This window comes from Ascaphus truei, chromosome 14 (assembly GCF_040206685.1).
Source record: "Ascaphus truei isolate aAscTru1 chromosome 14, aAscTru1.hap1, whole genome shotgun sequence".
NCBI lineage: Eukaryota > Metazoa > Chordata > Amphibia > Anura > Ascaphidae > Ascaphus > Ascaphus truei.
The window spans coordinates 35893976-36023499 of NC_134496.1; the positions used below are offsets into that span (position 1 = coordinate 35893976).

The window sequence follows — 129524 nt, forward strand, 5'->3', positions numbered from 1 at the left end:
TTTAATCAGTGACGCTCTATTGACGTCTATGAAACTGCTGATGCTAAAAACTGAGTGAAAGACGCAGAAAATCAATGGAGATCACTGGTCTGCTACAGCTGTGTAATGAGAATATCACGCACAAAGAAAATCTAAACATGAAGCCTTACCCCATTCCCAAGAAGGAAACAGGAGGGATAAGCCAGTCCCAGCTTGGATGTTGTACCTTCTAATAATAATAATAATTTTTTTTTTAATTGAAGCAGAAATTTAAAAAAAAATCAGAGCAGGGTTTAAGGTAAAAAAACATTACATTCATTTATTAAATACATAAACAAAATCATGTAAACAAATCCCTAAAATGATAATGTAATAAACATGGCACTGACCAGGCCATTTATAGACAGTAGGGGAGCGCAGATCAAAATGTTGTATATGTGGTAGAATAAAAATGTAACGTAGTGCAATAAAGTTTTTCAGCAGTGGTGATGTTTCTCTGTGATGGTGTGTTCTATAGCAGGGGTGCGCTAACTTTCTGCGCTGCGCCCCCCTGCCTGCTCTCCCCCTGTGTCGCGCCCTCCCTGCAGCATCAAATGACGCCTCAGGGTCATGTGATGTCACGTGACCCACAGCGTCATTTGAAGCCGCGTCTCCATGGCAACGGGTGTCAAATGACGCAGCGGTATCATGTGATGTCATGGAGATGAGTGGACACGGAAGCCAGGTAAGTGAGCCACGCCCCCCCCCCCAAAAGTATTGCGTGCCCCCCAGTTTGCGCTCCGCTGTTCTATAGAATGGGAACACACATTTTCCCAAAAAATAAAGTGCATCTCCAAACCTGTGGCAATGAGTAGAATGAGGTGATCCTAGTCAGTCCTCTCCTTGCGGGATGATGTCACTCAACGCGATGAAGATGTGGCAATATAGGGATTCCGAGCGAAAAAACAAACATAATGCAATCCAGTAATATCAACAACTTTATCTATTAAGATCTAATAAAATCTAATTTTACGTAGTGTTAAAAGGTTAAAGGCACATAATAAAAGCGTGTCCTGCTCTCAGGCTCTCACCACCCTCCTTCGCTTGGATCTCTCGACACGTTGCGTCACTTCCGGTGGTGAGGCGCTTCCGGTCCCGGATACAGGAGGGTCCTGGATGCAGTGAGGTAAGGGCAGAGTGAGGCCAGCAGTCCACTGGCAATGACTACGCGTTTCGCATAGACAGCTTCGTCAGGAGTCGTGGGTTTGGCTTTAGACTTCTCCCTCCTATATAGCCCATTCTTTTTTTTGTTTCAATTTTTTTTAATTGTTTTTCACACATCATATCAGTTTATACATTTCCGACTCATCAACAAAGAGTGGAGTACAATTATACATGCAGTCACATGTATTTACAGGTTTAATAACACTTAACTTATCAAGAAACTTACATATTTGTTCTGACTGTATGGCTCCCCATACCTGCATGGGTTAGATGAGGGTGACCTCAGATGCATTTATATCCTTGAGTTTGTCCACTCTTAGGGTTCGCCAGTTTGGTATGAAAGGGATAGAGGAAGAGAAAGAATAGGAAGTGAGAAGGGGAGGGGGGGAGGGGAGGGAAGGTAGGTATGGCTTGAGCGTGCAGAGCCTTAGATTCTCTGCTATTCTTTAGTTATTTGCTACTTCCTTTTCCATTGTTTCTCTGCACTAGAGGATGAGCTGGGGTTTAGGCTAGGCTGGGGACCATAAGTCCCAAACTTTGTGAAATTTTTCCACTTTTTGGGAGAGCTGGGACGATAGTAGCTCCATGATTTTGACCTCTCTCAGCCTTTTGTTGACCGTTTGCTTGGAAGGCGCATTGATGTTCTTCTCCGCGGCTGTTATTGAGCAGCGTGTGGCCGTGAGGATGAATCTGATCATTTTGCCCTCTGGTGAGGGAATCTCTTCCACTGGCTTTCCCAGCAGGTATGTCATCGGGTCCAAAGGGATTCTCAGCTCCGTGGTTTCTTGCAACATATTTTGTATGTGCGTCCAGAAACGTTGTATCTTTGGACAGAACCACCATATATGTGCCATATCTCCTCTCAGGCCACACCCCCTCCAGCAGAGATCAGGTGTGCCCGGGAAGATCTGGCTCAGCCTACTCGGGGTTAGGTACCACTGGAATAACATTTTGTATATATTTTCTTTCGTGGTCGTGAAGATTGATGTTTTAGCTGCCGATTCCCAGATATCCTCCCAGTCTTCCCTATCTATTTCTATCCCGAGGTCTTCGGCCCATTTCAACATATAATTAGGATTTTGTGGGGTGGTTGTCGAAGTCATTCCCGTATATATGCTCGAGATCAGACCCTTCTGGTGCACCCCTATTGTGCATAGTCTTTCAAATGTTGTTAAATCCGGAAAGCTCTTATTCTGCGATACTGACTGCAGAAAGTGTCTAATCTGTAGGATTGGGATATCCCTTGCTTGGTATTTTGTTTGCACCTCTTGGTATGTCATAGGTTTGCCTCCGCTCACGAGGTCCTCTAATCTAACAATGTCAAGCTCCTTTAGTCTTTGGAAGGATTTTTTTATACACCCTGGGGGAAACTCGGGGTTATTGTATAAAGGAGTTAACAGTGATGGACTCTAATTGAGTGAGTATTTCTTTTTGGTTCTTGACCAAATCTCCCACGTACACCTCATCGATCCCAACTCAAATCTCCCAGGGGGTCCCTCACCCTCCGCTCTCCCCCAAAGGGTCGAGGTCAGGGAGCGAGGCGACGCAAAGACAGACTCCATCTGCAACCAGCTTGCGGTGCTGGGGTTGTTATTCCACGTCACCACTTGTTTCAATTGGGACGCTTGATAATATTTGGTTATGTCAGGTACTCCCATGCCCCCTCCCTCCTTGGGTGCCAGCATTACTGATCTCGCCACTCTCGGCCTTTTGCTCTTCCATATAAATTGGAACACTCTATTTTGTATGTTTTTAAGTTCTGCTATTGGTACTTTTACCGGGATTGTTTGGAATAGGTATAATAACCTTGGGAGAACATTCATCTTTACTGTGGCTATCCGTCTCATCCAGGAGATATGTAGATCGTTCCATCACTGTAGGTCTCTTTTTATTTTGTCAAACAGCGTTGGGTAGTTACTCTTATAGAGTTCCCGGAATGATTTTGTTATTTTAATTCCAAGGTATTTTATATTATTATCAGCCCATTTGTATTTAAATTTGGATTGTAATTTTGCCCTTTCTGCATCCGGTAGGTTTAGATTTAGTATTTCAGATTTATCGTTATTAATTTTGTACCCGAATATTTTGCCAAATTGGTTTAATTGTAGCTGGAGATTGGGCAAGGATATTAATGGGTTTGCTATAGATAGTATAATGTCATCTGCGAAGAGGGATATCTTATAGTCCACCTCTCCTATTTTGATACCTTGGATGTTTTGATCTTCTCTAATTGTAGATGCCAGCGGCTCAATTGTTAATGCAAAGAGGAGTGGGGACAGGGGGCATCCTTGTCTGGTGCCATTTCTAATTTTGATGGGAGTCGAATCCCCCCCAGGGAGCTTGACGTAGGCAGTGGGCGACCTATGCAGGGCTCTAACGCCCTCTAGGTATGGTCCCGAGAATCCGAATTTTAATAGTGTTTAATCCAAAAAATCCCACTTGATTCTATCAAACGCTTTCTCAGCGTCTAAGCTTAATAGAATAGCCTTTGTATCGGTCAGGTGTACGCAGTCCACTATGTTTATAACTTTTCTGGTGTTGTCAGAGGCCTGCATGTTTTGGATGAAGCCCACCTGATCTATATGGATGAGTCTCAGTAGGATCAGAGACAACCTGTTCGCTAAAATTTTACTATATATTTTCAAGTCAGTATTCAATAACGAAATAGGCCTATAGCTTTGTCACGGGAGACGCGCTTAATAACACATTTATATTTCGTGGGTCCTGATTGAGCAGAACAGGTTGAGCAAAATAAACTGAGATTTATTCCCTTGATAGGCAAACACACGACAACTGCAGAATAACTTAATAATTACACTCACGGGTAGAGAAATAGAGGATAATGTCCAGAAAGGTGCCCAAGCACCAGAAGATTGTCCTTTAAAATTTAGTCCTTTTGCAAATTGCCAAATAAATAGCCAGTCCAATCCTTCTGTGAATGTGCAAAGTCTTTTCTGGTTCTTTGGGATTTGCTGGAATCCCCAGGGCTAACGAAATCCTGAAGCAGGGCAAGTATCCTTGTTGCGATGTTTTTAACCCCTTGCGTTCTGGAATCGTAGCCGCTGTACTTAGGTCTTATCCGCTTGAAGAAATCAGGTAACAGCAACAGCAATAACACAGGAATCACACGGAATGAGGGGTACAGGCCTTTTTAAGGACAAGGGCCTGTGAAGGGATACATTAGCCTCATCCCATTGGCAAGGAATTATCTTCCTCCTATCAGAACCTGCCAGGTCACATGGGCCAGTCCTACAGCCAGCTCAGGTATCTCTGAGCATGCTCAGTAAGCAGCTTGGTAGCACTGCTAAGTGAAAAGGGGCCACTCATTCCTGGGGACGCAATGTCTGAAGTTTGGGTCCCGAGGTGTGAAATATCCAGGAGGAGTAACAGGGTCTGCTACTCATAAACATCCTGATTAAGTGACACTTTACGAATCTGGGATCTTTCATCCCAACAGGGGGCTCCTGTATGCATAACATTTGGTCCTTACTGCCTTACAAAGGCAGGCAGACAAAAAAAATAGCACCCTGCCTGTACATTTTAAAACAGCAACAGAAAGGCACTTCACTGCAGGTAGAGATTAGCCTGCAAACAGCAACAGAAAGGCACTTCACTGCAGGTAGAGATTAGCCTGCAAACTGGGGACAGCCATGCATATAGAATTAACCCCTTTATCCCCAACGCGAAATAGGGGTAACCAGCTGAGCCCACTGCCTTTATTAATGCGCTGATTACCCCCATTTTCGCCACAAGCTTCCACATTGGAGGGGGTCCCGTCCCTCCTTATGAATGATGGCTAGATTGGCCATAGACATTGAGGTCGGGACAGATTCCCCCTCCAGAAAAGAGTTGAAAGTCTCGAGGATATATGGGGAGAGCACCTTCGCAAACTTTTTATAGTACAGGTTGGAAAACCCGTCCGGGCCTGGGGTCTTATTTGCTTTCAGTGAGCTGATGGTCTCCATCAGTTCTTCTCTAGTAATGCTTTTGTTTAACATCTGGGATTCCTCCTCAGTTAGACTCGGTAGGTTACAGTTATTTAAGTACTCTGTTATTGCTTCGGACCCTGTTCAACCCTCTCGGGAGGGATGGAGATTGTATAGTTTAGTGTAGAAATTTGAGAATTCTCTTGCTATCTCTTTCTCATTATATGGAGTTGGCCCTGCCTTTGTGCGAATTACTGGGATTTGAGATTTAACTCTCAGACCTCTTAGTTTACAGGCCAACAACCTATCTGCCATATTCCCTTTATCATAATATCTTTGGTCCGTCCACCGTAATGCTCTCTCCACTTCGTCAATTTGGGTTTCCTTAAGATCCATTCTAGTTTTTTCCAATTTTTTAAGGGTTTTCTTACACGGGGTATCTTTATGTTGCCTTTCTAATGAGGCTAATTGGGTGGATAGTTCTTTGTATCTTTTAAATTTCTCTCTTTTCTTGTGAGATGCTATGGAGATCAGTTCTCCTCTAATCGCTGCTTTATGTGCCTCCCACAGGATTGATGGGGATGACACAGAGCCTTTATTCAATTGGAAGTATTCCCTCAACTTTTGCTTAACAGTCCTCTCTATCTCTTTCGAATTTAGTAGAGAGTCGTTCAGTTTCCACGTGTAGTTGTTGTTCTTACCGAATGGCAAAGAGAGCATTAACTCAATCTGAGCGTGGTCGGACCAAGATATAGACCCTATGTTTGACTGGGAGGATGCCTGGTGAATATTTTTGGTACCCAAGAAACAATCGATCCTCGAGTAGGTCTGATGTGGGGCTGAGTAGAATGTATAATCCCTTTGTCCCTGATGTTGGGCCCTCCATATATCTGTTAGTGAAAACTCCTTGATTGTCTCTCTAAATTTTGTGGAGTTTGCGCGTGTTCAGCCAGATTGGTTCGTACCTGCTATTGTGGTTTTGTCTATATCTGGGTTGTAGACCACATTCATATCTCCTGCTATCAACAAGAAGGATAGTGTTTGTTGGTCTAGGGTCTCTAAGACCCCATTCAAGAATTCAGCTTGAGCTTCGTTAGGGGCATAGACATTAAGGAGGGAAACTTTAACTCCCGCCAGAGACCCTTTCACCAACAGGTATCTGCCCTCTGGATCTGGTCTAACCTCGTCCACTGCAAATGGCGTATTGTTTTTAAACAAGATGGCTACTCCTCTTTTCTTTGTTTTAGAGGATGCAAAGAATGCCTGTGGATAAGTTGCTTAAATGTGTTGGGAGGGGTGTTTGTGTTGAAGTGAGTTTCTTGAAGAAACACTATGTCCCCCTTTGACTTTTTAAACTCATGAAGAGCTAATCTTCTCTTTTTGTTAGAGTTGAGACCTTTTACATTTAGTGATATTATTTTTATGGCTGATGTACTAGCCATAGCTCAGTTTCTTTGACCTTAGTGGCTCGTTTAGCCACTTTCCCATTAAGGTCAGCATATTTCTTAGTTGGCATGGATCTCTTGACCTTGCCTTGTGCATCTGCATCGTATTGCCCATTCTTATCACAATTTTCCCACACAAGTAGATATACCAGATGCAATGTATAGAAAGTGAATGAGACTGCGTCTGCCAAGATAATAAAGCTGTTGTTTGAATGACTAAAGTTCCTGGCAGCCATCATTGCATTATCAGCTCCCAGCCTGCCCGAAGCCTGCACCCCGACAAGATAACCAAGACTGAGCACTGCCATGTACATAGACTGTTTGATGTAAACTCCTTAAGAGCCGGCCAAGGAGGGTTACTGTTATTTAAATGCATTCATTCTATGAGTGATTAACATTTCTCTGACAAGCTAGTCAGCCAGTGGGTGTTGTACTTGGTAGGCTATGTATCTGGCGCGTAACATCTTAATGCATAAATGGTAGGAAAAATGTGCAAAAATGCACACAGCAGCTCACTGTCCAAAAAAGGGAGACAGGTGATAAAATAACAAATGTATTGCCCAATCAAAATTACAAAAAAGGAGGTGTGGACCCTCCTACGCGTTTCACACAGTAGTGCTTTATCAAGGAGTCTTAATGCACAGAAAGTAGACAAAGAAAGAGACGAAGTCAGTTGACACATGAGGAGAAAGCAGGAATGCTGGTGAAGGAGAGAGAGAGGCGGAAAGAATTGGGGTCATCGTAAGGTATTAAAGAAAAGTGATGGGAGGGAGAGATGAGGGGTGAGAGATGAAGGGGGAGAGAGGGAAGGAAGGAGGGTGAGACACAATATATTATTAGTAATTTTGATTATTGCAACCCGTCCCATTACCATCTAGTAATATCTAATGCAACAATTAACGTTTCAAGTAGATCTTTAAAGCAGCATTTCATTCACAATCATGTTTTTTTTTAAATAAATCCATTGTGTAGTATTGGATAATAATTACTTTTTTCCAGCACTGTTTATGCCCTTTTTAATGATTTTTCACATATTAAGCTTCATTGGGTTGCTATAGCAACCATTTAGAAAGTCACTGCACTTCCTCTTTTGGAACAGGCGGCCATCTTCGCTGATCGATCACGGGAGAATGGATCGATCGGCAGCTTAGATAATTGACTGTGCCGGAAACGTATGGAACTGCTTTTATTAAAACAAAAACACGGGTGAGAGAAAATGCTGCTTTAATATTGAGACATTCTTCTGTATCTTCAACAAAATTATCCTGCTCTCCTCAAATATTACTGCCACCATGTGGACATTTTGACAAATGTTGCTAAATCTTTATAGCGAATGTTCACCTGATCAGCCACATGGTGGTACTGTTATTTCTCAAATCATACTGGAATGTAGTTTATTGCAGATGCGCACAAGTAATAATGCAACATTGTTATGGTTAACTGTAGTGGTTTTCAACCTTTTTTTTGGTTAAGGAACCCTACGTGAAGTTCTAATGAACCCCAACCCTCTCTATTAGCGTGTCTGAGATCAGATGCATTGTAAGGAACCCCAACCCTCTCTAATATCGCGTCTGAGATAAGATACATTGTAAGGAACCCCCAGCCCTCTATAATAGCGCGTCTGAGATCAGATGCATTGTAAGGGACCCCAACCCTCTCTAATAGCGCTTTTGAGATCAGATGCATTGTAAGGAACCCCAACCCTCTCTAATATCGCGTCTGAGATAAGATACATTGTAAGGAACCCCCAGCCCTCTCTAATAGCACGTCTGAGATCAGATGCATTGTAAGGAACCCCAACCCTCTCTAATATCGCGTCTGAGATAAGATACCCCAACCCTCTCTAATAGCGCGTCTGAGATCAGATACATTGTAAAGAACCCCAACCCGCTCTAATAGCGCGTCTGAGATCAGATGCATTGTAAATTCTTCTGTATTTGATACAATTTTCAAATGACTAGAAATTGCAGGGAACCCTTTAGGAATGCCCGGGGAACCCAAGGGTTCTTTGGAACCCTGGTTTGAAAACCCTGGTTTACAGCATAGTAGTAGGAATAACTAAAATAAAATTTCGGGGACAGGGCCCTTTCTCAGACAAAAGTAATCTGTGTCTCTATGACAGGGGCTGGCTGGCAAATTGTAGTCCTGGGTCAAGCACAACTGTCACGTAAAGCACTCCTGTGAGTACGTGACCTGAAAACGGGACAAGGGTTAATACACAGCTCTCTAGCTGGCCCACTTTTAACCTTCGCAAAGGTCCCTCAAATGAACAATATCACCCCTCAATCCATCCCCATATACCATCTGTCACAGACAGCACACACGTGAGAACGTGACTTAGATATGCAACCAGGGTTAATATACACGGCTAAACTAGCCAACTCCTATTTGCCGCTGCAAGATACGTTCAATTCATTAATATTTACTCCTTACTCAATTGCAATCATGTCTATACACTGCCACCACCCAAGAAATATCAAATATGAAATTTGCAGCGTCTACGGTACCAGATTGATTAAAATACTTCATATTCCTCACCATCAGATGAGATCAGATGCATTGTAAGGGACCCCAACCCTCTCTAATAATGCATCTGAGATCAGATGCATTGTAAGGAACCCCAACCCTCTCTAATAGCGCGTCTGAGATCAGATGCATTGTAAGGAACCCCAACCCTCTCTAATAGCGCGTCTGAGATCAGATGCATTGTAAGGAACCCCGACCCTCTCTAATAGCGTGTGTGAGATCAGATACATTGTAAGGAACCCCAACCCTCTCTAATAGCGCGTCTGAGATCGATGCTTTGTAAATTCTTCTTTATTTGGTATAATTTTCAAATGACCTGAAAAATGCACAGAACCCTTTAGGGATGCCAGCAGAACCTCGGTTGAAAAACACAGTTCTAATAACTGTACAGTATTGGTCCTGTAGAAGTGGAGAAACATTGCGGTTTGTAATACCTTTTACGGTGTCAAACAAGTCTCTTCTTCAACGGTACGGTCATTATTGAGAAATTAAGCTTTCTCCACAGATTGTATGATGACATAAGGGACTCCCTGTCTATGTAGAAGCATTTCAATAATATCATTGACGTTTAAATCATCTGGGCACAAAAACTGAAAACAAGAACATTTATTTATACAAATGTTTTACCAGGAGTAATACATTGAGAGTTATCTCTCGTTTTCAAGTTATAGTGAGAATACATGGTTACATTAAATGAACAGAGGTTATATATTATTTTAAAGGACATTTCATGGACAGTTAGAGATAATATATGTTATGGGCGTATGCAACAGTTACAGACAAAATTAAAACGTGAGACAGCTGAAGTCTTGAAAGAACTTAGCCTGGTGGCCAACTTTGAGAGTCTCTGGTAGATTGTTCCAGACGTGTGGTACACAGTAAGAGAAGGAGGAGCGACCGGATTCCTTGTTCAACTGTGGGGCCATAAACAGCCTTTTGGACTCGGATCTCGGGTGCTAAGAGCTGCATGTGGTAGGGGTGAGGAGCTTATAATAACACATAATAAAATAAACAGAGAATATTACTTAGAGATCTAAGTCCTGAGGAAGGTTTCCCTGGAATGGAAATGTTGAGCATTGTATTGTTTTTTATTTAATTAAAATGTAGTATATTTGAGACGTTGTGTCTCTAATAGTCACACTACAGCCCATGTTTTGGTCTAAACTGCATACTTTTGGGGAATGGCCTACTTACAGTAAACTATTGACAGCAATATGTTGGCTAAGATTAACTAATAAAAAAGTGTAAGCATTTGTTTTTAACCATCGTTTCCTTTTTTTTTCAGCCGAGAGTCTGAAAAGGGGGAGTTTTCTTTGCTTTCTCCTGATATAATCCCCAACTAGAAAAGGAGAGACAAAGATAAGAGCAGTAACCCCGCTCCCCTCCCCCATATATGTCAAGGTAACATTGTAGTGTGTGTTTTGCTTCGTCCAACAAGCCAATTAGTTAACCAAGTTCACTTATGACAGTGATATGTTTAAATGCTGACTGCACATAGTGTGGCAAAAATGAGAACCAGATATATTTAAAAAGAAAAGCCTAACATCCTGTGCATAGTGTTAGATCTTGTCAGCGGGCAGTCATTGCACGAACCTGTATCAGCTTCCCATTTGCGGTTTCTTTTTGCATTTGCTCCATTCATTGTTTATTGTAAAGCCGCCATCTCCCATAACGGGGGTACTATCCCATAACGGGGGTACTATCCCATAACGGGGGTACTATCCCATAACGGGGGTATTATCCAGAGCCAACCAGTACTATTTCCTACTTCGAGGACTCCTGGTTCCTCCGAGTGGGGTCTCTGAGATGAACCCCATTCATTTCAGCTCAGGGGACTCCCTGCTTCCAGAGATACTTACCTCTGTAGGGGGTGTCAATGGCAGCTCCGACTGGGCTAGCTGGGGTTCTCGTAATGGCAGGTTCAAAGCCTGTGTCACAGGGCCAATAGGAGGCCGTGACGTCATCCCTTGCAGTTTCCTATTTACCTGCGTGACCGTGACATTTAAACAGCAATGTGATACCGTCACCCTCTATGGAGGTAAGGATCTCCGGGAGCAGTGGGTCCCCAGAGCTGACATGAATGGGGTTGAGCTCCCAGAGACCTCCTGCTTCAATGCCATTAAAATTCTATTTTGACTTCTCCTTAAAAGGGGATTTAAATATCCAACCAATAGGAAGCTGCAACCGATGATGTTGTGGCTTCCTATTGGCCTGAGATTTGGCAGCTATTTTGTTTGCCTTGGAGATTTAAACCAGGTAACTAAAGGTAGGGGTGCTGAACTCGTCCTCAAGCTCCCCCAATAGGTCAGGTTTTCAGTAGAAATAGCCTCCAAAGAGGAACGTGGAGCACAGCAAGGGACAAATCACAGGAACCAGCGCACTATAGGTTAAAATCTAGTTTATTGGTCCATAAGGGGAGACACTATGAAAACGGACAGCCAACCACTCTGACGCGTTTCGGGCTACGCCCTTTGTCAAAGAGTTTCAGTAGAGATGGGCGAATTTTGGGGGCGAATTTGGATCCGCAGAGGACTGGCCGGTTACTTTGGTCCGCAAATTTCAGCTGATCAATCTTAAAAAGGGCAAGTAGCGGTTTGCAGATTTGTATTATTACTAATACAATCCGTGGATTCCGCAATCCATGGCAGGTTTTTAAGAATTGTATCCAATGGCGGTTTGTGATGAATCCGCATGGATTAAAAACTACTAAATCCGTTTACAAATTTTAAACCGTGAAACGGATTTTGGGGGGAAAATGTGAGAAAATCTGGGAAACGTATTTAGGCGGATTCGCCCACCTCTAGTTTTCAGGATATCCCTGCTTCAGCACAGGCAGCTCAATCAGTCCATGCTTTAGCACAGGCAGCTCAATCAGTTCCTGCTTCAGCACAGGTGGCTCAATCAGTCTCTGCATCAGCACAGGTGGCTCAATTAGAGCCACATGTGCTGAAGCTGGGATATACTGAAAATCTGACCTGTAAGGATGAGGGGGGAGGGAGAGGGGGTGGAGCTTGAGGACTGGAGTTGAGCACCCCTGACTTAGGGGTAGGTATTTGAAAAACTCCCCAAGTTCCCATCCTGCAAAAACAACAGGGGAGGGAGGTTAAAAACAAAGAACAAGGGAGGAGGCGCTTGGGAGCTGTGGTGCACGGATGCTTGTTAGCTGAGCTCCAGCCCGTCAGTGCAAACAATTAACTAAATATCAGCATTTTTGGCACGAAAATTTACAAAAAGACACCCTCAAGTATCTGAACAGTGGGGGATGCCGCTGACCACAAGAAGGGGCAGAAAAGTCACTTCAGTAGCAAGCTACTTCCATAAAACCCCTTGCAAGTCCCCTGCAGCAATGGCGACGGGTGGGAAAAGCAAGGAGAGCAGGAACAAGGACAGACCTCCCCCCCAAATGCCCAACGACGAGACGGACACGGACACAGAACCGGGAGCTAACAGACCACCCTCAGGAGCTGGAGACCAGGAGTGGGCCAGGGTTAAGGACATAAAAGAATTATGTGGAGAGATGAGAACATTTTTCAAGTCTGAACTATGGGCCCTGCGCAAAGACCTGGACGCCCTGGGAGAACGGACCGACACACTGGAGATAAAATCAGACGAAACTATATCAGCCCTGCAGCAAACTAAAGCTGAGGTTGCCTCCCTGTCAGCCCAGGTGCGGGAGATAGAGGACAAGGTGGAAGACTCCGACAACAGGGACAGGAGAAACAACCTCCGTATCAGGGGGGTGCCGGAAGCTGTAACAGACCCAGAGGACTTCATCACACGCCTGGTTGAACATCTAATCCCGGACGGATCTGAAACTGATAGACACCTGGATAGGTGCCATAGGGCGCTCCGCTCCCACCCCCAACAAGGGGACCCCCCTCCAGAGACATTATTGTCCGTTTCCATTTTTTTTAAACGAAGGAAACCATATCCCAAAAGACCTGGAACCAAAAATATACTGAATTTGACGAGGTCCAGTTCCAAGTATTTCAAGATTTAGCCCCAGCTACGTTGGCCAGGAGGAGGAATTTATGGCCGGTCACAAAAGCGCTGCGGGTCAACACCAGAAAGTATCGCTGGCTGTTCCCCTTTGCTCTGCTTGTGATAAAAAATGGCACCCCACATACCTTAAGAAGACCAGAGGATGGTGAGGCTTTTCTGAGCAGGTTGGGCCTTGAGCAGTATTCGGGGTCCCCTCCCCACGTGCTTCCTCAAGGGGGGGGGGGAGGCTCCGGTGATCTCCTGGAGAAGGGCTGGTTCCGTGGCCGCCCCCCACCAAAGCTAAAAGCTAAAGACAAATCCACGTCAGCCAAACCTGTAACATACCCAGATGGCCAAAAATGACACTCCTGGGAAGCTGAGTTACCCCTGATTCGTCTAGAGAAGACATCACTACTGCACCGATCAGAAGGCCCAGAGCACAGACGAGCCGCCGGGAGGCGTCGTCATGGACGTACCTGCCGATCCGTCGCGGATTTTTGAATGGTGGCCATCTTCCCTCCTTCTTCCTGCTGGGCTGAGCGGGAACCTCCGAGGAGTGGCGCGGACCCGTTGGCCGTGCCTCTGACATGATCAACAACCTCCAAGATGGTGGCCGCCCCTCTTCTTCCGGTCCTGCCCCTCTTCTTCCGGTCCCGCCCCCTCTGCTTCCGGCGCCCCACGTTGGCGTGGGCGGGCGCGGGCACGGACGGGATGTGCCTGGCGACCCGCCGCGGGTTCTGGAGGGGCGGCCGTCTTCCCTCCTGGGCGGTGCGAGTGCCTCCGAGGAGAGGAGAGGCGCGGGCCCGCTGGCCGCGCTTCCGACGGCCACCTCCGGCCGCCTCCAAGATGGCGGCCTCCCCTCTTCCGGTCCCGCCCCTCTGCTTCCGACGTTGGCGCGGGCACGCACATGCGCACGCAACCACGGATGAGTGGCGCTCGAGGGGGGGGGGTGAGAGATAAGAAAGCGGGAGGGGGGGAGAGAGAGAGAGACAAGTAAGCAGGAGGGGGAGGGGAGAGAGAGAGAGACAAGAAGGCAGGAGGAAGGGAGAGAGAGAGACAAGAAGGCAGGAGGGGGGAGGGAGAGATAAGAAAGCAGGAGGGGGGGAGAGAGACAAGAAGGAGGGGAGGGGGGGAGAGAGACAAGAAGGAGGGGAGGCGGGGGAGAGAGACAAGAAGGTAGGGGAGGGGGGAGACAAAAGGGCTGCAGTATACTATTAAATCAGACCGAGCGGTTTAGGAGGCGGATACTAGGCGGAGCTCAAGTTAGCCACAGGTTAGGATGTAGTTAGGCTCTACACAGAAATGTCATATAGGGGTAAAGGTTAAGGTATGCAAGATTCAGAGGGGAGGTTTAGAGGTGGGATTTCCCACGCATCCCTATAGTTACTCGCGATACCCTCTGAGTGTTGTCGTTTGAGGTGTTTGTAAAAGTTTTTATTATCTACAAAAGTTATTAGTTGATGTATTGCTGGTACAAGTTTATATAAATAAAGCTTTAAGATGCGCTGGCGGGGGCTACCCCCGCTGCAGGCTTCTCCTATCTCGACCCATTCCCCGGTAATGGGTCGTATTCTAGTCCCTAGGAGGCTGGTCCCTCGGGACACAGACAAGTCCACCGTTACGGACGGTCTGTCCGGCCATACCTATGGGCATAAGGATCTCTCTGGGTCCATCCCAGGTGAGATCTTCTCACTTCTACGTATATTCACCGTCAGAAACACACTGTTTACGCTGTCATTTTTGTCTCTTTGTTCGTTATTTGTTTCCCTGCCCCTTCCTACCTTCATGTGTCCCCCCTCCCTGGGCCCTGGCCTCCCATTTCCCCCATTCCCCCCACCCAGAGGAAAGAGGAGCGGACGGCATAGAAATATGCGGTAAAGACATCTCCACATCATCAGTCAATCCATCAGACGGAGATCTCGGCCCTAGGAACGGGGTAAGACTATGGCTCATGATACGCCCTACACACCCACGACCACTAGATGGCCCTTAACATCATTTCACATAACGTAAAGGATTTCAACAGCCCCTTAAAACACAAGGTAGCATTTACAGAATATAAAAGGTGGGGTGCCGACATATTGATGCTCCAAGAAACTCATTTTAGCGACAAAAGCGCCCCCCGTTTCATGGATAAGCAATAATCGCAGTTCTTCCTCTCATCAGCCCCTGAAAAAAAGAAGGGAATCGCTATACTTTTCCACAACAAGATACCCTTTAACGTTAAAACAGTTAAAAAAGATAAGGAAGGTCGCTACATCATCCTAACGGGTTCCATACATGAGCAACCTATTACCCTAGCAGCCGTGTACACTCCCTGCGAGCAAGACGAAAAAAATTTTGATACCTTCTTCCAAACCCTGAATACCTGGGCACAGGGCCATATTATTATTGCAGGGGATTTTAACATAGCCCTTCAGCCAGTACTAGATAGATCCAGCACCCCCAAAGAGAGTAACAAAAAAGCGAGACTCTCCCTGACCTCAGGCCTCCGGAAGAACCATCTAGCGGATATTTGGAGAGAGTTGCACCCGCTGGAGAGAGATTACACGTTTTACTCCCATCCTCACAACTCATATAGTAGAATTGACTACTTCTTCGTCTCTAGTAGACTGGTCCCACTGCTCGCCCGTGTGGTAATCCATGATATTTCATGATCAGACCATGCACCTATTGAGCTAAGGTGTAACCAAATTAAACATGGCAGACTGGGGGCAAATTGGAAACTCAATGAATCCCTCTTAAAAATCCCTGATATATGCGAACACATTGGTAAAGAAATTAACCAATTCTTTGAAATCAACACAGGCTCTGTGGAATCCCAGTTAACTCTATGGGAGGCTCACAAGGCGACCCTCAGAGGCACGTTGATAAGTGTCGCGGCGAGACGCAAGCGGGAAAGGGGACGTTAAAATGATCACCCTTCAGTCTAAATTAAGCTCCCTATCTGAGAGACATAAAAAACACCCAGATCCGCAGGTCCTCAAGGATTTGAAAGATACTAAGATTGAATTAAATATGCTTTTGACGTCCAGGGCAGACAATTCGTTATGTTGGTCCAAGAGGAAATTTTACGAAAAGGCTAACAGACCAGATACGATGCTGGCCCGTCTGCTACGTAACAGACAGACCAACTACAATATCCAAGCGATTAGATTGAAGTCAGGCTCCACCTCAGCCAATCCTAAAATCATAGTCAATGAATTTGGTAAATTCTATGAATCTTTATACAACGGTGAGAAAGTGGCACATACCACAAAAACGAGTAAGTCGCTAGGAGATTTCCTAGCAAACTCAAATTTGGCAAAGCTCACTGAGGCGGAAAGAGAGAGCCTAGGGGCGGATTTCACTGGGGAGGAATTAGCCACGGTGATAAAAGAATTGAAACCATCAAAGGCCCCGGGTGGCTTCTCGGGGCTGTACTATAAAAAGTTTCGCAAAGTGCTTACCCCGAGGCTGCTCCGAGTGTTTAACGCAATATTGGCGGGAGCCCCAATCCCCGGAGAGATGCTCCGGGCGTCTATATCACTAATCCATAAATCAGGCAAAGATCCGCTGGAATGCAAAAGCTATAGACCAATCTCCCTGATTAATATTGACATTAAAATCTACGCCAAACTGCTGGCCAATAGACTAAGTCAGATCCTGCCCAGACTGATACATCCAGATCAAGTCGGATTTATTAAAGGTAGACAAGCAGCGGATAATACCCGATGAATCATTGATCTGATAGATTTGGCTAACAGTGGAAAATCACAAATTATGATGTTAAGTCTGGATGCCGAAAAAGCGTTCGACAGGATCGACTGGCCGTATTTAAAAGAGACGCTTGGGGCGTTTGGATTTGGGGAAAGGGTGAGTAAAGCGATTATGGCACTTTACTCAGGCCCTACTGCTAGGGTCATACACCAGGGCTTTCCATCTGCCCAATTCCAAATTAAAAGTGGCACGAGACAAGGGTGCCCGTTATCCCCCCTCCTGTTTGCCCTTTGTATGGAACCCTTAGCAGCTCAGATCCGTGGCTGTCCTGATATAGTTGGGGTAAATATTGACTCGCAATCCCACAAAGCAGCTCTATATGCTGACGACATTCTATTATTACTTTCTCGACCCCTCACGTCTCTGCCAAATCTATTTAATCTGCTAGACAAATTCACTAAAATATCTGGATTCAAAATCAATCAATCAATCTAAATCAGAAGCTCTAAACATCAGCCTCCCCACAGAGGTTGAAAAGCTACTAAAGCTAAATTTCAATTTTAATTGGAAACAGAACCAGATTAAATACTTGGGAGTCCATATTACTAAGGATGTTAGAGACATTTATAAGGCAAACTACCCCCCCCCCCCTATTCAGATCACTAAAAGCTGACATCTCAAAATGGTCCTCCCAGAGAATCTCATGGATAGGTAGGATACAAAGTATCAAAATGAATCTTCTCCCCCATATCCTATACCTATTCCAAACACTGCCAGTGCCACTGAGACTGAAAGACCTACTCTCGCTTCAGTCTGATATCTCCAAATTTATATGGGGAGGTAAAAACCGGAGAGTAAACAAATTGACCATGAAAAGACCCTCCACAGCAGGGGGCTTAGCGGTACCTTGTTTGTGGTCCTACTATAAAGCGGCGCTATTAAGCCAAATTGTCCAATGGCACACCAACCCTGCATTGAAAAGATGGGTGTAAATAGAAAGGGCAAGCTGTGCCCCGATAGAGCTGCAATCCTTGATCTGGCTCCCCAAAAAAGCACATACACGTGCTGCCATGCCGCTTTCGTCTGTGACAAACTCGCTGTCAATATGGACCACGTCAAAGCACAATCACTCCCTCACCACCAAAAACTCCCTGATGTCCCCCCTTTGGGGGAACTCCGACTTTGCTCCCGGTCTGCAGTGCAGTAGTACCTCTAGTTGGAAAACGGCCGGCTATACGCGCCTTAGAGACTTGGAGGGTAGTGGCAACAAAATTAAATCATTTGAGCAAATCAGATCTGAAAAGCATATCCCCCATTCTGAATTTTTTAAGTACCTCCAGGTCCGAGCAATTTATAATAAACTAGCCCCTTATTCAGCGCTGACCAATTTTGGACAGCTCTGTCTGGCAGAATCAGACACTTCGGGACTCACATCGCATTTATTCGGAGAAGTGGTGGGTTCTGCTGACCACGGACAGGGACACCCGAGATACAGATCTCAGTGGGAATCTGACCTTGGGGAATCCCTAGGAGATGAGGACTGGAGCGATATCTATCTAGCGGCTGCCAAAAGCTCAATCTGCACCACACTAAAGGAGAATGAATATAAGGTCCTAATGAGATGGTACCACACCCCACTTAAATGATCAAGGTATGTGCCGGTACTCTCCCCGCTGTGCCTTCGACAGTTCGGAGAGTCGGCTGACCTGTTACATATGCTGTGGTCTTGCCCCCGGATCGCCCCCCTATGGGAAGAAATTCGAAATTGGACTCAGAGGATCTTGAGCCTCTCGATTCCCCTCGACCCGTGGCTGTTCCTCCTGAACAGACCACTAGAAGGGCTCTCAAAAGCAAATAATAAATTAATCGGGCACTTTGCCCTAGCGACCCGGTGCGAGATCGCAGCAGTATGGAAACTTAATGAGATCCCCTCCATCCCCAAGATTCGGAACCGGATTTGGCACGTCTGCCAGATGGAGAAATTAACAAGCTTGGTTAATGACACTGGCAACAATTACCTGAAGATCTGGATACCCTGGCTGGCCCAAACAGACATCCCCGGGGTGGAGCGTGCCACAATATGGCATTGATAGCTCTAGATGCATTCTCCTTTGGCTGTTCCAACATCATCCCTACACAAAGTTCACTGTTAACATGAACAATAGGACATGAGAAGTCCCAGGTAGAAAGGAATCTGAAACTTACCTACCCAGGATGAGGTCTAGAAGCCCCAACTAAAACTGCAACTTTTGGAGTTTCCCTCCCGCACCTAAAGGCAGGCCCACCCATCCCACCCTAATACCCACTCCCCCCCCTTGTCACTCCCACCCCTCCTCACCCGGCAGCATGCTATACAAAAGCTATGAATATGAAAGCAGCCGACCTACCGCAGGCCGGATGATGTCTCGGTTAGTCTTGTCCTGTCTTGTTACCATTCATAACTCAATGTACTGTCGGGTTTATAATTCACTTTATTTACATATGTACCTGCTGTGATATAAACTGTTCCTGTACTTTACACCAATACAAATTTCAAGTTATAAAAAAAAAAACAAAGAACAAAGTAGGGCGGATTGCTGCTTTACATTTTGTTGTGAATAACAGAAATGCTTTTTCAGCTGTTATTGCAATTACAAGGATTTCATATGAAGGAAAAAAATGTTAAAGCCGCAATTCCTGCCCACCCCCCTCACCCCCCCAAAAAACCTGTATGTGTTAAACTCATGTTAATATCATGCCCGCTCTTTTACCCTTCTCCAAAGCGATCACGATTGATTAGTCAAGATGACGGACCAGAGGAGAAATCCTCTTCCTGATCGATCGTGTGGAACACGGAACGTGATCAAGCAATAAGATTAGGGTGTAGCAGCGACATGATGGGGCCACTGGAGTGCCAGATCCCATAGCGTAGAAGCTATACATCTAGACACCCAAAGGGTTAATATATATATATATATATAATAAATTTCGTTTTAGATCAGTAGCATCTCAGGTTACTATAGTAAGGCCGTGATTATACCTAAAAATCGCACAACACAGCGCGGCTGAAAAACAAAGCGCATAAATCCAATGCAATCAAACATACCTATCGCGACAGCCGTGCAGCGCCACACTGCAGGGCGGCAGTCTGGAGAGGAGACAGAGGAATTTGTTCTTTGCAGGCGACGGCTGCGTCACGTGAGCGGTTCAGCCGCTCACGGCCACGCCACCGCCTGCCTCCTACCTGCAGTTCAACCTGTCGTTTTGCCGGATCACAGCGGTGACATCACCGCATCGCGCTGCCGGCCAGCAGCTCCTGTATAATTGTAGCCTAATGCTGGTCTCGAACAAAGCTTCAGATATTAAAAATAAAAACGGCATTTATAAGGACAAGGGATATTTTGAAGGCGATTAGCATGGACTACTGTTTTAAATCAAAGGCCAAACATTGGAGAGATTTGGAGGAATATTTTCATATTGCAACAGCTCCCCGCTAGTAGAACAAATAAAATAATCCTAAAGTGCATTACTCCCCTTCCCCCACCATTAAAATCGACACCATATGGTTGACGTTCAAAGGAGTTGTGCAATTAACGGTTGCTTATTGCAGTTTAAAAAGAGCAGGGAGCTGCTTTTTTTTAGTGTGCTAGCGTGGGGTGTTTTCATAATTCCCATGGTTAGGAAAACACTTAAGCCTCTAGCACAGTAGTGTCCAATACATTCGCCACATATGGCAAATAGGACACTGTGTTGTGGCAAATGTGGCCTCAAATGTTGAGGCAGAAGGGGGAAGCTAGTACACCTGACCAGCACCTTCATTTACAGCATCAACCCTGCACGCCGGAAGTTGGTCCTGCTTCTGCATTAGCCATGTGGTACCGGAGTCCTCCCCCCTGGTAAGGTGTAAGGGGGGGGGGGGGTTATGTGTATTTGAGTTGTGTGGGTGAGTTTGTATTTGTGGTGTGGGGGTGAGTTTGTATTTGTGGTGTGGGGGGAGGATTAGTGTTTATTGGGTGTGGGAAAGTGGAGGAGAGAGGACCCCGGGAAAACGGTCTGTGGACCTGGGCAGAGGCGAACGGGACAGCCGGCTCTACTGTGACTGATACAAGAATGTGGTGAATGTGGAAAGACAACAACCCCAAGTGTAGCTAGCTTTTAATTCCTATTGCAAACCACTGCTCTAGCAGCCTCAACTTTAATAAGCATCTTCATGAACACAACTGAAATACACTTTTTGTAAAGCTTTTATTTGTATTTTTAAAAAATGCACCAAAATGTACACTGCTTTTGCTTTAGATCACATTTCATAACAATACCTTAACTGTTATTCCTCTTACTCAGCCTAACCATGCCACAAATCTTTAGCTCACAATGGGGAAAGAATGTAAGGGTAAGTCATTAACATCCAATCAATGGTAAGCAGTTTGAGCTTGGTACCAACAATGTGGTGTTTTGCATGCAAAAATCAATCTTTATGTAGCAAGCCTAAGAACCAGAACACTTCCACAGTATTTTAAAGCAGCAGTGGCCCCTTTTCCCTGTTGAATTAAGAAAACTGGCTGAGCAGGTTCCACTACGGATGGGCACAGGATCACCCCACCCCTACGAAGGTGTCAGAAACACGAATTGTAAGGCCTCGTTCAGGGTGCCAGAGGCAGGAGTTGGAGGGCGGGCGTTTGCCTGTGCGAGCGGCAGTCTGCTGGGCGGTGTGCACATCATCCCCAGCAGACTTTTTCCAAGAGTTGAGGAGGCGGGGCTACAGACAGCAGCTTAGGGATCGGTGTTGCTGTCTTGAAATCATTCTCAAGAATGATTTCATTGGCTGCCGAGGTACCAGTGACGCTGCTGCAGCTTCAAAAAACAACTTGGGTTGTTATTGAAACTGTAGCCAGCGTCAACTCCGTACTTCGGAGACAGGGCAGCTGCTACCCTGACAACCGCAATTCCCTTTCAATACATTGTTTCGGACGGCCGCTCGCACGTAAGCACGCCCTCCCTCCGAAGCCAGCACCCTGAATGAGGCCTAAAACGGAATGACAGCTTAATCGCTCGCCACTGCATTGGTTTACTGATAACAGCATCAGTAGGAAGCCCTCTAGTGGAATGTAGGGGTGGGGCAGCTAAAGCTGCAGTGTGGCAGGAGTGTCCAATGCTTTTACAGTGAAATGTACATGGCACTCCCCCCCAAAGTGGTAGGCACCACTGCTGCTCTATACCAGGGGTAGCAAACGTTAGTCTTCAAGGGCCACCTACAGGTCAGGTTTTAAGGATATCCTGTATCAGCACAGGTGGTTCAATCAGTGGCTCAGTCATTGACTAAGCCCCCTGCGCTGAAGCAGGGATATCCTTAAAACCCAACCGGTTGGTGGCCCTTCAGGACTGAAGTTGGTCACCCCTGCTCTATAGCATGCTAAAAGAAGCCAGCTTATAGGGCAGTTATGTACAGGATTTGTTTACTCACGGCCCACAAAAGAATAAAAAGCCAATTAGTCGAGAATCACTTCTCCAGCTTTTGATTTTTAAATTAAAAAAAAAAAAATTTAACCAAATTTTATACATTTAAAAAAAAAAAAAAAAGAAAGAAAAGGAAGAACATTCAACACAAACAGCTGTCAACACAAAACCTATTCAGACCAAGTATCTACATTGCATACAAATTAACTCCACATAAATGAAAATTTCACTGAATAAGTAGCTCCACAACTGCAGAACATCTGCTTTTATTGCTTTTATGCTTATGGTGCTTTTTGAAGGCACTGTGGTATGGATTAGAAAACTTGGAATGACTTTGGTGGGATAACTTGGAATGACGGAGATGGAAGTTGTAGTATATTGTCATTCTGGAACAGGCAGGTATGTGAAATCCGGGTATTTTGTTTTTTGTCCAGGTCAACAGATGAAAATATCAGAGTTCACTTTATACTTCACAGGAGAATAGTAACGAGTATGTAGCAGGAGTTGCCTCTTTACATGCCCATCCTGATACTCTGGATAATCTGGAAAATAGCTGCAGAAAAATACAAATAAAGGATATCACTTAGAAGTACAACTCAGGGCAGTTAGTCCATGCAATGGTGGGTATTAGGTTATAAAGACCAAAACATTATAAAATTAAATGACAATTCTGTGACCCTAACTGTTGGAGGCAGAGCAGTCTCTGGTGTTGGGACTTTTAACAAAGATTTATAGCAAAAAGTTAAGCGCAAGACCCTCCCTCATTTACCAAGTCTAACACCAAGTGAAAAATCAGGGGTCTCCAACAGGCCAGGTTCCGGATATCCCTTCAGCACATTTTGCTCAATTATAATAAAAGCCACTTGTGCTGAAACAGTGATATTCTGAAACCCTGACCTGTTGGTGGCCATTGAGGACTAGAGTTGGCCACCCATACTCGAACTAGTAGATAAATCATAGTCCTCATTTAGTTAAATAGCAAAGTGTGAAAACTATTAAAGCTGCAGTTCAAGCAATATCTTACATGTGTTTTTTTTTAAATAAATCAGTTCTGTACTATGAAAAAATAGTTGTAGCATTTCCTTTTATTTAAATACATGTTTAATGTTTTCTAATGTAACAAGCATCTTTGTTTCTATAGCAACCATTTACAAAGTCACATCCCCTTCCTCTTCTGAAACTGGCTCTTGAACCCTGCTCTCTTTAGCAGTGCACCAATTGTATCTAGTGACTACCTGGTCACATGATGTTCCCCACAGAACTTTGCATCTTGGGTCCTCTTCTGCTGCACCAACAGATTCAATGAACCCCCGAGCCAAATCTGCGCCGATCAATCACAGGAGAAGAGATCGATCGGCAACTTAGCTAATCACTTGTCAGTGTGCAGATGGTATTGATGCACATATTGAATGGGAATTTTTTTATTTTTTTTAATGGCAGCTTGAACTGCAGCTTTAAGACGTTACATAAAAAGTACACCGTGCAGTAGTTTAAACAGCGTCAGAGAGACATATTGGGTAAAGGGGAGAGAACTGCCTCAATATCTTATAAACAAGAAACAAATTAATTCAAAGTTTGTCAAGCAAAATTACAAAAATTACGTTAGCGATGCCGATTATGCCACCTGGTTTACACCTAGATATTACGGGCTACTGTGTTAGCCCATAGATTTATGGCTGCATGATGTAATATCAAACATGTCTCACAAAAACAAAGAATCTTGCTACTATTTAACTCCCATTTCTGGCTTGGGTCTGAGAAACCATGATATTGTACTACACCAATGGGCTTTCCTCTTCTAATTTGTGCACAGCTTTCATATGGTTAATGACATGACCTGGTCCAAAAGTTATAAACAAGGTCATTACTGCTACTAAAATGCAGGCCACGTGTCATGATTTCCATGAGAGCAGAACCCGGTGAGAACAAATAAAAGGTCTTCTAGCTGTGGCTGCTTTTAGAAGTGCTGATTTTTCTTCCATATTTAACAGATGCCAAGTGATCAAATGATATCTGCCTAACATATGGCAACTTACTCACAGGGACAAACAGGGTGAACTAGTGCGTGGTATACAGGACATAAAACGCAAGCAACTTTCTTTGAGATCTGCATTCCTGGTGTAGTTGTACATTTATTGCATTTCAAAAAAAGTAAAACAAAACGTAACTGGAAACGTTCATTAAAAAAAAAAAAAAAAAAAATATCAATGAGTGATTAATTCTAATTTAATTGCCAAGCCACAACCCCCCGTCCCGCCCCCCCCCCCCCCCAAAAAAACCCCTAGGTCTATTCATAAATGTACTGATTCAAAGTCAGAGCAGACATGTCATAGGAAGGTAGTCTACCCTAGACCAGGGGTGCACAAACTTTTCCTCCTGCGCCCCACTGCCTGGTCTCCTCCCCTGCGTCAAATGACGCATTGGGTCATGTGACATCACGCTGCCATGGCAACGCGTCGTTATTTGGCGCCGGGTTACCATGGCAATTTATCGCCGAAGGCACCGGCTGAATCAAGGTAGGATAAAGTTACAAAGGCCTCACACGGTCCCACAGCATTTAATTTAAATGCCTTGGGGGAGAGCGTGGGACCCCTGTAACTGCCGCACCCCCCCAGTTTGCACACCCCTGCCCGAGACCATATTTACAAGCAGCTTCTCAGAGGTGGCCAACTACAGTCAAACGCCACCAACAAGTTAGGTTTTACAGATATCCCTGCTTCAGCTTCTTTGACAGCCACCTAACCTAACCTGTTAGTGGCCCTTGAGGACTGATGTTGGCCATCCCTGATCTAGATACAAGTGTGAACTTCCAAGAACTCATTTCTAAATCCACTCCAGAAGTGTTTAAAGCAAACCTCACACCTTTCATATAATTATGTTTACTACTTAATTTACAGTGATATGAAATATAGGCTAAATCTTCCTGGAAAAAACTATGTATAATCCATTAACCTATTCTTGTCCCCAACCACTGCAGAAAAGAGATGTAGTTGTAACGAAACAAACGTTATACTACAGTGCAGTGATAGAAATAGTTAGGATGCCAGGGATTACTCAGGCCTGCTGATCTGTCTGACATGTTTTCAATAGGTTGAAGCCCAATTCATTGCATACGTGTGCAGACAGAGAGGTTTAACCCGCTCCATGCCAAATCGGTTAAGGGTGATGTCAGAGGAAATAGAAAGGAAGGAGCCAACCAAATCCAGAGTCATTCAAACTGCAGCCCTTATCACGGGGGACTTTGGATTTGGGACCAGGAAACCAGAGGTGGAAGGAATCTAGGGCAGTTTAGACAGTAGATATGGGGAGGGGGGCAGGTTTAGACAGTAGATATGGGGAGGGGGGCAGGTTTAGACAGTAGATATGGGGAGGGGGGCAGGTTTAGACAGTAGATATGGGGAGGGGGGCAGGTTTAGACAGTAGATATGGGGAGGGGGGCAGGTTTAGACAGTAGATATGGGGAGGGGGGCAGGTTTAGACAGTAGATATGGGGAGGGGGGCAGGTTTAGACAGTAGATATGGGGAGGGGGGCAGGTTTAGACAGTAGATATGGGGAGGGGGGCAGGTTTAGACAGTAGATATGGGGAGGGGGGCAGGTTTAGACAGTAGATATGGGGAGGGGGCAGGTTTAGACAGTAGATATGGGGAGGGGGCAGGTTTAGACAGTAGATATGGGGAGGGGGCAGGTTTAGACAGTAGATATGAGGAGGGGGGCAGGTTTAGACAGTAGATATGGGGAGGGGGGCAGGTTTAGACAGTAGATATGGGGAGGGGGGCAGGTTTAGACAGTAGATATGGGGAGGGGGGCAGGTTTAGACAGTAGATATGGGGAGGGGGGCAGGTTTAGACAGTCGATATGGAGGGGGCAGGTTTAGACAGTAGATATGGAGGGGGCAGGTTTAGACAGTAGATATGGAGGGGGCAGGTTTAGACAGTAGATATGGAGGGGCAGGTTTAGACAGTAGATATGGAGGGGCAGGTTTAGACAGTAGATATGGAGGGGGCAGGTTTAGACAGTAGATATGGAGGGGCAGGTTTAGACAGTAGATATGGAGGGGCAGGTTTAGACAGTAGATATGGAGGGGCAGGTTTAGACAGTAGATATGGAGGGGCAGGTTTAGACAGTAGATATGGAGGGGCAGGTTTAGACAGTAGATATGGGGGGGCAGGTTTAGACAGTAGATATGGGGGGGGGCAGGTTTAGGCAGTAGATATGGGGGGGCAGGTTACAAATACGTGGCATGGGGGAGGAATGAACGTGGAAGGATCTGAGAAGATTAAGAAAGAAATATGAATATGTGGAAAACTCACCAGATCCACAGACCACAAAGATGAAGAGGGCCAGTAACCAGGGCCCCACTGAGGATTTCTCATCCGGTGAGCTCCTCTGCTGTAGAGGGGGGAAGACAGGAGAGAGGGAGGGTTACAATGAGCAGATCGCAGACACCCCACACCCCCCCAACACCACACAGACACACACAGACACACACACCTCTTCTCATCCCCAACCCCTCATACCGCGGTCTTGGCCACGTTGCCTCTCTGTGTGATGTTCTTGCTGTGCTTCTCGTTCGCCATCCGGATCCGCTGCTTGGCCACCATGGCTGGGGGGTGAGGTGTGTGCTGGCTGTTACGCGGAGGGATCTACACGGAGAGGTGAGGTGGCGGGGGGGGGGAGAATGATGTGCTGCTCGCGCCGCTGTCCTCGCGCTACAGGGTGTGCGTGTCACTTGTAAATACCAACTCTCCCTTCAGCTGCCAGCGTAAGCAATCCGCAGGCCACGCCCACCCACCGGAACTACGTGAGGCCCTGGGAAGTGCCCACGTCATCAAAAACTTGTCAAGTAGTCCCTCCCCTTTCCTCCCCAGAAGTACACGGCGCTGTGCTGTGAGTGGGAGTAACTCATTACGTGTGACTTAGATCTGTACAGAAATCTGCAATCATAATAATAATAATAATATATATATATTTTTTTTTAATCAATCTTCCCATGAAAAAAATAGTTTCATGGTAATTCATATTTAATTTGGAATAAAATAGGAAACTCTAGTAAACCACGCGCTGCCATCTGCTGCACGTATTCCCTCGCCGTCTGTCTCACGACATATCATTTAGGCGTGTAATATAGTGCGAGCGTCAATTATAATTGGCTGTGTTTAGCCAGGCGTTTGTATACTTGGGACGTGCGGGCACGGTGGTGCGGCAGACCAGGGAAAATACAATAAAATTGTATTTTTTGCTCTGCTGCCGCACCGCAAACCAATCACAGCACGGCCTAACGCTGTGATGTCAGAGTCACGCCCCCTAACTGCGCGCATCACCACATGCACCCTAGCAACTAAACGCGCACGCCAAGCACAGCAGCGAGAACTATATTACACACCTTAGATTGTAAGCTCTCCGGGGCAGGGATTTCCTTTCCTATTGTCTGGTTTTGTTTGTTGTACTTAATATATTCTAATTTCCTGTACTGTCTCTTTAGTGAAGCGCTGAGTACACTGGGCGCTATATATCTATATATAATAAAAGTGAATCTTGTGAGTCTGGTGCTAGATGCGGCGAATCTGATTGGTCCTCAGCCTCTGGCCAATCAGATTGGTGCCTCTATGACGACACCCCACTGCCACTCTCTTCTCATCTGCAGAGAGAGACACACACACACCACCCCCCCCCCCCCCCCCCCATCACCCTCACCGCCCTGCACCGGCTCCCGGACGGAGGGGAAGCGCGGCGCGGCCCTCACCCTCACCGCCCTGCACCGGCTCCCGGACGGAGGGGAAGCGTGGCGCGGTCCTCACCCTCGCTGCCCTGAACCAGCTCCCGGACGGAGGGGAAGCGCGACGCGGCCCTCCTGCCCCAGCCGCCAACTCCAGGCTCCTCCCCCCTCGCTCCCAACGAGGAACGGAGGGGAAGCGCGGCGTGGCCCTCCTGCCCCAGCCTGCAACTCTTGCCCATCCACATGCCACAGAGATATCAGGGCCAGGAGGGGAACCGTCTGCCGCCAAGAACCACCACCCACCCGGTCAAGGTAAGTCTCCCACCCAGTCAGTCACCCACAAACCCACTCAGTAAAAGCGCCAGGAACCACAACCCACCCGGTCAAGGTAAGTCTCCCACCCACCCAGTCAGTCACCCACCCACTCAGTCAAAGTCACCCACTCAGTCAAAGTCACACACTCAGTCAAAGTCACCCACTCAGTCAGTCAACAACCCACCCACCCACTCAGTCAAAGTCACCCACCCAGTCACGATCCCACCCACCCAGTCACCAACCCACCCACTCAGTCACCCACCCACTCACCCATCGGAGATGTGAACTGGGGGGGGGGGGGGCGTATTGATGTGAACGGGTGAGAAAGAGAGGGGGGAAGACAGTGGAAGGGAGAGAGAGAGAGGGGGAGCCAGAACATTAAATCCCGGGCAGCACCGGGTATATCAGCTAGTATATATATACAAATAAAGATAGACAAACACAGTACAGCTCTTAGAGGCAGGGACCTCCTTTCCTATTGTGTCTTATTATTTCTAATATATGTACTATTTGTTGTATGTTATTGGCCTCCACCAACATTATTGTACTGCGCTACAGAATATGATGGCACCATACAAATAAAAGATAATAATATTGATATGTCCCCGTGTCTGTGCTAATTTACAGTAGTTATGGCCCGACAGACCCTTAAACCTGTTTTTAAAGGCTTATAACTTTTGATCTGTAACTACAATATATTTGGAAGACATGCTGGTCTAGCACTATTATAGCTTGTACTGATTTTTATTTATATATATATATATATATATATATATATATATATATATATATATATATAAAAAATCAAAATATATATATATATATTGCAGAATAAATGAGTTCTTCAGTATTCGGTGATACCTTTTTTATTGGACTAACAATTTATGTCATAGGACCAGCTTTCGAGAGTTATCCTCTCTTCTTCAGGTCAAGCAATACTGATATACAAAGGATTCAATGGCCAAACCAGTGTGGAGAGAGGGAAAAAAAACAACAACAGATATTTACTGTAGATAAGGTAGGGTGTTAAGTGTTTGAAGCCAGGGGACGGTGACAAAGAAAGGTGGGGAGGGGGAGGGATACTGGGGGGTGGGGGGGGGAGAAAGTGTGGATAAGAATAGAGGCAAGCAGGATAATTACAAGCAATTTTGATAGGGTGTGAGAAAACCCATGTCCGCATTAAGTCCTTTGGTTTTGGTGTCAAAGAGTATATATATATATATATATATATATATATATATATATATATATATATATATATATATATATATATATTCATCCTTGTACACACAGTTATCCATTTAATTTTAGACTGACAATACAAAATGTCACTAATAAGCGAGCAAGCTATAGAAGCGGGTTTATTAGGCAATTTTCATTTTTTTCATTTATTTTTCATACTTTTTCTATTTTTCTATGTGATTGTAGCTGTTAAATCATTAAGTGACTTATGATATACTTAGGGAATGCGAGAGTTGTACCTGTGACCCCTTTACTAGATTGTACTTCCCAACAATGTTATAAAGTTTTAATTAAAGGTTCAATTATATTGTGAACAATCCGAATTTTCCATTTCGCTCTGAGCGGACACCTAAAAAGAGTGCCTTGTACATGCCTCAGACATCAAACACCCCGACTCCCATTCTAATAAAAAGGATATTCCCAACAAGTCGGCTTCATAACATAGAATTTATTCACAGATTCATTTAATGGATGTGGAGACCCTGCTAATTCCCAACATCCAACTCAGCCCCATATCATTGGGTTGAGTTTACATTGTAACTGAACACATTTTGGCTTTCAGTGATTTGTTTTAGTGAGATGTTTGCTAGCTGTATTTGTTCACTAATCAAATTATTTTTTTAAAAGGGAAAAGAACTGTAATTATATTAATCAGGTGTCATTTCCTGAACGTAACAACTTATTGTAAGGGTTTTATACAGCCAGCTATCGGTTGGTCCAGTAACAAGTACAGTATATTACCTATGTTACGGCTGAAATTAATGTTATGGTTGCATAATAAATAAGTATAGCAACATGTATCAGTTTTCTTTTTTTCTGGTTTTATATTAAGGCTGCGCTTATAGTGCCGGCGACAGCGACGTTGCGTCAAAACAAATGCATTGTCGCCGTCGCGTGCGCTTATAGTAAGCGTGACGCGATGGCTTGGCCGCGATCGCTGGAAGTCCTCTCTATTTGATTTTTCCGGCGACCGTAGCCCGACGTCGCTGGCACTATAACCGTAGCTGTATAAAAATGTATGTATATCTTTATTTATACAGCGCCCACAGTGTACTGAGCGCTTTACATAGACAAAACAGTACAGGGAATTATAATACAATAAGCGCAACAAAGTCAGACAATAGGAATGGAAATCCCTGCCCCGGAGAGCTTACACTCTAAGAAATGATGATAAATACTAAAAGTGCCATTGGATTTAGCCTCACTAAAACTCCCACACTTATGAACTCAGATTTTTTTGTTGTTGTAAATTATGTATTCTTGGTTCCGAGACCCCGAAACCTCATTCATTTCACCCCCTGAACGTTTAGGATCACCTAATATTTGCCAGGCAATAGTGCCTTACTCCCCGGAAGGACACCACTAGTTCAAGTGACACGTCTTCGTCGCGCCTGGATCCACAAGAGACATGTGATGCGGTGCTTAATGGCTACGTGTATCAAACCCGCAGCGTCTCTCGCCTCCCCACCCCTTTCCTCCCCGAGTCATTAATCAACTTCCGGCTCAAGATGGCGCCTCCCACGCCGCTTCTGGCAGGTTGGTCCCGTGTATGTCCGTGAGGTGACGGTGTCCCCGCCTCTAACCGCGGGTTGTAACCTCTGTGTGACAGCGGACACCGGCTGCTAGGGCCTCGGGGAGGGACACAAACGGGGGGCAGGGAGAGCGGCCTGAGGCTGTCTGGCGAGGTCCCCGCACGTGGTGTCACTGCGCCCTGCTCACAGCAGCGCTATGAGGCACCTGGGGATTGGGTAACCACGTAGTACTGGGCCCATCTCTTCCTATCTGTGAGGCGCCGCAAAAATGTATCATTTCTGACAAATACAAAGAAATGGGGTTAAGTCTGTACCAGATGAGATGTTTTTATCAACATAAAAAAAAATTGTTTGCAAACAAGTAAATTCATTGGGCACAGTTTATGGTCAAATTCTGGTAGAAAAATAGTACAGATGGTTTCAAATCTCTTTTTTTTTTTAAATTTTAACTTAAAAAAAAATTAAATGTAAATGTAATTCATGAGCAGTGCTCCCTGACACCTTAACCCAGATTATATATGAATTATTTCTGTGTCTCTCAAAAGTGCTTTTGATTTGTTAATATCGAAAGCCTAGCAATTCCTGGTGCTGGTAGTAAGATTATCACACTCCCATTAAAAGTGCATATTTTGTATATACCCTATTTCCTCGATTCTAAGACGCACCTTTTTTCCAATTTTCACATGTCTGAAATCAGGGTGCGTCTTAGAATCGATGTATTAAAAAATATATATATCTATATATTTTTTTTAAGTGTCTATAGTACTAACCCCCTTTTTTCACTTACCATGTCTCAGGAGAGGTCCCATGCCAGCGGAGGATGAAGCGGGCAGCGGCGGCCGGAGAGGTCCCACATCTGCAGATGGTTGAAGATGGACAGTGGGTGGGAGTGCGGCGGCGGCAGGTCAGGTCCCAAGTCTGCAGGTGAATGAAGATAAGAAGACAGCGGGCGTGCGGTGGCTGCAGCGGCAGGAGATCATAATAGCAGGAGAGCTGAGCAGAGCGGCATAGGGGAACGGCTTGGGAGGTGCACACTGTAACACCGGAAGTTGACCGGTGTCTGACTTGCGGTTACAGTGTGCACCTCCCAAGCCGTTCACCTATGCCACTCTGCTCCTGCTATTATGATCTCCTGCTATTATGATCTCCTGCTACTGCTGCCACTGCACGTTCGCTGTCTTCTTATCTTCATTCACCTGCAGACTTGGGACCTGTCCTGCCGCTGCACTCCCAACCGCCCGCTGTCCATCTTGAACCATCTGCAGACGTGGGACCTCTTCTGCCGCTGCCACCGCCAGCTTCTTCCTCCACTAACATGGGACATCTCCTGAAACATAGTGAAAAAGTAATTTTCCTCAATTGTAAGTGCCAAATCGATGGTGCGTCTTAAAATCGATGGCGTCTTACAATCGAGGAAATACGGTAGCTATTTATGCATAGATTGTTGTTTAGCTGTGGCTATGTTCACACACCCATACATCAGGATTTGATGCAGTAATTGCGACAGTCTCATATCCAGTGGCGTAATGATTATATAGAGTCTTTTCAATGGAATAGCCTGTAGAGTTTCTTATACAGTTACATTGGTCAATTGGATGCATGTATGTTTGTAAAATTATTGAATCTTTGACTTCTAATTCATACTTTCTCCGAATTGACCATGGGAACCTTATCTGAGCGACATCTAATATGAGAGGCATTGGCATGTCATAAAAACTGAAGAGCATATCAAACATATTTATACAAAAGAGCCACAGCAGTCAAAAAATGACATTTTACATTGTATGTCTTTAGCGCCATTAATGTACATATCGCTTCACATTAGTAATACACGTGACAAAAATATAAATAACGCACAAAGGGCATAAGTGCTTCAGACATAACAGTAATATTTTGGAAAGGGAGTCCTCGCTCTGTAGTGCTTACAATAGAGACAGTAGGAGGGCATTCTGGTAAGTACATCTGCAAAGGGCCAAGGTTTATGTATACGGTGAAAAACTATCACTCATAGAGCTACTCATATGCTTCCTTAAGCAGGTGTGTTTTGAGTTGGGTCTTAAAGGTGGATAGAGCGGGTGCTTGTCGGATGTTGAGAGGAATGGCATTCCAGAGGTGTGGGGCAGTCAGTGAGAAGGGTTTAAGGCGGTGAGGGCTTTAGATACAAAAGGGGTAGAGAGAAGGCATCCTTGAGCAAAACGCAAGAGTCGGGATGGTGTAAAGTGAGAAATTAGGGCTGAGATGTAAGGAGGTGTAAAGAAGAGTGTAAAGCATTAAAAATGAGGAGAATTGAGTGTGGGACTTGATAGGAAGCCTGGAGAGGGATTTCAGCAGGGGAGACGCTGAGACGATTTAGGAAAGAGTGATTCTGGCAGCAGCGTTAAGGATAGATTGTAGGGGATGGAGGTGAGAGGCAGGAAGGCCGGACAGCAGGGGGTTACAGTAGTCGAGACGGGAGAGAATGAAGGCATGTCAATTTTTGCAGTCGAGCAACAGAGGAAAGGGCGTATCTTTGTAATACTGTGGAGGAAAAAAACGACAAGTTTTTGCTACCTTTTGAATGTGTGAGAGGAGTAGAGTGTGACCCCTAAGCAGCGTGCTTGGGCTACTGGGTGAATGATAGTACATTCAACAGTAATGTGGAAGGAAGTAGTAGGGCCATGTTTTTGCCATGTTTTTGCCATGTTTTTGCCATGTTTTTGCCATGTTTTTGCCATGTTTTTGCCATGTTAATTTTAAGTAGGAGAGGGCCATCCAGGATGATATAGCAGAGACACATTCAGTCTGTACAGTAGGTGTAAGGTCAGGGGTAGAAAAGTAAATGTGTGTGTCATCAGTATAGAGGTGACATTTGAACCCAAGAGATGTGATTAGGTCATCTAGACAGTGTGTAAAGAGGTCCCAGGACACAGCCCTGGGGTACCCCCACAGAGAGAGCGATGGAGGAGGAGGTGTTAGCAAAAGAGACACTGAGCAAGTACAATGGGAAAGGTAAGAGGAGATCCAGAATAAAGCTGTGTTACGAATACCAAGAGTATGGAGAATGTGAAGAAGAGGGTGGTGCACATTATCAAACGCTGCAGAGAGGTCAAGTAATATGAGCAGAGTGTAATGACCACTGTTTTGACAGCATGGAGGTCATTAGTTATTTTAGTGAGGGTTGTTTCAGTGGAATGAGCTGTACGGAAGCCAGATTGTAGAGTCTAGGAGAGAGTAGGTGTTGAGAAAATTGGAGCAAGCGAGAAAATACAAGACATTCAAGGAGTTTCGAGGCAAAAGGCAGGAGGGAGACAGGTCGATAGTTAGACAGGTCGATAGTTAGACAGGTAGGGTCAAGTTTGCTGTTTTTGAGTAATGGTATAACTGTTGCATGTTTGAAGGAAGAGGGTAAGGTACCAGAGTAGAGAGAGGAGTTAATGTGTGTGAGCATAGGGATAATAGTAGGGGCAAGATGTTTTAGGAGATGGGAGGGAATGGGGTCAAGAGGACAGGTGGTAGAAGGAGGAGAGGAGATCAGCAACATCTGGGAAAACAAGTGTAGGAGACCCCCCATTACTGCTAATGAGGCCAGAGGTTGATCACTTGTATACGTATTGGACCTAATAACTAGGTTTAACCTCAGAACGAATATCTAAAGTTCTGAGTAGTACGTTTTTATAGCTGGTTCCGGATACATAGTGTTACTACCATAATCTATTCAGATACTATACTTATCTTACTGGGTGATAGTAGCTGGCGGCTTCACTAATGGGGATTTTTAACGACCACTGTAAATAAATTATCACTTGCGTGGATGTCTTTACAATAAAACTTTATTATTTTTTCGATGTAGAAAGTGGGAGATATAGCATTTTCCATATGACAAGTTTGTTGTTAGTGGTACATATGAGGTATATATTGATATTCCTCATTTCAGGAATATTATGATTCCATGATTATTAAATCACCTGACTATATTTACCATATGTACTTTGAGTGCAATTTATCGGGACCTTTTGTAAGCTCTCTACGTACATACAAGTGTTTTTTGTCTATATTGTTATATCCCTCTGTACCTTAGTTTTTCTTTACTAACCCTAGAGCGGCTTTGAGTCTGAGCGGGTAGTCAACTTTATTGATATCACCAGTGATGTACTCTGAGTTTGTATTCTTGCATCAGTTAGAATCTAACTAAGGCTGGGAACCCGCTGTGGGCCACCAGCTCCTTTCCTCCAGTCTGAAGGTTCCCGCTGGCTCCTTCAGACATGGCTGACTGCGTGCTGTGACCCGTCAGCCGGCCGATGCTGCAAGCTTCTTGTGATCAGAAGTGCTGACGCATCACGTGGTGCAGCAGTCAGCCAATGAGGAGGGAAAGGAGGCGGCTACGGGGAGGGAGGCGGCCACCCTGTCTGTGCAGCCGTGCATTGCGCCGCCCCCCCCTCCTCTGGTGCCCGTTTCGCAGGCTGCCCCTGCTCCGGGAGGGGGGGGGGAGGGACCGACAGGTTGGGGGGACGACAGCACGAGAGCCTCCTGCTCAAACCAAGCCCCCCCCGCTCAAAAAAAGCCCCCCCCCTGCTCAAACCAAGCCCCCCCCCTGCTCAAACCAAGCCCCCCCTGCTCAAACCAAGCCCCCCCCGCTCAAACCAAGCCCCCCCCGCTCAAACCAAGCCCCCCCCCCGCTCAAACCAAGCCCCCTCCCGCTCAAACCAAGCCCCCCCTGCTCAAACCAAGCCCCCCCCCCGCTCAAACCAAGCCCCCCCCCGCTCAAACCAAGCCCCCCCCCCCGCTCAAACCAAGCCCCCCCCCGCTCAAACCAAGCCCCCCCCCCGCTCAAACCAAGCCCCCCCCGCTCAAACCAAGCCCCCCCCCGCTCAAACCAAGCCCCCCCCCGCTCAAACCAAGCCCCCCCCCGCTCAAACCAAGCCCCCCCCCGCTCAAACCAAGCCCCCCCCCGCTCAAACCAAGCCCCCCCCCGCTCAAACCAAGCCCCCCCCGCTCAAACCAAGCGCCCCCCCGCTCAAACCAAGCGCCCCCCCAACCAAGCTCCCTCCCCCCCGCTCAAACCAAGCCCCCCCCCTCCCTGCTCCCCGCTCCCCGCTCAAACCAAGCTCCCGCTCCCTACAGACCGCAGGGAGCGGTCAGTTGCAGGGGCTGAGGGCTGCTGTGGAGCTGAGCGGCGGCTAAGGGGCTGCAGTGCTGTGGGGCTGCAGCGCTGTGCTGTGTGATGGTCACGCCCCCTCACGTCATGGCCGCCCCCCCCCACCCGTTTTGGCCATGCTCCGCCTCCCGGCTCCCTACAGACCGCATATCGCGGTCTGTGCCTGTCAGCGCGCTGCCTGTCTGCAGTGTGGGTGCGCTGACTGAGGGAACGGGGCCTTAGCCTAAGTCCCCAATCTTAACGCTTTATCACCCTTTTGTGGATCTGGGCCTAAAAATGCAGCCCAACTTAACCTTTTATATTTGTTCTTAGTATGCTGTTTTTTTTTAATCATGAACATACAGGAGTGGCTTTGTGTTTTTTTTTTTAATGCAGCTGTGTTGGTATTTGTGACATTACTCCATAAATATTCTCCTCTTCTTTTTTTTCTCTCTCTCAGTTCGAGGATCTGAAGGGATCCACTTGGTCCATGGTCCCCCAAAGTTTACAGACTCAGAAACATTTCAGAGGTATTTTGTTTGCTCTCCATCTAGCAACACAAGGTGTCATGGGAAATTGACCAAAGATGTAATAAATGTTGTATTTTTAAACCCTTTTCTTCCAGTGTGCACTGTGATGCGAGTTAAAATGAGCAATATTATATGCTGCTCGAACTGGTCTTGTTTTCTGAACAGAATGATGCAATTAATCAAACTGTACAAGTTACATTCTTTTTATTCAAAGCATACGGGATTTTCCTCCACCCCAAACTTAGACAACAAAAGTCACTAATAATGAATTAGTGAAGTACTGTAAAAATTAACCTGGCCAGGAAGCAATTTATTTAAATTCCATAATTATGCTGTAACACCCTGTTATGTTTTGGCAAGTAAAGAATACATAATCTGATAATCTGGCAGACATTATACATGGTCAGTGTATACATGCAGTCCTTCTAAAATGTATGAAAGGTAGACAAAATATCAACTGATGCATACTTTTACATTGAGGTCTGCTGTATATGAATTCATAACTATTTCCATGTTTACCTGGAATATAACTAGTTTTATATGTGATGCATCATAATTTTAAATCCTTTTAATGTTTACTTATTGGAATTTGTAAAACATTAGAAATGGCAGTTAGTAGCATATGGAAATGATCCAATGAATGTGTTTACCTTTGCTTGGTTAGGAACAAAATAATTGAGATGGCTGTTAAATTGAGGTTTGATGGCAACTGAGCCTTTTATTTTATTACGTGTATTATATTACGTCTAAGAATAAAGAAAATCTCAGGTGCACTGGAGTGATTCCAAAAACCCACAAATAATTTCACTATGGGGTCATGCAGACAGATTATAATAATGTGTTTGGTTACTTTATAATGAATAATCTGCAATTACTGGGATGTTACTTTTAATATTGATTTCTTTATGTGGAAACTCTAAATATGATGATTGTGGGTAGCAAAACTCCATATTCTCCCTATTGAACGATCGGTTACATTGTTAACCAACTTTATTGCATGACCTCAAGAAGCAAAACGGGAAATCTTATATGTTTTTGTTTAACCTAAATCAGTTGTGTAGTATTAGATAATAGTGACTATTTTTTTAAAATTTAAATTTTTTTTTTTTTTTTAAATTCAACTCTCAACATTTTTCATGACTTTTAAAGCATCCTTTGATTCCTATAGCGGGGTTTAGCCCACCTCCCCAGCAGTGCAAGACCTTTGCAACACTTTCCTGTTTGGGATCATTTGTTGCCAATGTTTCCAGCAGTTTGAGCTGTAAATTGTAACAATAGATAATGTTACCTTAGGCCGCGTCCATGCTTAGCGCGGTGCAAACAAAAGGCCTTGCCTCTGAGGCAGGCCATAGAGCACGCAATTGCCGAGCAGACAAAATCTTTTGATTTTTGTCGTGCGATGGCCGGGTCACGGGCGTGGTTCAGCCAATGAGGGCGAATTGCTGCCGTGACGTTGCGTCTCCTCCTAGGCAAAAATCGCCTCTGCGGCAGGCGTGTGTGACGTCAAGCGCTCCGTCTCGTGCCTAGCATGGCCTCGCCCTTTGTAGTATAAGGATACATTGTAGCTGCTGGCTTACACTGTCTGAAGAACTGAAAGGTGGCCATTATGTTAGGCACACAATCAGGCTTTTGACAGATTTAGAACAGGAGCACCAAACGATTGCCAATATAGGTAAGAATGTAGAATTATACATCGTCACGTGCTTTATATATAAAAATAAGAGAAAAAGGGCAACGTATTGCTGCTTTTTAACTGAGCATGTTTTACTTTCTTCACAGGGATTCCAATAAGAACTGCAAAGTGTTCTCTTTCAGTAAGGATGGGAAGATATTTGGATGGTGCAACGGGGAAGCGTAAGTTCTTTTATTAATAACTGGTCTGAGTTTGCCGTTGGTACTTTATAGCGGAAAAGTATAGATTGGAATTGTTAGAATCCAAACCTGATTTGAAAAACATAGTGAAATTGGACCACATTCTGGTTGTGAACACCAGGGGGGCTCAACTCCAGTCCTCAAGCCCCCCTGCCCACAACAGGTCAGGTTTTCAGGATATCCCTGCTTCAGCACTAGTTGCTCAAATGCATAAATGCATATTTTTGTTACTTAGAGATAGTATTTTTAAGTTTAATGTTAAGAGTATTTAAAACTAATATTGTACAGCATCAGAACATCTTGTTACACCTTTGCTGTAAGCCCCTCTGTGGCAGTGAGAGCGTTAAGAGACAATCATTCAAATAATAGAGCGGTTTTGTGTATTCTTACATTTTCTAGGAACTTAGATTTTTTTGGGGATGGAAAAGGCCAGTTGGTTTCACGGCCTTTCATTAGTCTTCATTTGTGTCAAGTTGAACAATCCACTTTTGATGTGCATTATTGTTGTGCTTCATGAGACAGCCCTGGGCTAGCCTTCTGCAATGACTTTACAAATACTTCAGAGACGGAATCACAGGTCATTGAAATGACTGCTGGGAATTCCTTGCATCCGCTTTGCACAGGTGTGTAAATGAGGTAACACAGGTGAACCAACTCTTCTTGCCACTTCTGAAAATTGTCATGTAGGGAAATGCATCTTTTGATATTCTATGTCAAAAGCTGAAACCTTAGATCTCTGTGGCACATTAGATAACAGAATGCCCAGTGGCTGGATTTTCATTAGTACATTTTTTTTCTTTAGCCTTATGCACACTCCAGCTGTTTCATTACCATCAGATAACTGTCCATTATATGCCACCCATGGTAATTATCTGATGGTAACCAAGCCCCACGGTGCCTTATTGGCAGTGGGACAACATATCACATCTTCAAACCTTGATAATGTTTGTGATTGTCAAGATTGATCATGTTTTAAGATGGTCACGAAAGAGGTTTCATTTTTATGAACCCATCGGAATATGTATATGTTGTGATCATAGTACAGTATGTCCTCTCATTTTGACCTCTGTCCAGTAGTTGCAAAATAATGTGCTCATCTATATTAATTCCATTGAAGTGCACAACATTTTTCACCTTATTGAATGCGGGAGTGTGTTGTCTTTGGGCTTGTGCAAAGTTACTATCCGTGGCAAGGCACATATACAGTATGGAGACGTTGGCTTAAGGTTTCAACGCATATCCTTCCTGCTTCTGCCACATGGTTATATATTGTAGAAAATGCATAGCTCTCTTTATTATAATGCAGGACTGGCCAACTCCAGTCCTCAAGGGACACCAACAGATCAGGGTTTCAGGATATCCTTGCTTCAGCATAGGTGGCTCAGTTTTTTATTGAGCCACCTGTGCTGAAGCAGGGATATCCTAAAAACCTGACTTTTTGGTGGCCCTTGAGGACTGGCGTTGGCCACCCCTGTTATAGTGGATTGTATGATGCATAAAGATCTTTATTCTTCCTGTCTGAAGTGGGCGGGTAGATAGCACTGATATTTAACAACAAACTAGAAGCAGAATTTGGGGGACTACAAGTGTGCGAGAAATAATCGAACTGGTTTAACCATTAACTCAATCAAATCTCAATGACTTTAAATGACCTTTTTCTGTTTTCAGAATAAATATAGTGAACAGTGCTGACAGCGAGTTACTGCACACCTTTGATCTACCCAAGGTAGTCAGCATTGAATTCTCTCCAAAGAAAACAATTGTGGCGACATGGCAGACATATACGAGTAAGTGGAAGTCCAATTTTATACCATTGCTTGTAAATGAACCGGACTCGGGAGAGCTCAGACTGGTGGACTTCTCTTAGCACAGGATTCAACAGTAGAGTATTGGGGCTCGGTTCTGACGTTTGTTAATGGTTGTTGCAGATCGTAAGGTCTATTAAGAATCTTTTCCATTGTAGACTTGATGGGTTCCAAAAAGCACATTAACAAGTTTTCCAAAAATACAATGCGTGCTGCTTTGTATAAGGTGATGGACCTAAATGTTGTAAGAATGCTGCAGTGATTCCAAATTAGCAGTGTATTTGGCTTCATTTTTACTAGAGGTGTGTAAATTAGTTGTTTTTAATAAAAAAAAAATATGAAAAAAGGGCGCAAAATGTCACTTTAGAGTTTTTTTTCTCCAAATTTTGGTTTAAAAAAAATTAATAATAATAGAAAATGGGTTGGGTGGGGCTAACTGAGAAACTGGTTTAACCACACGGAATGGAAACGTAGGCCCCCGGCACATACCTGTGTAAGAAACACTTGCTAAAGGTTAAAGATGCAGGCCACTTGGCAACATGCATCAAGCTGTATGTGGGAGTTATAATAAAGGGTGAGCCCTCTGCTAAGTAACGTCTGTCACGGGATCAAGCACCAGGCAGGACACAGATCAAATAAACGTATATTTCTACTGACCGGAGCCAGTAGGCACAACACAACATCACCCACAAAGCTATGCTCGCTCTACACAGGGAGTACAGGGGGAATCCTAGCAGTCGTATGTGTCCGGCGCCACCAAAATGACTTACTCGGTGTAGCTTCCACTCCAGTTTGGGATCGGGAACTCCAGACAGCGCTGAGTGCCAGTCACAGCAGGACAATTTTAAATTTCCTGCTCGGAATAGCAGGCAGCCTTGGTGTCTGGCAGAACCTCCGAGTACATCGCTTAGTCCATCTCCACGCCAGTCCAAGAATGTTCTGTGGAACTGAGATTGGCCGCCCCTTTTCTAGGTTCCCGTCCACCATAGGAAATCATGGAGAATACGTGGTGACCAATCACAGCGTGGATTTTGCGTGTGACACCAATCACAGCGCGAGGGCTCGCCAGTGTTGGCCAATTCATGCTGGTGGTGTGACAGGGAGGCTGATATAAGGAGGGAGGGAATTACAAACCACCCAATGAGAAGAGCGCCTACTTGCCCATGTTCTCAATGCCGACTTGCTATCTCCTTGATGAGATAGGCACCTCTGTCTGGGGCAGATAAGAGGCCGGCCCGTCCCCCCCCCTCCATTTTCCTCAACCCCCTCATGAAACCAGCGAAGTCCAGATCCCAGGGCGTGCAGGCAGGATAAGGGTATTATTAGCTTTGCATGCCCAGGGAGCAGAGGTACACAGTTACAGTTAAACACAACACATTTTACATAGAATAAAGGGTTTCATGTACATTATTAGATACATTTGGCCCGATGAGCCACAGAAGGATGGAGTTACAGGGAATCCTGTACATCCATGCAGACGGATGGGGGCAATGGCTGGGCTTAACCTTTATTATAAGAGCCTCATTGCCCCTACGGTCACATCGTCCATGCTATTGCCTCTTACAATTTAGGCCTCAGACCTTTGAACTATTAGGGAATAATCGCCACTTTGTTTTCTTTCGATGCTCATAGTTGATGAAGGAATAGAGTGTTGCAGTTTGGGAGGATTTCTAAAGTTCGTTATTGGTAGATTAACAGAAGAAGCCCCTGAAAATATTTTTAAATTATAATGTATCTCTAATATGTACATGAGATTGTACCTTTGTCTGATTTGGCTGTATTGGTTTAGCTTATTCACAATGAGACTATCTATTGTGTAACAGCTGTGCTATTAGAAAGATATAAGGGCCATCTCGTTTTACAGTGTAAGCATACAAACAATACAAATATGGGGGAATACGGGTGGACATACACATACACTTTAAGTGCGAAACAAAGTATTCACATACCGATTGCCTTTTTTGTGGATACATTGACCTCCATTCCCCCAGAAAGCCATATTTACTATGATGGTTTACCTATCTATCCTAGTCAGTTAATGGAGGAAGCTAGGCTGTCATAAGTTCTCCATCTGGTGAATATTGCCAGCTGCAGAACGGCTGATGTCCCCTTCTGTGTGTGAATTGTACCTTCAGGACCCAACTGGCAGGAGGCATGGTGTCACAGTGTTGCATCAGTTAATTGAGCTCTGTGCAAAGATGTCTTCGGTGTTCTTGCCAACCAGGCACATGATTTAAGAGGACATCCGACTTAACCACGTCACTGCTGATGTGTGTATATTATCCATATGTCATCAATCCCCCAGGCTTCTCTATTTAATTGGAGATTCTAAACTACAACCAAGAAGAAAGAGACACAATTACACCGCCCTAAAACATGTAACTTGACAAATACATCCTACAAATGTGTATATGTACGGCAAAAAGCCTCAGTGCTACATCCATTATGACAAATTATAGCGTTAAATCCTTAGTAGTTTTTATTTTCATAACTGAGGGTCATTTAGTTAAATTATTTGGCCAAAGCATTTAAATAAACAACAATGTATATACATATATGGGTAAAGCAAGAGATGCTGTTCTGATGCGTTGTATTTGCATACATGTACATAACCAAAGCAGTGTTACTGTTGGTGTCATTTAAGTGTACTGTAACATGAGCCTCACCTGCAGTTACCTGTTCGTGTTTGACATTTGTATTCTGAGCATGCCTTTCTCCCTCGCTCCAAGTACAAATAGCAATGTGTTGAAACATGATTGGCTCTCACTAGAACAGTATCAATTCTTCAGGGAAAAAGATGCTCTGTACACAACTTGAAATGCAAGAACAATCCAGCCAGCAGGTTATATTTCCGAACACATCTCTCGTTAGGTTGCAGAGCGTTTCTAAACCCCTCTAGCATGTGGTATTCTCCAAAGTGTCAGAACAGGCAAGTTGAGTGTCCGTCCGGCTTATTCATTAAGGTGTGGTACTGGCAATCTGGCAGTACCGCAAAGAAATCACAGTGACGTCATATCTGCGCTATTGCACTTAACTGAATAAGCCACAATGTGTCAAATAGCACGCACAGCATATCTCCAGGAGGTACCACTTCTTATTTATTTTATACATTGGCAACATCAACTAAAGATAAGTGAAACTACATGTATCCAGCAAATCTATTGATTCATCCATTCAGTACTCGAGGGGCTTGGAACACATTGCACTGAAGGATTGGAGAATTTCTGTCTAACATGAATGCTGTCAATTATTTATTTTGTCATTTCAAATAAAATGATTAGACACCCCACTACATTTTACTGTGCACTCCAAATACCTATTAGTACTGTACCATACTGTGTACTGTAAAAGGAACAGCCACGGAGAGCTTCCATTTGTTTTGAGCTCAAAGCCATTGGGTGAGGGAGTGGAGGTATGCGGTGTTACTTGCCACGTGATTGGCAAATCGTAGATTCTCTGACGAAGCAAGATGTTTAAGAATAGATACAAAATAGTAATGTACAGGCATACCCCGCATTAACGTACGCAATGGGACCGAAGCATGTATGTAAAGTGAAAATGTACTTAAAGTGAAGCACTGCCTTTTCCCCACTTATCGATGTATGTACTGTACTGCAATTGTCATATACGTGCATAAGTGATGTAAATAAGGCATTTGTAACAGGCTCTATAGTCTCCCCGCTTGTGCACAGCTTTGGTACAGGTAGGGAGGTGGTATTGCTATTCAGGACGTGCTGACGGGCGCATGCGTGAGCTGCCGTTTGCCTATTGGGCGATATGTCCTTACTCGTGAGTGTCCTTAAACCGGGGTATGCCTGTAGCAAGTAAAATTACTCGCTTAAGGCTGTTTTTATCAAGGTTTTGATGAGTCCTTGTATGAATTGTGAAAGAGAGTTTGTTTTTCCAAATTGAATTCAAAAAGGCTTACCCTGAGCAACACACTGGTAAATACAGAGAACGATACTACTTAACCTCACATGGAACGAGAAATTACTGCTCTGGTCTTTGTGGTAATGAAAATTAAATTATAAAAATGTACTGAGATAATTCTTAAGTGTGCATATTTGACTCAAACCACTTACAGGACTGCTGCATTAAAGCCTTCATTTAATAAGGTCTAAAATGGTCAATTGCACCCCGATCAGCCAAACCAATGCAGGCTTTGAATGGCAGCTTTTCGAGCGGCCAGAGAGTACCTGCACTTTTGAATATAGTAAAACTTTTTGTTGACAGTGCTTCTAGTTCTGCATGTTATATATGTATACACCATGCTGTAAATGCTTGATGTACAAATGTGGTTTTTTTTTATTTACAATAGCAGGCAAAGATGGCACAGCAGGAGTACCCAATCTCCTACTATACGACTTGAAGACTGGAGAATGTGTGAAAACATTCATCCAGAAAAAGATGCAGAACTGGTAAATAGTTTTGTTCAGAAACGTAACCAAATGTATTTGTGCTGCTGAGATTAAATACAACCTCTAATATCACTGTCTGGTTTCCCCTGGCAATATTAACACAAATACAACACCATTCATATTAATAAATAAAATTCTGCGCAAATGGGCAGGAAAGTACTGTTATTGTATCGGGCGTTTCACAGATAAGGATTGGGTACAGGTGTATATAAAAGAAATTGGCTAGATTTTTCTTCTAGACCCGGAAATAACTTTTACTCAGAAGTGTTGCTGTTCAGAAGCTTGAAATGTTATGGTTAAATACATCTACAAACACAAACCATTTATAATCCCTTTCATGGTGTGATTTCTACATGTTCTAATTTTGTATCAGAGGTTCAATTAGAAAACAGGCAAAACCCATCATGTTGACGATGCATGGGTGGCACAGAACTGAAATAGTAACTTCTTTCTGTTGCTCTTTCTCTATAGGTGCCCCTGTTGGGCTGAAGATGAAAGTATATGCGCCAGAAATGTAAACAATGAAGTGCACTTCTTTGAAAACAACAATTTTGGTATGGTAACAATGCGCCCATGATTAAGGTTTCTGGGGATTGACTGTTGCAAAATTGGGGTTTATTGCTTTTCTTTCCGGTATATTCCTTTTATTTAAAATAAAAACAATCAGTGTTTATCATTAACAATGCAAACATATAGACACATTTGAATTTGGTCTTTATTGGGCACTTGTTTTTACTTCCCATACTCCCCTTGTTTTGCCTTCCTGGTGCTCGGCTGCTGCAAGAGGGGGAATTGAATAAGAAATGATGCTTCATTTCTATTGTTTATCGGTGTAAGATGATCAGTCGGTGGTGTTTTTTGGTTATCAATGGTGGTGTTTTTTGGTTATCAATGACCCTATTCCAGTTAGATCTCTCTAGTTTTCAAGAACTGAAGGGTCAACCAGTACATTGGATTCACAGTAAATATGCCCTCGCCATGGGACACACAGAAATAAAATATATAATGCTATATCAACCATTAGATTCCATGAAGATCCACGCACGTTAAGGATCAGCAAGGGAGTGCGTCAGGGAGACACCATGTCACCAAAGCTTTTCATACCAGCACTTGAATTGTTCGAGACATTGCATTGGGAAGAAAAAGGAATCAAAATGAATGGTGAATACTTATCACATTTGATTTGCAGGTGACATGGTTATTTTTGCCACAAATCCAGTAGACCTCCAGCAACAAATTGGAGAGAACTCACTGAACCAAGTAAGAAAGTGGGCTGCCATCTGTATCTCGGCAAGACCAAAGTGATGCTCAAGAAATGTGTAAAATCTGCAAAGATGGAAATAAATGGAATAGAACTATTAGAAGTCGAAGACTGTCTACCTTGGTCGGCAAATAACAATGGATAGGAACCTTTTGAATGTAATCAGTAGTTGAATGAAGATGGGATGGAGCACAATTTTTGACCAATTTGTTCTGCCTGTGCTCACGTATGGATGTGAAACTTAGACCCTAAATGCAAAGATAAATCGGAAGATTCAGACAACTCAAAGAATGGATGTATGCTGGGTAGTACCCGAAGAGACAGGAGAGAATGAATGGGTTTGAAACCAACCAGTTTGTGACATCACAAGGGGGAAGAAATTAAAGTGGCAGTGGGCCAGACATATCACAAGAAGAAATGACCATCGTTGGACAAAGGTGGTACGCAATTGGATTCCAAGAGGGCGTAAAAGACCAAGACGACCACCAAAAGTAAGCTGTGAGGATGAAATCGGACGAGCAATGTGAAGAGGTTTGCAACCACAGTCCCTGGAAGATCATTGGGGAGGCCTTCATTAAGCAGTGGAAAGACTAGGGCTGAAGATGATTATAATTAAATATATATTCTTGTTTTTGTTTTTAACCCTTACCTTGTTACTTCATTAGCCATCTTTTGTGTTTGTTTTTGTTCCCCCACATCTCTGTGGCCTTCAATTGTTTAAATTGGCACTTACAAGCTTAACATGACCTTGCTGCTTGGAAGGGAAATCATTTAAATGCATGATAAATGTTTGAGCACAAATAATCCTTCTGCCAAATATTATTTTAATGTTATTCTCTTGGTGACAGATTTGTATTGTAACATTGATGTATCTTTTAGTTTCTGCATTAACCTTTTTGCTCCTGTAGCAGTTTGTATAACAAAGTGGTTAATGTTACCTGGACAAAGTAGTATAGGCATTACATATTCCTTTTAATTATTTTTTATTAACCTGACTTCTTTGTCATTTAACAGATACCATTTCAAATAAACTACACTTACAAAAAGTGAGCGATTTTGAGTTGTCACCTGGAGGGCAGCCTTGCAAGGTAAGAGCACCTACAGCACATGATAGAACAATAGTGCTTTTTCTTCAATGTCTTTTCAGTTGGGCGTTGTATTCGAGGCGATATAAAAGGATGCCCTTCTCTTCTCTAGGTAGCAGTGTATGCTCCCGGGAGCAAAGGAGCTCCCTCATTTGTGAGGCTGTACCAATACCCCAACTTCGGTGGCACCCAGTCTGCCCTGGCCAATAAAAGTTTCTTTAAAGCAGACAGGGTGACGATGCTGTGGAACGTAAAAGGTAATGGCAGATAACCTGTGACTACTCACTTCCTTGTCACAAGCCTTATCGCTCTTTTGTTTAGCGATAGAAGTGCCGCTTTAACCACTTTCATACTAGATTGCGTTTCTTTTTAGTGCATCCTGTGGCTACATTTAACCCAATAAAGGTGCTAGACTCTAATCTGAGAAACCATATGCATGGAGATCTTTTATTAGAAAAATAACCCCTCAAGACTGGGTTGCTTAGAGTAGTTATGAAACAGTTTATCTTTAGTTGAACATTTGTCATTGTAAGCCAAGTCAGAATGTTGAGAAAAGCGGTTTATCTGCATAGCCTGTCTTCTACTGGACCTCTGTTGTAAATTAAAGGAAAGGGGGATTAAAAACAATGTGCTGGTTTTATTTCTTAAGTGATCTCATCTTAAAATCGTGACAGAACAAAGTGGTGCGCGAACCTCCACAAACCCAACCTTTTCAAGATAAACTGATGGTGGAGGAGGTTTGGGTGGAGGGTAACGGCGTCTCTTTACCCATCTGACAGCGTTTCTTTTTTTTATTGTGGGACATACATACAGTGTGATTCCTGATTCCCAATAGGTTTAGAGAGAGAACCGTGTTTCTGTGCCTTTTTATAACTGATTTATGTCATAGTACATAAAACAGATATAGAACGGAGGCACGCCAAGAAAGTGTAAGGTACATTGTGATGGCTCTGTTTCCGTGTAGTGCCGTATACTTAAGTAATAGATTTATGCATTTATTTCAACTGAAGACACCTTTTTTTTTTTTTTTTAAAGAAACCATGTCCAAGTGTAACAATTTCATTGCTGTGCTGTGGCTAGTTTTAAATGTGTATGGACCAGCATGCAATGTCTTTTGTACTTGGAGTACAACATGCTTGCTGGGAGTTGTAGTAAAATACAGCAAACCCCCCAGCTTGTTTCACATTCCATTGCACTTCCTGGCCTTGTTTTAAACCATGTATATTTTGCCCTTGGGTAACAGCTACAGCAGTATTGGTGACTGCAAGCATGGACGTGGACAAAACCGGAGCATCTTACTATGGACAGCAGACACTTCATTACATCGCGGTAAATGGAGAAACTGCTGCGGTGCAACTTCGTAAGTATACGCTGCACGCGGGGTGTATCTGGGAGAGAATGGGGGAGCAGGTGGGGAGGAAGTCATTTAGTTGGCAAAGTCATTATAAGGTAAAACGTATACATTTGACTTGAAGTGCACTTCAGTTTTAGTTCAAAGAAAGGTTTTTGGCACCTGTTAATGGTTGGCAAACTTGTGTTGGGAGAAAAGATAGATCAACAGTCAGGTTCTAAAAGATCATTTATATTCTCTACTTAAACAAATACGTGTACACACTTCAACTTCAGTAAACTGCTCTCAGTGGAGGCTATTGGGTATTATAAGTAACCTGTTTGGATTAGTCACAGGTACTCTTAATTGCTTCAATGCCAGTGGGGCTGGCGCAAAGTGCAAATTGGTGAATTCCTGTCCCCACGGCAGTGAGGGGGACATATTGTACAGCACAATTTTGCAAAAAAAAAAGTGCTGCTCCTCCAGAAAGGGTTTTTCCCCCCCCCCCCCCCACCCCCCAAAAAAAACACATAATTGGATTGGTACTGTAAAACCTTATGACGTAAATGGGTTTATTAGAACAATATGGAGTGCAGTTATAAAATCAAACTGCTAACAGGAAATATTACGATGTGTGAAATGGTTGAAGGCCACTTTAGCATCTACGGCAGGGTGGGCAACTCCAGTCCTCAATTGCCAAAAGGTCAGGGTTTCAGGATCTCCCTGCTTCCGTACAGGTGGCTGAGTCGAAGTGTGTGTGAGTGTGTGTGTGAGTGTGAGTGTGTGTGTGAGTGTGTGTGTGAGTGTGTGTGTGAGTGTGTGTGTGAGTGTGTGTGTGTGAGTGTGTGTGTGTGAGTGTGTGTGTGTGAGTGTGTGTGTGTGAGTGTGTGTGTGGGAGTGTGTGTGTGTGAGTGTGTGTGTGTGAGTGTGTGTGTGTGTGTGTGTGAGAGTGTGTGTGTGAGAGTGTGTGTGTACACTTAAATATATCCAAATATATCATTTATATTTGAATGGTTTCTTCCAGCAAAAAACGGCCCCATCTACGATGTAGTGTGGAACAAAAACTCGACAGAGTTTTGTGTGGTCTATGGTTTCATGCCAGCTAAAGCCACCGTTTTCAACTTGAAATGTGACCCCATCTTTGATTTTGGAACTGGCCCCCGTAATGCTGCATTCTACAGCCCCCAGGGACACATTCTGGTGCTGGCTGGGTTTGGCAACCTGCGGGGACAGATGGAAGTGTGGGATGTGAAAAATTACAAACTCATTTCTAAACCTCTGGCCTCCGACGCAACCTTTTTCTCTTGGTGCCCAAACGGGGAGAATATTGTCACCGCCACATGCTCTCCGAGGTTACGGGTTGGAAACGGGTACAAGATCTGGCACTACACGGGCACTCTTCTACACAAATACGATGTGCCGGCCAACTCGGAGCTGTGGCAAGTTTCCTGGCAACCCTTTGCAGAGGGAGTCTTTCCAGCAAAGGCAATTGTTTACCAGGCAGTGCAGGGCGATGTGCCGAGTGAAGAGGCAAAACCGGCTCAGGCTTACCGACCTCCAGCCCTGAGAAACAAGCCAGCGACGAGCTACAAGCTGGTGAGTAACCTGCTCTGTGCTGATAACAAGCCAGGTTTATGTAGTGTTCTTCCTTGGGGAATGTAACTACTCTGTATCCCCAAATATTCTCTGCATTAAAAGAAACAAAATAGGGATGGGCATGAAAATTAAGGTGCTCTCAAGCTAACATAAATACTTCAGTTTTACAACTGTTTCAAACCCTTTCCTCTGGGATTGGCCGGATGTTGATAATACAGAACACTCTTTGTATTACTAAAACATATATCCTATTTAAATACAAACTGAGAGGACTTGTGTTTGCAAAATGTTAATTTGTACAATTGGGTGTGGTTGGAGACCACCTATGTAAAGAATATCTATATGTGTGTGCTGGAAGCACTGTAGAAACGTACACATTTTTCTGAATCTCCGATTGTTGTGCTTACTGTGTGTGGGTTGTAGATCCACAGAATGTGTTCGTCTCTAGGAGTACTTCTGTGCAATGTTAAGTTCAAATTATCTGAAAGAAGACTCTGGGATTTTATAGATCAGTTGAAGCTCGTAGATAAAGGTCTCATTATAAATAAGGGAAGTTGGCAAGTAGAAGTTAATTGTAGATACATCTGTACAACTTGGGTCTCGATTATACCAAGAGCTGCAGGGCGGCAGCACTATTCTGTGACGTCACCCCGCGCTGCCTCCGAGCGGCATCTTGATTATACGGGGAGAGAAGAGTAGCAGAGGTGGCTTGGAGGCGTGGCCGTGAGCGGTTCGCCCTCATTGGCTGAACCTCTCACGTGACGCGACTGTCGCCAGCCAAAACAAAATCCTCTGTCTCCTCTTCAGTTGTCCGACCCTGCAGCTCCAGGCGGCACGCACACTGGTATGTTAACTTTAATTGGATTTATGTATTTTTGTTTTTGAGCCACGCGGCATCGCGCCTTGCGACGCCGCCGGGTTTATTTTCCGGTATAATCAAGGCCTTGGGCCGCGACTATGCTGCATGACCATGTGGCGCGCACGCGAAACCTGCGCTGGAGGTGACGGAGGCGTGGCTGTGACATCACGTGAGCAGTTCGCCCTCGTTGACTGAACCACGCACGTGATGCGGCCATTGCGCTACAAAAATAATTCCATTTGTCGCCTCACCAGTCTGTCGCTCCATAGCTCTTGGTCGCGCGCACTATGTGCGCCTTCTTTGGCCAACATTATTTCTGGTGGCGCGCGTTGTCATGCGCACTCGTGCTGTATGTATAATCGCAGCCTCAAAGTTAGCTATACAGTGTGTTTTTTTGTTTTTTTTGTGTTTTCCCTATTTCTTTAGGAAGTCTGTTTTTGCCAAGCTGAACTGGTTTGGATAACAAGGTTGTTCGGTTTTCCTAACCCAATGTTTTTATAAAGGGGTTTCTAGGATCCTTGGGTTCCCCGGGCACCCTTAAAGGGTTCCCTGCAATTTTCAGATCCATTTGAAAATTGTAGCAAATACAGAAAAATTTACAACGCATCTGATCTCAGATTCGCTATTAGAGAGGGTTGTGGTTTCTTACAATGCATCAGATCTCAGAGACACAGTGACATGATAAAATTATGGTGTTCCTTAACCGAGTAAAGCATAAAAAACACTGTCCTAACACCTCAGCGGTTCTAGAAGCCTGCAACATAGCATTGGGTATGGGTAATCATGTTAAGATGTTGAGGTAAATGTTATTATTTATCTTAAAGTGCTTTATATTCGTGTCACCTCTACAGAAAAATTGTTAATGTGACAATTTAAATTTGGAACGCCAACATCGGTATCCTTTCAATACACATTAAGGTTCTTAGAAATCGCTCTCAATTTGTACAGAATCAAAACTACAATAATTGCAATGATCAGTTGCTCCGCAGCCCAACTGTGTGTGTGTTCACCTTCTCTTGGATTAATGCATTCAAATATCTTTTAGACCAGGGGTGGCCAACTCCAGTCCTCAAGGGCTACCAAAAGATCAGGTTTTCAGGATATCCCTGCTTCAGCACAAGTGACTGAGCTACTGATTGAGCCACCTGTGCTGAAGCAGGGAAATCCTGAAAACCTGACCTGTTGGTGGCCCTTGAGGACTGGAGTTGGCCACCTCTGCTTTAGATGATCCTTGGTTTATTTTTGCACCTTTTTGGTCGATTCCTGTATTTTTACGGTTGTCTGTGAGAAACCCGTTAGACAGCACAAAATACAAACAGTTTCAAGGTACTAAAAGTATGTAAGTTAGAACCACTGAATAAAGTTTGTTCCATATTTTTTTGCAAGTCCTGTGTGCTGCCAGTACTTATGAAAGCTGCTTGTTCTACTTTGCAGTATGTAAAGTTACCACATAAACCATTTTACTGACAGCAGAGGTAGTGGCACCCTGCAGGCAACTTGCTTCAAATGTACTCGCTTTGCTTCTGGGAAAATGACTCCTGAGGAAATGCGTCACCGTGTACATGTGACTGCAGGTTTCGGAAAGGGAGCACAGTTCAACAGCACAGACTGGTGGCCAAAGTAGGACATGATATCCAGACTTTTGATGAATGTGATGTGTGCAATACCTGGCTGGTATTAACCCTTTTGTGCTTATAAAGTAAATAATTCTTACTGGCCATTATTTAGTACCTGTTGGGGGGCGTCTACATTAAGAGTAGCATGAGTTAACACCTACTGTGACATTTTATTAGGTAGAATAAGCAGCATTATATTAAGGGAAACCTAAATCTTTGTGTATATTAGTGCTTAGTTTGAGTGTGGGATCCGCTGAACAACAACAAAAACATAAGTACCTTCTACCCCCCACCCCCCCCGTGTCATCAAGAAAGGCAGTATAGATTATTAAACCCTATATCAAAAACACCTCTTGTGTGTATCCTCCAGCATGAAGACGAGCCACCCCAGAGCACGAAGCCACAGTCCAATGAGAAACCCATGTCCAAAACCGCTCTGAAGAACCAAAAGAAACGAGAGGCGAAGAAAGTGGCTAAGCAGGTAAGGTAGGGGGGGGGGGGGGATTCTGTGCTGCAAACTCTACAGAATGTCCGAACCTGGAAGATAGCGGTTTATTTTTTCTTCTCATTGACATGCTATACGCCTGAACTGAGTCACAGACGTAAACATGGGGCGTAGAAACCAAAACAATTACAAAGATAGGTATCTTTGTGTCAATAGTAGTGGGGGTTTTTTTTGGTTTGTTTGTTTGATTTTTAGTTCAAGGTTAATCTTTCCAGCACTCTGAAATTCCTAAAAGTGTTTTGACTTTTTGCATATGTAAGTAACATTGATTGTGCTGAGCAGCCCACATTTTACCTCCTTGACATCAGAACCGTATTAACTGCAGTGACAGATGGACCCAAAACAAAATCCTTTCGGGTTATTGCGGTCCATTGTGACCCTGAAGTTGAGTAGTTATTAAGTAGGTAGCACCAGAGTGCACTGAATCCCCTTTACCTTGCGCCCCCACTCCATGTCTGAAATCTATTCATTACTGTCCTATGAATCGCTTAAAGAGAAAATGAACTGAATTTCTCAATGCAATTACAGAAACTTGATGCATTGCAATGTGGAACCTGCTTGGTGTCCTTAAATCTTCAATTCCTGCTTTAGTTTGTAACTTTACATCTGGATGATGTCTTGTTATTTAGCGAACAGACATACATCCCTGTTAGATGACTGTATGCGTCTGTAACTGTTACCTGCGTTTGTTTTGTAGGAGGCCAGGGTAGATGAGCCTGAAGAGGCAGCTGTACAAAATACCCAGGAATATTCACCAGCTGCACCGCCAACAGGAGACCCTGAAACAGATAAAAAGATGAAGATCCTGAAGAAGGTGAGTGGTTTTTATAAGGACACTGGTTCTTTGGAAATACCTATACAACCAGATATTGGCCAATTGGTCTTCTCTCCTGTGCATGAAAGCTTGTGAGGTGTGGTGTTCAGGTCACCCTTGTATACGCAGGGCAGTTATTCTATATGCCTTGATTCTGCTGCCTGTTACCTCATGTACTAGAGGGATACCCCTTGTCAGAGGTCCTGTGCAAGTTTTATTACACCATAGGGGGAAGCATCTTAAAGAGCAAAGGTAATATCGGAATAAGGTGTTATCTTTCAAACGTACAGAGCTATGAATAGAGAAAATGTAAAGAAGTAAAAGTGCCTTGTATGCATAAAACAGCCTCCTCCGAGAGGTAATGGAAACAAGTAAACCCTACGGCATGTAGAGAATAAAAGCCTAAAATAAACAAGCATCTTTGGTGCAAGAAGTTGAATGGACTAAAATATCTCTCCTTACCTGATCACTGTGTTCTTTTGTCCCACTGGACTAGTAATTTGAATGAACTCTGCATCTGAATAAATCCTCATGAAAGAACCTCAGTATAAAGCTCTCTGTAATACTTGACTTTGTGGAGTACAAAAGAGAATCCTAGAACACGATTTATACCATTGGTTTTTTTGTTTTAACAGAAACTAAAAGCAATTGAACAGCTTAAAGAACTGCAAGCATCTGGCAAACCGTTAGAGAAAAACCAGGTAATGTCAACATGCAGCACACATCCGGCAGGGCCCTGCTGATATTATTACATGTTCAGCATCGCATGAATAGAAATTACTTTAATTCTTCTGTAAATAATGTACATTTTGTATAATCTTCCAAATATGATTGTAACACTACTTTAAACACTGAGAGAAATTAGTCTCAGAGTGCTTTAATGTTGACTGCCTGGCACTATATATTTCAATGTGTTTGTATGCCAACACTGTAAAAAGTGCTTTCTACATGGTCAGCTCTGTATAAATAAAATTGAATAGCAATAACTGACTGTAAACATAGATTGTGTGCAGCCAATATCTCTAATATGAAAGTTAAAATTGCCCCCACCAGATCTCTCTAGGCCACCTGCCATGATTTAAGACGGTGGTTGCTAAAACTGTTGGTTTACATCAGTGTGTTTGTTTCAACAGGGGTTCCCTGTGCGTCCCTAAATGATTCCCTGCAATTTTCAGGTTATTTGAAAATTGTACCAAATACAGAAGAATTTACAATGCATCTGATCTCAAATGCGCTATTAGAGAGGGTTGGGGCTCCTCAGAATTTCACAATATAATTATAGGGTTTCTTAACACAAAATTTTGTGAAACACTGGTTTACATTGTACCAGATATGGAATATAAAGTGTAACAGTAATTGCATGCAAAGTATCCGTGTGTTACTGTGAGCAGAGTTTCTCTCCAATGTATAATCATTTCACTATGTCATATCTTGTCGCAGATTGAAAAAATTCAGAAGGAGGATGTGCTCCTAAAGGAGTTAGAAGATTTGGAACTTGGTGTGTAAAGCTGCTTAGAGTTATTGCAAATTAATAGTTTTTCAGCTGGTTTGGTGCTGTAAGAGAAACAATTTCTTGTAAGCTCAACCCCATCTTTGAGAACTAGAACAGATTGAACAAAAACATTAATGATGAAACTCACAGATGAAGAAAGGACATATTTACCCATGGAAACGAATTCGCAAGACCCTTTATATTTGTTCAATATTTAATTTTTTAAACCAGAACGTACAGTATATATAAAATAACATCTGAAAAAGAAGATTGTTTATTTGAAAAATGTATATAAAGGCTTGTTTAAGAAACCGTTTTTAATCCATTTACCAAAGATTAATAATGTATTTATTCAAGAATATTAGTATTGGTTGTACTATGTCATCTGTATAGTTCTCATAACAATTGGTGAAGGACCTACGGGGGTTTGAAAGCGTGTACAACATTACCAATGCAATGTTTATTTGACCAGTCAAAGGAATCACAGCTCTCAAAGAATGACTAATCTATGCAAACACAGACCTGTTTTTATCAGGAGGGAAGCACCTTTTCTTAGGCTCTTGTTTCAGGTATAGAGATCACCTTACCTATTAGAAGGGCAAAGTGGTCAGATAAGTAGCATTTACCTTTACCAGGGCTGTCATGCTTGTTTTTGACAACATGAACTTGAGTGAGCTTCAGCAGAGCAGGCTGACTGGTGCACAAGGCAATTAATCTACTGTGGCAAATGGTGGAACGTGATACAATTTTCACTTTATTTGATGATTTAACAGGCTTGGTCATTGAATGTAAGTGTTTTAATTGCTATGATCTCATTTTATACTAATAACTCAATTTGTTTTGGGTCACACAATGCTCTTTGATTATGAATGGAGTAGCTACTTAAGTCCTAAGAAATATTGACATCTCTAGTGCATGGCTACGGTTTCAATAATCTGCACAGCCTATGTCAAGGGTGGCCAACTCCAATCCTCAAGGGCCACCAACAGGCCAGGTTTTAAGGATATCCCTGCTTCAGCAAAGGTGGCTCAAACAGTGGCTCAGTCATTATGATTGAGTCACCTGTGCTGAAGCAGGGATATCCTTAAAACCTGGCCTGTTGGTGGCCCTTGAGGACTGAAGTTGGGCACCCCTGGTCTATGTGATTTAAAGTACATCTCAACTAAGCACCTCAGGACTCCATTTAATGATGCACTTGGTATCCGTGATACCAATGTATCTAATTGATACCCTTTTACTGCTGGAAGGGCAGTGTCCCGCAGGGTCTTCGTGGCCCCACAGGAACAATTCAGTACCTGTGCGAAGTAAGAAACTGAATTTGTGGCCACTTCAGGTTCCCTCCAATGTGAGGAGACAAAGCCGAGTGCCACATCAATATGAGAGCTTTATTCCTGAAATAATGTGACTCCGATCCCAAAATATGTACATTTGATTATTTCCATACTGCAAATCTGTGCAGTGCAATTCAGAAACAGAACATGTGATGTAATTTGTCATTTGAATAGGAAATAACCAAATCTCATTGTATGTATAGTTGCTGGTGTAGATTAGTTTGTATCCAGTTTTTGTTACCAATAAAGAGTTCATTAAAGCTGCAGTTCAGTCTTTTTTTTTTTTTACTTCAATAGTTTCATGTGTGCAATCTCTAATTACCTAAAGAACTGTATAGCTGCAGGTCAATTCGTTCTCCATGTATTGATCGGCGAAATTTGGTGACATAATTAGTGAAGGGATCTGTTTATATTTTGCTTCAGTCCGTCAGTGGAAGCTCATGAATATTCATGAGCACTCCTGCACTGACCTGTGCTAGAGGGAGGGCAGGGCTGACAAAGGGGTGTGCCAGGGCTTGTGACAGGACATGAAGGGGCAGTGCCTTAGTAAATGGTTGTTAAAATAGAATACAAGAAAATTGGTCTTTCAAAGTTGTTTTTTTAAAAACAGAAAATGCTAAAAGTATTTTTTCTTACTACAGAACTGATTTATTAAAAAAAACACACATGCAGGATATTGACTGAACTGCAGCTTTAAAGTCTTAGGGGTATCTTATACTATATTAGTGAAAGCACTGTATGTTTGCCTGCCTGCATGCATGCCTGCCTGCTGGATGTCCGGTGTCCCTAGGGGAAATCTCATTGGTCCCTTGGGCCGCCCCCGCACACCTCTCATTGGCCTGAGGCGGAGTGACGGCCCAAAGGAAACACAGGGACACAAACACACACACAGGGGGACACACACACACACACGGACACACACAGGGACACACACACACACACACACACAGGGACACACACACACACACAGGGACACACGGACACACACACACACACACACACACACACAGTAGGGGGGGTGTGTACATTAGCAGCATGTATAACCGGGGGGGGGGGGGGGGCCTCACATACCCGCCGGAGCCTCCGCCTCTTCCTCCCCGAAATCAGCCTCCTCCTCTCCCCGTGTCTCCCGCGCTTTCAACCCCCCCGGCGCCGCTACAGTCAGCGGAGGAGCGAGTGCCCGGGACACAGCGGGGGAGCGGCCACAACAAGCTGCCTCCCGCCTCAGTTCCACGTGGGAGCGGCCGGACGGGTGAGGGAGCTGCCGGACGGGTGAGTGAGCGGCTTTCACCCACCCCTCACCCCCCTTCAAATCACCTCCCCTCCACCCCCCCCCCCCCCCCCGGCGCCGCTACAGTCAGCGGAGCGAGCGAGCGCCCGGGACACAGTGGGGGAGCGGCCACAACAAGCTGCCTCCCGCCTCAGACCACGTGGGACCTTCCGGACGGGTGAGTGAGCGGCCTTCACCTCCCCTCCACCCCCCCTTCACCTCCCCTCCACCCCCCTTCACCTCCCCTCCACCCCCTGGCGCCGCTACAGTCAGCGGGGGAGCGAGCGCCCGGGACACAGCGGGAGAGCGGCCACAACAAGCTGCCTCCCGCCTCAGACCACGTGGGACCTTCCGGACGGGTGAGTGAGCGGCCTTCACCTCCCCTTCACCCCCCCTCCAACCCCTGGCGCCGCTACAGTCAGCGGGGGAGCGAGCGCCCGGGACACAGCGGGGGAGCGGCCACAACAAGCTGCCTCCCGCCTCAGACCACGTGGGAGCGGCCGGACGGGTGAGGGAGCTGCCGGACGGGTGAGTGAGCGGCCGGACGGCTGAGGGAGCGCCCTTCACCTCCCCTCCACCCCCCCCTTCACCTCCCCTCCACCCCCCCCTTCACCTCCCCTCCACCCCCCCCTTCACCTCCCCTCCACCCCCCCCCTTCACCTCCCCTCCACCCCCCCCTTCACCTCCCCTCCACCCCCCCCCCCTTCACCTCCCCTCCACCCCCCCCCCTTCACCTCCCCTCCACCCCCACCTTCACCTCCCCTTCACCCCCCCTTCACCTTCCCTTCACTCCCCCCTTACAACCTCCCACCACCTCCTCACCACCTCCACCCCCCTTCCCACCTCCCCCACCCCCCTTCCCACCTCCCCCACCCCCCTTCCCACCTCCCCCACCCCCCTTCCCAACTCCCCACCACCTCCCCCCCCTTCCCACCACCTCCCCCCCACCTCCCCCCCCTTCCCACCACCTCCCCCCCCTTCCCACCACCTCCCCCCCACCCCCCCCTTCCCACCACCTCCCCCCCACCCCCCCCTTCCCACCACCTCCCCCCCACCCCCCCCTTCCCACCACCTCCCCCCCACCTCCCCCCCACCCCCCCCCCCCTTCCCTGAGGCGGAGTCACGGGCCAAAGGACACACAGGGACACAAACACACACAGGGACACACACACACAGACGTAGACACACACACGTATACACACACACGTATACACAAACACACACACGTAGACACAAACACACACACGTAGACACAAACACACACACGTATACACAAACACACACACGTAGACACACACACACGTAGACACACACACACACGTAGACACACACGTACACACACACGTACACACGTACACACACGCACGTAGACACACACACACGTACACGTAGACACACACACACATGTACACGTAGACACGTACACACACACATGTACACGTAGACACGTACACACACACACATGTACACATATACTCACACACATGTACACGTACACACACACATGGAGACATACACACACACACATGGAGACATACACACACACACGGAGACATACACACACACACGTATACACTCACACACGTATACACACAGGTATACATACACATAATGTATACACACACACACACATGTATACACACACATGTATACACACACACACATGTATACACACACACACACGTGTATACACACACACACATGTGTACACACACACACATGTGTACACACACACATGTGTACACACACACATGTGTACACACACACATATGTGTACACACACACATATGTGTACACACACACATATGTATACACACACACATATGTATACACACACACATGTATACACACACACACATGTATACACACATACACATGTATACACACACACACACACATGTGTATACACACACAAACATGTGTACACACACACAAATGTACACACTTATACACACACACACACATACAATGTATACACACAAACATGTATACACACACAAACATGTATACACGTGTATACACACACGTGTATACACACACACATGTGTATACACACACACGTGTATACACACACACGTGTATACACACACACGTGTATACACACACACGTGTATACACACACACGTGTATACACACACACGTGTATACACACACACGTGTATACACACACACGTGTATACACACACACGTGTATACACACACACACGTGTATACACACACACACGTGTATACACACACACGTGTATACACACACACACGTGTATACACATACACACGTACACATACACACACACACATGTATACACACACACACATACAATGTATACACACACACACATGTATACACACACACACATACAATGTATACACACACACACATACAATGTATACACACACACACATACAATGTATACACACACACACATACAATGTATACACACACACACATACAATGTATACACACAAACATGTATACACACACACACCCCAGCACCACCACATCAGCACACCGGTATCCCATGCCCCCCCAGCACACTGCCATTCTCGGCTCCCCACCATTCCCAGCCCCCATCAACACCATCAGCACCCACACATCGCCACCTTTGCACCTCCCCCATCGGCACACCCACATCCGCACCCCCACATCAGCACCAAACCCTCCCAAATCAGCACACCAATACAATCACCATCAGTACAGCCACAGCAGCACTACCACCGCACATGGGCCGCGTGGACCACTCCCCACCCAAATGCCACACCCACACCACAAACATCCCGGGCAACGCCGGGGCTCTCAGCTAGTATTCACTAAATTGCAGTAGCCACAATAATTTGCTTATGGTCATTTACTTGAATTGTTGTTAGTTAACAATAATAGTAGTTGCACTTTAGTAAATATATACCCCTTGGTTCAATTTTTGTAATGAAGGAAGAATTCCATCTGATACATGGTTTTATGCTTGTTTCATTAGTGACTGATTCCGCGTGTATACGGATTAACCAAAAGCAGCACATGCTAGAGAATGCACAGGCTCTCTTCACAGTAGGCGTAGCAACAAATGCCAGTATTAGGCCTCGTCCCCACTGCTCGCAGCTGGGCGCGCTATGGCGCAAACAAGATACGGCTCTCCATGGGGCCGGCCCTGTGCGCGCTTGCAGAAAGCGCGTTGCGCGACCACATTTTGCCAAAAGACAAGAAATGTATCTTTTGGCGTGTCGGCCGAGCGCTGGCTATGTCACGGTAGTGGGTCAGCCAATTAGGGCGAACCAGCCATGTCATGGCCATGCCCCCCCACCCAGTCGCAATCTCCTGCTTTACTCTGGACGTGCAACCACAGGTCGCAGCCGAAACTGGTGCACGTGCCGCCAGGCGCTCTGACGCGCACGCAGTGACTGGGGGCCATGAGATCCTGATCCTGTTGGTGGAACTTAAGGGCTGGAGTTGCCCACCATTGTTCTAGGTGTACACTTTGTGTTTGAGGGGGGAGGAGAGTTTGACCCCAAGAATCTCATCAGTCTTGCTTTAAGAAAAAATAAATCTGCCCTCATTTCTTTTCACTGCCAGCCTCGATATAATATGACTTCATGCAAACACATCCTTTCACTAGACAACTGTAGTCTTCCATCAATAAGTTACAAATACATTGATCACAGATCCTAGCAGCAGCATTACAAAGTACATCTTGACAGGAATTCAAATATTGCCCAACCAGCCTGAGTGTCAGAGACAAAATGGTGTAATAATAATGACTGGATTGACGTTTTTCTTTCCCTGCTTTCTTTCTCCATTTTCCTTCACTTTCTCCACCGCATCTTTCATTTAATACTTTATGATGATATAACATTTTTCTGTCTCCCAGCATTTTTGCTTTCTCCTCGTATGTTAATTGACTGCTTTGTTTACATGTTATAGCTGACAATCTGATTCCATATCTACTGATGTCTATGTGCATTGTCACTGATGAACTAGATCTCACGGAGGGATGGACAAAACAATTTTTAATATATAAATGGCATACCAAGTGTCCTCTCTACAGACATGTCCATATCACTGCTTTTTCTTAGGGCAGTGGGATAGAACATTCTATTCCCCCCAACCACTCCCCCCCTGTTTTCATTGCAACATACTAGTGTGTGTGTGTGTGTGTGTGTGTGTGTGTGTGTGTGTGTGTGTCACTTTAATGCCTGAATCTCCCCTTGTAGTTGTACAGGCAGAGGAAGAGTTAATAATTGGCATACATTTTTTTTTAAATGTAGAAGCAAACCTAGTTTTCTATTTGAGACGCCAATCAGAATGATTGGAAATAACCACTACACTTATATTATTTTCCCTAACTTAATCTATGAAGACCGCAACCCACAATTATCTGGGTTAACATAGAGGTTTGAGGTTAGGCTCCCCAAGCAGCAAGGAGTATATGTACATATTACCCTAGTCTTATTTTAAAAATAAATTGGGAATTGAAGACACATTGGTATTGCTTCCATTTTAACTGTATCTCATTCATGAATGCAATGCATTTTAATGGGACAGTGCTTTAGTAGCATGCACAGAAAAGTTTCTCTCATTCCCTTGCTATAGTAGCCTGTGCTTTCCAGGTTCTCTGACTAACAAAAGTGTGTATGGTCTGTAGTAAATGCACGTGTCCTGTATTGCCCCCCACCTTCTGCTGTTTGGCCAATTAAAGTAGTGTATCATTATTATTCTACAAGCAGCAACGCAAAGAATGGATGAACACATTGCCTGCCAGCAATTACATTTTCATGTGGGAAGATGATTTAAAAAAAAAAAAAAAAAAAAAAAAAAAGTGGTTACCATGGAAACATTACAAGTTCAAAAATAAATTTTACAAAGTACATAAATATTGGGGGTGGGGGGTGTTACGTTGCCAATGGCCAATAATTAAAGTTCTCGGTACAATTAGCTACTTTTTGAGCCTGGAAAAAAGGGCTGTACTTTAAATGGGCGGATTCCTGAAACAAAGATGGGTGCTGCGTATCACGGTGGACCGACAGGTCTCTGAGGACGTTTTTGGTGGCGCACAGTGTACGCGGCTACGTCACAGAAGGGCTGTGCCTGACCTTGTTGCGGCGCTCGGCGGTGTCAGTTGCTTGCAGTGTGGGGATGGCGTTGCGGAGGCTTCCGTGGCTGCTGCTCCTGAGCGGCCTGCTGGCCGGAGCGTTGAGCGGGGCCTCGGCGGACAACGGCCTGTCCGGCAAGAAGCTGAGGCTGCAGTACGCGGTCGGCCCGCTGCTCAGGTTCCAGATCTGGTGGGTGGCGACGGGGTACGGGGAGGAGGGGTGCGGCCTGTGAGGGAAGGACGGGGTACGGGGAGGCCAGTGTGCGTGGAGGAGCGGGTGCGGCCGGGGGACGGGGTACAGGGAGGAGGGGTGCGGCCTCTGTGTGGATGGCGGTGTGCGACGAGGCCGGGGTGCAGCCTGTGCGGGGAGGAGGGGGTGCGGACTGAGCCGGGGCCATGGGAAGGAAGCGAGCGGCATGAGTCGACATTAAATAACCTGGGAGAGGCAACATGTACTGGGGGACTAGAGGCCGCAGCTACTGTACGATGCACAAACGTGTGTGTGTGTGTGTGTGTGTGTGTGTGTGTGTGTGTGTGTGTGTGTGTGTGTTTTCTACATATCTAGTCCTTTCCTTCCTCCTCTGCCTCTGTTCCCTTTTACTGGGAATTGTGATGACAAGTTCGTTAGTGGTCTGACACAGCACATGCCCTGTCAGTACTATTAGGACATCCTACTGCGTCAGTCTCCTGTATCTTCCTTTTATTTTAGGCTTTAAAAGAAACTGCAAAAACATTTTTGCTTCCGTACAGCAACATCAAAACCCCGAGGACCATAGAGCATGTTGCTTTTAAGTGACGTTTGAATCGTCTTTTAATGAACTTAAGGATAGTTAAACGCATCAAATGTAGAGTGGTTACTTATCAGTTCAGCAGGTTTGTGTAAAATCAACTGAATACTGCATTAAGAGACCATGTCTGTCAGAATTAATCATATTATTTTGCTGTTGCTTTAAACAGGAACTTTATATGCTTTTTCAAATCTAGATGAATATCTTCATTATGGAGAAAAAGTATCTTCATTAGCTGGAAAACATCTCTATTATCCTTAGCTAATTATTAACTATGCCTTGGGAATCTTGGACTAATAATTAATGTGAAGCTATTATGCAATCCACATTCATTGACTCCTCCTCCCCTTTTTATCAGGGTATAATATAAAGACCATTTTATTCAAAAGATAGATATATATATAGATATATATATATGCACTGTACCGTGTATCTGTGTTAATGGATGTAGCACTGAGCTCTGTCTGTTTCATGTTCTGTCTCTGGTCTTAAATATATATATATTGCCATGCTCAGTAGCACTCCTCTTTGACACCTATACACACACATATATATATATATATATATATATATATATATATATATATATATATATATATATATAATCTCTAGTGGTTATTTTGGGGGTTCAATATGAGCTTATTGGGGTTCTGTATATAATATACCTAGAGCAGAATGATTTGGCCCTAAGTCAGGGCTGGACAAATCAAGCCCTCAAGGGCCACCAACAGGTCAGGAGCCATCTGTGCTGAAGCAGGGATATCCTGAGAACCTGACCTGTTGGTGGCCCTTGAGGACTGGAGTTGCCAACCCATGCCCTAAATCATTAACTGTTTTCCTGGCATCACCAAACTTGGAACCTTTCCATTTTTTTTTTTTTTTTTTTTAACATAATTATACATCCATAGGGGCATAATTATATCCCATGTCCACATTTAAGTAGCTTATTACTTTGCTTTTAAGGGCAATGTTTTTCCAGCATAAATTCCATTTTGGGAGCAAACAAATACTATTTTGGTGGCTCTTTGCTTTCGGATTTCCTATACATAAATGTACTGAACCCTTCTCTCTCCTCCCAGTGTCTCCTGAGGTTATCGGCGGGTGTTTGAGGAGTACATGCAGGTTATTAACCAGCGGTATCCAGACATCCGCATAGAGGGAGAGAATTATCTTCCTCAGCCTATTTATAGGTAAGTAGTTGGTAATAATAAGTCTCAAATTGGCAAACTATGCATCTTTTATTGGAGAACTAAGCAGTGTTTCTCTTCTCTCTCCCCTCCACCTCTCTCCTTTAACCGCTTGGCTGCCAGGGTTGGAACTCTCTTCCTGCTCTTTACCTTATCTGTTGCCTATTCTCTCCCTTGCCTTTCTAATTGGTTATTTAACATTCACGGGGTGTAAATAAATCGCTGCTCTGTTCGAAGACCGAAGTGGTAAGTGAAAACATTGTCAAATAACCGGATTTGACAAAATCCTTTTAAAATGCTTGTAAGATTCTTATGTTAACAAAATAACCCTGTTTTAACATTAACTTTATCATGGTTCGTTACATTTGCTCATGTGGGACTCTACATGTAAAAAGCCTTGATAGCAAGAGTTCAAAGTTTAGTTTGGGGGCATGTGAAGGTACTTTGTGTACAGGGCTGTGGATAATTGAACACATTCTCTGTTGGATTTATTAACTAAAACATGTTTTCCCACACACTAAAGGGGCTTTTGCCCCTTCTTGGTAGCCCAGTGCTATTCTACGTTAGATCGGGGTTGCCCAACTCCGGTCCTCAAACCCTTCTCCCTGTGCCCCAAACAGGTCAGGTTTTCAGGATATCTCTGCTTCAGCACAGGTGGCTCAGATAAGGGGGGGGGGGGGGCCTTGAACACCCTACCTTCGATAATGAAGCTATCTTCAGCCTCCATGAAATCCTTTCTCAAACATCTACTTCTTGGTTAGCACAAATGGGAAGTAACTTGCTTAATGTCACATGTGGTCATAGTCTGTAGCATGGTTTACAACCCCCAGTTCAGCTTAGATCATCTTTATTAAGCTATTTTTAGTTTTTACTTTGGGGGGCTGTGTTTTAGCGTTTGTGTTTAAGGATCACAGTCTGCTGTCGACTTGTACGTTGTTACTTTTTTTTTTTTTTTTTTCAAACGTAAAATGAGTAGTAAGGCAAAAATATACAGAAATACAACATGGTTAAATGGGTAATCAGGGGGGGGGGGTGGGTGTTACTTTTTAATTTATTTGAGGCATCTGAACAATTTAAGATTTTAAAGCAACTCCGGGAGAGAGGTGTGTGGGTGTTGACCCGACCCTTTCCATTGTGGTCCTGATGTATCCGGTTCAATCAGTATTTGTCAGACTATGCTGGCTTTGTAAAATGCAGACTCTTTACAGATCTCTCCGGCACTAACAGATACAGCGTAAAAGGAAAAACAAAAATATATAAAGCAGCAAAACATGTGAAATCTTATGTTCAAAAAAAAAAAAGTCAGTTGTCTAGTATTAATTATATTGACTTTGTTTTTATTCAATTTTTAATGCCATTATTAATTAGTTTTAATGTATCCTTTGATTAGCCTTTAACCCACATCCCAAGTAGTACAAGATCTTTGCAACACTTTCTTGTTTGGGATCATTTGTAGCAGATGTTCCCAAAAGTTTGAGCTGTGAACTGTAACAATAGACACTGTTGCCATAATAATATAAGGATACATTGTAGCTGCTGAGTTACACTGACTGAAGCCGCCATTGTAAGGCGCACAATCAGGATTTTGACAGATTTTATAACCAGAGCACCAAACGATTGCCAATTTATATAAGAATGTAGAATTATACATCGTCATGCTTTACATATATATAAAAAAAAAAAGAAACAAAAGTTTAAAAGTAGTATTCCTGTTTTAAGGAAGTTTTCCTACTAATATATTTGCTCACTGTTCCCTACAAATCTGTCTTTAAAGGAGCCCCTTGAATTTTACAACTACAGTTAGTTTTTTTTTTAATGTATTGTTTCCTCTTGAGAAACGCTCAACAAACCCCGAAGCGCTCTCCATGCATTACACCGACTCTCAGTACAGGCAACCAGGATGTGCTGTTTTGTGGTTGCTGTTTGTAACCTAACATCACTTTGGTTATATCTCCCTGTGGAGGTCCCAAGGGGTAAAGATGCCTTTTGTAAACAAATACTGTCTTCACAAACCCATAAGGTTTATTAAACAGTCTATAGAGATGGATTTCGCAATATTTGCCCTTGATATTGGACTTTTCTAAGCTTCTATTTGGTTTTTCTAAGAGTTCTATTTGGTTAGACTAGCAATGTTGGCATTTTATGATGTATATTAAGCACTCGGTTCTCAACTCCAGTCCTCAAGAACCCCTCACAGGTCAGGTGTTAATTATATCACTGCTTCAGCACAGGTGTCTCAATCAGTGGTTGTCGAAGAGCTGGCTTCAGCACAGGTGGCTCAGTCTTTGACTGAGCCACTGATTGGGCCACTTGTGCCGATGCAGCAATATCCTGAAAACCTGGAGGGGGAGGGAGAACCACTGCATTAAGGAATCTAATGCTTCATAACCCTTTAAAATCAACAGGTGACAAAGTTGCATATGTATGTGACAAATTGCATCAAGGTATAAATACTCATCTTAACTTATTTTCTTTTTACTAGACACATTTCTTCATTCCTGTCAGTCTTCAAGCTAGTATTAATAGGCTTAATAGTCATTGGAAAGGATCCATTTACGTTCTTTGGCATGCAAGCTCCAGGTCTTTGGCTATGGGGACAAGAAAATAAGGTATGTGCCTTCATGCTTTGCACTGTATATAAGTAGAACCATAACTGGAATTGTTTGTTGTATGTTAATCCATAATCCTAATGTGCCTTAAACACCAAATGTTTGGTTTTATTGTAGGCTCTTCGAGTCAAGTATTTAATATGTATTGTATTATACTTTTTATGTTTAAAATGGTGTTTTTTTGTTTGTTTTGTTTTTTTCATTGAAATAGGTGGACAAGGGCACTGCAGATTTTAAATCAATAAGAATATTTATTGTGTCATAGAAACTATACTGTTTTTTTCATTGCATTTTATTTTAACTAATTTTAATTTAGTTTTCTAGTATGTTTTTAGATTAAAAAAAGTATTATGCTATTTTATATTTTCAAAACAAGAAAAAACACAAAAGCGCACCAAGATGAGAGATAGATATTGTATTAGCAACAAATAATAAAATTAGTAACTTACATATAAAATTTCTTTAATAATCCCCGATTCTGGTGTCTATCACAGGAGTAGGGCATCACATAGGAAGTATGAAGGGTAATCTCAGTTCTGAGAGATCAGACCCGCGCGCTGGGGCTGTCTCTGTTCACTCTCCTGTCCTCCACGTGTGGTAGGAACCGGGGCCTTCAATAGGTGTCCTTAGGATGCCTGTCCGTTTTTGATAGCATAGAAACGATCGGAAATAAGCAGGAACGGTACACTTGAGTGTGTACTGGTGGTGGGTAGTAAAACAGCGACTGTTGTGGCTGGCGGTTTTACTACCCACCACCAGTACACACTCAAGTGTACCGTTCCTGCTTATTTCCGATCGTTTCTATGCTATCAAAAACGGACAGGCATCCTAAGGACACCTATTGAAGGCCCCGGTTCCTACCACACGTGGAGGACAGGAGAGTGAACAGAGACAGCCCCAGCGCGCGGGTCTGATCTCTCAGAACTGAGATTACCCTTCATACTTCCTATGTGATGCCCTACTCCTGTGATAGACACCAGAATCTGGGATTATTAAAGAAATTTTATATGTAAGTTACTAATTTTATTATTTGTTGCTAATACAATATCTATCTCTCATCTTGGTGCGCTTTTGTGTTTTTTCTTGTTTTGCTGATATTGGTATCACCATCGGGGTTCCGGTGGAGACCACATTTGGAGGTGGGGGAGACACCTCATAAACACAGAAGCAGCCTATTTTGATCTGGTTCAATACTGATTGGCCGGCGAAGCCGGCCAATTCAGTTAAACAGCAATTCTACTTGTTTCCAAGTAGAACAAAGAAAAACCAGTCAAACAAATATATAAGGGAATCAGCAAGTGCACTGTAAAAAGTGCACTTAAAAAAGAAGGGTTAACTCAGAAGACCCCATGATGGGGGATACCGAGCAGAGCACCCCGCCTAACGCCCACTGGGAGGCAAACTCCGAAACCGTCCCAGCGGACTCGGCGTACGTGAACTCTGCCCGAATACGGGAGTGCACCAGCGCCCGGAACACTGCCACGATGACAGAAGCAGCAAGAGAACTGAGAGGGACCAACACTCCAAGTTTAAAGAGCCAGAGCGCGGACTGAACTTTTCATTTCACTATTTTATATTTTCATCATTTTATTTGCCATATTTTGGAGTATATATTTCTTTTCTACAAATTGCTAAAATAATGGAGATAATTCTCCGCCTCAAAAGAATCATAATTTAGCTTGATTTAAAATACAGATGAATTATGTGGTCTTATGAACTTATAACATTTTACAACAGCTTCAAAACATATCCGGATTACACAGGGACACGGGACCAGTTTACTGGATCACTGCTATTTTTATAGATCTGGAATGTCGATGTTCCAAACTGACAAACTGGGTTCATTTGATAATAAGTAGTTTATTGCAAAATATGATCATACTCATTCAAGTCTAAGACTCTCTGCCAGGGAGTGTCCAAGCAGGCTTTTTTTATACATTTTTGATTCCTTTGTCTAAAATGTATTACTAGGCGGATTATACTAACCACTCTTTAATTCTTAAACCAATCATCTTATAGCTCATTAAACCTGGTTAGGACTGGCCTCAAAACAGCTATGAATAGATACTTGGTACACACCATCACTAGGAATGTGGGCATTACTTTAGTCACAGTCATAAATCTACTTAGAAGCGAAACCACACCACACACATCTTACACACAAAATGGATACTAAAGACATAACGGACTTTACAAAATGGAAGCTGAACATCGCTTTCAATCCTTCTCCAGAGACCCCCCCCCCCCAGTCCATTTCAGTAATATATCAACAGTATCTTAATTTCCGCAATATTATTGCGTCGAACTATTGTTGCATTTATAAAACAGTGTGTGCTCAGATAAGTTTGAGACACACTAGTTTTCTACCATACCTCAAAAAGGTTGAACATGTCCCCTTTTTTTTTTTTGTACACTCTTTGAGGCTGTTTAAAACCTATTTTGCCGCTTGTCGATGTTTGCAAACTCTCAAACAGGGGTCTGTTGATAATGAGAAGTTTATTGCCTGTACGTACAGCACAGACTATGATCATACACAAAAGTTGTCCATTAGACACTCTGCCAGGGGAGGGCCCATGCAGGCTTTATATACATTTTAGAATCCTTTGTTTAACATAGGTTACTAGGCAGAATATAATGACATCACAGCATTCCCTGTACATGAGGGGATAATGCTCTTCTAAACCAATCAAGTTACAGGTCTTCTTCTCCACTTGAGTGTTTGAGCAACAAGGCACAGGAAACAAGGCACAGTCCATATCTCCCCCTCTGGAGCAAAGTTCATTCTTGCATCAACACGCATACTAACATATAACACACACAGACGAGATGGATTCCGCACACTGCTAACAATTTCCTCTCCTTAAACTCCCCTGGTCCTTTTCAGTAATTTAAACGGTATATTCATTTCAGCAATATTACTTTGTCACGCTGCTGACTGTAGCAGTTGAGAAACATTTGCTTCATTCCACCTCCCCTTCCTTTTTTTTTATGATGCAATGTTCAAGAAAATATTGAATGCTTTCTGTAATGCTTGACAATATATTTGTAATTTTTTCTACTAAAAGTAATAAGCGGGTGGCCAACTCCAGTCCTCAAGAGCTACCAACAGGTCAGGTTTTCAGGATCCCTGCTTCAGCACAGGTGGCTCAGTCAAAGATTGCAGGGATCCTGAAAACCTGACCTGTTTGTAGCTCTGACCTGTTGGCCACCCCTTTAATAAGACCGCGTTTCATGCGTTATGGGATTTTTAGGGAGAATTATTCAATCTTGCAGGACACAATGAATGCTGTAATACTGCCCTACTCTGGGATGTGTTGCTGTCGCCTTTGGCAGTGAAGTGTAAAGCATATTTTTAATATTCTGATTTTTGGGATGCTTTGATTTGCCAATGACTTTTGAAGAGGCTGTTACATTTTAAAGAGCTCGAGTTCTGTGATCCTTTTTGACCTTTTATACACCTCTGACATGATATACAGTAGATCTCTGGGAATTGCCCTTGGGGATAAAAAGCTAGTGTTGTATTCTAAGGCCGCGTCCATGGATAGTGCTTGCGGGCTGAGGCGCGCTTCCGTAGGGCACTGAGCCCCTACAGCCGCAATGAGAGCGGCTTTATTAGGTGCTCGTCTACGCTTCCGCAAGCGCGCGGAAGCGCAGGTCTTAGGAATTTTTTTTCATTTTCCCGCTTGCCGGAGCGCAGGACCGGTCACGTAAGCGTTTCGCCCAATGAGGGCGAACCAGCTCCGTGACGTCACTGGCCCGCCCGCCGACACGCCCACGGATGGCGCGCTTTCTAAGGCCAGGGAAAGCACCCGCTTTCCCTCAGCCTCAGCGCGTCGCCGCCCGCCAGCAAAAACCATGGCCGAGGCCTAAGATTTGCACAACACCCGTTTGCAGGCACCATTTCTGTAAAGTGGTAACGTCATTAAAAGAATTAATGACTTTATTGATATGTAATAACCTATAGAAAGCTGTATTGCTTTCCCCAGATTATGTACAAAAATAGCAGTGACTTCATGATACGGGTTAAGCAGCAACTAAAAGTGGCTGCAATTACTACTGTGCCTTGGTTTATCCTTGTTGGAGCCAGTGCTTATTTGATTTCAGCACACTGTTAATGATGTCACTTTCTCCATTACCTATTGCTGTGTCTTGCATCATCTTGTGTTTTCTATAGTCTTGTAGCTTGAGTATGGGATTTTTCAGATGCACTTTTTTTTATTTTATTTATTTTTTAAAGACTTTCATAGCCTTTAGTTAGCAAAGATATGGCAATTAAGAATAGACTTATTCAATATACAAATGGGGGTTTTATAGTACCGCTTTGGGGTACACGGACTGGGTAGTTAAAACAAAAAGGCAAGTTCAAGGATATTTGCGTTTCACAGCCCTGCATATCACGCTCAGTAATTATACAAGCAGACTCTATTTGTTTTGTTTTTTTTAAATTACTATTTAAGACCTTTTAATTATGGCATTTAACCATTAACATCTGCATTGTTGATGCATTTGTCAAGCGTGCTGCTGCTAACTGAAACCTGTCCAATTTTTATAACAGGGATGTCTGCCCTTATGATACAAAATTGGATTTTTAAGTAAAAAATTTTTTACCGTACAGTTAGATCTTTGAAACCTCCAAGGTGCTGAAGAGTAATTCTGTATAATGAGATGCTCATTCTCTAACTCTTGCCACATTTCCAAACACTGCTTGTGCACAGTCCTACAATAAAATGCATGCATCTCATTTCCTTTGGTCACTGTTTCAGGTCTATGCCTGTATGATGGTTTTTTTCCTAAGCAACATGATTGAGAACCAGTGTATGTCCACAGGCGCCTTTGAAGTCACTTTGAATGGTGAGTTGACAACCATGTTAAATGGAAATACGTTTTCCTTTTCAAGGGTCTGTTGCTTTATTATGTGCATTTTTAGTTGCATTAGTCATACCATTTGTTTCCTTTGGTTTTGTGTGTTCTGTATGTAAATATGAACCAGGACTTTTTTTTAGATTTACAGTAGTGAGATGCAGTTAATACGTAACATTGTTACTAAGTGTATTCAGAGTAAGCTTTCAGAGTATTAGACAGTCTAGATCTGTTTGTGATGCTTTGTTGCCAAAGGGCAGCGCTACAAAAAGTGTGTCAGAGCCCTTTTCAGTAGAGGAAGTTGATATGATTTTCTAAATGATTGCTGTAGCAACCAAAAGGTACATTAACAAAATCATTAAATAGTGCATTAGGAGTTAGAAGGAAAAAAAAGAATGCAGGCAGTATCTAATTCTACAGAACAGATTTAATTTAAATAAAAAAAGTATTTTTCACATTTTGCTGCTTTATTATTCCAGGCTTTCCATTTGTTCCGTTTGTCATAGCATCTCTGCTCCCTTGATTGTGCTGGGCAATGCACAGTTGAACTGTAAAAATAATTGGAATAGAAACAATTCTCAGAGAGCATGATGTGTATTGGCCAATCTCATACCTCCTGGTTTGCATTGTCTTTTGACAGCTGCTAAAGGGAAAGGCATCAGAGTATGGAAGTTACTCACCCATGTCCTATTATTCCTTGGGACCCTCTGCCCCATCATAGCTGCAGAGGTCTGCAAGATGCACTCCCTTTTGCCTGGTGGTCTCTGTCTGGCAACAAGGCCTAATGGTTTGAAAAAATCTAGCTGGGGCCAGAGAACTAGCAGTCGGGGAAACCTAGAAGTTGACTCCAAATGAGGGCCATTTGGCCCACCTAGTCTGCCCATTTTACTATTTATTTTTTATTTATTTTTATTTTATACATGTTTATTGGTCTTCAGACCCTTTATTACAAGGGGTAGCAACTCCAGTCCTGAAGGGCCACCAACAGGTTGGGTTTTCAGGATATCCCTGCTTCAGCACAGGTGGCTCAGTCGAAGACCTGAGCCCCTGATTGAGCCACCTGTGCTGTTGCAGGGATATCCTGAATACCTAACCTGTTGGTGGCCCTTGAAGGCTGGAGTTGCCCACCCCTGCCTTATTACCAGACTCTGTATTTATTCTTTTAGATGTACCTGTGTGGTCGAAGCTAGAATCTGGTCACCTGCCATCAATGCAGCAACTTGTCCAAATTATTGACAACGAGATGAAGCTAAATGTTCACATGGATGCAATTCCCAATCGCTCATAGCTACGTTTTCCAGCACCGGATTCATCTTGTAAGTACATTAAGCCATTCACTGGGGAGTCTGAGCATGGCCCTGAGATTAAGAGCCTGAAACTGAGTCCTATAAATGAGTTCTGTTTGTGCCCGATCTCGGGATAACTGTTCTAGGCATCATGCAGGCATTTGCCATGTAATGATTTCATTGTTACAGGGGACTAGTCGGTGTGATGGCAAATATTGATTGCTGATGTTCATTCATGTGAGTGTTTAAACAATCAATTGAAGAATTTCTCATTGGAAAACACATTACACTGTGAGTTTAGGTTAGGCTTTTGCGTAATTTCAAATGATAAAAACATAAACATCAGAAATTATATTTCACTGGGTTTTTTCGTTTGCCTTCCTCTGGATCAATATACTGTAAGTACGGATATAGGATAAAGTATCTGTCGTCTAAATTTAGCATAGGTTGAACTCGATGGACGCATGTCTCTTTTCAATCTCATCTACTATAAGGGCATTCCCAAGCACTGCCATGATATCACTGTGCTTTTAAATGTCATCCTTAAAGCAGCAGTCCAAGTTGCGTTGTTTTTTAACATTGTATTTTTTCCCCTTTTGTGCATCAATACAATCCACACAATATGTAGTTAACCAAGATGCCGACCGATCTGCGAAAATTCAGCTTGGGGGTTCACTAAATGGCTGTCAGTGCAGCAGAAGAGGACAAAAGATGCAAAGTTCTGTGGGGAAGATCATGTGACCAGACAGTCACTTGATACAATTGGTGCACTGCTAGAGAGAGGGCAGGGACAGAGCCTATTTCAGAAGCGGATGTGACTTTGTAAATGGTTGCTATAGAAACAAAAATGCTTGTTACATTGTAATACATTAAAAATGTCATTCAGCGTTTAAAAAAAAAAAAAGTCCAAAACTGAATACAGCGCGGATGTATTTTAAAAAAAAAGCCACACACAGGCTATTGCTTGGTCTGCAGCTTTAATAGTAATAAATAATAGTAATGAAGTATGTCATTTTAATTTCTAACCACTTTGATAGAACCTTTAATGCACATTCCCTTTTGCGGTGCTTCGGAATTGCTGCCAAGCTATGCAATGTGGTAGTCTTCCCGTTGCACATGAAGATTTCAGCTCCATCCATTTGCATGCAGCACAGCTCTTCTGAGCAAGGGGGAGACTGTTACACAACTATTTGAAAGGAGAGGCCTTTGAGCTAAAGCAGTTGGTGCATCTATCCCTCAGGACACGGCTTTGTCTGTCTTTTGTAGCCATTTATTTCAGAGACTTCAGTAAAAAGGAAATACAAGCCAGGGGTGGTCAACTCCAGTCCTCCAGGGCCACCAACAGGTCAGGTTTTCACGATATCTCTGCTTCAGCACAGGTGGCCCTGTCTTCGACTTGTGTAATGTAGTTGTAAACGTCTAAGTTAATAGAGAGACCAACACGGAAACAGACACATGGTCTCCCCAAAGGTCACTGACACAACTTCTGTATCTATTTCAGACATGGCCTGGACTTTTGCAAAGGTGTCAGCGGGGCTGCTGTATATGAAGGCTTGCACTGAAGACAGATCCTGTTAGTGCAGGCCGGAGGTCCCTCCGCCGTCTCGTTGTACCTCTTCAAGTCCTAGATGCAAGATGCTCTCGGGGCTGCCGTCTTTGAGCACTCTGCGGATATAGAGTGCAATCATATACTGTGTAGATGCATCGTGGTTTTTTTTTTGTTTTTTTTTAATCCATCACTTCAGCGGTTCCATAGATCACATAATGCTGGCATTACAAATTGTTTTGTTTTATATTCATGATTTACTTTGTTGGAATTGTCTAATTTTCCTCTAGAGACATTTTGTCGATCAGATCTAATTTTTATAAGAATTTGTTCTTTTTATAGTTTGAAGTGATGCTATTTCGAAAAGTAACTCTGAGGATTATTTTGTCGCCCCCCCACATTTACTTATGTCAATGTTCTATATGATATTATATTGCAGATAACTACAATAAGTTATTCTAAATTATGAGCAGAATTATATAGGCAGAGTAATTGCATATATTGATGACCGACTGAAATGCAAGATGTTCTATTCGCTGTCTTCAACTAGTTTATGTAGAGTTTTTAAACTGAGCCTTTATACTTGTCCTCTTTACAGAAGATGCAGATTAAGTTAAATAAACTAATCATTACTGTAAGACTTCACTACAAGCCGTGTGAATCTTTGAATTGTTTGGCATGCTTCATTTTGTAGAGCTGGTTTAGCCCTCGCGCTTGTGTATTACAATCGAGCAGGAAGGTTTGCGTGTGTCTTTTTTAGCCTTGGTGTACAGAGTTGATGATTTTGCTTGTGTATCAAAACATATAATGTGGACTACCATTGGAGGCCTTCATCCAGCAGTGGATCAACAAGGGCCAATGATGTATGCCTACATACATTAACATTCGTATATACATTTACGTTAATATATTTGTGTGGTTGTGTATATTGATCCATCACTTTGATTTAACACGTTCTTTCGCTGCACCTTTAAAACAATCTGCTTTCTTTCCCACCAACTGTTAAAGCTTGCACTAGCCAGCGGGTAATTACAAGCTACTTTTAACCATCCCTTTTATACATCGCTTTGTTAATGCTGTGTTAACGTTTCTAACCTTTCCTGTAGATGCGGTAAAGCATTTTGCATAGGAACCATGCTTTTTCCATTTTATATACATCCTTGGACTTGCAATAATTTCCTAAAACCATAAATGGCACATACCATTGCTGCCTCTGCGAAGGATGGTAATAAATGTACGAGTGTTTCTGGGGCACTGTTTCAAGCTGAAAACACATGTTCACATTCCAAAGCATGTTCCCAATGAGGAAAGATGAGAAGATATGTAATAAAATGTCAACTGTCGTTGGAGTGCTTTAGTCATTTGAGTGACTGCATAATTGTGCCAATTACCTTGTCTTGGAGCTCATACTAGAAATAAAATCTCGAGTGAGAAGCATTAGGCTGCGTCCCCGCTAGCGCTGATTTACTTACGTATATCTATATATGCAAGTCCCCGCTCATGCGGTGTGCGCACGCACGCTCATACACGCTTGGCTAAACAAAAAAATTAACTTTCGAGTGTGCTTAACTTGCCCGCAACGCGCCCCCCTCCCCCCCCCCCCACACATGAGCCTGGTCAGCGCCCGCGGGGCCGCAGTCTTAAATAAAAATATGGCTTATGAGCACATTCACATTTCTCAGGCAGGTCTGCAAACCTGCTTTTTCCAATTCTCTTAGCATACAGTGCTTACACTGTAGCTGGCGATTCTGGGTAATGACATACAAATGTACTCATTGAAAAGCATTAAGTTGTGCTCTGGAAAATATAATCATAAATGGGTGTATGTTTTTGTCCTGTTTGCTCATTGTTTCAGGGTAGTTCGTACTTGTACAAATAAACACTTGGACAAGTGACTAGAAGAGGTCACTAAAAGCCCTAATAACAGCACTCAAAGTCACCAAACATAGGTCAATATATGGTGGGGATGGGTTGTAAGTGTAATCACTAGGACCAAAAATAGAGGTATGTAAACTTCCAGCCACAAGACTACAGACAGCAATTAAAACCAAAAATAATAAAGTTTTATTAAATACATGACCGACGCAACTTAATAACTATGGGGAACATATATATATACACACACTGGATCTAAAATCCTCACGGACCGAACGGTGGTGGGCTAATAAGTGGGACAGGCTCATGTGTTAATACACATATACGGGGGAAATACACTATAATGTGGAAGGTAGATAAACTGCACTGTAGGATCTAAAATAACGATGTTATACACGTACTGGTGACTTGCTATACATCATGCTGCGGGTATATAGCGCGACATAAAGCTCTGTTAGAGATATTAATACCACTACCCCACTCCTACTACTCCAATACTCCTCCCCCTGAAGAAGCGTGCCCAGCACGTGAAACGTACGTCGGGGTATGGTGACGTCAGACGCTTGACGCACACCAGGAAGAATGGTCTGTGTGGGCAGGGACATGCAGCGAAGGTAGTATCCACACATACACAGCGACACGCTGTTTCTCACATGCGATAGCTGCCTGGACTCTTAAGAGATAAGTGATAGCTGATTTAAGCTGCCTTGTCCAGCGAAGAGAGCACATTACATTAGGTGTTCTTCTTTATGTATATTTGTCGTTTTGCTGCACCCCCTTTGATTGCATTATACGCTGTTTCCATCCGTACATGGGGTAGTGGTATTAATATCTCTAACAGAGCTTTATGTCGCGCTATATACCCGCAGCATGATGTATAGCAAGTCACCAGTATGTGTATAACATCGTTATTTTAGATCCTACTGTGCAGTTTATCTACCTTCCACATTATAGTGTATTTCCCCCGTATATGTGTATTAACACATGAGCCTGTCCCACTTATTAGCCCACCACCGTTCGGTCCGTTAGGATTTTAGATCCAGTGTGTGTATATATATGTTCCCCATAGTTGTTAAGTTGCGTCGGTCATGTATTTAATAAAACTTTATTATTTTTGGTTTTAATTGCTGTCTGTAGTCTTGTGGCTGGAGGTTTATATACCTCTATTTTTGGTCCTAGTGATTACACTTACAACCCATCCCCACCATATATTGACCTATGTATGGTGACTTTGAGTGCTGTTATTAGGGCTTTTAGTGACCTCTTCTAGTCACTTGTCCAAGTGTTTATTTGTACCATATTCCCTAAGCACCGAGGTTTTTATCTCCATTTACTACTAGGTGAGCGACTTGTCATTCTGTTTCTGTGTTGTTGTTCGTACTTGTGCATTCTAATAAAATAATTGTACTGTTTGTATGATGGGGAGGGGATGTCTAGTGATGTACGTCAGTGGTCCTAGACATGATCTACAGTACTTAGTCGCTACAGTTTTCCAAAATATGTTGACAGTCCTGGATGGCATGTTCTTTGCTTGCTTCAGTAGTGTGCTTGTTTCTGTGCTTGAAGTTTTAGGCCTCGGCCATGTTCCCTGCTTGCTGGCGGAAGCGTGCTGACGCGCGCTCCCGCTCAGCACTGAGCCCCTACAGCCACAATTAGAGCGGCTTTAGTAGGGGCTCACCTATGCTTTCGCAAGCGCGCGGAAGCGTAGGTCTTAGGGGAATTTAAAATTCCCCCGCTTGCCAGCGCGACAGGCTGGTCACGTGAGCGGTTCGCCCAATGAGGGCGAACCAGCTCCGTGACGTCACTGGCCCGCCCCCAGCCAGTGACGTGCCCGCCCCCGGCCCGCACCCTGACAGCGCGTGCGGTAAGCAACCGCAAGGCCAGGGAAAGCACCCGCTTTCCCTGAGCCTCAGCGAGCAAGCAGGGAGCCTGGCCGAGGCCTTAGGCTGCGCTTATAGCGCCTGGCGACGCGACGTCGCTACAAAACACCCATTGACTCGGTCACAAGCGCTTATAGTAAGTGTGACGGAGCGACCAAAATTTTGAAGCCGGGTAAATTTGATATTTTTTTTTTAAGACAGTCGACACGTGCTACTATCTGTAAACCAATCATAGTGCTGCCCCGCCCCCTTCGTGACGTCACTGGTCTGGTCGCCAGCGACGTCACTTAAAAATACATTTTGACTTTCGCTAGTGGCGACGGGTGACGTCATCGGTCGCGTCGCCGGCACTATAAGTGCGGCCTTACACACACGGTGCCATGCCGCTTGGTGAGTGGGGGCATTGCAAGTTGGAGCACTCCAGTACTCTGCTCGCCCCTGCGCTCAATGCATGCTGGTGTGTGTCACAGATACATTGACAGGTGGGGCGTAACAAACCCCTGCTTTCCTAAATATTATATTTTTGTCCAGCACCTGCCACATGCAGAAGGAGTGTTGCAACTGCGGGTATTGGCTTCCAGCCGCTGGTGAATACTGTCTTCCTTGTCTTACACAAGGAATTAGTGAATGGCGTTTTACGGCATTTCAGTGCACTGTCATTAAGCAGCTGAGTGGGAAGATGCGCCGATTCACACCAGCAACATCTCCCGCTGCACTAGGGAGGATGGGCTCCCTGCCAGTGCGCTCAATCCTCATGTATTCATGCTGACACCTGTGTACTTTGGTCCTGTCTGAACAATTGTGTGGCTCTTGATTTGCATGGCGAACTTCAAAGCAACCAGAGGTGAGTGGCTGAGGCACATGGAAATAACGTGTTTTGCTGAATTAATGAATTTGTGTATTTGATGCTTCAGTCCAAGTGACAGTATGGTTTGAAGCAGGGTCTCCGGAGTTAACCTGTATTGATTTCAGCTCTGGGGGGGGGGGGAGGGGGGGCGTCTTGGACGGCTCCTTTAAAACATACATCTTAGTGGGTCTTTTTAATGAGCACAGTGAGTATTTTTCTTCTCATTGTAGCTTAGTGCGGCAGGCCATGTGGAACGTAAAATGTACTCGGAACAAGGTTTATTACTACAAAAACAGTCTGGTATTGTTTTGTAGCAGGGTGACCTTGTGAAATTACCTTGACATAATTCGTTTAAAAATACAGGTGAAAAAAGTCTTGCCGGAAACAGAAAGGCGTTGCACTGCAAATTGTTTAGGGCAAAGCACAAAAAGTTGATGGTAAAAAAAAGTTTGTGCTTGTGACACAAAAATGGATAAATCTAATAGGCAAAGTACCTCTTGCGCGTTTCGTGTCTGGGCACTTTCTCAAAGATAAAGCGCCCACAGGTGTGAAATGCGTAAGAGATACTTTGCCTATTACCTTTATCCATTCTGATGTCACAAGCTGTCTTTTTGTTTGTTGTTTTTTGTGCTTGGCCCTATACAATTTGCAGCACACTGCCTTTCTCTGTTGCCCGCTGACTTTTTTCTTGTTCATCGGCAGAATGCACGCAGTCGGAGTTGCAGCACCAACGAAGTTGTGAGCACAATTCAAGCTGTTTATGCTGCACGCCATTGGTTCCTTTTGAACTGTGATTCATCTGTTGGTTTACAGATATACTCCAGGATTATTTTCTAGGGACATGGGGATTCACCGAACTTGACACTTAGTGACTGCAATAAGGTGACCTCATACCGCATGTGCATTAAACCCTCAAATCTCAGTTCTTATATTGAATTATATTATTCTCTACATGGATTGAACAATATTTCCATAGTCCCATGGGGACACATACTAGAGCTACTTAAACAGACTTTTTTTTTTAATTTCTCTTATGGACTAATGCCCACTGTACTATGTAGAACAGTCAATGGACTTTGTTAAAAATACACCATAAACAAAGTACCCGCAGCACTCGCATAAACAGCTGCCACCCAGTAATATAGTATCAAGAATGCTCTAAGTTTATATGATGAAAGCATCACAAAGAATTATGCAAAATTCAGGGTAAAACAGACCGATGGTCCCCCAATCGAACTCGCATGGAAAAAAAAAACACCCACATGGCTGGGAGCAAAAGCGCATTGGGGGATGGGTGACACAGACATCCACAGTAAAGGACAAATGAAAATACAAAATGCTAAAAACTTGCTACACAGCCCAAAAAGTGGCAATCGGGACAACAAGTGAAAATGCATGGGAGAACAATGACCAGAAATGGGGGGGGTGGCCCTCCATATGGTGCACTCAGCCCTTCTTTAGGCCCGTTCTCACATAAGCGTGATACTTCCATTAAAAAGAGTCCTGTAGCTCATCCACAATGCAACAGAATACTTAATCTCAGGTGAGTGATGCAAAAGATCCAGCAACCATCGTACCCGCTTCCAGCTTCACCGCGGCGCATCGCCTGATGTGTTGGGAAAACAAAATAAACAAGCTCTCCTAGGTGAATATCACATACAACCAAAGTGAATCAATTGGTAGTGGATAAATACTGTCCTTGTATTATCACAGTACAAAACGTGTAGATCAAATATGTGAATAAATGAATAAAACTATATGCTGCTCAACCAAAGAAGATCGTCCTTCGATCCTTGCAGAAATGGAATAGATGTTGTTTAGGGAGTGCACAATCACGGAACAAAAAAACATTACAGGATTGTTCAAAATCCAATTCGATCTTAGAAGAATAGTTTTTTTGAAAGGGGGCAATGTCATAACTCACATGGCCCAAATAGGACAGATGCCACTAAGGTGTCTTTGTTGGTGCCCCATCAACCCCAGTCTCTAGACACTATGGAGAGTTGTATATGTAACTTGATTGTTTTCAGGGTAGAGGAGCACTCACGTTACAGCGGTCCTGCCACAGGTGCATACAGGATCAAATAGCCAGGAAGGGAACATGTATGTAGTAAAGGAAGAAGAATTCAGGCACTCGAATGGTCTTTGTTGAAGAAAAAAGGTGGTTATTCACGCCGGATCCACGTTTCAGTCCACGTCTTGACAAAGGTCCCAGAGTAGACCGAAACGTCGATCCTGCTTGAATGAATCTCCTTTTTTCTTCACCAAAGATCACTGGAGTGCCTGCATTCTCCATCCTTTAATATGTAACCTCATAGTCATCTTATCAGTGTGATGCCTTGTTAAATCAGTAGCTCCTGTATGTGACTAGTTTGCAAAATAATCAGAACATTTACCTTCAGGAAAAAGGCATTGGGTTGCTGATGGAGTCAGGTCATTGATTTCCTTTATCCTACAATGTCAGTATACACTACGATGCTGTTAAATATGAGGATGATTAGATAGTGCACAGGTAATCATATCGTATTATTACTTTCAATCGCCTCTCGGAGTTGCTAGGTTATAAACCTATGTTGATTACTTTCATGCAAATAAATGAAACTGATTACATTGTATTAGTCGTGTCACCTTAAATAGATCATGGCACAGTACATGTATCAACACTAATAAGACTTGCGGGAAAGAGACACTACTGTTTATTGGTGCTGGGGCTTTTGCTGGAACCATGTTTAGGAGAAGAACATTGAGATGAGAAGAGGATGTTTACATGTTGATGTGGATACTTTATCCCTCTGCTAATGTTTTCCCCACAACTGCTAGTCTGCGGGCCCTACTCACCCAGCGGGGACTTTGCTTAACTGCTCTTTGCTGTGTTAGAAATAATACAGACAAAGCATGACCCCTCCAGAGCCATGTGTCTGCAATGCTACGGGCTGAAGAAGTAGCTCAGGGTAATGTCACTGTCTTTGAAGTGGGTGAGCTAGTTTGGATCCCATTGTCAGCTCTCTTTAGGATCTTAACCAGTCCCTTTTTCTCCCTGTGCCTCAGTTACCACATTTAGATTGTAAGCTCAATGAGACAGACTAGTGCCTACATACATCTGTGTACAGCGCTGCATACATTATCCATATAAGTAAGCCAATGTTTATTTTATGATTTATAAAGTACTTTTTGGGGGCTACTAGTTCTATAAAGGGTTCACAGCCTTAATGGGTTAAGTGGGTGGGTTCATTCCATTATTGACCCTCCCCTGTATGTCTTGTGACCCTTGATGCCCCTATAGGGAGTATAGAGGGTATATATAGCTCCAGCCTATGTTATAGAAGCAAATTCTTCAGAGTTCTAACTGGGGTCCTCACTGTGAGTCTTGTAAATAGGTTTGTGTGTATAGTCGAGTGTATTAAGAGGTGTCCTGTCGCCTGTTAGTATTTTGAAGTTAGGAAACATGACCCGATCTAAGTAAGTGCCAGTAATAAGGGACTACATTTTTTCTCACTATTGATAAGGATGCAGCATGCTCTTGATAGGAGTTCTTGACATAGTGCCTCCAGAGTATGTTTGGACCGGCCCAACCAGAAGTTTCCCTGTGCCCTCCAGACCAAATAGGGATGGAGGAAGTATGCAATACATAATAACGGGTTGCTAATCTAGAAACCCAAAGTGTATGACTGAAAGGTCCATTCAACAAGTTGTTTTATAAAAGTTCCTGGCGCCCATCTTTTTCCTATCTGCTTATTCACACCCAGCCTGCACCTACCCAGCACCCTGCAAAGGCCTGAGAGGCTGAGCACTGCCAAAGTGTACAGTTAATCTGATGTGACCTCCTTTAGAACCAGGTAAGGAGGGTTACATACGTTTAGATAACATTACCACATGCAGCACTTATCATCTGAGATCTGACTCCAAAAGACTGTTCATGGTCCCAAGGTTCAACAAAGTATCCGGCTGCTCCTCCTTCACAACTGGCACAATCTACCAGAGACTCTCACTGCCGCCACCAGTCTAAGTTCTTTCAAAACTAAAGCTGTCTCACATTTTAATCTGGTCTGTAACTGTTACATACGCCTATAATATATATTATCTCTTACTGTGCATGGAAAGTCTTGTATATAATGTATAACCTTGCTCACTTATATAACTGTATTTATAACCATGTATCTGTCATCATAACTCTGTGCCCAGGACATACTTGAAAACGAGAGGCAACTCTCAATGTATTACTTCCTGACAAAACATTTTTAGAAATAAATTAGACTTTAATACACATTTTCTATATACAGGTATAATGTTTTTCCTATCTGATCGTTCCTAAGTCCACATGAGGACGTCATCTTCTTTTGTACATCTAGAATTTTGTACACGTTATATCCAATTTAAACCAATAAAAGTAAACTAATACAAAGAACACCAACATGAAACATGGCAGTGTCACCTACTTATTGAGAAGAGATAGAGGTGCAGACAATTAACTTGTATCATTACCACTAGTCTCCATAATTATAGTACAATTTCACCATCAACATCAATATTAACATATCAATATGGGGAGCTCTTGGCATTTCCCTTTTCCATATGTCTGACTTCCTGGTCTCCCCACATCTCCTCAGTCCAGCATGTTATGGAGACCCCCCCCCCCCTTAGCTTTTTACTATCTACCCATGAGGTGTGAGCAACATTTTTGTATATGAATCTGTGTGTGACCGTGGAAAGCGTATTGATGTAAGAGACAGGTTTTAAGAAATGTGCCTCCAGTTGTTTCTTTATCTTGGATTGGAAGAACTATACGCTAAGAGATAATGGGGAAAGGCAGGGCTGCCGACCTGTCTGAGATGTGTGAATGTCTTCACACGTGGGATTTTAATTTGCTGTATGGTGGAGGGTTGTTGTCACTTTTTTTTTTTTTTACCAATTATAATTTATATAATGTGTGGTTGAAACCTATTCCAACTTCATGTTGCAAAGCCAGTATTACCAGCCTCACACAGGAAAGCCCAAAAGATTGAAACAGCTGTCTGTAAATTGGTTTTACTGGCTATGCACTTCTTGAACCCAAGCTGTGCTGAAAAGCTGTGTAATGCTGCAGGCATAAGCTTATAGGGGTCCATGTTAAAATTAACATGAAGCAAAAGGTGACTGCTCACTTGCATGTTATTTCCCAGAATCCCTTGCTGCAGTGAAAGCACTGTATGGTATGTGATAGTAGTGAAAAGCAGGGTTGCAGACGTCTGGGATATATGAATGTGCTCACAAGTGATATTTTTATTTACTTTATCTTGGAGAGAATTGAGCCAATCTATCCTCAGTATAAAATAAATTTTGTCTTGCTAGTGTTTGAATGGAGGCTCAATCTCATTGATCCTGTACTACAGGCATACCCCGGTTTAAGGACACTCACTTTAAGTACACTCGCGAGTAAGTACATATCGCTCAATAGACAAACGGCAGCTCACGCATGCGCCTGCCAGCACTTCATGAACAGCAATACCAGCTCCCTCCCTGTACCGAAGCTGTGCGCAAGCGGGGAGACTATAGAGCCCATTACACATGTGTTATTTACATCAGTTATGCACGTATATGATGATTGCAGTACAGTACATGCATCGATAAGTGGGAAAAAGGTAGGGCTTCACTTTAAGTACATTTTCGCTTTACATACATGCTCCGGTCCCATTGCGTACGTTAATGCGGGGTTAGCCTGTATAAGACTTCTGGCACTTCTTGATCATGTGATCACTCCTGAAGGATCAATTGATCTCTGTCATTCCGGTGATTTCAATGAAAGAAGAGGGTCCTCCCCTTCCATGCAGATCATGGTTGGAGCACTGACAACTGTCTACTCCTAGAAAACAAGCAAGGTGACATGATGTACAGGGAATGCCATAGGGGCACAATGTACGTCCATTGGGTACTAGCGGGATTAATATAAAAACCTGCAAATTAAGCAATGGCACCGACCCACACTGCAATGCAGAACTTAAAAAACTTAACAAAGGGTTAACCCTTTGTATGCCTTACTACCCACAAAATCTAAACTTTTCTTGGTTATATCATGACAGGCAATTTGTAAAGTTTGAATAGAAGCAATATATTTACAGCAGGGGCGGCCAACACCAGTTCTAAAGAGCTACCAACAGGTCAGGTGTTCAGGATATCCCTGCTTCAGCACAGGTGGCTCAATCAGTGGCTCAGTAGAAAACTGTGCTGAAGCAGGGATATCGTTAAAATCTGACCTGTTGGTGACTTTCAAGGACTGGAGTTGGCCACCCCTGATTTACATCATTCATTCTAGTATCTTAAACTCACTTTGATTCATATAAACTCTTCTGCTTCACCTAATGTACTAACTGTCACTTTCTGTCAGATCAAATGCATAATATGATATGCCAAATGTTGTTAAATATATCAACCTGCTTCCATCTGTAATGTTTACACTGCAAGGAGTTACCGTCAATCACACTGCTTTGGAAACCAACCCTTTTAAATGGAAGAATTCAGCTTGTTAGTTTTTTAAATAACTTTTCATGCCTGTATACTGTTTCATAATTTAATATATATTCGCCAACATTGACCCTATGGCACCTCATAGAATAAGGGCCAGAAGGCTGGCAATCCCCCCGTGAACAGCAGCACAATTAATAGTATGCAGCATGCAATTTATACTGGTTCAATTTAGGCCTTGTTGGGGATTAATGTCTATAACCACTGACTAGTACTAGTAATCTAGTATGGACTTACCTTTACCACCTGCAGATGCACTTACCAGAACACCCTCCTACTGTCTCTGTAAGTTCTCCCCACTTACCACTTAGAGTGAAAGCTCTTCAGGCAAGGAATCCTTTTCTATTCGTTTTGTCTGAAGCTCTTATTCCCATTGTGTTATAATATTATGTCACATGTATTGTAAAGTGCTACGTACCTTGATGGAACCATATAAATAAAGATATACATACATACATACTGTAAATATCTAGTAATTCCAAATTTACAGCTATAAGAACTGAACTGCAAACCATTTCTTAGACAACACACAGTAGTTGCCAAAATATTAGAATTACACAAATAATGGGAACAGAATCAAGGACTGAGATCTTTTGCTGGTGCTGCTTCCCATATTTCAAGATTATTGAACTTGAATTATGAAAAACTTTAAAAGGCCTGTTTCCAAGTAGCATACATGCTACCCTATTTAAAGTGCCTGGATACAGCCATTATATTTCCAGCCTTCTACTAAATTCGTGTAAAGGTTGTTTACATAGTATTTAATGGAGCTATTATACTGGTAATTACTGTGACAGTTCCGATTAGTTACCATAATCACAGAGCAATCCAAATGAAGCCCCAAATAAATGTATAATGTTTTGTAGAGTGGATAAATAGGCAAGGCAGCTGGATCTCGCCAGTCATGCCAGTTTCAATGATCAGTTTTATAGGGCTCTTCAACAGTTGGGTTATCATCAGATCATAATTTGGCTCAAGGGTCGTGAGATAATCTAAATCTGTCAGGGTTTTTTTTTTAAACCACATCTGAAATGTCTAGACAAGAAAATACTAAATGTATCATAAAGTTTCTGAAAAGTGCATGTTCATTTGCAGAATAAAAAAAGGAATGTTTTATGCTTGCATATGTTTGCCTATATTGTAGCCTTTATTTGCCCTGTAGTTCAAATCCAAGAAATAGGAAGATGTGTCATAGGCTATGATCATTTTTAAAGGACAGTAGAGAGTTTTTCATATTGGAAACTATAATGTACAGAGCTTTCAAAAACATGTAGGTCTATTCCTCTTGTGCACTGTGTTGCATGACTGTAGTTTGTCTGTTTTTTTCAAAGTGCATGAAATGTGAGAATGCATTACTTACCATTAGCAGTACCGTGAGATAGTAACTTCTATGGGGTCTGTTCACTAAAGTGTGATAACTACTATTAATCGTTGACACCCATTCACGTGAGTGCTCGCTAACAATTGATCAGGGCTATTGCACATAAGCAGATAGAATCCGGAATTCCTTATTGCTTATTATTTTGGTCATTTTCTATACTAAGTATCAGGTTGTTGTTCATGATCTGATTAAGGTGCCTGATATGGTGTAAATCAGGGGTGCTCAACTCCAGTCCTAAACCCACCACCCTCAACAGGTCAGGTTTTCAGGATATCCCTGCTTCAGCACTGGTGGCTCTACCAGTCCTTGGTTCAGCACAGGTGGCTTGAGGACTGGAGTTGATACATGAGCTGATATTTAACTTCCCAGTGGAGACTTTTTATCACAGTTACCATGCTGCAAATATAAGCAATACTGGGGCAAAAACACAGCACCAAATGTATCGATTAAGAGGAACCCACTGATCCTAAAAACAAAAATAATGGGTAGAACCAAGCACAACTATTCCAGTATTTCTCTTTGCTAGGATAAGTATCTGTCATCTAAATGTAGCATTGGTTGAACTCTATTGACATACAGTATGTTTTTTTTTCAACCTCGTAACTATGTAACTATTTCTACTGCTGTATATTTACCCTTCCTCTTGAGATGGTTTTTATAGACATCCAACAGAAGGCTGTACACATGTGGAAACATTTATTAGGAGGTGTTCATGGTGAAACTCTGCTGCAGAAGAAGATGCACTCTGAAATGTATTAATCAACCTTAATAGTTAACAAATGTCATACCCAATGCCCAAAGGAAGATGGCAGAAATAATAATAATAATAATAATAATAATAACTTTATTTATATAGCGCTTTTCTCTCAATAGGACCCAAATCACTTCACAGTTACAAAAAGGGAAAAAGAAAAAAAACATGTAAGGTTATAAAAGAGACCAAACACAAGGAAAGATACAATACAGGATTGGACCATACTGCAGCTATTAAATGACAGGTTGTGGTTTATTAATTAAATGCCGGGGTATACAGGTAGGTCTTGAGCCTGTTTTTATACATTTCCAGAGAGGGGGAGTCTCGAACTGTATGAGACAGATTGTTCCAAAGAGTGAGAGCAGCGTGGCTAAAAGCTGGGGCCCTAGGGAGTCTAGGAAATCAAATAATATTGAAAAGTTAGCCCACTATGTATATTGATCAATATTCTTGACATGAACTTATGCACTTTGCACTTGCTTTTTGACATATAAAGGAAGCATGTCTGACAAATAATTAAGGAGATATAAAATTCAATTGACCCCATCTCTGCTAGAGCATAAAATGTAATAAATGCTTTACTGTGGAAACAGAAAAGAGTATAACTAGATTTGTTATGTTGATATTTATCTAACAACATTTAGGAAACACTGTTTTCATTAAATCATCCTACCTAGCCCTTACATTGAAATATCTTTGTGTGAATGATTATATGTTTGGCTGTAAAAGTGGCAAGACAAAGCAATGTGTTGCTGACTCCTCTGACAGGCAGGGGGTTATGACCATACTTTATCTCAATGTGGTGACAATTAGTATTGCCTTATATGGATGCAAATCTATTTTCAAGAGGATGGGAAATCTGAAGATTAACTATTTCTTTAAAGAGAAAGTTGATATCTGTGGTTAAATATTTGTCACCCGATATAAAGAGAAGGTGTGGCTCGGTGAGTAAAGACACTGATTCTGATAGCGATGACTGACATTGACTGACACTGAGTTTATTACTATTATTATTATTATTATTAAGTAATAATCTGTCCTACTGATTAACTCTATACAAATCCATTAACCTAGCTAGTATCAGATATATGCACATACACAATTGCTAAGCCTTCCATTAATAAGTCAATCCTCACCTACCAATGACTGTCATCTACTGCATTTATTCACTTACCTGCTGTTTCTGTAAATTTCCCATCACACCACTTGGATTGTAAACTATCCAGGATTTCCTTTCCTATTGTCTGATTTTATTTGTTATGCTTATTGTACCATAATTCCCTGTATTGTCTCTCTTGGAAAGCGCTAAGTACACCTGTGGGCATTATATAAATAAAGATATACAATACAAGAGAGTCCAATCAATGGTTTTAATAATGCTGTTTACATAGGGTTTATTCTGCATTGGGGATGCATATTGAGTTGTTATTGCAGTTAGTGGTGGGGACCAACATTTTACTTATGTTTCTCTTCTAAAATCTGAGGAATTCTTCAACTATGTGATATTTTGTAGTCCTTTTAATTTACTCTACTTTCCGCCTCTTCACCTACGGATGGGTATAAGCGACTTCCACGGAAAAATTCACATTCAAAAGATCCATGGAAGTTGTTCAGCTGGATATACCCAATGGGACGCTAGGCCCAAGTGTCGACAGAGCCCGTTTTGTTAGAAACGAGGGGCGCCACATGAAGGCAGGGTTGTCAATTGATAATGAGAGGCTCTATATTGGCATTGATTATCCTTGACCGCCCCCTCCCCCTATCAATTACAGATTTCAGTAGCACCCTGTTCTTATACAGGGATATCTGTAATTACTGTTTGCAGCATGATCTTATACAAGGGATGCCAGTAGTTACTGTTTGCAGCATGTTCTTATACAGGGGATATCTGTAGTTACTGTTTGTAGCATGTCCTTATACAGGGGATATCTGTAGTTACTGTTTGCAGCATGTCCTTATACAGGGGATATCTGTAGTCACTGTTTGTAGCATGTCCTTATTCAGGGGATATCTGTAGTTACTGTTTGCAGCATGTTCTTATACAGGGGGTGTCTGTAGTTACTGTTTGTAGCATGTCCTTATTCAGGGGATATCGGTAGTTACTGTTTGCAGCATGTTCTTATACAGGGGATATCTGTAGTTACTGTTTGCAGCATGTTCTTATACAGGGGATTTCTGTAGTTACTGTTTGCAGCATGTTCTTATATAGGAGATATCTGTAGTTACTGTTTGCAGCATGTTCTTATACAGGGGGTGTCTGTAGTTAAACGGCTGCTTCTTGCGAACTTTATAATGCTGCTGTCCGTGGTGCTGAATTAAATCTGGGGGCTCATTGCTTCAGCTCTGTATGTCTCACTTGTGCTATAGAAAGGAGGTGACTGTGGAAGATTTCCTCTGTCACTGATATTATCGCTGTGTGAATATCCTGCTGCCAATTCTCTTCTGTTGCTTCCCAACACGGGATTTTGTTTGTTTGGCGGGGCCTTTCTCTCCAGTGTCACCGCGTCAGGAATGGATTTACTGAACCAGAACTCTCCCCGCCTCAGATGTTGGAAGCCCCTCCTCCCTGGGGTGCATTATTGAGATGTTTTTATCCACTATGTGAATATAGCAGAAGAAGAAGAAGTGTGAAGAGGGGACCATGAGTAGCAGGACAGATAGCATATTTATGGAGGGGAGGAGGAGGCACAGATAATGCAGACCCTATATATATATATATAGGAAGAACAGAGCTCTCTTTCTACAGATAAACGGCGGATTACCATGATTTCTGCCTGAGATACATTTGCTGCAGTTATCAGTATAAGGATCTGATATAAGTATCAGTATAAGAATCAGAAGATGATTATGGGCTAAGGGATTATGTGAAGAAAGAAAATCAATATAGGGTTCTGCCTATTTGACTGCCTCTCATTAAGCCATCTCATGAACGATGTCCAACCTCCTATATGCTACTCTTCACAGCATACTGAGTATACTGATCCCAGTAGCCAACATCATGGTCATTGTTATCTTATCAAAGCTGATAAAGAAAAAGCACTGCAAGAGTTACATCTTCATTCTCAACCTGGCAGCTGCGGACCTCCTGGTGGGACTCATGTGCATAATTGAGGCTTTGGATGATGTATTTGATGGAGACTTTGATAGTAACTTGTTCTTCTGTCTCCTGAGGTTATGTTGGACAGTCACTCCATGCATCGGATCCATGCTGACCTTGCTCTTGATTTCATTAGACAGGTACCTGGCTGTGAAGCTGCCCCTCTACTACCTAAAAATCATGAATACGAAGTTCATTTGCGCTTTGATTACATCTCAGTGGGTTGTCTCCTTCTTCATTGGCCACATACCTTTAATTTCTCCTTCCCTGCAGCACAATAATTACACAGGTACTTGTGGACTCTTTTATGCAGCAAAAAGCGATTACCTGTATATCCTTTGTTTTATTATTTTCATACCAGCTTTGATTACCATGGTGTGTCTGCACACAGCAGTGGGGAGGATTGCTTACTTCCATCACAGAAGGATTCAGATGAACCGAGTGAGGGGTGGACTTCCTGCCAATCACCCAGCTCATTCATCCCACTTTAAGGCAGCCAGAACAGTTCTCATAGTCATCATCTGCTTTGCCATTTCATGGAGCCCTTACTACATCACTGGGGTCATCCAGGCCAACTGCACCTCCTGCAAATTTGTTGATCTACTAAAAGATATTTTATTTGTCTTAGGAGAAGCAAACTCGCTCCTCAACCCCCTTATTTACACTTTCTATTGCAAAGAGATAAGAAGTTACTTGTATAAATTCAGCCTCTGCAAAAGAAGGAAAGTAAAGCCACAGGACATTGCTGTGGTTCAGTTCACTGATATAAGAATACCAGACACCAATGAAGAATCCGGTATAGCCAATGTGTCCATCTTTATCAGCTCCATTGATTACTGCAAAGGAGCATCAGAAAGTGTTTCATCGCGAGTGATGGATCTGCACTGCAAGGACAAGCCCTGATAAAAAAGACGCTTCAATGGGAACATTATCCAGTCGTTTTACTGCCATTTTTAATCTGCGAACACCAGGGCACATAGTGCAGGAATCTATTTTCTATATTGTTATTACATGTAAATATATATATGGCTCTTTGAGAAAATATATGCACATTGGTATTAATTAACTATACTGCTGCTGCTAGAAGAACTTGCTCTGCAAGGTTTACTATGGAATAATAATAATAATAATTGAAATCTCTAATATCTAATGCAGTATCTCTGTGTTTTCTGTATAATAAACTATCTTATTAACAGTGTGTTTTCTTGTCTGAACCACATTCCTGGGATACAGTCTTGGTAGGTGATCAAATGCAACTGAACAGTTTAGTAGAAGTTGTTTTAAAATATCAGGATGCTGTTTTTATTTGTTTAGCATTTAACAGATTAGGCTATGTAGCTGAAAAACACTAACATCATTTGACAGATGTTTTCTACATTATTGGGATTGACAAAGAAGTGCATGTTTCATTTTAATATGGGGCTTTGATGATTGATTGTAGTTTTATGATACCTTCTAATGAACCAATAGAGTTCTTGATCGAGTAACCTTTACAGAGATCCAAAATCTAACAGGTCACTTATTCAAATGACTGAACCTGTGAGGTTTGGAAAGCTCTGCACAACCTTCATCTTGGTCCAACCAGCAACCAATGTCCACTTCTCCATGTGTGTATGTATATATGTGTGTGTGTATAGCCTCTCCATGGCTAATATGGTCATTAGAACTTTGAACAACATCATAGTTTGAACATGTTAGTAAGAAAAGCTTTTCACAGGACCCAGAGTTGATCCCAGATGGAATCCCCTATATTATGTTTTGAAAGACATTTTAGTTAACCTTTCTTATGCTCTGTACAGTGACTCTTACCTTTCTCTTTCATGGTGTAGTGCCCCTAATTTATTTATTTTTGGTCTAGAAATAATGCTTACCACACACCCCCCCCTCCCAAGGAAATAATGTCTTTGATTCAATATGTACAATATGATTTTTAAGAAGAAATTCAAAATAAAATAAAAATTATGATGTATTTTTTTTACATTACTTTCCTGTGGCTTTGTTTTATAAAAAGGAAGAAAAAAGACTGCAGCTTTTACAGGGTTACCCGACTTCATCGGTGATGCTCTAAACCGGTGGTGTTCCATTTTTTATGGTTAAGGAACCCTATATTTATGTGAAATTCTGCAGAAACCCCAACTCTCTCCAATAGCGTTTCTGAGATGAGATGCATTGTAAATTATTCTTTATTTGTTACAATAAATAAAAGTACAACTTGTGATTCATTTGCATGTCTCAGACAGGCCTGCAACCCTGTCTTTCCCCATAATCACTTAGCAAACAGTGCTACCACTGCAGCCATGGATTCTGGGTCATGACATGGAAATGAGCACAGTGTGTCACTCTTTACTTCTCATCCATTTTAACATGGAACCCTATAATCTGTATTTGGTACAATTTTCAAATGACCTGAAAATTGCAGGGAACACTTTAGGGATACCCAGGGAAACCAAGGGTTCATGGAACTCTAGTTGAAAAACACTACTCTAAACATAAGTAATATAACTAGACAGAGTAACCCTGAAATGCTAAATAGAACTGAAATACATTAATAAAGAACTCGGTACAGAACATCCCAAGAAGGGATTACAGGATGAAGAAAAGCCTGCAATACAACTTGCTTCCAAGCTGTGTAAATATTTTTCAGCACATGGTCTGAAATCCATGTAATGTTATATATTGTGTTGCTATGCTTTATACAATGTATTATATGAATTGATATAGTACCATAAATACACGTGTAATAAGTTTCCAAGTGACAGTTTATTATCCATTTAAATATGCCAATACTAAAAAATAACATATTATCCGTCTATTTTCACACAAATACTTAGAAAGACACCTCATAAACGTTGTATTTGTGTTCAGTGATGTGAATTCACACAGTCGTCATTATCTATGCAGGTGAAAATACCTGTGCGAAAAATCACAGTTCCATGTGGTTGCCTAAGATCTCTCTTATTGAAGAATCAATGTCTTTGCCAATGGTGCATACCCTGCAAAGGTTAATGAGCTTGTGCGTCTCAGACAGAAGAAATGAAGGAGGGTTCAGTCTGTACCATTGTTCGTTTGAAGGAAAGTTCAAGCAGCTGTGCATTGTATCAAACAGGCTTAGAATTTTTATTTTCATGGCAAATAAAAGCAATTCCACCTCAGGTACTTCTTTTTTCAATGCCAATTTGGTTTCAATCTGCTTCACCTTTGAATTAAAAAAAAGACAAGATAAAGGGGATGAGAAACATCTAAAGTAATTGTTTAATGTCAATTATATTACCACCATGCTTCACAGCATGGGTGGTCAACTCCAGTCCTCCAGGGCCACCAACAGGTCAGGTTTGCAGGATATTCCTGCATCAGCACAGGTCTTGAACTGAGCCACTGATTGAGCCACCTGTGCTGAATCAGGGATATCCTGAAAACCTGACCTGTTGGTGGCCCTTGGGGACTGGAGTTGGACACGCCTGCCATACAGCAATTCAAGATGTCACAAGTGCCACTATCCCATAAACTTCACAGCTTGTGGGTTGTATCTATTGGATAGTATACAACAAAAGACAAAAATACCCAATGCTACATCCAATGTGACTGAAAATACATAGTGAAATACGTCAATGGTAGTATTCTCCTAAGTAAGGGTAATTTATTGGCTATGTATATTTATGTACCTTTCTTTTTACGCCAACATTGAACTTTGCTTGCTTCCCCATTGCCAAGAAAGAGATAAACATTTGGTCTTGTGCGAATATTCTGACACCAACGTGGTGGTTTAAAGATAAAAAGATTGGTTTGAATTGAGCACAAGGTTCAGAAGAGAAATTACTTTTCCATTTCCATCTCTTTACTCTTCTGCCTGTGTTGTCAGAGTAATGTCCGCCCGATAGATTTATATTTATCCTGGATATTAAAAAAAGGAAGGAAAAAAAAATGCACAAGGCTGTGATAACGTGAAGTGGGAAATGGAAATAAATGCCAGTTGGGACAATACTAATATATATATAATCATACGTTCCCGTCCGAGGTCTGGTAAGCAAGAGACAGGATGTGGAAAAAGGGGGAGGGGGAGTGGCGCTTCCCAAGTGATAATAATGATAAATGGTGTTATAAGTGAAACACACAAAAACACAAATACACCCTACACCAAACTGTGAATAGGTAATAAAAATGTGTATAACGCAGCTCAACTTCCTCTGGTGGGACAGTTCCAAATCCCAGGTACAGGTATTTTCTTTGCTTGGAGATGAGGAGGAGCGCAGGAGAAAAATCGTGATATATGTAAAAGAAATAAAACATATATAGTGCAGACTGTAATCACTGCTAATGCTCTTAATAATCTTTAAGAATAGAACTCACAAAAATCGCCGTGTATTATCGCATGTCAGAGATCCTTCTCTCTCTGACTGGAGCCCTTTAGTCGAAATATCAGGGTAACCCTCAATAGGTATGATATGGAAATAAAGAATAAAAGAGACCACAATAGTGCATACTATTCGAACTGGATATAATGCAAAATCATCACAAGTATAATGAACTCACATTTTCCCAAATAAAATCGGGTGGGGGAGAGAACCACAGATATAACTGGAGGACAGGTGCAGGCAGCTTCACAGCGTCTCACAAGCTCCAAGCTTGCCAGTCCTTCCAATCTCAGGTTCTCTGCTACAACTCTACGCTTTTCGCTGATTGCTTCGTCAGGAAGTACACGGCAGGGAGCGAGTGAGACGCTGTGAAGCTGCCTGCACCTGTCCTCCAGTTATATCTGCGGTTCTCTCCCCCACCCGATTTTATTTGGGAAAATGTGAGTTCATTATACTTGTGATGATTTTGCATTATATCCAGTTCGAATAGTATGCACTATTGTGGTCTCTTTTATTCTGTATTTCCATATCATACCTACCTATTGAGGGTTACCCTGATATTTCGACTAAAGGGCTCCAGTCAGAGAGAGAAGGATCTCTGACATGCGATAATACACGGCGATTTTTGTGAGTTCTATTCTTAAAGATTATTAAGAGCATTAGCAGTGATTACAGTCTGCACTATATATGTTTTATTTCTTTTACATATATCACGATTTTTCTCCTGCACTCCTCCTCATCTCCAAGCAAAGAAAAGCAAGAGACAGCACTTAATGTTGAAGTATCAAAAAGTGTATTTAGTGATAGCAAAAATACATCCAGAAGGGTTTATGGATGTATTTTTGCTATCACTAAATACACTTTTTGATACTTCAACATTGAGTGCTGTCTCTTGCTTACCAGACCTCGGACGGGAATGTATGATTATATTATCTATATGGGACATGCACCTGTGGCTTACCAGCACCTATTGGAGTGCCAACTGCTTTATTTGACTATATATATATATATATATATATATATATATATATATATATATATACTGTATAATCTACATATACATACAACGCACCACTTTCTTTTAATCCTAGCCCCATGAGTCTGGGAGATGCACAGGTGACCCATGCTTATTGTGCCTGCTCTCTTAGGTGAGTATTTATGTGACAAGGGGTGGATGGTGCCACCAGGTAAAACAAAATATCAGCTGGGTGTCACCTGACTACAGGATCAGGGGTTGGTGCTAGTTTTATGGGGGTCCTAAGTAGAAATAGTCTGGGGGAGAGGGGACTTCACTCACCTGTCCCCTTCCCATTTTAGAACATATAATACTGTAGGAGCACTCACAGTATACAGGAATCAGGCAGCACAGGAGTCCAGTGTTGATAGCTGGGAAACGTGGTTAGCTGTAGGAGACCAGCGCTCACGTGGAACATTGCATAAAAGTTTATATTACGGCATTGATGTTTCCTCCTGTTCATGAAGTGTTATCAAGATTGAGTTTCTTGACAAATGTCAACTAACAGGACTAACATGTTGATGCCTTAATAAAACCCTTTATGTAATGTTCCATGCGAGTGCAGATCTCTTACAGCCCAACTCACCATTTTTTATATATCTCTTCAAACAAAATAAACATTTAGATGTAAAGTGGTATTTTGGCATGTAGACTTACAGTATCAGTAACTTCAGTGTACAGCATCCCACAATTGCCAAGGTCCAAAGACCAAATAATGGCAATTGAGGATTCAGGGCCGAAGACCAAATACATTTTTAATGGGATCATAATTACAGTGTCTTAGAATAACTTGTGGTCCATGGGCTTGTTGGGGATCAAGGACATTTTTTTAGTTAGCTTATAACTTGGAGCAGGGGGTGGCCAACTCCAGGTCAGGGTTTCAGAATATCCCTGCTTCAGCACATGTGGTTCAGTCATAATAACTCAGCCACTGATTGAGCCACCTGTGCTGAAGCAGGGATATCCTGTAAACCTGACCTGTTGGTGGTCCTTGAGGACTGGAGTTAGCCACCTTTGACTTAGAGCCACCGATGTGCAGGCACCATAATAATATCTCTACTACTGAAAGGCAAGTGTGTGTTGACATTTTCTTATGTTTACCATATACAGTACAAGGTAAAATTTGAAGATTACTGCACAGTGCCAGTTTTAGGCAGCTAGTACTGTATATGCAAAACTGTGGTCTAAAGTTCACTGCTGCTGCTTAGCAATCCTTGTGGTTTTACACATTTGTTTTTCAGGTGAGAGCTGCTTAGTGCAGCCACTGAGCAGAAACTGTGAAACAAGGACATACTGTAATACAGTACATGGAAAAGTGTGTCCCGGTGACATTACAAGACGATCATTTGCATGCCATTGTAGGCTTTGCAGTACGATGCTGGTCACCTGTGTGTGGACGACTTTTTACCACCAGCTATTGAGTGGTCTAAAAATCAGTGCAAATATAAAATACATTTTAAAAAAAATACAATGGGCGCGTCTCTTTAATAATAGCACTGGTACTGTACATGACCCACTGTGTTCTTCAGTTCATGTTAAGGGCAACATTTAAATTGCCTTTAAGGCTAATTCAAGGCCTGTTTGGGCGCTTCATATATTGCCCCCCATGCATAATCCTGAGATATTTCCACCTTACTAGTGACCTGCAATTTTCAGTTCATTTGAAAATTGTACAAAATACAAAGAATTTACAATGCATCTGATCTCAGCCCCGCTATTAGAGAGGGCTGGGGTTCCTTACAATGCATCTGATCTCAGACGCGCTATTAGAGAGGGCTGGGGTTCCTTACAATGCATCTGATCTCAGACGCGTATATTAGAGAGAGTTGGGGTTCCTTACAATGCATCTGATATCAGACACGCTATTAGAGAGGGTTGGGGTTCCTTACAATGCATATGATCTCAGACGTGCTATTAGAGAGGGTTGGGGTTCCTTACAATGCGTATGATCTCAGACGCGCTATTAGAGAGGGTTGGGGTTCTGCAGATTTTCAGAATATAATTATAGTTTTCCTTAACCAAAAAAATGTTTAAAAAAACAATAATGGTATTAGCAACGCATGCAGTGTAAATTAAATGTAATCCACTTACTGATAAGTTTAATGTGTTGCAAATAAGAGATCCCAAATGAAATAACAACAGCCTCTGTTTTTTGACTAGAAAGTCATTATTAAGATGTTTAGTAGCTGGTAGGGTTAAAAGCTAATACTTTTAAGAGCCACAACAAACCCACAAAGCCCTAGTCCCATGACCATTTTGAAAAGGTTTTTTTTTAAAGACATACTGTGCCATCCACACTTTATGCAAATGTATATGGGTTTTGGACAGCTGTGCTTATATGAAACGTGTAACTGTGTTTGCTTCACTACAGGCAGACGGGCGTTATTGGATTTATATTGATTTTCTATGGCAGTTAGTTCTGGAGACAGAAAAACTGATTACCTTTGTTTTTCTAAAAATACTGAAAACTAATATAAAAAGACTCTGCAGACATACGGTAGGGTGATTGACTGTCTCTATATTACAACCGACAGGATTATCCATCGCTGGTTTTAGATGCATTGGTCCCTAAGGGATTCTGCAATGAAATCCACGCAAAGACAGAGAGAGCTGTACCACCAGAAGGGTTGTACAACGCCTAGGGGTGGCATGTCTCTGGGGGGCGGCAAGAGGTAAAGTGTAGCAGTAATCCCGCTTTCTCATTTTTTAATAGATGTGGGTTTGAAACAGGGAGTCTCTGGTGCTGAAGCGCATTAATTTCGGCTCTGGGAACCCCCTGCTTCCTGAGATACTTACCTCCTTAGGGGGTACAAGTATCTAAGCTCAGGGTTAAAGCCCCTGTTCACATGGGCCAATAGGAAGCCTCCTATGTCACAGCTTCCTATTGGCCCACGTGATGGGACATCTGAACCTGAGCAGGCGATACCTGCACCCGCTTAGGAGGTAGGTATCTCAGGAAGCAGGGGGTTCCCAGAGCCGAAATTAATTGGGTGCAGCTCCGCAGACCCCCTGATTCTTACCAAGGGGGGGGGGGGACATTTTGTTTTGTGGGGGGCGTACTTAATAGTGCTTGCCTAAGGACGACACATATGCTAGGGACGGGCCTGGCCGAGCCTGTCACTGGTTATTTTTGCAGAAAGTCAAGAGCAGCTGCTTTAATCAACACCAGCTCCCTTACAGACAGGCAGTTAGGACTTTGGGCTTTATTCTTTAGTTAGGAAAGAAACAGTAGGACCAGCTCATGGAGGTTTCTCTATCTGCCCTTCACCAGAAATAAACTACAGGCTTCTGGTGAGGATCCATTTTGTGTAACTTTCATTCACTCCCCCCCACCCCCCACTCCCAATATTTATCCATTAACCCCTCTGTTGCCAAGAAGCCGGCAATGCATTGGGAAGCAGGCCCCCTGACAATAAAGGGCTTACAAAAAGTGCTGCACTTGAATATACATAAATGGGCTCGTATTTACTAAGCAGTTATTCCGTAAGATGCCTTCAGCGCTAGAAGACACTATGGTCTACTCCTTTAAATGGGCTGTAATCATGTCTTTCAGCACCAAAAGGTTCATCTGAAAACAGCCCGATCGGCTGCTTCAGCAGATATAGAATAAGCCTTTAAAACCTCCCCAAAGAGCCTAACTTGTCAGGTATTGGGGGGCTGGTGTGTGTGCCCCCAGGGGAAAATATATACGTGAGCTGGGTGGGCTAGATCAGGAGATGGGCAACTCCCAGTCCTCAAGGGCCTGTTGGACAGCTTTTCAGGATATCCCTGCTTCAAGACAGGTGGCTCAATCAGTGGTTCAGTCGAAGAAGCGTGTGTTCCCCCCACAAGCTCAGGACACTGTACTGCCAGGGATCGGTCACACAGTTTTGCTGGCAATAATCTGAGTGGGCAATAAGATTTATTAATTAGGGGTTTGTTAAACAAATACTTTCTAGCAGGGGGGTGCACAATGTAAAAAGGTTGGGAACCCCTGCTTTAGGGTAACAAAAAGGTAACCACTGTCCCAGTTTCATTGGATGAATTTTCATTGTAAACATCTCACCTGTCCCTATAACTATGAATTGTGTGCATTATTACTAATGCAGGTAAAAACTCACCACACCACTCCATTTGGATGATAACACGTGGCTTTGCCGTACGACCCAAAGACTGCCTGGATTTTTGCATTTGTTTTGTCTTCTTGGACTATGCAGAAAGATTCATTTACTTTATTTGCCACAACAATTATAGCCAAGTTGCCAGATGGATAGCTGCACACAGATAAGGCAAACGTCCAGTGTATATACATGCAACTATACATAGTCATGGTTACTGTTAACAAATCTACTTTGATTCAAGTAATTACACAGACTGATTTTAACCCTTTCATTGCCAGTGGAGCTGGCATCCCAACGCTGCAATGTGTTACAGGCCTCTTTGGTATTATGGAGGTTAAAGTGAGTTCAGTTTGTAACTTTAATATGTTGTAATACATTTCAAACATATTACCTATGCGCTTTATTCTTAAAATAAATTCAAGACCTTTTGAAATCTTCCAAACCCTATTCTGTAAGTGTTCTAGGTTTTCAACGTCTGCCGGTCTCCGCGAAATTTCATGGTGTTTAAACCTCCCATGTACATTGATATATAATTGTATGGTGCAGTAGGTAAAAACATAAAATTAAAAACAATCAAAGAAAAAATAAAAGCACTAATAAAGCAATCCAAGAGTTTACCGATTTCAAGTGTGACTATGTAAAGTGGATCTTCATCAAATGGTTTCTATAGATTACTTGGAGTTAGACCGGCACTCAGGAATAACTAGTAAGGAAAAAAACTCACTTTATCCTTTACATCCACATCAAGTGGTTCTGTTTAATTCAAGTGATATTTCACACAGGACCATGGGCAGCGGAGAGTAATCGCGAAGGAACTTTCCTTTGTCCCTACACCAAAGGTGGGCTGGTTAACAATGGATATTGAACTGCATACACTTTTCAGAAATTTACGACACAAATATTTTTTTTTTCTATAGGTGAAACAGAGTCAGACAATACTGAGATGGTGATAAATCGTTCTGGTTGATAGGGTGCACAACTGACTTATTTGTATATATGAGGTAGGGCTATGTCCCTATATAATCGCGTGCTGAGTTTGTATTATACACATTCGCTTTATAGGTATAGTCATTCTACGTGTCAACAACGCATCTTCACACAGGGCTCCTCAGGGTATATAACCTCCATAGGCACCTCACTTTAGATGAGCATGAGGAAGGGGCCAGTGGCCTTGAAACGTTGCTCTTTCAGCAATTTTGTGTCTAATAATGCTTTTGTGAGTATGTTTACACGTCTTTCCTTGTCATGTGAACTCTCACCAACTCTTGAATTAAACAGCATCCATTGAAGTGGATCTAAAGGGTTAAGTGAGTTTTTTCCCCTTTATATTTATTCCTGAGTGCCGGTCTAACTCTCAAGATTGTCCCTGAATTCAAGTGCCCTGTGGTGAGGGCACAGAATCAGAGCACCGGTAAACCGCGTCTGTGATGAAATATTGAAAGAAGGGTTGGTGGGTGCCCGTACTATTTTGGTTTCCTTTGTATTCTATAGATGAGTTGACAAGTTGTATGTAATAAAGCCTCTATCTTAATATATTTGCTGCTAAAGAGACATTTCTTCATGCAATGGGGTTAAAACAGCATTTTTTGTTAACTTACTGATGGTGAATTACGCAGGATGAGAGGTTTACTGATCTGAAAGATCCAACGTGCAGGTAAAAAAACCATGCAAACAGCTATCTCCACAAGTCAGGTCTGCAATCAAATGATATGGCCCTTATTCTATAAACCAGGGGTGGCCAACTCCAGACCCTAAGGCTAAGGCCCTGGTCACGCCGCTGTAACGCGCGCCCGCGATATTGGCGGCGCGTTCAGCCGATTTCCCGGTCTGCAGCTCACTGCAGGATGAGAGACCGGGGGGGGCGTGGCGGGGGAGTGACGGGGGCGCGTCCATGACGTCACCCGGCAGGTTCCGCCCTCATTGGCTGAACCGCCGGGGGGCGTGCCTAATCGCTCGACGCGAGTCCTGCTCTCAATTCTATTGAGAGCAGGAGCAGCTCTCGCCCGAGCGCTGCGGCCCCCCCTAGCAGCGGGCCCGGCGCCATTGAGGGGAGGGCACTCGTGCATGCGGACGCTGTAGTAGGCAGCGGGGGCAAGGCCTAATATCGCTGCTTCAGCAAAGGTGCTTCTGCAAAGGTGGCTCAATCAGTGGCTCAGTCTATGACTGAGCCTCTGATTGAGCCACCTGTGCAGAAGAAGAGATATCCTGAAAACCTGACCTGTTGGTGACCCTTGAGAACTGGAGTTGGCCACCCTTGCTATTAACTGTGAGATCGCTGATCCGGTGCTGTAGCATGGAAGGTCCCACTGAAGTCAGTGGGGTTTTCCTTGTGATGGCGCTAGATCAGCACTTTCTGAGTATATACAATAAGAATCTCAGTTTCTATGTAAGTGAATTGGCTTGCATTTTTTAATCATCTATTTTATTTAACATGCTGATATCTTTTATATCCGAGAATATGCATACACCACACCTATTTCATATCATTTGTATACAATTAAAAAGCCTCCCTTGCATGGAAACCGGTCGCCCCCTTTAGCTTTAGGCGCCCATCACTAGCATGGTTTTTCAGGAGGCTTGCTCCATGCATGAATATTTTCTAAAGTAGCGACGGAGTTGAGAGCCTGGAAGCCTTTACATGAGCACAGTGTGGGCGTAAGTAGAGCAGATAAAAACTTACTGCACTCACGAGCAACTCTATGGTTAAATTCGAGAAGACCTGGAGCCAGCGGCAGATTTCAAGATCCGCCGCCCCATAGCACTTGCATGTGGCGGCCGCCTCCTTGCTTCCGCCCTCCTGATTCCGAATCGCAGCGTCACTGTGACGTTACACGGCGTCGCGTTGCCACGGTAACGTGACGTCATGACATTACGTGCCGTCGCGTTGCCATGGCAACAAGATGCCACGTCACGTTACATTGGTCACGTCCACGGTGTCATTTGACGCCGCGATTTGAAAGGAGGGTGGCAGCAAGGCGGCGCGCCCGAGAGCACGGTAAATGTATATGGGGCGGACATTTTTGGCGCCCTAGGCCCGAGCCTAATGGGAAATCCGCCACTGCCTGGAGTCCCAGGATAAGTGCCTTTCCAGAAGACATATCAGCAACGCAAGATATACAAATTTAAAGATATTAAGGGAATACAAACAGGTCCTTGAAAATCCTAAGGTTATTAACCAAATTCAATTGAAGGTATTGAGAAATGATTGTGAATGCCTTCTGCCTCCTCCTACTTATTTTAGTATTACAGTCATTATTATTAGTAATATTGTATTGTTGACTTAGGTATGTTGGTTGTTCTATTACCTTTTACCCACCCTGTTTTTGCCTTTCTGTACCCATCTCCCACCCTCAACATAATCTAAAAAAAAAAAACAAATAAAATTGTTTGAAAAAAGGAGATAAATGGCTAGTTTTCCCTGGAGAAGATGAGCTTGTGTCCGTTACTTAGGTATTCTTGATTTGTTCTTGAGTAAACCCAATTATATCCACGTTTAAAACAGTTTTATTTTCATTCACAACCATTTTTCGTAGTACACACACTGTACCTGTTAAGCTCTAGCTTTTATGTATTGTGAATTGCTTTTACCTGAACTCATTCTGCAATGTACGGGCTAAATACCCAATAATGGCCCGTCTTCAGTATGCTGTGAAGATGTCTTCCCCTAACTTGGGAAGATTTCAGCTCCACTCTCACTCCGCAGCGTCTATTGCTGTGTGTGCAATGTGTTGTGCATTACACAATCCTCCAAACGAATGTTCTGGCTTCAAAAATAAGTCTAGATCACTCCACTTTTGGAGAAGCTTTGAGAGCTTACTTGACACAGCACAACGACCAGAGATATGGGGTGAATTCTATATACTGGGCTATTTGGGACATTTACTATACACTACACTATATAGCGGCTCTTTGGGACATTTTCAGACAAAAATAGTATTTGGGGATTATCGGTAGAAAACGGATGCTTCAGAGTATATATAATTACCCCCAAAGTCACTGAATTGCTTGCAGTCCACGTAATATAAGGTCTGCATTTGCATTACATGTAATGTACAAAGGATACAATATTTGTGCAGTTCCGTCTGGAAACATTGTGAGAAATTTCCTTCCATTTCTGTAGTATTTTTCTAAAAACTGTGACATCATCTGAAAATAGATAATTGATGTGTAGTGTCATTGACCTCATATGCTACACACCAGAAACAGAAGCATTACCCCAGGCAGGGCCGGTTTTAGAAATTTGCCACCCATAGGCACTTACCTTTATGCCCACCCTGACCTCCTCCTCTTGTACCGTCTCGACGTCACGTGGCGACGCATTTCCATGACAATCGGGGGCACCATGTGATATCACGTTGTCATGGCACAGCATCGCCATGTGATGTCGTGGCGTCATTTGACGCTGCGACGCAGAAGTGGGGCGACACTCAAGGAGGAGGTAAGAAACCCCACGCTCTCCGCCAGCAATCAGTTTAATTGTTTTGGGGAAGAGTGCGGGGCCTCTGTAATCGCAGCACCACCTCCCCCGCTGCCCCCCAATATACTATTCTCATGCGTTCTCTCATCGGCGACAGTATCAGTGGAATTATGCCATACATTTCATAAATCTTATGTGTGCTTTGTATGTAGGATTTAAAAAGTAATCGCTTTTATTGAAGATCGTATTCATGTTTTAAAGAGGCAGCACTGACAGATCTTTATAATGAGGTTTCAGGAGATGGCTTCCCCAGTGATCATTAATTTATGCTTGAGTAAAGTAGCCATTTATTCTCTCAGCAAAAGCATAACCTGACAGTATAAAGATTACCTGATCGCGTGTCATGGTAAAATCACAGCAGGAGAACTCCCGTTCCAATTTCTCTGCATCCAGGGCAGATTCTGGAGATTCAGGGACCACGGTCCAGTTGTCCCCTAGTGGTGGGGCAGTGGAAAGTTGGTAGGAAATGGTTTTCAGCTGTCTCCCATCTGATACATAGAGGATAGTCAAGTCAACTACTCTCTATTTGAAAGGAATGTAAAATGATGTGGTCATTCCCATTTTAACTACGTGTATGTATTGTATGTATATCTTTATTTACAAAAGAGACAAAAAAACTGTACAAGTGTATATTGTGTTTCTGTGTTTCTGCCATACCCGATGAAGGACCCTGAGAGGTTGGAAAGCTTGTAACGTTTCAACTACTTGTTGGTCCAATAGAAGGTATCATACCACCTACGCTCTCTCCTTTCGTTGTTACTACGTGGCAGAAAGGACCAACACGGCTCCCCACCCTTCTTTGCTTAAAAAATAGTACAGGGAATTATAATACAATAAGTAGAACAAAGTAAGACAACAGGAAATTAAATCCTTCCCCCAGAGAGCTTGCAATCTACGTGGTATGTTGGGAGACTTACAGAGATAGCAGGTGAGGGAATAAGTGCAGTAGATAGCAGTACTTGGCCACAATGGTTGGTAGGAGAGACTGTGGGTCTGGGACAGCAGCCACGAGTCTATGTTATTGAAATGCTCCTCCATGTTTAAAAAGATAAACACCCAGAGATAACTCCAATTTTAACTCCACAGACGCTTTACATGTGACACTTAAGATGGGGCACAGCCAAATACACAGAGAGTATTTTAGTAGTTGTATCTAAGGATGGGCAGGTTCGCGGATTTGAAATCTGAACTTCACAAACTATGGCCCAGAAACATCAAGCAGGGCTAAGGAAAGGGGAGATGTTATCTCCACAAATGTACTAATTTCTGGAGATAACTTCTCCCCTTTTCCTTAGCCCTGGTTGATGTATCTGGGCCCACGTTGGGAGTTTTGAGTGGAACTTCCATACGAATGTTTGAATCCGAGTAAAACTCAAGCCGAAACCTGAGAGGCCCATCTTTCCATTATTCTTTTCTTTTGAGTTTACTAACGAAAATAGTTGCAAACCTTTGAGATCAAGTTTGCAGTTTGAAAATGTAGCAAAACAAAACAAAAACGTACCTGCTTATTTTTTATTCTCCCCCCCCCTAATTAAAAAACAGAACAAAAAAGAAAAACAATTCTGTTCCAGCAAAACCAAAACACAAACATTTGTAGAGAACCAAAACACGCGTGAAAGTGCCCATCAAAAATACGAAATATATGTCTGTAATCTTAAACGCTAAAATAAACAAAGGCGGGGATCCTTTCTCTGACATTGATTTATAAGCTTCTTGCACAGGGTTGTTACCTTTCTGTATTGTAAACTTGGTACCATTTTGTATGTTATTATCACGCACATTGCAGTGCAAAGCACAAGATGTTTGCAGCTTGCACATTAACTATAGCAGTAGCAACAGTTAAAAAAAAAAAATCCATAACATGGTAAAGAATTTAATAATAAAATGCATCTTCAAACCCGTTTCTGATTGTTGCTGAAAGGAACAATCGGAGCAGGCAATTTTATTTTAACGTGATTGAAGCAGGGGGTCTCTCCGGAGCTGAACCCCATTAATTCCTGCTTCCAGAGAAGGGGGTGCTGGTATCTCCAGCAAGTTTAAAGCTCCAGCGTCATGTGGGCCAACAGGAAGCCGCACTGGATGACGTCACCGTTTCCGAAAAGCCTGCAGGGCGCGGCAGCTTACAACAGCGGACGTGGCGTGATCCCTGCTAGTCGAGCTGCTACCGCACGGTATACGGAGGCAATTATTTCCGGAAGCAGGGGGTCCCTGGAATTGAAATGAATGGGGCTCAACTCATCTTGAGAGACCCCCTGTTTCAATTCTATGTTAAATAATAAACTAAATCGCACAAAAAAAAATTGCGCACTTGGATTATCTCTTTGAAGCAGCAAAGCGTGAAAATTTCTATGTTTTTTTTTTTTTTTAATAAATCAGTTCTGTAGTATTAGATAATACTGTCTGCATTTTTTAAAACTCCTAATGACATTTTTAATGATTTTTTTTAATGTACTGATCATCCTTTGGTTGCTACAGCAACCGTTTAGAAAGTCACACCCACTTCCTCTTTTGAAACAGGCTCTGATACAACCCTTTTTGGAGAGATTTGTTGCTGTGTTGAGCCACCTGTGCTGAAGCAGGGACTGATTGAGCCACCTGTGCTGAAGCAGGGATAGCCTGAAAACCTGACCTGTTGGGAGGGGAGGGAGGGGGGGGGGGTTGAACACCCCTGGGTTAGAGCAGAAATCACTACATTTGATATCTTAAGGTTAATCTTATTATCACTTACAACATATTAAATGTATCAGACTAGATTATGTTTGGTTATATATAATAAGAATAATTGTTTTGTTCATTATTTTTTGCACCATTGATAATAATTCAAGTATTTTTGTATGTGATTATTGATGCTCCATTTTTCACCAACACACTGTGCCTGCAAAGCCCTTTGTACAGCTATATAAGAAAAATATATTATTAAATCAAATTTGTTCCAGCACATAAGAAATGGAGCCATTTGACCCAAACTAGTAAATGCTAAAGTATCCAAATAAACTCCTAAACGTCTATGAAAACGCCACAAACAACTTGCTTTCCTTTTACTAGAGAAGGGAATCTACAGGTAATGCTTTTTTTTACTGTCTGAATATGTGTTCTGTAATTAAAAGTACAGCTGGGCACACAGTGGTACTTGTAATGTTGGGAATAATAACAGTGCTATTTTTAGAGCCTCTACGTAAAACTTGTTCCAGCTTCAACAACAACTTCTGTTCAAGGGAAGTGTGAGCACACGGAGAGGGATATAGATTTATTTGAAACCCAGAGCTCCATACCTTAGCCTGGCAATCTGTACTCCGTGTTTGTTTATTGTATTTGTACAAGTGACATTTACTTTCCATCTTGGTCCCACGCCTCATTGTGGAATTATTCTAGAGATTTCTACTTTAGAGAAATATTGATGACATATCATTTTCTGAGGACCTATTAAAGATGGCTGCAACTGTGATTTTTTTGGAGGGGGAGGTTTGTTTTTGTTAAACTTCTTAACTTTATAACCTGGATTTTTTTTGTATTTCCTTTGTTAGGGATGAGCATCTAACTGGTACTTAACAGAAGCAGGATTTATTGTATAATTGATGTTTATTGACGTTTATTGGTCTACATTTTCAAAGTTAATACACGGGCCTTAAAGCAGGGGTGCGCAAACTGGGGGGCGCGAGATTTTCTGGGGGGGGGGGGAGGGTGCGGTGGTTACACATGATTGCGACCAGGCCCTGGATGCTCGAAACGAAAGTGGTGATGTTGGGGGGAGGGGCATCCACTTCCATTGTGATTGGGCTGGCCTGCTCCATTGGAGTGGTCGGCCTAATCACCCACTAGAAAACAAGCAAGTGCCAATGACGTACCTGGTGAGTTCTTAGCAGAGATTGGCGGAATTGGATCCGCTTCAGATCGTCCGGTTCCTTTGGTCCCGCGGGTCAGTCTTTTTCTTTTATTTTAGAGAGCAATCCAAAAACCCTGGCCAAATTAATCCGCGGGCGGAATATCTCTCTCTCTCTCTGGCCACGGATTGTGGAACCCGCAGATCGGATTCTTAAAAATCCGTCCGTATTGTATCCAATGGCGGATTTGGATTGATCTGCACTGATTTTGTTCCTGCTCAATCCGCGGATGGATTTTTTGAGAGGATTTGGTTAAAGAAATCCTGGAAATTCCGGGAAACTCGGATTTTGGCAGAGCTGCTGTTTGTCTGCATGCTTCTAACTCCCAATATCCCACAGCAAAGTCCCTCCCCGCAGCGAATCTGTCCACATCCGTTTCCCGGATTTTCACTAAGGCCTAGGACATAGTAAAATCAACGTCGCTGAGGCGGGCTGAGCCGCGCTGAACAGATGCACAAAGCCCCTGCATCTGTAATCAGCGCGGCTATAGTTTCTCCCTCCGCATGCGGGCTGATGCGTGCGGAGGCTGAGAAAATCAGAAGAGACAGGCAGGTTTGAAATTTTGCCGCTCGGGGAAGCGGAGGAGCAGTCACGTGACCATCCAATGGGGGCGGGGGACTAGCACCACCTCCCGCTCCGCCTCCTGGCATGCCCCCGCTCCGCATCCTGGCATGCCCCCGCTCCGCCTCCGCCCCGCCCCCTGAGCGCGCTCACTGCCTCGCCTGCAAGGACAAGAAAAGCATCATTTTCAGCAGGCGAGGCAGAGCAGGAGCGCGCCTCAGCGAGCTTCAAGGCCACTATGTCCCAGGCCTAATGTTACCCCCTAAAATCCATTTAGCTGTGTAAAATACGCAAGTGGATTTGGTCGGTTTTAATCCGCACGGATTAATCCAAAACCGCCATTGGATACAACCCGTGGACTGATTTGTAGAATCCAATCCGCGGTAGGGTCTTAAGAATCCGTGAATTTGATTCTACAGGTCCGTTCTCGGGTTGCGCAATCCGCGGAGTGTATTGGTAATAATAATTTTAAAAAACTCGCAAAATGCAAATCGCCCTTTTTGAGATTGATCCACTGAAATCCGCGAACCAAAAGACCCCGCCGATCCGCTGCGGATCCAAAGCCGCCCCCAAATTTTGCTCAGCTCTCGTTAGAGGACATTCTGAGTGCGGCTGCAATTATCAGCAAGAGCTAGTCCTGTTCTTGAGTCTCCATTCCCAAAATAAAAACAGTCTTAAAGCAGCAATGTGCACTGATTGCCCCTTGCTTTGCATATTTACTTTAAGATGCCCCCTTTGCCCTTTTCAGGGGCTGTTTTTATTTTGAAATACCAATGTGTCATTCAGGAGATATGAGCAGTTAAAATATTAGGTGTCAGAGAGGTCAAAATGGAGGTCTCCATAGATGTCTAGCGCAGCTGGGTTGCCATGGTAACCTCAGATGCTAGCTATGAAGAAAATATATTTTTTTAACGTGAAAATGCTGAGTGGGCGAGATACTAGTATTAAATGAGTCGAACTCCTATAGGTGTCTGCGGGGGATTGCTGCTTGAAAGGGTTGCTGATATGTTATATTATAGAACAATTAGATCCAGGTATCCTATATGTGAGACTTCCAATTACCCCAAAAATGCTTGGTTCTAGTAACTCCTAAAAGTGATATGATCAGTAGACACTCACAATCAGGGAAGGAGGCGGTAGGTTCCGTCACCATAGCTGCAAAGAATTTTGCCATCTGCCTCTCGCGACGTCTGCGGGGAAAAGTGTATGAGTCTCTTAGCAGTGTGTGAGCATAAAATGCTGAAGAACTTCTAGTCGATTTTGTTTAGAATGACAAACAATACAAAAAGTGAACGACGTGGGGGTTCTCCATCAAAAAGTAGGTTAGGAGAGGATAAAACACAGGCTTGAGAGGAGCGGTTCTGTACTATTATCCTGTAACTGATCAATGTATTGCGAGATTTTTGTGGCTCCCCAGTAGAAATATGCAAAAACGATGCAAAATGTTGGTGTTTTTAATCCCTCCGCCCTCCCCCCCCCCCCCCCCCCCCATTTCGATTTCTTGGTAAACTTTTCCCCGAGACTCAACAGGCTACAAATGTAGCACAAATCGCACATTCCCACCAACAATCTGGAGTTTTGCCTTTTCAAAATCAAAATATCCTAGAGCCACGCTACCTTTGTGCACTTTTTTCCTTCGCTTTGCGTCTTTCGACTTCATTTCCATAAGGTGCATGTGGTGCAATTGAGATGGTTTCAATTTTATCTGTACCAAACAGGCGCTTTCTCTCGCCGAAGAGAAACTCGAACACTTCCTTATATTGATCGCAGCAAAAATGCTAAGAAAAAGAAGAAGAAAGGAATCGGATTTCATAAGAAAGCAGAGAGACAGCTGTGCACGTTTCATTTGGTACACATATAAGTCTATGGCAAACCCCATTGGCAGCACCTGTAATGAAAGTTCTGATGTCTGCTTTGCTGTTTGCCTGCTCAGAGCATCTAGTTTTTGCATTGTACTGAGGCTCTGGTCAGACCAGGACCTAGTGATCCAGCTGAGAAGCAGAATATTTATTTATTTATAAAATGTTTTACCAGGAAGTAATACATGTAGAGTTATTTCTCGTTTTCAAGTATGTCCTGGGCATAGAGTTATGATGACAAATAATACACTGTTACAAATACATTGTTACATAAGTGAACAGTGTGTACATTATATACAAGACATTGAATGCCCAGTTGGAATATGGCAATGCAAAGGGTTGTAAAATAATGTATTAAAGAATATATAGACTACACTTTAAATATGTGTTTTAACTACTGTACTATCTTTTACAAAATGACACCTGAGAAAACCGTTTGAGGCACAAAAGAAACAGGAGTTATACATTTTGGAATGAAATGGCCAGGTGTAATATGAGTTTAAAGACCCAAGAAGTTGCTATCGTGATGCTCCAGCAGCACTGCGACTATACTACTAACACAGGGGTGGCCAACTCCAGTCCTCAAGGGCCACCAACAGCTCAGGTTTTCAGGATACCCCTGCTTCAGCACAGTGGCTCAGTCAGTATCAGTGACTCAGTCATTGATATGCAGAAAACCTGACCTGTTGCTGGCCCTTGAGGACTGGAGTTGGCCATCCCTGTACTAACCTTTTCACAAACAATGTGGCATCAATTGCATGGATTATATGTTTAAGTGTTCACGTATTACCTCTTCAGGTTCCAGAGAATCGTCGCAAGGAAATGGCCTTAATTGACCTGCACAGAACTCACACGTTTCGTTTTCAGAATGTCTCCTTACGATCTAAAAAAAAAAAGAGGTTTAATAAAGAAGGAGGATCCTTTGTATAGAAATTGTAGTTTACGGGATACAGTACTTGGCACACCAAGTCGAGTCTAAGTTCTCTAGAATGTTATGTTATCATTGCATGAAATAATCGAGGTGCAAAATGCAAATAACACAACACCGTAGTGGAAATTGCCCCTAAAACCAATATTTTGGAGTAATTTGCAGGTAATCAGGGATTATAACCATGGATATTTATATTCTGCACGATTGATGGGGATTGCATAGCAGGCTCAAATGTTGAAAGGATTAAAACCTGGATAACTTTCTACTGTGACTATAGAAATTAGGTTGGAAAAGACATCGATCCACAGAGTTCAACATTTGATACATTGTGACTGGCAAAGGCCCTCTCCCTGGTGTTTTGGTTCTAAAAATGATTTGGTTTTGCCAGAACTTTATTTTATTTTTGGATTTGTAATAAAAATTAAGGAAAAAAAAAAAACCTCAAAATAAACCAGAAATATTTCTGACATTTTCAACATTTTTAACCCTTTTTCTGCAAAAGTTCTCTGTTTTTTCATTGGCGATCCCAGAAGTTTGCCTATATATATATATATATATATATATATATATATATATATATATATATAAGGACCGAAACGTCGGGTTTATGTGCCGGTTTTTCTACTGAATACACGCTGTTTTTTGTACCTTTGAGTGTGCTGTCTCCTTCTTGCCTCGTGATCTTGGGATCCTGGATCTACTCGGTAAGGAACCTACCTATCTATATATATATATATATATATATATATATATATATATATATATATATATTTATATATATATTTTTTATCTTCAATAATCTTGCAGCATAACAACAAAAAAATCTCAGTTTTCAAAAAATATACAAGTACATTGCAACAGCTGTAAATAGTACCCGCTTCATTGCAAGGAATCTGTCATGTTCCAAGGATTCTCGCTTGTACGCCAGGATGGTTGGGGGTCCGACGCTAGGCAGGGTCTGCAGAGGTTTCTCAAAAAACATCGTGTAATCTGAGCTGAACTGCAGAACAAACAGTGAGAAGGGGGGTTACCGGCTTTTCCGTAGCCTGCCGTAGCGTGAAACGTATGAGATAATGATGGATATAGTTGTACCTCCATATCACACAAAATGCTTAACTCGCTTAAGTCATCTGATAACGAGGAGAACAAGTCTGCAAAACCAAAGCAAATAAGAATTAATACTGGTGGGTGACTGCTGCTTCAATAATTAGGACAGTCGTTTTCTTTCTTTTTACCTTCTTTATGGTCGCTTGTTGATTGATAGAGGTCTTGGGCAGGTGGAGTGAGGCTTTCTGGAGTTTGAGCAGCTAGAATTAGAGCAGTTGCAAATATATTGTATATGGGGTTGGTAAATGTAATCTGTATGTTACGGTTAAAACATTCATTTTACATATCACCCAATGTTAGGTCACATTTATTGCTGCTTAATACAGGTAGGATAGACATGATCACTCTCTCAGCATCATAACATCCTCTGAGGTCTGGAAGCCACATTCTGGTAAAATTATATATGGCAAATCCGGAAAAATATCGTCTTTTATTTTGTTTTCCTCTTTAAAGAAACAAACACTTTGCAGTGAGAGCATACAGACAAACAACATTTTCAGGGAGTTCCATATACACTTAAGAGCATTGATAGTGACTCAAAAATACACAGCGAAAAAACATGCAATACATCACTTTTAGAGCACACCTAACTAAGAAAAGAAATTTGCAAAATCCTATAAATTCTCAATAACAGCCATTTTTAATGAGTCATATTCGTATATTTAAATATATATATATATATATATATATATATATATATATATATATATATATACCGTATATATATATATATATATATATATATAGTCACTTTTTTTACTCACCATAACTTAACTCTCTCTATATATATATTATATATATATTCTCTATAATAGGTACCATCAACAAACATAAATGAAGAATGTTATGCGAATACAAGTCATTTGATACAGTTTTTTATAAAAACTATTTATTTTTTTAAAGGAAGAAATAGAATTGCTACTTAACCTGTATCTGCATGTAGGCCCCTCTGGTATTACAACCATAGGAAGGTGTGATGATTTTGTTTCCCTATTTTAATCTAATTTCAAATAAAATAAACATATGAAGAATTTTAAACTTCTTCAATCTACCACTGGGACCATGGTGGGAAAAATGAATGTATTCTGTGTTAGCTGCTTATCAGTATAGTGCATCTGGATTAGAGACATGTGAGGTATTAGAAGAATTCTGTACAACCTCATCGGTGAAGAATGATCCTGTTTGAAAGGTACCAAAACCTGCAAGTAACCGGTGATAACAGGATGCCTCCAAACTGTAAATACATCTAAAGAAGGATCTTGAAGGTGAGGGTTATAAACAAGGCAGGAAGTCATACAGTGTTGAAAATCTACATTTATACCACAAAAATGCAAAGTTAAGAAAGCCATAATTTGGGACACATAGTAAAGCTAATTAGAATAAGCTAGTAAGAATCACTGAGGGATACATTCGGTATGAAGAGAAAATAAACTGGGACATTTTTATTTATGAGACTAATTGTGGAACAAACGCGTTGGAAAGGACCACCACACACCCAACTGATCATCAACTATTTGGTTTACTCAATGGCTAAACCCCAGCTCGGAAAGGGTTAATGTTGTGGTGCAGTTCTGGCCAGATCCATTCTTCAAGGAACACCAACAGGTCAGGTTCTAAAGACATTCCTGCTTCAGCACAGGAGGCTCTATCAGTGGCTCAGTCTTTGAGCTCAGTCTTTGACTGAGCCACTGATTGAGCCACCTGCGCTGAAGCAGGAATATCCTGAAAACCTGACCTGTTGGTGGCCCTTGGGGACTGGAGCTGGCCACCCCTGGTATAGTTCCTTATCTTGTGACATTTTATCACCCTACTATTGGAAATTATAACCCTGGGTTTTATTAACAATAGAGCCTCGCGTTCAACAAAGCCCAGATTTTAGTTGTCTATAAACCGCAGCTCAGATCTGGGCTATTCTTCATAAACAAACAATACAGATATTTAAAATAACGACTTACCATATTGCTGGTGGAAGTGTTCACGAAGCCAACTTGCATCAGTCTGCAGAGAGACTGAAATTCCTAAAGGCATTGTATTAGCTCCTGAGAACAGAAAGAAACCCCCAAAATGTATTGGATCCACTGTAAATACATAGCATACCCCCTCCGCCCCCCCCCCCCTATTCGATAGAAATATTAAAGCAGTAATCCCCTCTCTAGGGGGCCTATGCAGAGAGCAGCGAATTTTCGAAATTCGCCATTTTTTGGAGATAATCGCGCAGAAAACAGCAGAAAATGGAGATTTCCGAAAAACGCGCCAATTTTTCTTTTCTATTTGTAAAACTCGCCTCGCGGCTGGCGAGAACCGCAATCTCGCCAGTTTAAAAAATATCCGTATGCAGAGAGGCGCGAACGGCATCTAGCGGCTGTTCGCGCCAATAAAATGGCGCGATTGTCTCCGTTTTGCCTCGCCAAAAAAAACTGCCGCTCGCGGCCATTGCAAAGGGAAAAAAAAGGCGCAAATTTGTTTTAACACATTTCTGAAGCGCGCATCTCGCCAATTTAAACTCGCCACACGCATCCATGTTAAACATAGCAGAATTCGCACTTTTCTGCATATGGAGATTAAAACTCTCCAAAAAAGCTACTTTTTAATAAATTCGCCAATTTTAAAATTCGCTGCTCTCTGCATAGGCCCCTAGAAGTCTATATGTGTTTTACTCCTATAATGTTACTATATTGTCCCCGCCCTGCGCATGTATTTAAAAATCATAATTTCATTGTAATCTAACTCCTGAGGTTACCATGGTAGGTATTACACGATATGTTGTATGATGCGCTGGCCTTTCTGTTTTTGTTTGTATAACCTTTAGACTGCTCTGGGGAAAGCTCCATTTTAACCTCCCAGACAATAAATATTTCAAGCACTTCTATCCCCTGAATGGACCATCATCTCTCTCCCCACGTGGAACATTACTGGTGTAATATATTTTGTTAAATACACATATTATATTTGTTATAGCCCCATGACTGTCTTCTAATAGCGAAAATGAGCAGCTGCTACAATACACTTGTATCCTGTTAACCCTTTTGCTGCCAATAGGAGCAAATGTATGTTGGGTGTATTAATATATAAAATAGTCCCCAGCGTTCAGGTATTTTCTACTGTGCCAGGGCTTTGCAATGCACTGCTGGCTCACCTGGCAGCAAAGGGGTTAAAAGATTTAGACAAGCAAAATAACACCTATCTGATCAAAACAATCACCACTGATTGAGGTAGCGCCTTTGAAAAGATGTAAGGTGGTTTGTACTTTCAATGTCTGGTTAGCAGGGAGTATTTAGGCTCCTGAGAGGTGGGGAGCAGACTGTGTACAGTACATGATTCTGTATACTGTACATTACTTTATCCAATGCCTGCATCATTCAGCTTCAGTTTTTTTTGCCCAGAGAGGTCTGCTATGGTCCTACATCCAGTACCTGGTACTGAGTGTGGTTTGGGGCTAGTGTTTGGGTCTAGTGGTCTTAATCCAGACTCTGATCCTTATCTTAGGGCGGGGTTTGGTACTAAGGGACCAGGGTCTTGTTTTGATCACTGATCCCAAGACTGGGTTGATATTGGCTCTGGTTCAGTTACTGAACTTGGTTCTGGTTTGATATTGGATTTGGTTCTGTTACTGAGCCTGGTTCTGGTTTGATATTGGATTTGGTTCTGTTACTGAGCCTGGTTTGATATTGGATTTGGTTCTGTTACTGAACCTGGTTTGATATTGGATATGGTTCTGTTACTGAACCTGGCTCTGGTTTGATATTGGAGTTGGTTCTGTTACTAAGCTTGGTTCTGAATTGTTATTGGATTTGGTACTGTTACTGAGCCTGGTTTGGGTTTGATATGGGGTTTGGTTCTGTTACTGAGCCTGGCTCTGGTTTGATATTGGATTTGGTTCTGTTACTGAACAGGGTTCTGGTTTGATATTGGATTTTGTTCTGTTACTGAACATGGTTCTGGTTTGATATTGGATTTGGTACTGTTACTGAGCCTGGTTTGGGTTTGATATGGGATTTGGTTCTGTTAGTGAGCCCGGTTCTGGTTTGGTATTGGATTTGGTTCTGTTACTGAACATGGTTCTGGTTTAATATGGGATTTGGTTCTGTTACTGAGTTCGGTTCTGGTTTGGTATTGGTTCTGTTACTGAGCCCGGTTCTGGTTTGGTACTGGTTGTGCTTCAGCGCCTGCCCCTCCTTACCCCGGCCCTGCTGCCCCGGTTCCGTTGCTGCCCCGGTCTCCTCCATGCTGCAGGCCTCCTCTTGTTGTCAGCTCGGTCTCCCTGGAAACGGTCGCGGGGGCAGCACCAGCCGCGGGGTGTGTAACCTCGTGAGTGCCCGTGTAACCCCTTCACTGCTGCATGGAAGTGCACCAGCAACAAGATATTAATCCATTCGGTGTCATGGGAGGGTCGGCAATGCCTGGCAATGCCACTAACCCCTTCACTGCCAGATGTGACTGGCATACAGTCCCACCTTCACACATTTACCGAGGCAGCTACTGTACAGTGCAGGTAATACATCTCCAACTCACCTGCACCTATGTCATTGTGTGTGTATGTATATAATAATAATAATAATAATAATAATAATAATAATAATAATAATAATGTGTGTGTGTATGTATGTGTGTGTGTGTATGTATATAATAATAATAATAATAATAATAATAATAATAATAATAATAATGTGTGTGTGTGTGTGTGTATATATATATATGTGTGTGTGTGTGTGTGTGTGTGTGTGTGTGTGTGTGTGTGTGTGTGTGTGTGTGTGTGTGTGTGTGTGTGTGTGTGTGTGTGTATGTATATATATTTATGTGTGTGTGTGTGTATATATGTGTGTGTATATATGTGTGTGTGTGTATGTATATGTGTGTGTGTATGTATGTGTGTGTGTGTGTGTGTGTATAAATATATACATGTGTATGTTAAATACAAAAAATAAACAGAATCCCTATAATAGCACTCAAGTAATAACCGTAAATAACCAAACAAAGTAATGTAAAGACTCAAAATTAGAAAATCAAATGAATTTTAATTGAACACAAAGGTAAGTAACACTAACATTGTTTAAAAAAAAAAAACATACAGAAAAACGGACCACGAAGAGAACCTCCAAAAATAAAAAATGGAAAATAATACCAAAACCTATTAAAATGCAGTAAATAATAGCACCACTACCATAAATCCACAAGAACAGATGATATAGGGTCAGAAGTACTACCCTATCCTACGCTCTGTGAACATGCCATACATAAACCACTATAACTGTGGTATAAGAAGGGACTATAAAATTACACCCTGAGATGAAATCCAAGCAACTCCTATAATAATGCACCAAATACTCAAACTGGAGTGTGTGTCCCCAATCCTATCAAGATATGGCTAAATAAGCTTATAGGTATGCATAAAAAATAGTGCAGCTATGAATATCTCAAAGGGGGAGGTGGGTAAAAGGCAGGTGAAAAATCAGCATACAAATGTATAGTTACCCACGAACAAGCAAACGTAGGTTTGTGGATCAATCAGAGCAGATGTGCCTGTATAGTACTAGTATAGCCATTATCAAGCCCCACTGAGAGCTAGGCCATAAATATATAACTGCATGTACAGGCAAATCACCTATACAAAGTGGTATAATAACCACAGAAAAGCGGGTGATACTCAGCTGAATAATAAAGAGTCCATGGTGGGTTATGACCCCTGCTGAGCTGCAAAGTCCTTCATAGGTCCTACCGAAAGAGAACCTTTTAGTCCCGCAAAAAGATCCAAATGGGCATCAATAATCCAATTAACGAAAATTAGAGGTCTCACTCAATGCATTTCGCCCATAGGGTGGGCTTCACTCTGTCCCCCCTGTCGGCGGCCCTGCTTAGGCCGTGATTATACCAAGTAAACCAGGGTGAAAGGTAGGGTGGGGTTAGGGAAAGAAAGTAACCCCTGCTCAGCTAAATCTAGTGATGGTATGGTGCTGCTCCCAGGATAGGGATAATGCAGAAACCAATGAGAAAGAAAACCTGGTTAGCGAAAGCACTCTAATACCTTAGTATAATATGTATAGTTACATGCTTAAAATTAATTTTATTCGTATAATTATTAAAATAAAGGGGTATAAATAGAAACACGACGATTGTAAAGTATGGTGTCCTAGGCCCTAGGACCTAGGGTCAATAGTAAGGTATTAGAGTGCGTTCGTTAACCAGTTTTTCTTTCTCTTTGGTTTCGTGATTATACCAAAAAACGCCGCCGGAGGCGTGGCTCAAAAACAAATTGCTGAAATTAAATTAACGTAAACATAACACGCGACGTGTGCGCCGCCTGGAACTGTTTTTGGCAGGTGTCACATGAGTGGTACAGCCAATGAGGGCGAAGTGCTCACGGCCACGCCTCCACCACGCCTCCCTGTCTCCTCTGCTTGTTCAGATGCTGCTCGGCGGCAGCATGAGGATGACATCACCGGATCGTGCTGCCGCTCAGCGGCATCTGGTATAATCGTAGCCTTAGGCTGCGCTTATAGTGCCGGCGACGTCATCGCGTAGGCGAAATCTGGCTACGGTCACTGGAAAAATCAAATTGAGATGACTTCCAGCGATCGCGACCAAGCCGTCACTCTGTCGCATCACGCTTACTATAAGCGCACACGATGGCGACAATGCATTTGTTGTGACGTAGCGTCGCTGTCGCGGGCACTATAAGCGCAGCCTTACAATTCATCTCATCTCGGACTATTAGAGAGGGTTGGGGTTTCCTTACAATACATCGGACCTCAGACGCGCTATTAGAGAGGGCTGGGGTTCCTTACAATGCATATGATTTCAGACGCGCTATTAGAGAGGGCTGGGGTTCCTTACAATGCATATGATTTCAGACGCGCTATTAGAGAGGGTTGGGGTTCCTTACAATGCATATGATCTCAGACACGCTATTAGAGTGGGTTGGGGATCCTTACATTACATCTTATCTCAGACGCGCTATTAGAGAGGGTTGGGGATCCTTACATTACATCTTATCTCAGACGCGCTATTAGAGAGGGTTGGGGTTCCTCAGAATTTGACAATATAATGATAGGGTTCCTTAACCAAAAAAAAAAAGTCTGGAAACCACTGCTTTAGTAATATCTATCCTGAGCAAGCCTCGGTTGCTGAGATCCTCCAAGCTATTGCACAATGATACTTCCCATTCACTGTTTGCTAATACATTGACCACCATTGTGCTAAATTTCTGCTCAGTGAGACTGAAACTAATGACACTATTTGTGTTGCTTTTTCAGACTGGTACAGCGTGTATTGAGAAGCTTTTATTTACCCTGGGCTCTTAATGTGTTACATAGGCTGGGAAACTAACCATGCATATGCTTTTAATGCTAATTATCCCACGCACATCACTCCTAAATGCTAATATTTAACATGTCATCATGCAGGTGCATCAGAGACAATGATGGAAATATCTGTGTGTACATGTCAGTGTTTGTGGTTATTACTAGACAAAAATATACAATCATGGGAATAATATGCAGGCCCTTACTCTCTTCAAATAGGGTTATGTGAGGCATTGTATTAATGTGCAATTAAAATACGTGTTTTGTTTTTTAATGTGCCATTTTCTCATTGCTATGGATGATATATAGAATAAGAGGAGTATCCCCTATGCAATGCTCACAAGGAATGTCCATGTATTAACCATGCAGTATATGTCCTTATGTCATGATTGTCCTTCCAAATAAAACAGCATACTTGAGCTTAGACCTCCATACTCCACAATATCCATAATCAGTAATGTCACAATCAGACCCTTGCTAGCCACTCTGTGTGGTCTCCCAATAACCTTGAATAGGTATATCTTGTATGGGTGTCACAGGCTATAGGTACAATGAATAAAAGTGAAACTTATATACTGATCAGCGAAAATGGAGTAACTCACATGGATGATTTTCTGGAGGTCCAGGTGCTGTCGGCGTGCTCCTACCGAGGGAGTTCAGCATACAAGAGGTCGTGGATGGCGGTGCAACTGCCTTGGAAAAAACGTTGGAGCAAAAATTGCAAAGTACTGGGTACAAAAGTTTATTGGCACATAAAAAACAGCACAGAAAACACTGTTCCTTGTGACCTTGAGTAAGTCACTATCTCCCTCTGATTCAAGCATTAAATGTACATTGTACGCTGTTTGGGGCAGGGAATCACTGGGCAAAATTATATGTACAGTACAGTACAGTACAGTGCCACTAGCACTGTCAGCACCATAAACCAAAGAAATGATATTATTGTTAGTATTACACAAACCTCCTTTCCAAGACCAGACCCATACAGGTTATACCAGTCGGGCCAGCTAGAATGTTGGCAGGGCTCGCTGCAGTGACCTGTGTGGGACCTTCTCCGATGGCGGCGTCTCCTCCCGGCATCTCTCACTCTATGGTCCTGTCATTATGGCTCCACGACTTCAAACGGCGTCACGTTGCCATGACAACGGGACACTACGGTGTCACGTTGTCATGGCAACGTGATGCCCCGTCACCCTGTTGCCATGGCAATAGAACACCATTTCCCCTGCAGACGCACTTACCAGAACGCCCTACTACTGTCTGTACGTCCTTCCTACCTACCAATTAAATTGTAAGCTCCTCGGAGCAGGGACTCCTCTTCTGAAACGTTCCTTATGTCTGAAGCACTTATTCCCATTATGTGTTATTTATATTATCTGTTATTTATATGATTGTCACATGTATTACTGCCGTGAAGTGCTCTGTACATTAATGGCGCTATATAAATAAAGCCATACATACAGTACATACATACCATTTGATGTCGCTGAGCCATAATGATGGCGGGAGATGCCGGGAGATGCCGGGAGAAGGTAAGAGAGTTACAGAGGCCTCGCGCTCTCCCCTCGGCAACCAGTTTAATTGATGCGGGGGAGAGTGCGGGGCCTCTGTAACCGCGGGGCTCGGTGCGGTGGCACAGACTGCACCGCCATCATGCTGGCCCTGTAAAATACCAGATTCATGTCCCTTCCTTGCTTACATCAAACAAAGTGTGTCACCGAATGCATGGAGAACAAAGGTCTGATGTGCTGCATAAATATGTTTATTACAGTGACATGGAAATAGCATAGAAAACTTGTTTTAACCACTTCAGTGCTAAAGGGCCCACTACATATCGAAGCTGTAGTGCGGCTTTTAGATAGGCTGCAATAATTCCACATACACAGCACTTCACCAGAACCACAGCTTCATATTTGCTGAGGAGGAACAGGATGTGTTTGCTTCTAAATCATAGTAACAAAGTTAATTCTTCTGCTCTGACTGATTTTGCAAGGTTGCATTCCTCTGAATCAGTATATTATGTTTAATAAAAAGAGAAAATAATTATTTACAGCTCCAGCATTCAGATCTCCTCTTGGATTATCAACCTGCCTACACTTTCAGATTCTAAAACATCCGTCTTAACAGTTCCCAATGTACCTTCCATCAGTCTCCAAAAGGTAGAAAGTCCCACATTTGTAAAATAAACCTGGATTATTGTCACAAACATTTCTGTTTAATAAATGTGATTTTGAAGGGGGTTTTCTGTGTTGAGCCCTTGCTGTTTCATCTTTTTTGGCACCTGCCTTTGCACTTTGAGGGGGTTTACCGTGATTCTGCTGTGTGGCGAGTTTGTCTTTTATATGTTCGACTTTCCAAAAAAAAATAATTTCCATTTTTAAAGCAGCATTGAATGAAGTCGTTCGTTTAACATGGGCCATTTGGAAACTCTAGCTATGTAAGGTTTGTTGTGAAAGTGTTTTTTTTTTGCCATGGACACTAGTGGACTATTTGCTCTGCAGTGTAAAAATCCAATACTGCTCCTTTTTAGCAATACACCATGACCTCCATATTGCTAAAAGGGAGCGGTATTGGATTTTTACGCTGCAGAGCAAATTTCCGGGAGGGTTAAATGACTATGAAGAGCTCACCCCTATTTTGAAATAGGGGGGCCATGATCTCTTATCCATCTATTTATGGGCATGCCAGTTTCAGTTGCTCGTATGTATCTCTCATATTCTACAGGAATTGTCACATTTATCTTTGTGACAATGCTGGTAAGCCACATTGGTACCCATGGGTGCAGATCTCCAATGTATCATTATTCTCTGTCCCATTCTCTATCGTTTCCCCCCTCCCATTCTTTCACTCCCCCCACCCCCCTTTGCCCCTTTTTTACATGTACTATGTGTTTTACCATGTCAATTGTACTGGAACCATGTCATATTTTTAGTATTTGCCTAAATTGTTTTATTAACAGTATTATTAATCTGTAAGGATATTTTTTATATATGCTCTTGTTGTTCTTAGTACCTACATCAGACCAATTAAAATACAACTTAGATCATAAAGATAGTAAGCATATATTTTACCATGGTTTGTTACATCTATTTACCCTTGCATGATCAATTTAGGGATCATTGCATATATACTAGTACAGCGTATCCATGGTCATGATTCTTGCATATAGATTAAGCCCATGCAACCAATTAGGGTAAATTGAATTCTGCTGCATAAGACAGTATATAAAGTCTGATGTAGGTGCACCAAACTACTCGCCTGACGAAGCATGTGTGTGAAACGCGTTGTGGTAGAGCATTGGAAATGTCCTGAGCAAACTGCCCTGTGTAACTTTGCCGGCTGTGTTGAAGACGCTGTGAGCCCAGGAGACACGTTAGACTGTAGCATACGGCCTACATAATACCACGCAAACCTAGAAGTGGCAGATCAACGCCGAGACATCAGTTGATCCCAGCGCGGGATCAAACGCCTCGAGTACCGACCGCACTGTCTCTTAGCTCTACAATCACCGGCGGGGCAGCATGGACATACTTTTTTAAAGAATGCACTGGACTACAGACACCTTATATGTAAGTTGCTACTTGCTTTAATTTGTGCTGTTCATTATATATTTCTTTCACCCTTGGTGCGCATATATATCTATCTATATATTACTTGTGAGCACATTCACATGTCTTAGACAGGTCTGCAATCCTGCTTTTCACCATTATCACCTAGCATACAGTGCTTCCACTGCAGCAAGGGATTCTGGGAAATGACATGCAAATGAGTACAGTTCCACGTTTTGGCTCAAATCCATTATTACATAGAACCCTTATGCCAATGCTTGCTGTTTTAAACAGCTTTTAAACATAGCCTGGCATGAGATGCAAAGCTTGTGAACCCACTCACAGAGACTGTTTCGAGCTTGTGGGTCTCATCAGTGTGAGGTTGGTTGTACTGGCTTTGCAATTTATGACTTGGGTAGGTGTTCACCACACATTTAGAATGAGTTCCAGGAGATTTGGACTAACTTACGGTCAGGAGTAAACAAGTTCTCAGAAGAGAAGGTACCGGTGGCGTATGGAATTTCATGCCGATTCGAGTTCCAAAAGATTCCGGGGAAACCCGGACCGGGACCAGAAAAAGACCTCACGGTAGACCAGGTCTTTTAACACATTTATATTTAAGGCATCAGTCACAAGGCAAAACAAGGAAGTGAAATAAAATGAGGTTTATTTGGATAAGACCTCGGAAACACACAAATACAAAATACAGAGAATACACACTTACTGGGGTCCGGGGGTTGAATTCTAGCCCTTTCCTAGTTGCAGTGTGCCTGCTTCAGCAAAAGGCATTACCCTGTCTTCTCTGGTTGGTTCCAGCCTGCTGTCTGGGCCTCTCCATGCTTCTGTTGGTGTTATAACTCTTTCACCCAGAAGTACCTTCGAGAAGCTTGCCAGCAGTATCTTGTCTCTTCAAATCTCCAACAAAAAGAGGTTCCATGTAAGAATGGATTTGAGACAAAAGGTGGCACTGTGTGCTCATTTGCATGTAATTTCCCAGAATCCCTTGCTTCAGTGGAAGCACTATGCTAGGTGATAATGGGGAAAAGGAGGGTTGCAGACCTGTCAAAGACATGTGAATGCGCTCACAAGCAATATATCTATATGCTATATGGTGTGCGGGTTTTTAGACACACACACTGCAGATTACCAGGCATGGCCATTAGGACCAACAATTACCTTTTCGGTGACATCTGTCTGAAGAATCTTCACACCGATCATTTTTTTTTTTTTGTACCATCTGAGAATTGAACATTTCAAGTTTTAAAAACCCTCCAACAGTTCGAGCCTCCTGCATTCCTCCTTTCGGCCAGGGAGGGGCTTGCAATGCATGGTTTTGTACCACATGGCAGGCTTCTACGCCACCAGGAACCACCCAAAACACTAAAGGAGTCAAATATTTTTCAATAACTATTAAAAGAAACAGAAACCGTCATGTTTTGGTGTGCAAACTTTTATTAAAAAACTAAAGTTAATATGGCAATTCTTAAATAGCACTGACAAGACAGACCATGAAGCTTTTTGTTTTCTCACTGTTACTCTGCGCAAGTCTCTCTTTTTTTTTTATATTAAATGTGTGTGACTCAGGCAGCAGCCACATGTAAACAATTGAGCATTAATATCCAACTTTAACAGAACCCTAGACATCATAACCCCAGCCATGGAACCAAGGGGAAACTTTGTTTTTAAATTAATATTGGGTTTTTATCAGACCAAAAAAAAAATAAAAAAAATCAGCCCTGTAATTTATTCTTGTAAATTAACCGTTCATCATTAAGTGCTCATTAAGGGGCGTCAGGGGGGCATGTTGTCATTTCGTCAGCACGTGAGGGAGCTGGGAAAAAAAAAGTGGGGCGATTAGGAGCACTATTTAGATCAAGATACTAAAAGTTGAAATCTGGCTGCAAACATCCACGCCGCCCTCGGCCACAAGAGGCTTCCCGAATTGCTTTCTGTAGGGCGAGGGCTTCCAAGGTGGGACATTCTGAGCAGCACCAATAAAACAAGAGACCTTATTTCCAGCAAGCACCCGTTGTCTGACAAAGTAGCTAGCAATGCACTACAGCACAATCTGTTTCTGGCTCCTTTGGTAGTTAAGATGTTAATGGCAGACAGCACATCATTTAAGTGTATATATAGGAAACATTATAAAAAGGTCAGCTTAGATTGTGTTTTAAGACTACAATCTGTTGAGATTTCCAACTCATTTATTTGGGGTTCTTGAGAAACAGAACAAACCTGTTCTCCTTGGTGTTCCTTAACCTGCATGATTGTGCAGTGCAAGAACTCAAAGGCAGAGGTGAAGTATCACCTTACACTTCTGCCATTTCAGATGACCTCAACCCAACAGCGTTGGTAACTCCCGACTCACGAGTAAAAGGATATTTTATAGGGTTCCATTTTAAGAGCTGGCATCTATCTGCCTTTATGTGAAAATAAATAATCTGGGTAAATTTACAAAAAAAAAAAAAAAACACAAACCCATTTGACCTGTGTCAGGACATCCTGAAATTCTCATGGAACATTTCACGGCCTCAATGATGTGCAACCTTAGTCTACAAAACGCTGGCAATGTTTCTGCATGATGCATGTTAAGAGCAACGTGTCCACTTTAATAAAAACGGATAAAATGCAAGCTGCAATATTCAATATATAGTCTAAAGAACTGTCCCCTCCACAGACAACACAAAAACAAAAATATCACGGACAACAGGTAGAAATGGTAACGTTGATGCCCAGGTTGCCGTTGTCGGCAAAAAGATGTGCTATGGCAGTGTCAAAAACCAAACAATCGCTATTCATGATGGCTGCTGCTACACCGTCATGAATAGACCTCGGTGTAGCCTCCCATGTCAAGCGCCTGCGGTTCCCGTTGAGTTCGAGTCTGTAAGCGAAGTTCTCTGCCTGCTTCCGCGTGCCGATGAGGAGGACGATGGCAAAGAACTGCTGGTGACCCTCGTATTTCTCCTGCTTCTCCAGCACCAGCATGAAGTAGTGGCCGAAGCAGGACTGCATCATGACCCAGTCGACGGCCCCTGGCAGGTTGATGTCCGTGGCGAGGAAGACTATGTCTTCTCCTTGAAGGGTGGTAATGCTCTTGTGGGCGTGCATGAGGTGGGACATGACTGCTTCCAACGAGCCTTGCCATTTGCAGGAGGCTCCGGGGCAGGGGCACGAGTATGGGCGATATTCACAGATGTCCTCATGTTCTGGCTTTTCGGTGTGATGGAGGGACAGGGAACATCCCGCTGAGGCATACTAAAAAATAAGAAATATACATTCTTAAATGAAACAAGCCAAATGGTGTGGCCTGGTTTATAAAAAAAAAAACAAACCCTACAATTATATTGTGAAATTCTGAGGTACCCCAACCCGCCAATAGCGAGTCTGTGATCAGATGCATTGTAAATTCTTCTGTACTTGGCCCAATTTTCAAATGACCTGAAAATTGAAGGGAAACCTTTAGAGATGCCCATAGAACCAAAAGGTTCATACGAACCTCGGCTGAAAAACACTGGTGTGGGGAAACAGAGCAGTGTGTTGCAGGTCCACTAACAGGAAAATCAGCTCAAGTTATTTTGTGACAATATTTTCTGGAATACAACACCAAGGCCCAGATTCACAAAAATGGTGCCAAGCTTTAGCACCCCTTTACATAAAAAGGCATGCTAAATCTTCTCCCCTTTTGTGGATCTCGACCCAAATAAGGATTTCACAATCAAATCAGTATGAAAAGCGCAAGCAAAAAAAAAAAATAAGAACAGGTTTTGGATCAGACTGCACCTTTCACTTCAGCTCCCCTGACTCATGTTGCAAATATTCCAAGGATCTTTCAATACATTTTTACGCCCCTGTAAACATGGCTCAGCCTTGTGTGTTGTGTACCTTTTTATTCCAACACAGAAATGCACTGTAGGTCTGCAATTGAATGCATATTCCCTAACATACTACTTAGAAACGCATTACTGGCCTTACTCAAGGGTCACAAGTATAAACCGTAAACAATGTTTGCTAAAAACCAAATGTCCCATAGTCGCCAAAGGTCAAATGTAATTTTATTCAGTAACTACAACGCCCCACCCTTCCCCCACAACATGGCTCCATTCAACAAATCTGTACTATGAAGCTTTAGGAAATATTTATGCCGGGTTTGTGCAAGACTTGGGACGAGGGAATGTGCCTGTCCTACATACCTTTTTCAGAGCGGAGCAGGCTTCTGTACAGTGCTTTTACTAGCCTTTAAGTGCCATTTGCCGTAGTTACTACATCATAGTGTCTGGCACTTCAGGGGTCCAATGACTTACTAGCTACGCCATATTCTATTTGCTTTGTTTCCCATGGGAGATCACGTTCTGCGCTCCACAGGAACTGACAGGAAGAGGGCGACTTCTGTTCCGTCATCAGTGATGCCGCGATCACATGATCTCCTCCCCCCCCCCCCTCAGTGTCCCCTTTGCCACTAGAGTTAATATCTGTCTGTAGATCAGAGGTCTCAAAACAGGTCGGCTTTTATGGCAATCCCTGCTTCAGCATAGGTGGCTCAGTCAAAGACAGCCACCTGTGCTGTAGCAGGGATATCCATAAAACCTGACCTGTTTGTGGCCCTTAAGGACCGAGTCTGTGACCCCTGCGTCAAGATACAGGCATATAAACTCAAGCTACGTCCATAATGCAGGAGACGGCGCGAGCTATGGTGCTCACGCGAAACAAACACTAGGACAATGATTTTGTGCATAGTGCGCGCGTGCTAGCACATGTGCTACGGGGAGATCGGCACTACGAGCTACAAACAGGTTTGTATTTCCCGCGCGATG

General features: G+C 43.0%; 6 protein-coding genes across 6 annotated transcripts in view; 3 read left to right on the forward strand and 3 right to left on the reverse strand.

The window, feature by feature from the left end:
* Positions 1-20964: 20964 nt before the first annotated feature.
* Positions 20965-26979, reverse strand: SERP1 (stress associated endoplasmic reticulum protein 1). Its single transcript, XM_075570435.1, has 3 exons — positions 26711-26979; positions 26504-26582; positions 20965-22745 (listed from the first exon to the last, which is right to left on the reverse strand). The coding sequence occupies exons 1-3, from the start codon at positions 26792-26794 to the stop codon at positions 22705-22707; spliced, it is 204 nt and encodes a 67-aa protein (XP_075426550.1). The 5' UTR covers positions 26795-26979; the 3' UTR covers positions 20965-22704.
* Positions 26980-30852: 3873 nt separating this feature from the next.
* Positions 30853-55605, forward strand: EIF2A (eukaryotic translation initiation factor 2A). The gene is made up of 14 exons (XM_075570436.1): positions 30853-31002; positions 36572-36641; positions 38421-38495; positions 40182-40300; positions 44637-44736; positions 45208-45290; positions 47012-47085; positions 47195-47339; positions 48326-48442; positions 49437-50008; positions 52854-52964; positions 53686-53802; positions 54438-54503; positions 55243-55605. Exons 1-14 carry the CDS (start codon positions 30975-30977, stop codon positions 55306-55308), a joined length of 1743 nt encoding a protein of 580 aa, XP_075426551.1. The 5' UTR covers positions 30853-30974; the 3' UTR covers positions 55309-55605.
* A 7321-nt stretch (positions 55606-62926) lies between these two features.
* On the forward strand, positions 62927-75903 carry SELENOT (selenoprotein T). Its single transcript, XM_075570437.1, has 6 exons — positions 62927-63166; positions 64844-64954; positions 67434-67560; positions 72324-72411; positions 73587-73736; positions 75208-75903. Exons 1-5 carry the CDS (start codon positions 63021-63023, stop codon positions 73706-73708), a joined length of 594 nt encoding a protein of 197 aa, XP_075426552.1. The 5' UTR covers positions 62927-63020; the 3' UTR covers positions 73709-73736; positions 75208-75903.
* A 15285-nt stretch (positions 75904-91188) lies between these two features.
* GPR119 (G protein-coupled receptor 119) lies at positions 91189-92606 on the forward strand. Its single transcript, XM_075569368.1, has one exon. It carries the CDS (start codon positions 91420-91422, stop codon positions 92485-92487), a length of 1068 nt encoding a protein of 355 aa, XP_075425483.1. The 5' UTR covers positions 91189-91419; the 3' UTR covers positions 92488-92606.
* Positions 92607-94325: 1719 nt separating this feature from the next.
* ERICH6 (glutamate rich 6) lies at positions 94326-118329 on the reverse strand. Its single transcript, XM_075570438.1, has 13 exons — positions 118048-118329; positions 115823-115906; positions 113996-114067; positions 113853-113911; positions 113635-113760; positions 112620-112712; positions 111588-111748; positions 111090-111160; positions 105859-106016; positions 105115-105197; positions 101052-101204; positions 95247-95475; positions 94326-94780 (listed from the first exon to the last, which is right to left on the reverse strand). Exons 1-13 carry the CDS (start codon positions 118091-118093, stop codon positions 94508-94510), a joined length of 1608 nt encoding a protein of 535 aa, XP_075426553.1. The 5' UTR covers positions 118094-118329; the 3' UTR covers positions 94326-94507.
* Positions 118330-126144: 7815 nt separating this feature from the next.
* SIAH2 (siah E3 ubiquitin protein ligase 2) overlaps positions 126145-129524 on the reverse strand; it is an 11506-nt gene continuing 8126 nt past the window's right edge. The window contains exon 2 of the mRNA XM_075570440.1: positions 126145-127968. Within this exon, the coding sequence (XP_075426555.1) occupies positions 127411-127968 (558 nt within the window). The 3' untranslated portion in view covers positions 126145-127410. The remainder of the gene's footprint in view (positions 127969-129524) is intronic.

Excerpts from the sequence above, each read along its gene's own strand:
- GPR119 (XM_075569368.1), top strand. The coding sequence starts at position 91,420 with ATGTCCAACCTCCTATATGCTACTCTTCACAGCATACTGAGTATACTG.
- EIF2A (XM_075570436.1), top strand. The coding sequence starts at position 30,975 with ATGGCGCCTCCCACGCCGCTTCTGGCAG. Across the intron at positions 38,496-40,181 it reads GGATGGTGCAACGGGGAAGC|AATAAATATAGTGAACAGTG; the intron begins GTAAGTTCTTTT and ends TTCTGTTTTCAG. Across the intron at positions 47,086-47,194 it reads CTGGAGGGCAGCCTTGCAAG|GTAGCAGTGTATGCTCCCGG; the intron begins GTAAGAGCACCT and ends TCTCTTCTCTAG.
- ERICH6 (XM_075570438.1), bottom strand. The coding sequence starts at position 118,093 with ATGGAGGAGACCGGGGCAGCAACGGAACCGGGGCAGCAGGGCCGGG. Across the intron at positions 101,205-105,114 it reads GACGGAACTGCACAAATATT|CTATCCATCTGGCAACTTGG; the intron begins GTATCCTTTGTA and ends ATCTGTGTGCAG. Across the intron at positions 95,476-101,051 it reads CATCCAAATGGAGTGGTGTG|GATAAATATAAATCTATCGG; the intron begins GTGAGTTTTTAC and ends TTTAATATCCAG.
- SERP1 (XM_075570435.1), bottom strand. The coding sequence starts at position 26,794 with ATGGTGGCCAAGCAGCGGATCCGGATGGCGAACGAGAAGCACAGCAAG. Across the intron at positions 26,583-26,710 it reads GCAACGTGGCCAAGACCGCG|CAGAGGAGCTCACCGGATGA; the intron begins GTATGAGGGGTT and ends CCCCCTCTACAG. Across the intron at positions 22,746-26,503 it reads CTTTGTGGTCTGTGGATCTG|CTATTTTCCAGATTATCCAG; the intron begins GTGAGTTTTCCA and ends ATTTTTCTGCAG.